This window comes from Pelobates fuscus, chromosome 5 (assembly GCF_036172605.1).
Source record: "Pelobates fuscus isolate aPelFus1 chromosome 5, aPelFus1.pri, whole genome shotgun sequence".
NCBI classification, from domain to species: domain Eukaryota; kingdom Metazoa; phylum Chordata; class Amphibia; order Anura; family Pelobatidae; genus Pelobates; species Pelobates fuscus.
The window spans coordinates 154,485,085-154,625,736 of record NC_086321.1 but is presented as its reverse complement, the minus strand read 5'-3'; the positions used below and the strand labels follow the sequence as shown (position 1 = coordinate 154,625,736).

Below are 140,652 nucleotides of genomic sequence, written 5' to 3'. Positions count from 1 at the left end.
ACTATTTCAGCTTAATGAAGTGGTCTGGGTGCCAGGTCCATCTAGGATGAACCCTTTCTGCTGTAAACATAGTTTCAGAGAAACTGCTATGTTTACCTATGGGTTAATCCAGCCTCTAGTGGCTGTCTCATTGACAGCCGCTAGAGGTGCTTCCACGCTTCTCACTGTGATTTTCACAGTGAGAAGACGCCAGCGTCCATAGGAAAGCATTGAGAATGCTTTCCTGTGGAGTGGCTGAATGCGCGTGCGGCTCTTGCCGCGCATGCAGCCGATGAAGGGAAAAGGAGGCGGAGAGTCCCCACCACCGAGGGAGCCCGGCGGTGGACAAAAGGTATGTGTTTAACCCCTTCATCACCCTAGAGCCCAGCGGGAGGGGAACCCTAAGGGTGGGGGGCCTAGAGACCATATAGTGCCAGGAAAAAAAAAGTGTTTTCCTGGTACTATAGTGGTCCTTTAAGTACCACTAAATACACATCACCAGAAAGGAGTTAAAGCGGCACTGTCATGCCGAACTTACCTTTCCCCAATCGCTTCCTCTTCTCTTCCTCTCTCAGGATCTGTTCTTCATTTCTTCCTGTGTGCTCTAATTTTCTTTAAAACATAAGACAAAGTAGGGACTACTTTGTTATGTATTTTTCCTACACTTGTCCAGCTCAAGTGGGTCAGAGAAATGTTCCCACAATTCTCACCTTTCCTCCGTGATCTCGTGATGCCTGCTTTCACTATTCCCGAATTTTCTGTCATTTAGACAGAACGCTGGCGAAACTACCGAATTTCGCCCTAACAGAATGAGAACAGTTTGTTCATTCATGTTAGGATGCAATTCGGTACGCTTATGTCCTTTCGTAATTTCATTTGAGTAAATTAAATTCCGATCCGGGCTGTGGCTGTATCTTGCACCCGCTTAGTCGATAGCTTCCTAATTCCCACAGTATCAGGGAGCTATCTACCAAAAGGCTGAAAGACCTTTCAGCTAAGTTTAAAAATCACAGTATTAGCAAATAATCTGCCCCTAAACCATGAATAGGGGTATGTCTACTAAACAGTGAGCAGCCTGTGGTGGGGCATCTGTTAACTAGCGGAGGAGCACATAATGTCCCCCCTAAACCCCCACCAATGCCCTGCAAGTGGCGGGTGGGGGTCCTAAAAGACAATAGGGGGGACCTCTTATTCCCTGTCTGCTCAGCTCCCTCGCGCACCGCCCGCAGAGTGAGGCTTCCGGCTCCCAGCCTCACTCTGTGGGCGGCGCGAGAGGGAGCTGAGCAGAGAGCTCAGGGGAAAGTGCTCCCTCGCCAGCGCTGCCCGCCGAGCAGCCGCCCATCAGCCCGCCCAGCATGTCAGTTAGCCGCAAGGCTAACAAGACATTTGCCCTGGGCATTTGGGGGGGGGGGGGGCTTTTTTTGCCGCCCCCTGGAAAATGCCGCCCAAGGCAAATGCCTTGTTTGCCTCGTGGCTAAAACGTCCCTGCCCATGGGTAGGGGCCGGGGGGGATAATAGATCCCCCCATTATCCGTTAGGGCCCCCACCCATCCTCCATGGGTGGGGGATGGAGAGATAATAGGTCGCCCGCCCACCCCCATTTTCATTTATGGGCCCCCTCATGGATTAGGGCCGAGGGGAGGACAATAGGTGTCCAACCTCATTTTCATTTAGGGCCACCACCCGCCACTGATGGGTGGGGGCCAAGGGGGACCCTATGTCCCCCGTTTAGTTGCATAGCCCCCACCCCCGCATAGCCATGGGGCCATTTGTTGGAGGGGGGCTTTTTTTTACATCAGTCTCAGGCTGCTCACTGTTTAGTCGACATGCCCCTACTCGCAGTATAGCAAGTAGGTGCATTCGGGAGATTTCAATTTCCGTTTTGCTATTATGGGGGTCAAATTGACACCCATAGAGAGAGGGCGGACAAGGGAGGCATCGTAAGTGGCGGGGATCACAGATCCCCGCCGCTTCTATTTTTACATATTACAAGGAGGGAGCTGTGAGCTGGTAGCTAACTTCTTGTAATAAACTGAACAAAAGAACGAACACCGATATTCTTTCTGACGAATGAACAGACAAAATTTCCATTTCGGAGAATAGCGAATGCCCAAGTGTTTAACTTGGCATGCTTGGGAATTTCACAGCGCTATTTAGTGTGGGCATATGGCATGTCCCACAGAGACTTCATCTGCCCACACAAAGATGGCGGTGCCCAGATTAAAAGAATAGGTAATATAGGGGGCTTTGGAGGTGACTAGGGGGAGCAATTAGAGGTAGTGGAGTTGGGGTTAAAAAAAAAAAACTGATTTGCCCCCATACTGTGCTCTGCTTCCAGCCAGGCTTGATTTCCTGGGTGGTGTGCTCGGTTTCTGCATCTCCGAAAGCCCATGCTTTAAAAGGAGCCTTATCAGCTTCTCCATGGGTCTTCCTGCTGCGTGCGGCAGGTTTGGGGGCGGGGAGAGCTTCGGGGTACAGAGAACTCGTTGTGTTCTAGTCTGCCTAGCGGCCTGGTGACCAGGGAAGGCGGCCAACCCTTCGGCACGGAGCTAGCTCCATGTGACAACCATCCTGACGCCCTGTGACACCCCCCAAATGGAACGGTGGGGGAAATACCAGTTCCACTGGAGGCACTCACCGCTTCCCTGCAACAGAATCTCCTGATTAACTGAACACCCCATCATGTGCCCAAGATAACCTCCGCAATAAAACATCTTCACCTACAGGAGGGCTCATCACTCTAGACTTGGAGAGAGTGCTTTGAACAGCATTGTCAGGAGTATTGGAGGCGAATCCAGAGCCGAAGCTCCGACTACCGTGCCTGTGGAATCTGTGACCCAAACTACCATACTGGAGCGCCCAGACCCCACTCTGGGCTGTTAACCCACATGAGGGTACTATCTGCCAATCGCCCCTGTCCTTTTTTTTTTTTTTTTTTTTTTTAATTCTTTATTTTTGTTGTGCATGTGTAACAATCGCAAGACATTGATGCCACAACAGCATTTTTAGACAACGTGAACATACAAGAGTGTATACTGTTATGCAGCATTTAGAAGGTATGCACATATTTTTTGTATAGTGATAACAAAATCAAGCTGGGTACATGCTGGTGAGCCTTAATGACTCCTTCTATCGTTTGGTAACATTAGCGTAAGGTAGACTGTGGTAGGCGTGGATAAAGCGGTAGCTATACAATCAAAAACAGTGCCCGTTAAAGTTTCGTGGCATACAGGCTATGACTTAAGCATTCACTGCGGTACACATATCACCATTTAGCAGTCGTTGTTAGGTTAACAAGTCATGGACATAGTAGATACATTCAGTAGTATGAGAGATCTCATCATATGGCAGAAGCCAGTTGTGTCAGACTAGTCAGCTATTCTGTGAATGCACTACATTAACTGTGAATGGAATCCTGTGGGATTAATTTCCACACTAAGCAATATCAATAAGGGGGATCAGATAGTGGTATTCAAATAGCATTATTCCGATTTAGTCTAGGGAAGAGGCAAGATTGTTAAACTGACCCTAGCTATCCTCATTGCTATTCTCTTACTGTGTTAATCTCAGTAGCAGGGGTTAGCAAGGTGTAGGAGAACATAATACACACGGTCATGACATTCAAGCTTCGATGTGTGACATTTAAGGGCTAAATTAGCAAACCAGGTCGTTGAGGAGAGCATCCAGACCAGTATCAGTCCCGCAAGTTAGCCTAGCCGATTCCGTCTGGTACGGTATACTGCTTGCCAGTAAAGTCACTGTGTATAGTTCTGTCCCTATGTTTGTCACAGTTCACAGAGTGCTGCAGGTTCTGCGGTTTAGTAGTGTCACAGAGTTGCATGGCGTTAGTTCGTGCCTCAGTTAGCGGTGTCTAGGTGTGTGCGGGCTTTGAGGGTAGTCGATGGGCGTTGTGGCTGTGGTGTCCGCCCGGGTCAGCAGGTTAATCGCTGGTGAGCCTCCTCGATCGGTCCTTTTCAGACCCGACCACAGGGGCACAGAGTGGGTGAGTGAGTGGAGCTTCTGAGGGCCCCTCCTGCCGGCGTTACTCTCCACCTCCAGCCCCAACCCGCCCGCCATGCAGTCGGAAGGCAGGATTGTTTGGGTAGGGGTGATGCTCGGCACAGTGGTTCCGTCTGCATACAGGCGAGGTTGCTGCGACCATTGCGGACCGCAGCGCCGCCATTTTAGTGCCCTGGCTCCTAGCGCATGGCTTTGTAGGGCGGTGTGACCCTCCGCTGGGGACCGGGATAACCCCCCCGGTCCATGGGGGGGGAGGCGAGGCCCTCGAGGCGCATCCCAAGGCCGTCACAGGGTGGCCAGGTTCGCAAGCAGGACGGCGGCCGTCCGTCCCGCTCTCCACCCCCGTAGGCCGCAGGCCCCAAAGTCCCATATCGCTCCCTGGGGGCTCCGGAACTCCCGGTCTCAGGGACTGCGGTGGCTCTGGCTTCTGCCTGGGTGCTCATGACGGCCTCCGGTCCCTCAGATTTCGGTGATGGTAGAGTTTTGTGCCATTGGGGACCAAAGTAGTCAGGAGCCTCTCCGGCCTGCGACCGGTCAGCATGGCGGTCGGGCCCCGCCCCCCACCACTGTCCTTTTAACCCTGCAATATAAAACATTGGCAAGTTAAAGTTAGATTCTATGCACCAAAACAACTTTAGCTTAAAGGGTTACTGAAATACTTTTTTGCCATTTTTTTTAATTAATAAAAATGTCCTATTGGTAAAGTAAGTAAGCTACAACTTACCTGAAATCCAGTGCTTGCTTGGAGAATATTCCGGCATGGCTTTCCCCTCCCCATCTGATGGCAGCTGCTGCAAGGTCCAATCAAAGGCTTCTAATACAGAAGCCTCAGACTGGACCATTTAAAGGAACACAAACATATATTCCTGACCCTGTATTGTTAAAACCACCATCTAACGCCCCCCCCTCGCCTAAATATAGTAAAATCTTTTTTTTTTTCCAATGTATTTTTTATGTATTTTATTTTTGTTTACACAAATGCATAAAGGCATGGGATACAGAAAAGAAAAAGGGAACAGGGAATAGGGTACAATGTTACATAGTATAACATTCATCACAAATCACATAGATCCCAGCAGTCAGTTATACAAAAATCAATCCATGGAACAATAATCAACCTGCATCGTGTACTTGTAATTACTCGTCTGTTCAGGTTCGAAACATGAGATCCCCTGGGTTGTGTACCTTATTACTAGATATTTGTGGTATCTCTGTGACAGTGAGGTGTAGTAGACTTTTGGGGGGGCGGAGAGCATGGGGAAGGGGGGCAGCAATCGGTATAACGTGGGCCACTAAGTGGAGGGCTTCTATAGTAACGTAGATAAGTTACGTTAAGGTGTCTTGTATAGGATTACCCTTTGAGTATTCTTCTCCCTTTTTTTTTTTCTTTCTAGTTGTATTGGCTTAGTCAATGTGGTGTTAATCCTTCTTTTTATAATCCACCCATCTGTGCCATCTTATCTTGTGTTTATGCTGGTTGCCGTTTAGTCGGCTTGCCATAGATTCGTAAGCGTGCGCTGAGTCTATTCTGTCTAGAATTTCAGTCATTGTAGGCGCTGATTCGGCCTTCCATTTGTGGGCTATAGCTGTTTTGGTTGCCATGAGGCAATGAATCAATAGGTAAATCTCGTCTACCGGTAGGGGGTACGGGAAGATGTGTAGTAATAGGCATTCTGGTCTCATTGGGACCGTAATCCCCAGCTTATCGTTTATGTGCTGCGCTAAGGACTGCCACATCACAACAATCTTGGGGCACGACCAAAATATATGGTAGAGGGTCCCTATCTGTTCATGACATCTCCAGCATAAGTTATCCGACCCTGGATAAATATGGGCCAACCTGGACGGGACTAGATACCATCGCATGGTTAATTTGCAAAATGCTTCCCACTGGGAAAGACTTTGGGATGCTTGTTTTTTTTTTTTTTAGCCAGATACCACGAGGTGACTGGGAATTGTTTCCCTATTTCCGTTTCCCATTTCGCCATATACGAGGATTTGGAAGCTATGTCTCGGAGAGAGAGTGTGTTATAGCACATGGACAGAGCTTTTACCTTTGGTAGATTCCCCATGCATTTGTGGAGAAATGGTGGTAGTAGATTGGGGTCTGGTAATCTGAGCTTGCGTTCCTGTACAATATTCCTAATTCTCAAGTATGGGAACAGTTCCCTTGGTGGTAGTTGGTATTCCCTAGCTAGATCCGGGAATGGTTTGATACCCGTAGTGGTCAGTAAAGAGCGCACAGTGTGAATCCCCTGACGTAGCCAGGGTTCAAGCTGCAGGTTGGTTGTTCGGGTAGTTAGTGCCCGAAGTGGTGCTGCAAGGAGCATGTCAGTGCTTTGTAAAAATAACAGGGTAGTCTGCTTCCACGTCCGGAGCAATGTCTCTGTAGTAGGCAGAACGTAACCAGGTTTATAGGGTTTCAATCCTGCCCATAGAGCTAGTGGGAGTGAACCAGTAGTTATACATGCATTTTCCAGCGCGAGCCACACCGGAGGAGACGGTCGCTCGAGGACTGTGATTCCCTGGGCCATTAGTGAGGCTTTATAATATAATTTAATATTGGGTATGCCCAGCCCGCCTCTTGTAAAAGGGCGCCAGAGCGATCTCTGCTCTATCCTTGGGGATTTCCTTTTCCAAATGTGTGCGTTAAGTATGGCCTGAAATTGCGTTAGAATAGAGTTGGGGATGGAAATGGGCAGAGTACGAAAAAGATATAATATATGTGGCAGCGTCATCATTTTGACGGTGTGGATCCGTCCCAACCAGGATATCTCCTTTCCTTCCCATTCCTTAGTTTGTTGTTCTAATTTGTGTATGAGCGGGACGTGATTTTCCCTAATTACCGCCGAGTGATTTACTGGTAATTTAATGCCCAGATATGAGAGGGAGGTTTTCCTCCAGTCGAAGGGGTATTGCAGTTTCATTTGGGCAATTGTAGAGGAGGTGAGCCCTATCGCTAGTGCTTGTGTTTTTTTGGCATTATTTTTGTAATATGATACCCTCCCGTATTCTTCCAGCAATTCTCGAAGTTTTGGGACGGTAGTTTCCGGTTGTGTTAGAAATAACAGAACATCGTCCGCAAAGAGGGCTATCTTTTGGGCCCCTATCGGGGTATTTAGGCCTGTTATCTCGGTTTCTAACTTAATGCGTCTTATTAGGGGTTCCATGCAGAGGATAAATATTAATGGAGATAACGGGCACCCCTGCCTTGTACCATTCGTTATCCGGAAGGGTCGTGACAAAAACCCAGAATTGAATATTTTGGCTGCAGGTTTGAAGTATAAGACTATAATGCTAGTTAAAAATGATGACGGGATACCCATATTTGCCAGTACAGCTTTCATGTCTAAGGCTAACAGTATTCCCTTTTGGTGAGTATCCTGGGCCCATGAAAGTAGGTTTAAAAAATGGCGGGTATTGTCCCCCGGTTGCCTGGTTGGGACGAATCCTGCCTGTTCTGGAGAGACTAGGTCTAGTAAAATAGGTTGTAATCGCATAGCTAGAAGTTTGGCATATAGTTTTGTATCCGCATTAAGTAGCGAAATGGGCCGCAGATTCGCGCATTCAGTGGGCGGTTTGCCTGGTTTAGGTAGTGTGACAATGTGGGCTAACAACATCTCCTCCGGTATGGATCCCGTTTCCGCAAAGAAGTTAAAGAGTTCTGTCAGATGCGGTGTTAAGTGTGCCTCAAATGTGGTATAAAAATAGTTGGAGAACCCATCCGGGCCCGGTGCTTTATGTTTGGGGAGTTTGCGTATTGCGTTACGCACTTCCTCCTCCGTAAACGTAGCCTTCAACATGGAGCATTGACGCTCATTCAGACGCGGCAAGTCCGCTTTCTGTAGGAAGGTTTCTACGTCCAATTCAGTTGGTTGGTGTACACTTTTGTCCTTCTGAAGGTTATATAGCCTATCATAAAAGGATGCTAATTCATTTACTATTTCCTGCGGGTTAAATAGTTTGGTCCCTGCGGCCGATGTCATGTATGGGAGCTTGGATTGTATGTATTGGGACTTTAGACGGTGCGCGAGCAGTTTGCCTGCCTTGTTCCCTTTCATGTAATGGGTGAGTTTAAGTTTACGGAGCCGTCGCTCCATAGCAACTAAAGAGACTGCCTGTAGCTCTTTCCTGATGTTCATAATTTGTCGGGATAAAAATTTTTTGGGTCTGAGTTTATTTTCGCTGTCTAATGCTTTGAGTCGTGTCGTCAGTTCTACTACTTTGGTGCACTCCTTTCGTTTGGTTATGGACCCTATTTGGATGAGGAGGCCACGCAGTACGGCCTTAAGGGCCGCCCACTTAGTACCAATCTGTGAGGGGTCATTTCGGTGGTCAACGTAAAAGGCCTCTATGGTTGCGCCCAAAATGGTGACCGTATCGTCATTGTCTAAAAGGGATTCGTTCAGTCGCCACGAGCTCCGGCCACGTGCTGGGTACATGGCTCTGAACGTGGTAATTACTGGAGCGTGATCAGACCAGGTCCTGTCACCTATTTCCACATCTATTATATTTACTGTAGAGCTTTTATCCACCAAACACATATCGATACGTGAGTAGGTGTGGTGTACCTGCGAAAAATAAGTGTAGTTTACGTCCGATGGGTAAAGGGTGCGCCATGTATCATAGAGATCGTTACTGTGGAGAATGGAGCTAAATGTGTGGCTCATTACTTTGGCTTGCTGTAGTGGGTATTTCCCTTCGATTCGCTTTATATCTAGGTCAGGATTCAGCGTGCAATTGAAGTCGCCACAAATTATGGTATGTCCCACATGCATTTTGGTTATTTTGGTCAGTGCCTTCTTAATAAAAGCGGTTTGAGAGTTATTAGGTGCGTATATGGACGCGATCGTAAGTTGCATTCCATTTAACGAGCCAACTACAATTAATAATCTGCCTAGTTCGTCTTTATATATCTGAGTAGGCTGGAAAACCCAGTCTGCATGAAACAGGATGGCTACTCCCCTCGTTTTATTAGGTGAGAGGGCATGGAAAGTTTGGGGGTATTTTGAAGAGTGTAGGTTAGGGTTTTTTTTTGTGCACATATGAGTCTCCTGTAAGCATACTATGGCTGCGTTGGATTTATGAATTTCTCTAAACGCAGAGCTACGCTTGAAAGGGCTGTTTAGGCCATTCACATTCATACTAAAGCATTTAAATTGGTACGACATTGTTTAATAGAGATATGCTTGCTATAGAGCATGTTGGGGCGGATCTTGAAATATTGCCGGGTAAGGCCCATGAGATAATGAGCGGTAATACCTTATCGTGGCTTTGGACCTTGCTAGGTTTCAGGTAAACAAAGGGGATTGCTGCCATCAGGGGATGGGGTGAAACAACAGGGATAAACCAAACTGCAAACAAATTAAGTATATACCTTTCCTCTCGAACATGAGAGTATATCATGGGGTACAATGGGGAGCCTATATGCTCCATGTCCATTGAAACTCCCTTGGGGGTGCGTGCGGAGCGGGTCCGCATCCGGGCCAGAATTTTGTAAAGAAACTCATCTCCCTTTCAGTTCCAACAATATATAGGGGTTAAAGGTGCGGATAGCAGCCTTCCTTCATCTGCAGGCTGTCAACATGTCTTTCAAGGATAATCATTCGTCACCAGCTACCTAGCTGTGTTCAGGGCGTCCCTTCCGAGATCGGGCTCTTCAGCTTTCTAACTATTAGTGTGTTCCCTGAAGTCCCGGGGAGCCCACGTCACCTTCCTGGGCAGTGTCTGTGTACCCTCCCAGGACCCAAGGGATATGCTGTCAATCGCATTCAACTAATTACAGATTGTACCATATTGCGGATACATGTATCAAACCCCCCCTCCCCCGCTATTATACAATATAGTAGTAAAAGCATAGAGAAACACCCCCTAAGGCATTTATATTGCATGTTGAGTAGAATAGAATCAGCCCATTAACATGAAACGTTATCTAGATTAACACATAAATTGAGGTCCTCAGGCTCTAAATGGAGGGTACTCCGTGGGGCGTGAGGATGCATACATATAGTAAGCATTGGTCATTATAGGCAGCCATTGCTAAATCGTTATTAAACAAATCTAAGCATAATACCATGTGATTTTTTTTTTTTTTTTATGTTTTTGTTATTTTTTTTTTTTTTTTGTGTGTATTGATTCCCTTAGTAACTATTTACAATGGGACAGACATCATACTAATACCACTCCCGGCGTCTGTCGACAGCGATCAACAGCGACTTGAGATTGGGGAGTCCACACGGAAAACAGGTGACCTGTAGGTGCTAGTCCTTGGTGCTGGTATGGTCTAAAACTGCAGCAGAGCGTTCATTTAAGTAGACATCTCGTAGCCTATATTGTAGGATAATCAGGCAAAGTTAGAAGGCTGCTGTTCTTCTCCGTTTGTTAATGAGGTGGAGGGCCTACCATCTTCCATTCCGTCCGGATATGTTTCAAGGAGGCCGCCTTCTCTGCAGGTTCAGGGGGGTTCCCCTGTGCGTTCCAGAGGCCCCAGGACTTCAGGGTAGCCAAGCCTTCGTTCGGGTCTGCCACGACGTGTAGTTTGTTGTTTCGCCAAATGAGGAGCTTCGTGGGGAAGCCCCATCTGTATGCCTGCCCGTGATTCCGCAGAGTTTTAGTCACTGAGGAAAATTCTCTTCTCCTGGCCATGGTCAGGGCTGACAGGTCGGCAAATATCGAGATCTTATCATAGGGCTCGGGAAGCTTCGGGGTGGACCTTGCTGCCTTCAGTAGCGCTTCTTTGGCCTTGAAATAGTGGAAGCGGACAACAATGTCACGCGGCACTTCTGCGGCGAGTCGGGAGGGCTTGGGCGTGCGGTGGGCCCTGTCTAGTTCCCACGTGGCAGCATTTACATCAGGTACCAGTGTGGAACACAGTTTTGTGACATAGGGGGTGATTTGGTCCGCACTCACCGTTTACACTATTCCCCGGAACCTCACATTGTTCCGGCGGGAGCGGTCCTCCATGTCCGCCATCTTGTGCCACAGTTTACTGTTTTCTTCCTCCAGATTAAGTATTTTGTCCGCCATTGTGTTATGGGCCGAGCTCAACTCCTCCGTCCTGCGTTCGATCTGGTCTGTGCGGTCTCCCAATTCCGCCAATTCTTGATGAATGCCGGAGATTATAGTCGTGAAGTCTTCTTTCAATGAGGACCTCAGGTCCATAAGCATTTCTTTTAGGTGCTCTTTGGTCACAAGTCCGCCATCCGATGGAGGTGGCCCGTGCAGCTCATTGCCGGAATCGTGCACAGGAGACTGTGTCCTGCTGTCGGCGCCATCTTGGGCTTGTTTCTGTCGGTCTTTCTTGTTCTGGCGCACTGTGTCCGTTAGTTTTAGTTGTTTCGATGGCGACATGGTCGTCCGGTAGACCTCTCAGCTTACCCCACTATTTGCGGTATTTAGAGTCAGGGATTTGCCGTTTTAATTCGGTATCTTGGCCCGGTAATTGCGGAGCTCCTACTCCATGCGTCCGTCCGTGCCGGAAGTTGGACACGCCCCCCAATATAGTAAAATCTTACTTGTATTGCTGGCTCTGCCCTGCCTGCTGTCTGCTGACATTACCAGATGTGGTGGACTGAGCCAATCACAATGCTTCCCCATACGATTGGCTAAGACTGTCAAGGAGGCAGATCAGGGGCAGAGCCAGCTCAAGTCAAACACAGCCCTGGCCAATCAGCATTTCCTCACAGAGATGTATTGAATCAATGAATCTGTATGAGGAAAGTTCAGCTTCTGCATGCAGAGGGTGGAGTAACTGAATGGCAGTACTGCACAGTGTGCAGCACTGCCACAGGAAGCACCTCTAGCAGCCATCAGAGGAGTGGCCAGTGGAGTTATCACCAGGTTGTAATATAAACACTGCATTTTCTCTGAAAAGAAAGTGTTTACTACAAAAAGCCTGAAGGTAATGATTCTACTCACCAGAACAAATGCAATACGCTGTAGTTGTTCTGGTGACTAAAGTGTCCCTTAACCCCTTAAGGACACATGACATGTGTGACATGTCATGATTCCCTTTTATTCCAGAAGTTTGGTCCTTAAGGGGTTAAACAGACTGAGTTGTCGAGAAAAGATAACTTTCAAACAAATAAAGGGTATAAGGAGGTGGGAGGGCTTAACTTTAGGAAAGAGGGATTGGGGGAAGGGAGACAAACGCTTCCCTTTGCAGAGAATTGACATTTGGCAGTCTGGAACGTGTGCAGTGTAACTAACCCCCAGCACACCATTTACATATTTCAGCTTGAGCAGTGTTCCAAGCAGAATACCTGCACATACAGACTCCCACCACCATGACCACTTCTAAAAACAGAAGTGGTCATGGTGGTTGGAGCAGCTCTTTAATTAAAAGGGTTAGTCCAACCGTTGTACAAAAATATGAGGCATTACTATTACATGCCCCCCTCCCCCTCAAAAAAAAAAAGAAAAAAAAAACCCTGTAAAAAGGTTTTCACGTAACTGGAATCCAGCACTGGATGAACTTCCTTGCACTGTCTTCAATGCCCTGTCCTGACGTCATCTTGGCACTCGCACATTCCAATCACAGGTTATTAAGCTGGCGACAGGTGGGATATTTAAAAGAAAAATCCTAATCAAGTTACAGATGGAGGAGGGACAGAGTGCACACAGGGTGGGAAGGTAGGAGGGGGAGACTATCTCCACTTGCAGGGTTGCCAGCAAGCTGATGACAGCCGTAAAATATGCACACAACTGACATTAGTAAAGTCACATGTGCTAAGGATGCAACTAGTCCCCAGAATACAATAAAAAAGAACCCTGCATGTGCAATCCAGACTCCTACCACCATTACTACTTTAAATCACTGAAGTGGTCATGGTGGTTGACGTTACCCTTTAAGCAGTTTTGGTGTATAGAACACGCCCCTGCATGTCTCAAAGCTCAATTATCTGCCATTTAGGAGTTAAAGGGACACTCCAGGCACCCAGACCACTTCTGCCCATTGAAGTGATCTGGGTGCCAACTCCCACTACCCTTGACCCTGCAACTGTAAACTGTTTTCGGCACTTCCGGGTTTATAGCACAAATTTGCTATAGCGTCACTGGACGTCCTCACGTTATGTGAGGACCTCCAGCGTCGCTGAAATCCCCATAGGAAAGCATTTTCAATGCTTTCCTATGGGGAGGTCTAATGCATGTGCGTGGCGTTGCCGCGCATGCGCATTAGGTCTCCCCCGTTGCTGGCCATGCATGCACAATAGGTCTCCCCTGCCGGATGACATTGGCGGGGGAGGAGCGTGGGCGGACCCTGAACCAATCCCGAGGGACATCGGTGCTGGATACAGGTAAGTCACTGAAGGGGTTTTAACCCCTTCAGCACCCTGGGATGGGGCTGGGAGGGAGAGGGGACCTGAAGTGCCAGGTAAACGGTTTGTTTTCCTGGCACTGGAGAGTCCCTTTAAAAACACTTTTGTTTTCGTTTATGCAGCCATAGCTACAGCTACCCTGGCTGCTACTCACACATAGCCTGCGTGTTACATTTCCAATCAGATGTGACAGCACATTGTGCATACTTTAGAAGTTTTTATCTCCTGCTCCGTTAATTGAAATTAATCATACATACAGGAGGATTAGATCTCTTTCCAGGAAATGTGTAGAGAGACTGTAGAGATGTGTGGTTAGGGCTGCATTAACAAAGTGATTTAAAACTTAAATGGCAGAGTGTTGAGCAGTGATACTGCAGGACATGACCTATACAGAAAAAAACACTCAGGTAAGCTAAAGCTATTTTGGTTCTTATAGTGTCCCTATAGTGGCTTCCTGACAGCCTTTAGAGGTACCGAGTAAAACCTGGACCCGTGACGCAGAAGCTCATAGTAAAGCACTAGATACAATGCTTTCCTATGGGTCCACTGTGTGGACCATTTTAGTTGGTTTTATTTAAAACAAAAATGTAAAGTGCAAGTTAAAATGTAGAGTTTTCCACAAATAAAAAAAAATTCCAGTTTAGTAACTAAATCCCTAAATTGTAACAGAGAACCTCAGAAAATGAAACTTGTATCCAACAATAACCATACAGCAATAATTTCAGTGACAAGGAAATAAAAGACACATGCTGATGGTAACATGCTGAAAAATATATTTTAAGAAGCTGTCACTTTCAGGGTCTTTGCATACTATGTAGTAATTTAACCCGTTTTTTGTGTCACTATACCCCACTCCCTCTAGCATGTAAGCTCATTGAGCAGGGCCCTCAACCCCCTCTGTTCCTGTACGTCCAGTGGTCTGATCTCAATTATGTGTCTGTTAGTCCACCCATTGTACAGCGCTACGGAATTTGTTGGCGCTATATAAATAATAAAATAATAATAATAATAATAAATAGGGTTTTATGTAAAAACAGTACAGGAGGAAAGACCATTCCAGTGTAACAAGTTCTACATAAAAGAATACCATAATTTTTGCTGAGACTTATTATGATTGATCAGTGGAATATTAAAGGAACACTCAACACTATAGCAAAATTGTTTTAGAAAGGTTTGACTTCTTACAAGGGGTTAATTGGGCACTGATCTCTGCCTCTACTACAGCCAACAGAGAATCTGAATCTACAGTGCACAGCTAGCTTACTGGCTGTGAGCATCATCTGGTCACTCTCAGTCAATAATCTAGGTCCTGCACAACCAGGTGCAGTTGTGAGCTGGTATAGAAAAAAGGAAAAATAGGAAGATAATATTTAATAGAAAAAAGATGTAAAAAGGAGCTTCCATGTGTGTCCATGGTCTCAACCCAGCAGAGAAACTCCAGTTCACTGTTCTCGATAGAATTAAGAGGCACATAAAAAAGGTGAAGATAATGTCCCAACATAAGGTCTACGTCTCATTGTTTGCTATAGAGAGAGAGAGAGAGAGAGAGAGAGAATGTTCAACTATTTCTTCAGAGGGGCCACCTTGAGGACACTTTCAGAACCACCACCTGGAAGTCAGGTCGTAACCACCAGGAATACAGAATAAAGTGGAACTCACTGGATTTAACCTAGTCTCATAAAAGGCTAATCCAGCAGAATAGAGAGCCTTAACAGCAATCAGGTAACCTAAACCTGCAACCCAATAGCACCCTGTCTCTCTGCCATTACACCAGAGTCACCCTGAGGGAGTCCAGTTACCTCCACAGCACCACTATCCAAGCTATCCACTCAGCTACACAATTAAAAGTCAGGAACTCTAGCCACAAAAGTCCTCAACCTTTCCCATGTCAGGACTGCTAGGATGGTAAAACATGATAAGTAGTTCAGGTTTGCCATGAAGAAAGCTGGGGAATGCATGGTGCTTGCATGACTGGTTCACCTGGCAACATATGAAATGGTAACTTCAGCTGTTTAATAAAACAAAATCCAACATAAAGCAAAGTAGGTTAAGTGCCTTTGAAAAAAATACTGTCCACAATGTAGAGAGTGACAGCTAACTTTATAAATACGAATTAAAAGGAAAACCCTGCTGGCCTCGCCAGTGAGCCTTTTCCTCCCTTAGTAGTGTCATGACAAAGCATGCAATATGTCATAAAGCCATGACAAAATTGCATCAGTAAATCTGAGATAAGTCCATCCTAGCGGATTACGCAATGAGCATGACCACCATCGTATCTGTCACAATGAAGGTTATCGATCAAATGCATGCATTTGAAATTTAAAGTGGGCCTCAGTATCCATTGGAGGTGTTCCCTGGGGATTGACAGAAAGCCTGATTGTTAATATATCAAATCAGAGACACCAATCTTGTAAATAAACCAGTGAACGAGCGAGTCTGGATCAGCAGTAATTAGAGGTGTGTAGCTGAAACACAATAAAATTTTGTTGGACCCTCTTGGTGTTCTGGCGTCGCCTCCCTTTGCACATTTTGCAAAGACTCCTAAAGGTGACATGCTCATTTTGTTTACCTGGCGGCCAGTTTTTGACCGCTAACCTCCAGCATGGTGGCCATGATGTAGCTCACTCTACGCTTTACCTGCTTGGATGGATTTCCCTCACTGTGGATCCTGACTTGGTCATAACACACAGTGGCCGGCAGGTTATCCTCACCCATCATTAGAGGTGTCCTAGGTGACACATGCTAGGTACCTGTATTTATATAGCACAAACATATTCCACAGCGCTGCACAAATGGAGGTAATACCAGAACTGTATTTCAATAAACCAAGCTAGACACTTGGGGTACCTGGTATGTACATGTTACCCTTAAAACATAATTACACTGTTTGGGCACTGGCCCAAACCCTCTGACTTTCTGAACCCAGCGTGTACCATAGAGCAGGACTAAACACATGGAAAGAAGGTCACTTCCGCTAACGAGACCTGGCCCCTGACGTCATTTCCGGTGTTTCGGTGCCCGGCTCTGCGCCTGCGCAGTGAGTTGGTGTTCCAGCTGAGCCCCGTGCCAGGTCACCGGCCGGTTTCTGGTGTTACAGGGAGTTGCGTTGCCGTCACCATGAGCGGGACTTTGGCGAAGATCGCCGAGATCGAGGCCGAGGTGAGGGATAACTTTCGGTGTTCCTGCAGATTGCACTTACTCAGTCACTTAGCTCGAACACGTGTGGGTTTCAGAGAGGGCCAGCAGCACATTGGGCATCAGGATATATGGCCCAGGGTGGCCAGGGTGAGGGATATATGGCCCAAGGTGGTGGATATATGGCCCAGGGTGGTGGATACATGGCCCAGGGTGGTGGATACATGGCCCAGGGTGGCCAGGGTGGTGGATACATGGCCCAGGGTGGTGGATACATGGCCCAGGGTGGTGGATACATGGCCCATGGTGGCCAGGGTAGTGGATACATGGCCCAGGGTGGCCAGGGTAGTGGATACATGGCCCAGGGTGGCCAGGGTGGTGGATACATGGCCCAGGGTGGCCAGGGTGGTGGATACATGGCCCAGGGTGGCCAGGGTGGTGGATACATGGGCCAGGGTGGCCAGGGTGGTGGATACATGGGCCAGGGTGGTGGATACATGGCCCAGGGTGGCCAAGGTGGTGGATACATGGCCCAGGGTGGCCAAGGTGGTGGATACATGGCCCAGGGTGGCCAAGGTGGTGGATACATGGCCCAGGGTGGCCAAGGTGGTGGATACATGGCCCAGGGTGGTGGATACATGGCCCAGGGTGGCCAGGGTGGTGGATACATGGCCCAGGGTGGCCAGGGTGGTGGATACATGGCCCAGGGTGGCCAGGGTGGTGGAAACATGGCCCAGGGTGGCCATGGTGGTGGATATATGGCCCAGGGTGGTGGACGTGTGGCTAATGTTGGCTATGGTGGTGGACAGTAGGTAACAGTCTTTAACTGTGCTTTGCAGATGGCCCGGACTCAGAAGAATAAAGCCACAGCACATCACTTGGGTCTGCTGAAAGCTCGCGTGGCCAAGCTGAGGAGGGAGCTGATCACACCGAAAGGAGGTGGAGGAGGTGGTCCAGGAGAAGGTATGTGTACCCTGGTACTTTGCTGACTGGGCCATATGGCGTGCTCTGAACATGAAAGTATTCATTCTACGTTTTTATTAGTAGTCGAATGTGCTTAAAAAAAAATTGTTTACAAGTCACACATGGTAACAGTCTGCTTTCCCGCATTTTATCAGTCTCCCTCAATGGTCCGAAACTTTAGTGCTGCTGGATGATAGACCTAATTCCTCTGAATGCAGTTTGGTGGGTCAAGAAAAATGCTGTCATGTTGTATACAGAAGATTCAGCTACCAGGAATTTTGGGTTCTGGAATCCCTTGGGTGTGAGCATTATGGTTTCATACAGTTTGTACTCTCACCAGGTTTCGATGTTGCAAAGACTGGAGATGCTCGAATTGGATTTGTGGGATTCCCTTCTGTGGGAAAATCTACACTGTTGAGTAACTTGGCTGGCGTTTACTCTGAAGTGGCAGCCTATGAATTCACAACTCTGACCACAGTGCCTGGAGTCGTACGATACAAAGGAGCCAAAATTCAGGTGCTCAGACCTTTTGTTTTTATTTAATTTTGGAAAGGGGATTAAAGTGTTAGATGATTATGTATTTGATAAGTATCCACAACACCACAGGAGTCTACTGCCACAATGTGTAGCTACAGGTCAAGAGCAAAATGTGTGTAAATGGATGCAAGAAATACAAACTGCAGCAACCTGCATTTTAATGTAATGCAAAACAAGACTCTTCTTTAAAAAAAAAAAAAAATCTTATTTTAAAAGACATTTGCAGGATCTGTCAGAACTTTATTATTATTTTTTCTATATAACACAATTACCACTGTAATTTACAGGAAAATGTTTATGATAAAATAGCCTTACACAATAAATGCGTTCTTGACCTTACCCAAATACCCTGGTTTCGGTGATGGATATTATTATAATTGTATTTATATAGCGCCAGCAACTTCCATAGCGCTGTACGATGAGTGGATTAAAGGACCACTCTAGGCACCCAGACCACTTCAGCTTAATGAGGTGGTCTGGGTGCCAGTTCGCTCTAGGATTAACCCTTTTTTTTTTTTTATAAACATAGCAGTTTCAGAGAAACTGCTATGTTTATACTGAGGGTTAATCCAGCCTCCAAATCCTCTAGCGGCTGTCTCACTGACAGCCGCTAGAGGCGCTTGCGTGATTCTCACTGTGAAAATCACAGTGAGAGCACGTAAGCGTCCATTGGAAAGCATTGTAAATGCTTTCCTATGAGACCGGCTGAAAGCGCGCGCAGCTCCTGCCGCGCATGCGCATTCAGCCGAAAGGGAGGATCGGAGGCGGAGAGGAGGAGGAGAGTTCCCCGCCCGGCGCTGGAATAAAGGTAAGTTTTAACCCTTTCCTCATCCTAGCACCCGGCGGTAGGGGGTCCCTGAGGGTGGGGGCACCCTCAGGGCACTATAGTGCCAGGAAAACGAGTATGTTTTCCTGGCACTATAGTGGTCCTTTAACAGACACGTCATTGTAACCAGACAAGTGGAAGTTTCGGTTGAGGGCCCTGCTCAGTGAGCTTACATGCTACAAATTAAATTATTGACAGATACCCGTACAAAAGAATAGTTTTATGACTAAGTGCATATTACACAAAACAACAGTTATCTAAATAATACAGCCACATAGGCCAAACCTTCTAAAGGACCAAAAAGGAATTACTGTATCAATGCTGCAAATTAGCAATTGTTTAACATTACAATATTTTTAAATGAAGGGTTACACTCAGTATAATAGTTCTAACACCAGACACCTACAGATTGATGTAAACAAAAACTTATTTTCCAATCTACAATCAAATAAAATATTTAACCATCTTGATAATTTAAAGCATAGCCATAACATAGACTAACCACTTTTTTTTTTTTTAAATTTTAAAAATGAGTGTGCCAGTTTCTAAATATGGAATCACACACGTGAAGGCTTTCTCTGGGTTATCTTAAAGTGCCAGTTGTGTATATACTGCAGTGTTTTAGAACAAGAAGGAAAGTGTTGCATATACTGAAATTTTGTTAGTTTCTCAAAGTAAATGGCTACCATATATTTTCACTATGTAAAAGAAAAGAACAAAAAACTTTTTTTTTTTAAATTTAATTTTATTATTTATACCACATATATGCAAGTAAATTAAAAATTACATTGTAAATTAGTGTCTGTATAACCCAATGGAGTCGCCTGAATATATTTCTACTTAAAATACACTTAAAGTCTCTGGCATGGTACAGGAAAATGTATCTTATTTTAGTACCATTGTAAGCTTTGAATTTATCTAAAGGTTTTATTCACTCAATTGGGTTGACATAAAACTACATAAAAAGATAAATAAAAAATTCAGCCCAACCAAGAACTAGTTGTATCAGGTCCAAAATTGTGGGGATTCTGTAACATTTAGGAAAGCTTGTTTCTTCTGCACCAATTAAAAAGAAATGTTGCATTTTGCAGCTTTTGGACTTGCCTGGAATCATTGAGGGAGCAAAGGATGGGAAGGGCAGGGGTCGACAAGTCATTGCAGGTACAGTTTCTTTTATTTTTGAATCTTTCTTTGACTGTTTTATGTGATTACTTTGAAATTGTATTGAAGGAACTTAACATACTGCTGTAGTGTTTATGGTGCAAAGAGTGTCCTGGCACTCTACCAAAGTAAAGAGTCAAACCATTTAAGAACGGTTTGACGACTTACTTGGGGTCTGCAGGGTGCCTGCCGCCACCTCCCTTGAAGATGGAAGCCTCTGCCGGGAGCTTCGGTTTGCTTCATTGAGATAAGACCTGCTGTTCAGTGCTGGCTCATTGACGAGAGCGTTGGCTGATTGCTTCAAGCCAGTGGATACTTCCCTGTGGTCAGTAGACCCTGGTTAAATTGTCATTCCATTGACTACATACTGTAAGAGGGCATCAGGACCCTGCTTGAACCATAACCACTACAGCTGGATGTAATAATTATGGTATTTGGAGTGTTCCTATAAAATGTCTCTCCTTGCGCTTTCAGTGGCTCGGACATGCAACCTGATCCTCATTGTACTTGATGTGCTGAAGCCATTAGGACACAAGAAGATCATTGAGAATGAACTGGAGGGATTTGGGATCAGGCTTAATAAGAAACCGCCAAACATAGGATTCAAGAAGAAGGACAAAGGTGGAATAAATCTTACAGCCACTGTAAGTCTTATTGGTAAAATGTGTCTGGGCTGGAATTGAAGACGAGATTAGGTGATGTACAATGGGTTGAAGGAGCTGGGTATAGTATGCATGGTAGTAGTGATTATTATTTTTTTTTATATTCAATAGAAATTGATATATAATTTCCCATAGTTGACAGATTTTTTTTAAAAAACAATCTTAAGAATATAACTTAGAACTGTCTATTGCCAAGCCTGGGGCTGAGAAAAATGTATTAGAATTAGTACGTACATACACAGGGCCGGACTGGGAGAAAAATTCGGCCTGGGCATTTTTTTGAGCACAGCGGCCCACTAAGAAGGGGGCGGGGCAGAGAGGGTGTGTTTCGTCATCACCAATGACAAACACGCCCCGTCTCAAAGTGAGCGTTGGGTCAATGCTCTTCCAGGGCAGAGCTCTAGCATGAGAAAAAATGCCCTGTATTTGTTCTGCACAGTGCAAGCAAGTTTAATAACATGCTTGCACTGTGTTTCCTTGCAACTTGTCTCTGGTGTCTCTATAAATGGATACCAGGAGACAAAAGGGCCAGGAAAGAGTATTGTGCATGTGTTTGGAGCCTGCTTGTGGTATTGTGTGTGTGTAGAGTGAGCTGATTGTGGTGTGGTATTGTGTAATAAGGTCGGATTTAGTTGTGTTGTGTTTGTGGTGTAATGTAATGCATATGTGGCTAGGGGCTGTAGAGAATGTGTGTATAGGGGATGTAGTAAGTGTGTGCATACAGGCTATAGTGTGTGTGTGTGTGTATATATATATATATATATATATATATATATATATATGTGATGTAGTGTTTGTAGGGGTTGTAGAGAGTGTGTGTGTTTAGGGGTGTAGCATGTGTTTGTTTACAATTAATCTAGTGTATGTATAAGGGATCCAGAGTATGTATGTTAGGAATGTAGTGTGTGTGTGTGTGTGTGTATATATATATATATATATACACATATATATACACACATATACACAGGAGTCTAGTGTGTGTTTGAAGGACCCAGAATGTGTAGGGGATTTCGTGAGTGTGTGTATATAATGGAATCAGAGTGTATATAGGGATCTAGTGTGTGTAAATGATCCAGAGTTGGGTAAGGGATCTAGTGTGTGTCTGGAATGTAATGTGTTTAGGGGTGCTGTGTGTGTGTGTGTGTGTGTGTGTGTTATATATATATATATATATATATATATATATATATATATAATATAAATATGTTTGGAAGTATTGTGTGTTTGGTGCAGTGTGTTGGGGTTCTGTGGGTATGTGTGAGGGGTGCAGTGGGTGTCTGTGAGGGGTGTACGGTGTATGTGAAGGGTGCAGTATGTGTGTGTGAGATGGATGCTGTGTTTGAGGGGTGATGTGTGTGAGGGTGCCGTGTGTGATGTGTGCTGTGTGTGACGGGTGTGAGAGTGGTGTGTGTGAGAATGTTAAAAGGGTTTGTGTGTTGGGGGGGTAAAAAAAAACAAAAAAACACAACTAACAGGCATTATGTCCCCCCCCTCCCTTCTTACCTTTAGCCTGGGAGGGGGGACCGGCATGGTGGTACCAAGGAGAGAGTGGGGGGGGGACCGGCACTCGCAGTCGCACACCATCCCTGGTGGCCCAGCGGTGAGTGAACTCTAGCCTGTGGGGATGGAGTTCACTCTCGTGAGATCTGGTCGTTGCCATGGCAACGCTCCGGATCTCGTGAGAGGAACCCGGCGGAGCTGCAAGATAGAGCTCCGCCGAGTCCTCTCCCTCCCTCCCCAGCCGCAGGTCTATTTAAATGGGCCGGTGAGGGAGATCTTTGATCTCCCCACCGGCCCTTCATGGCACACAGCGGGGCCGGCGCGCACATAGTGCCGGCCCTGCATAGACCGGCAGGGGAGATCCTGGGACCTCCCCTGCCGGCCTCTGCCCATGGCCACCGCTGCCCACCGGACATTTTCCCGGTGTGCCCGATGGCCAGTCCGGGCCTGTACATACATATGTACGTACATTTCTAATGCATAGCTTTCAATGGGAGGCCAGTGATAGGCTAAGAGCCTCACCTGCTATACTTGGCACCCAGAGCAAGGCTTCCTCTTTGCTTAAGCCAAGGCCTTAGTGGGAGACAGGAGGACTAACGTACAAAATACACAGTCCAGCGCACTCGCTTATTCACTAAACAATAATTTCATATCTCACAGATTGTAATAGTTTTATTTAAAACACCTCACCTAGGCAAACAATGGGGATTTAGCTACATTATATGATCAAATATAGGAGGACGAGCACTTTGGTTAAACTATTTAAGCTGTTATCCCCTTAAGGCAAGAAGGTGTCCAGAACCTCCAAGCACTATAACTGCTTAATTGAGATGAAGTGATTATGGTGCCCTACGTTTAACTTTAATTAATACACTGCTCAAAAAAATAAAGGGAACACAAAAATAACATCCTAGATCTGAATGAATTAAATATTCTTCTGAAATACTTTTGTTCTTTACATAGTTGAATGTGCTGACAAAATCACACAAAAATAAAAAAATGGAAATCAAACTTTTCAACCCATGCAGGTCTGGATTTGGAGTCACACTCAAAATTAAAGTGGAAAAACACACCACAGGCTGATCCAACTTTGATGTAATGTCCTTAAAACAAGTCAAAATGTGGCTCAGTTGTGTGTGTGGCCTCCACGTGCCTGTATGACCTCCCTACAATGCCTGTGCATGCTCCTGATGAGGTGGCGGATGGTCTCCTGAGGGATCTCCTCCTAGACCTGGACTAAAGCATCTGCCAACTCCTGGACAGTCTGTGGTGCAACGTGACGTTGGTGGATTGAGCGAGACATTATGTCCCAGATGTGCTCAATTGGATTCAGGTCTGGGGAACTGGCGGGCCAGTTCATAGCATCATAGCCTTTGTCTTGCAGGAACTGCTGACACACTACAGCCACATGAGGTCTAGCATTGTCTTGCATTAGGAGGAACCCAGGGCCAACCGCACCAGCATATGGTCTCACAAGGGGTCTGAGGATCTCATCTCGGTACCTAGTGGCAGTCAGGCTACCTCTGGCGAGCGCAGGGAGGGCTGTGCACCCCCCCAAAGAAATGCCACCCCACACCATTACTGATCCACTGCCAAACCGGTCATGCTGGAGGATGTTGCAGGCAGCAGAACGTTCTCCACGGCGTCTCCAGACTCTGTCACGTCTGTCACATGTGCTCAGTGTGAAGAGCACAGGGCGCCAGTGGCGAATTTGCCAATCTTAGTGTTCTCTGGCAAATGCCAAACGTCCTGCTCTGTGTTGAGCTGTAAGCACAACCCCCACCTGTGGACGTCGGGCCCTCATACCACCCTCATGGAGTCTGTTTATGACCGTTTGAGCAGACACATGCACGTTTGTGACCTGCTGGAGGTCATTTTGCAGGGCTCTGGCAGTGCTCCTCCTGGCACAAAGGCGGAGGTAGCGGTCCTGCTGCTGGGTTGTTGCCCTCCTATGGCCTCCTCCACGTCTCCTGATGTCCTGACCTGTCTCCTGGTAGCGCCTCCATGCTCTGGACACTACGCTGACAGACACAGCAAACCTTCTTGACACAGCTCGCATTGATGTGCCATCCTGGATGAGCTGCACTACCTGAGCCACTTGTGTGGGTTGTAGACTCCGTCTCATGCTACCACTAGAGTGAAAGCACCACCAGCATTCAGAAGTGACCAAAACATCAGCCAGGAAGCATAGGAACTGAGAAGTGGTCTGTGGTCACCACCTGCAGAACCACTCCTTTATTGGGGGTGTCTTGCTAATTGCCTATAATTTCCCCCTGTTGTCTATCCCATTTTCACAACAGCATGTGAAATTGATTATCACTCAGTGTTGCTTCCTAAGTGGACAGTGTGATTTCACAGAAGTGTGATTGACTTGGAAGTTACATTGTGTTGTTTAAGTGTTCCCTTTATTTTTTTGAGCAGTGTATATCTGTATAAAACATAAAGGGACATTTAAAACTGTGTGTGGAAGTACAGAATAATTCTCATATCAAGTGCAAGAAACGGAGAGAAAAAAACCCCAGGTTTGTCTTTGTATCAGAATTATGTTATTACAGATATTCATAGCAAGTTCTGGGGAACAGAGGGTAGAGAGTAAAAAAAATAAATGCATATATCAAATATGATTGTGACTGTGTAGTTTCACAATGTGTTCTATATAGGTTTTTCTTTTCTTAATATCACTTTGTCATTATATGGGGAGAGAATCCATGTGGAAACATAACGTTGGTTTAAATGCTCATCCCACACCAAATATAAATAGGGTTATTCACTAAAGTGTAAATTATTGGAAATTCATAGTGAATTTTAAATTGTAGACCAAAATAGCCGAACTGAAAGCATTGGTGATTAGGAGAATTTTTCAGCTATTCTGGTCCAACATTTAAAGTTTATTTTGAACTCCCAACAATTCCCACTTTAGTGAATAACTGATAGTATGTTGTAAAGATATGCTAAGGTGTGTGAGAGGGACCTGCATATCAAGAATTTTGCAGTGTATCCAGATCTACATTCCATATTGCTGAGTCTGACCACTAGATTTGTATTTTTGTTGTACTCTCCCTAAATGAACTAAAGTGTCCACCAAAGAACCAGTTTCGATACATTCTTAAACTGATCGATCAGTCTAAAAACTATTTGAATGGGGTACTATGCCAGAACAATCATTTAATCCACCCATTGTACAGCGCTACAGAATTTTGGTGGCTCTATATAAATAATTAAGGAAGAGTGCACTGTAGGCACATACCTATTGACCACAAACCAGTGAATTATTTGTTTTTGAGATGTTGCTTTAATTTCTTCTAGTGCGCTCAGTCAGAGTTGGATAATGAAACCGTGAAGAGCATTCTGGCAGAATATAAGATCCACAATGCTGATGTTACTCTGAGGAGCGATGCTACTGCTGATGACCTTATTGATGTAGTGGAAGGCAACAGGTCTGAGTGTGATTATAGCAAGACTGCTCAGTTCTTTAGATTCACAGAGCTAGAACTCTAAACATCATATCTCTTGCAGGGTTTATATTCCTTGTATCTATGTATTGAATAAGATTGATCAAATCTCTCTGGAAGAGCTGGATGTGATCTACAAAGTACCACACTGTGTTCCCATCTCTGCTCACCACCGCTGGAATTTTGATGATCTCCTAGAGAAGATGTGGGATTACTTACGGCTGGTTCGAATGTGAGTGACTGTCATAAGAATATGGAATAATCTAGAAAAATAAATGTTTTAAGAGAACCATCAACATATTTTTACACTTACTTTGCAGTTACACCAAACCCAAGGGACAGCTCCCTGATTACACGTCTCCTGTTGTACTGCCCGATTCCCACACCGCCGTAGAAGATTTCTGCACAAAGATCCACAAGAACCTTATCAAAGAATTCAAGTAGTAAGTGTTGACTTGGCTGATTAATGGGTTTTAGTGTGTTTTTTTTTTTCTTTTTCTAATCTGAGTTAACTTGAACTAGAAAGACCTAGATTTGATAATGATTGATAATTCTTCTCTCCTATCAGTGCATTGGTTTGGGGATCATCCGTAAAACACAATCCTCAAAAAGTTGGCAAAGATCATGTCATGGAAGATGAAGACGTCATACAGATTGTGAAGAAATAATTCCTTTGCGTATGCTCCAGACCTTAAATTTCTTGGATAGTCCTGTGCAAGCTCTGTAAATATTTCATTCTTTAAAGTCCGCATTTCATGCTTGCTCAATAGTTTCCTTTTGACATCTCTCACTAAGCCGTAGTACTAATTTTTGTAAATCAAATCATGGATAAAAGGGACAGTTGTTTACGATTTATCATTGATGAATACATTGCATCTGCCTAGAGAGGTGGTACAGGCAGGGCCGGACTGGGGATACAAAGCAGCCCTGGAAAAAAAAATCTATGCCAGCCCCATAAGTCATTGTGCTATGTAGTGTGTGATCTATATATATTCAAAATATTAGTCCTTTCAGGGTAATTAAATTATACAGTAAAGCATACTCACATGCAGACACAGAATTTTACTGTTGCACACAAATAGGCTCACTGACAATCTCAATGACACACACACGCTCAATACAGACAAGCTCACTGATGCATGCACACTCTCCCTACAGACAAGCCCATTGACTCACACATGCTCCCTACAGAAGAGCTCACTAACACACATGCTTACTACAGAAGAGCTCACTGCACACCCATGCTCCCTACAGACAAGCTTGCTCGCTTGCTCACTACCAGGCACACACACACTGACCTGCTTCTTACCTCCACATCCCTTGGAGCTCCTGGAGACCGGTTGTTTGGGAAGCAGGGACGCTTTCCTGCTTTCCATTCTGCATTTACCGGGACCCCCGCCGCAATATTTTTATTTTAAATCCCAGTCGGCCATGTGCGAGCTGTCTCAGCCCCCTTCTCCCATGGGTCCCTGTGCAGCCACACAGCTTGCACATTGCTGGCCGGGATTACAGGAGCCTAACCAGTGATGAATAGGGCTGTCAGCCCAGCCTCAGGTGCCGCGGCTCACCAGGAAATTTCCCGGTATCCCGGTGGGCCAGTCCGGCCCTGGGTACAGGCAAAGAACAGAATCCCTCAAATTCAAATATGCAGAACTTGGGATGCTAAACAAAAAAAAAGTGAGTTTTGAAGGCATTTGATATACATCAACATAGATGCACCAAAATTTCGGCTGAAATTTTTTTTGTAGTGCATAGTTTAACAGACATGATTGCATTAACAATTCAGATGATTTATATATCACAATGAAAGATAACATGAAAAGTCAAAAATACTGCACTTGGGGGGAGAGAGAAAACACTATGGGACAGGGAAGAGGGAGGATAGAACACTATGGGATGGGATAGGCAGGGAGGAGAACACTAGAGTGGGGAGAGAGGACCACAAAGGGAGAAGGGAAGTTTTTCATATTAGATTCAAGTCATTAAAAAGTCTAATAATTATGGGAGAGAGTCGTTTTTGCTTTTCAGTCAAGGGCATCCTGATTTTTCGGTTTTGGCCCAGCATTTTCATTTCTGTGCATCACTACAGCAGGACAATGTAAGAGAACCATCTGCCCTCTTTTTGTGTTTTTTAAGCTGCTCCATAAATGAATACACATTGCTTTATAAGAAATGCAGATTCACAACTGGATCTATCCTGCAAAATAGATAATTGGGAACAAGGCATTGCTCACCAGATCGGGAGGTAAGGCCCCTGAGCCAGGTATAGTAATAAACAATAATAGTAACAAAAAAAATATATACAACCTGACCACAGGCGAATGGCAGAGTATTATCTATAAAATAAGAATAAAAAAATAACATAGTGTATACTGTGTATTAAAATTTGGTGAATAATATGAGGATGGACTACCACTCACATTTACCAGAGCCGTACCAGGCTCTGTATAGCAGGCTCAAAGGTGCCAATACTGGCTAGTGAAGCTCCAAGGCAAAAATATGCAGGATTCCGTGGTAAAAAAGAATTTATTTTATGAATAAAAATATCAATATAAAATAACAGACTCCCGGTTATAAGGGGGTGGAACCCAAACAACAAATGTTATAAAATCAAGGTATCCACTTACCCCAAACAAAGTAAACCGTCTGAGTAAGTATAGAGAACAAATAAAATACAATCAAATGATACAAGGTTCAGCAGACGCGTTTCGGCTCGGTGGCCTTCTTCCAGTGCTGATTTTCGGGTCCTCGTGGTTTGTTTAAATGCGCCCGGCATTGTAGATCACCTGTGCGTGCTTTTCTTCCGTATACGTCATTTCCGGTAATTACGGATGATGTCATTTCCGGTATCGTCAGTTGGAACGCACGGTGGAACGCATGTAGCATTCAGTAGTTTCCGGTCTCGGAAAAATTACATTAAAAAAGAATTGATTATATGTAAGAACAGAAATATATACAAAGACCTAGAGAAGCCTTTATAAAGTGGATAAAGATCCATAAAAATGGATCTTAAACTGTCATCTTTTAAACTCTCATATTAATTAACCACTTTAGTAAGCAGAAGCTTATAATAAAGTATACACATAAGTGGAGTGTAGGAGCCGGCCAAACATAGGCAAAAAGGAATAATGTAAAAAAGGGGGTATACCAAAAAGAGGGAATGAATAATGGAAAAAATCTGAAATAAAAATATTTTACAAAAAATGAGAAAACTCAAAATCTAAATTTAAACCCATAGGGAATAAACAGTCCATATCAAAAATCCATTTGCTCTCTATCTTTGCCAGCTCCTTTACATTATTCTCACCCCTCCAATTTTTTACTTTTTTGAAAATAGCCATAAATGATAATACAGATGGATCACTTCTATGTTTTTTGGCGAAGTGTGCTGAAACACTATGTTTCATATACCCCCTCTGGATATTGCCCACGTGTTCCGCAATCCTGGTTTTTAAGGTCCTGGTGGTCATCCCTATGTACTGCAGACCACATGGGCACCAGAGGAGGTATATGACATTGGTAGAGTGACATGTCAGAACCTGGCGGATAGGAAAAGTATGATGATTAGAATGAGAAACAAAGGAGGTGATTTTTTGTTTGTTAAAGTTTTCTTACATGTAACACATGTTTTACAGGGATAGAAACCCGGCTCAATGTTGAAAAAGTTTTTTCTATTATCTTTTTTCTCCTTAATGAAGCTTGTTGTTAAATGTTGTTTTAGATTTCTTGCTCCTCTATAAACAGACTGCATTTGTTATGGAGAGTATTAAACTTATTCTCCATAATAATTATTTTTGGTTCGATGAAAATTTTTTTTTGCAGCTTAAGGGTACCGCGATGGGAACCAGATTCGCGCCCAGCTACGCCAACCTTTTTATGGCTTATTGGGAGAATTCCTTTCTCTCAGAGGCGCGCTGGGCGGAGAATCTGGTTCTCTATCGCAGGTACATCGATGACATTTTTTTTATTTGGCGAGGAAATGTGGACACACTTGGACTTTTTATTAATTTTTTGAATTGCAATCACTCAGATATACACATTACCAGTGAGCACAGCACTGTAGGCATTAGTTTTCTTGATTTATATATCTATATTGAAAATCAAACCATTCAGACCAAGACCTTCTTTAAGAAGGTCGACGTCAATGGATATATAGATACGTCTAGCTGCCATTACGGCCCATGGCTGCATAACATGCCTAACAGCCAATTCCTACGGCTATACAGAAATTGTAGTGACCCAAAGTCATTCGATGAACAGGCACAATTTTTAAAAACCAGATTGGTTGAGAAAAATTATGATGAAAAATCCTTAGACAATTTTATAAGTAAAACTAAAGAAAAAGAACGAAAGGAAATTCTAAAGAAAAAAACAGATAATGTAAAGAAGAAGGAAGGTTTTTCAAATGTTCCAATTGTCCTAAATTACAATGAAAATGCCAAACAGATTAAACACATTATTAACAAATATTGGTACATTCTCAAATCAGAACCAACTCTTGGAAAAATTATAGGAGAAAAACCAGTTATTGTTTATAGAGGAGCAAGAAATCTAAAACAACATTTAACAACAAGCTTCATTAAGGAGAAAAAAGATAATAGAAAAAACTTTTTCAACATTGAGCCGGGTTTCTATCCCTGTAAAACATGTGTTACATGTAAGAAAACTTTATTTAACAAACAAAAAATCACCTCTTTTGTTTCTCATTCTAATCATCATACTTTTCCTATCCGCCAGGTTCTGACATGTCACTCTACCAATGTCATATACCTCCTCTGGTGCCCATGTGGTCTGCAGTACATAGGGATGACCACCAGGACCTTAAAAACCAGGATTGCGGAACACGTGGGCAATATCCAGAGGGGGTATATGAAACATAGTGTTTCAGCACACTTCGCCAAAAAACATAGAAGTGATCCATCTGTATTATCATTTATGGCTATTTTCAAAAAAGTAAAAAATTGGAGGGTTGAGAATAATGTAAAGGAGCTGGCAAAGATAGAGAGCAAATGGATTTTTGATATGGACTGTTTATTCCCTATGGGTTTAAATTTAGATTTTGAGTTTTCTCATTTTTTGTAAAATATTTTTATTTCATATTTTTTCCATTATTCATTCCCTCTTTTTGGTATACCCCCTTTTTTACATTATTCCTTTTTGCCTATGTTTGGCCGGCTCCTACACTCCACTTATGTGTATACTTTATTATAAGCTTCTGCTTACTAAAGTGGTTAATTAATATGAGAGTTTAAAAGATGACAGTTTAAGATCCATTTTTATGGATCTTTATCCACTTTATAAAGGCTTCTCTAGGTCTTTGTATATATTTCTGTTCTTACATATAATCAATTCTTTTTTAATGTAATTTTTCCGAGACCGGAAACTACTGAATGCTACATGCGTTCCACCGTGCGTTCCAACTGACGATACCGGAAATGACGTATACGGAAGAAAAGCACGCACAGGTGATCTACAATGCCGGGCGCATTTAAACAAACCACGAGGACCCGAAAATCAGCACTGGAAGAAGGCCACCGAGCCGAAACGCGTCTGCTGAACCTTGTATCATTTGATTGTATTTTATTTGTTCTCTATACTTACTCCGACGGTTTACTTTGTTTGGGGTAAGTGGATACCTTGATTTTATAACATTTGTTGTTTGGGTTCCACCCCCTTATAACCGGGAGTCTGTTATTTTATATTGATATTTTTATTCATAAAATAAATTCTTTTTTACCACGGAATCCTGCATATTTTTGCCTTGGAGCTTCGCTAGCCAGTATTGGCACCTTTGAGCCTGCTATACAGAGCCTGGTACGGCTCTGGTAAATGTGAGTGGTAGTCCATCCTCATATTATTCACCAAATTTTAATACACAGTATACACTGTTATTTTTTATTCTTATTTTATAGATAATACTCTGCCATTCGCCTGTGGTCAGGTTGTATATATTTTTTTTTGTTACTATTATTGTTTATTACTATACCTGGCTCAGGGGCCTTACCTCCCTATGTGGTTTATGATACACATTCTTTACTTATTTTTCATTCTGATTTAGTGTCTGGGAAACACTGCTGTATCATACCCTGTTCTTTAACTATCTGTTAAATACTTGGAAGCGCCTACTCATTATCTTGTATTCTGTATTATTGCTCACCAGATAGTGTGTGGATTTTGTTTTCGGTTTTCTGTTTTCTGATCATTTCACACTAAATGACTGTAATGATGAAATGCAGTGGCATAGATTGACATTATTCATATTTAGAAGATAGCCACTTGTGGGTTTGTTGCAGTGACTTTGTACTCTTAAACAGTTTCACTTGCATTTTGTGTTTTCTCCTCTTCTAGTGAATTAGAAGTAGTCATACTGCACATGAGCAAACTTAACTTTTGCATATAAGCTGTAAGCAGATCAGTATTATCCATTACTTGGATGTAAAAGACAACATTGCAAGATAGTTTGGAATCCATGCACCATAAATATTACAACACATAGTTTGTGTCAGCTTGTGACCAGTCAAGCAGTTTCAAGATGCACCGGTTTTTGATGCCCTCATCTTATACTCCCTCACTATGTGCCTTTATTCTGATTCCTTCCACTCTGTTCCATAGTTAATTTTGTACATACATAAGTTTCCCCTGGAATAGGTTGGCATGGTTAGGGACATATTGTCAAGGTGCAGCATCAAAGCAGGTTTTTTTTTTTTTTTTACACACAAATAGAAGGAATAAAAAAAAAAAACCTGCATATGTAAAACGACTTAAAGTGAGGTTCCTTACCCTGATTCATCTTTCAGGGTTAAACTGTTCTCTACCCTGTCCTTCCATTTGATAGAATATATAATCTTTTTTTTTTTTTTTTTTTTAAATTGTCTGAGAGCAGTCTCTCTCAGCCAGTTGCTTCCCGTTCACAAAACCACTTGAAATAGGTGCACTTCAAGCAGTTTTGTCAGTGGGGAGCAACTGATTGGCTGAGTCAGTTGACTGCTCAACGGCAACCGTAATTTTTAGTTTTGAAACATTTCAGCAAACCGAAGGATGGGGGGGGGGGGGGCAGAGATCTGGTGCTAGATCACAGCATTTGGTGTTTAACTGTTCAACCACTAAGAACGGTGAGCCAGAAATCTGGCACCATAACTTAATTTCAATGAAGTTATGATAGTGCCCAGAGTTTAAGTTTAATGTGACATTGAAACAGTGTTTATAGTTAGAAGGGAAATCTGGGACTTGCTCGCCTTCTCATTTAGCCTGTAGCTAGACAGATTTAGAGGGACACTATATAGTCACCAGAACAACTACAGCTTATTTGTTCTGGCAAGTATAATTTCCCTCAGGCTTTTTGCAGTAAACACTCTTTTCAGAGAAAATACAATGTTTACATAACAACCTAGGGATACCTCTACTGGCCACTACAGATGGCTACTAGGTGCTTCCAAGGGCAGTGCTGCACAGTGTGCAATACAGCCAGAGTCTCAACCTTTTGCATATAGACACTGATCTTTCCTCATTGATACAATGTATGAGGAGATGCCGATTGGCATGGGCTGTGTTTGGCTTGTGCGGTCTTCTCCCTGATCTGCCTTATTGACAGTCTCCGCTAATCCTGTGGCAAAGCATTGTGGCTGGCTCAGAACACAACATCTGATCCCAGCCAAGCAGGCAGATCAGAGGCAGAGCCAGCAGCTGCAGACTAATAAAGTTACGATTTTGCTATATTTAGGTGGGCACACAATTGTGTTTAACACAACAGTCTGGATTATACGTTTATGTTCCTGACACTAGTGTTCCTTTAATGCAACATTGTTTTTCCCCCCTCTTTTTTATTTAGAGGAGCACACCACTGCCAGGCCCCCCTCACCACAAAGAAAACCAAAACCAACATTTAGTACATATGCACAGTGATAACATGCATTTAATTACGCATTCTTTCCCATTGGCGATCTACAAGCATGCAAATTTATAGTCTGAATCCTTTGCAAGCTCTCCCCCTTCTAACCCAGCGTAGACACTGGCTATCCAATCGCAGACTTCACAATGCAGCTCAATAAGAAGTCTTTGCAAGGCAGGTTCTCTGTGCAATTGCCTGCTTTGAGTTTAACTAAGCAAATCTGAAAGCAAAAAGAAACAATTGCCTGACAGATACCCAGGTTGGAGGTCTTGAAATATTCACTTTGTAAAATGAAGGGGAGAAAAAAAAAAAAAAAAAAAACACATAGCACATCACCAAACTGAAGTACTTTAGGGGTCTGCAGTATCTCTTTAGGGCACTTGCAAATGAAGTTTATGAAATCAGTAGATTGTACTTCCTTAGATGGTCTGCCAGTAAAATAAAAAACCCTAGCTGCAGATGACCCATTTATTAAAGTTTCTAGATATTTATGCAGTCCGTTAAATTCACACATTAAAGTTCCCTTACCTTTTGTCACTTTACCCTGCTCCCTCTAGCATGTGAGCTTATTGAGCAGGGCCCTCAACACCTGTTTCCCTGTGTCCAACTTGTCTGGTTACAATTACATGTTTGTAAGTCCCGCTATATAAATATAATAAAGTTCATAGGTATGAGGGAGAGTTGTTAGCCCCATATACAGTGTAGAATCAAATGCACTCAAAATGCAGCTCTATTTACAGATTTCCTGCAGACTGAGCAGCTATGGCGCACAAGTTCCAAATTTGAAAAATTTAGTCTGTCAGCTTTAGAATCAACTTTTTAGATGAGCCATATGCAGGTTTGGAGATTCGAGAGACCAGACTATGGCACATGACTTCTAGGGACTTTATTCAGTTGCTTGCTACCCTGCACCCCCTCTTCCTAGTCTACTGTAAACTACATTTTTAGTGCACTTTCTAGATGCATTAAAAATAAAGTTCCTTTAACTCCCATTCCAAGCTGAACAGTGAATTCTAGCACATAATTGGGATTAGTTTAAGGACTTGAGGCCACATTGCAAGTCAGAGTTGAAAGTTACATCACACGATTGTTTCTCTCTAGTCTATTAACTGTTAGGTGTTTAAATGATATGAATGTTTTACAAAGTCTGTGTTTGAGCTATAAATCGATCCAGCCATAATTTCCTAATAAGCGCCCATGAAAAGTTTTGGTTCTCATGTAATCCGTAATCCTGGCTATGGTGGATACTTTTAAATTCATAGGCTACACCAGTATCGTTTGTATATATTAAAATCTTCTTGTCTGAGAAGTGATAAGTTCTACATACATTAACAAAAAAACATGTGTATACAGCAGCCCAGACTCTCTCTATTGGAGTATGCATTTTAATTGAAAGTAAAGCAACATGTACAAATTAAAGGGAGAGCTCAGACTTGGTAAGTTGCACAAACAGCACAAGATTCAGCTTTCTCTTCTGTACAGCTAAACGCAAACAAAACTAAACCTAATTGTGAGTATATACACAAAAAAAAAAAAGCCGCTTTATACAAGTCTGTACACAAAAGTTCATTGGCAAGAGTTCTGTCACAATCCTAGAAAAAAAATAAAAATAAAGATTTGCCTTTTTACTCAAAAGGCTTCCAGAGTGAGACGTGGTTTCCTCCAACAGTTTGCAGTGATACTCAGATGGAGGTAAGGAGATACCAATTTCCTGCAGTTTGAGAACACCCTGCACAGTTCAGGCCAAATTCTAAAAAAAACAAAAAAAACAAAACAAAAAAAAAAACACAAGAGTTGAGCAGACGTGCATTAGGTATCGGAAAGGCCCCATCATACTCTGAAGATCACAGCCTAGTGACAGGAAGTAGGTCTGCACAGATTTGCTTCATTGTCTGTATTCCAGTTCATCCACACTGATCACTTTAGCGGGCATAGACGGAAGTGGCTGCTGCAAGACATCAGATCCAAACCACTTTGCTAATCCAACTGGTGATGTAGTTCTCTGAGGACGCTGCTCCATCATGTGTAGGCCAGGACGGCTTGACAATCCTTGTGACTGTGCGTGTATGCCTGCGAAATTTTGACTGGATCCTGCAAGAATATATGGACAAAGGTTAGTTTTGCCTTGAAGGGTGTGAACAATGTTAAAATAGACAGAAGCATTATGTTGCAAGCCTGACAATTCCTCAACCCTCTTGCTAGAAAGGAGGGGTGAGGTGCATGTAGGTGGAAAAATAAAGCATAAAACATGGGAGGTCAAGTGTATTCATGCACCTAGTGTAACTGCACAAATGAGAACAAGCTAGGAGACAGTTTCCGTAGATGACCTGGGACTGCACTTCTGTGGTAACATAGGAAGAGGTTAACATAATTCATAAGTGTTCTTACGATGAGAGGGATGGTACAGTAAAGTGTGGGTACACCTCTGTATTTGAAGACCAGTTAAAAAAGTGATCATTTTAATTACTAATTTAAGGGGAAACAAAAGTAATGGCATGCCACTGGAACTTAAAGAAATACTATAAGGTCATGAACAAAAGTATTCCTGACCCTAATGTGTTAAAAATCAGTATCTAAGCCCACCCAAATACAGTAAAATCTTAAAAGGACACTATAGTCACCCACACCACTTCAGCTTAATGAAGTGGTCTGGGTGCCAGGTCACTCAGGTTTTAACCCTTCAGATGCAAACATAACAGTTTTAGAGAAACTGCTTGGTTTACATTTGGGGTTAAGCCAGCCTCTAGTGGCTGTGTTCTGTACAGCCACAAGAGGCACATCTGCGACGTTTGAGACATATTATGCCTCCATCGCGCAGAGCATCCATAGGAAAGCATTGAGAAATGCTTTCCTATGGACACTTTTGAATGTACACGTGACACTTGCCGCACATTCGGCTCAGCTGACGTCAAACGGGGGAGGAGAGGTCACTAACAAAAAGGTGGTCATCGTGTAGTCAGAAGATATAGTTTAGACCAATTTAGTGTTTATTTTATTACAGTAGCACAGTAGAGTTTGTTAAAAAAAAACCACTATATTGCAATCTGCATGTAAAAGATATATTTGTCAACTTTGAAAGATAAGAAGTCTCCAAATATACCACATACATGACATAACCCATTAGGTCTTTCACAAATGTAATGCATTTATGGGGTAATTTTAACTGTCAAACTGCTACAATGCAGAATAGGCACACCAAATTAATTAAAACTAACTGAAGACAGAAAGTCTTATATTGCACTAACTTTGCAAGATCGTGCCAGGACATACATTGGGGTATTTTTTATTCTCAAGAGTTTACCAAGCAAAATTGGGTGTCCCTATATGCAGGGCTTTGTATATAGGTGTGGGATTACATTTTCTGTATGCACAAAATAAAACGCAAACCACCCTCGTGGGTGTGCCATACCAGAGTGCTGTAGAGGCTGCTGCATCATTTGAGGCTGGAGAGAGTTTGATGGCCGTTGGTTCAGAAGAGGGTGTCCTGCAGCTGGAAGGGGGTAGAAAGGTTGTCCAAGCACTGATGGGGGAAGAGCGTGCAAGGAAGTTAAGTCCACTCCAGGAGGAAGAAGTCCTAATAAAAAGAAAATGTATAACATTTGCCACATATAGCCCAATTTCAGCTTCATGACAAGACAAACATTTTGAATAGCTATAACTCTGAATCCACACAGTTTTGGCCTTCAATTAAGGGCCACTATTGCAGAGGCCCTAAGCTAGCAATTAGAATGGTGTCTAACCTCATGTTAAAGATCTCACATTGCAATAATCATACCTGCTTGTAAAAGAGAAAGGTGTTGCGGAGGAACACCTTGAGCTAGCATCCTCTGAACTAATCCAGGGTACAACTGGTGGGATGGCCTGACAACTGGTACAACGGGCATCTGGTGAAGGGGACGCATAAAAGATGAACCAGGCACAGGGGATGCCACAGTGGGTGTCCTCCTTCCTGTAGTTTTTGGACGGTAATCCTGGTCTTTGGTGAAACGGTTCTGCTGGGAATGAGGTGGGTTGCCTGCAGAGTGTGAAGTTGTTGGAAATTTTGCACCCACCATGGGGGAGGAGTCTTGGATAGAGTTCTCGAATATTGGACTAGTTAAAGCCCCATCTGTTAAAAGGAACAGTTTTAAATTAACAAGCGTTTTAAAGTATCTAAATTAACAGTTATACATTCAAAGATATCCAAAAGCAGGTTGTGTTAAAAAGTTAAGACATCTTTCAGTTAACTCCCTCATTAACAAACCTGTTTATACACCATTTTAAGGGTTGCTCCCATATCTCAGAATTGTATGTACATGGTTTTGGCAAGCAATTTTAGTTTGCAAATTTTAACTAGGGCAGGCAGACTATTCAGTCATCTGCAATATTAGGTCAGTACAGGTCCAGGGAAAACCATGGCTTCATCTGCACTCCACACCTTATATTTAAAGAGCAGTGAGAGCAGGTGACATGACCACATTTAAAGAACATTTCAAGTGAACACATTTCCAGAACAAAAAAAATGTACATTAAGTGTGACATCTATATAAACATTAAAATAAGAACCACTCACATATTACTTACAGAGCACAGACAAAAATAAAATGTATTGACACTAGAGATGGTTTTGTGTTCACAAGGGGGTTACATGACCTCCATGCACTATAGCTTTCCTCTTTTAGGTTACAATTTAAGTATCTCAGCCTGTCCACCCTATTCATTTAATGTCCATTAACTTGCATATATCGTTGCAATGTCCAGTCCCAGCTCTGGCATTGATCATGCATGTTGTGTGTACCACATACAAGTTTGGTTATTTCATCATGGCCCATCAGTTTCCAGAGTGAGCCTGTATAGCCTTAAGTAGCTTAATTTATGAATGAACTTACTAATCAAGTTCATAGGACAAAGTGGTAAAGGTTCCATTAATTTGCAGTTTCATGTAGCAATTATGCATAATGCTCCCATTAAACGCAATGGAAGGAGCAGGACTGAGAACATTCAGGTTTGCCTTTGTTCCAGCTTTGATACATTCTCCCCATAAATGCATTTAGAAATAAAGTTCTATTACCCTCATGGAGCCCTAGATTATCTTCCTTTCCACGGTTGCCATGCTTTCCGCTAGATGTTTCATCTTTGCTCTTCTCTTTGCTTTCATACATCTTACGGATTACTGAGGTAGGCGTGAAAGACGGAGACAGCTATATAAAAAAAAAAAAAAAAAAAAAGGACAAACCATGTAAACCGCAATTCAATAAGTTAAAGGGGATTAACACCGGGAATCTCATGACGGGAGTGAAGTTTATGTTCTTAATATACTCGCCATACAAGGAACATTGAAACCAACTTTGGATAGAGTTCAGAGAAGGGCTACTAAACTGGTTCATGGATTGCAGGATAAGACTTGCAAGGAAATGTTAAAGGATCGTAACATTTATTGCTTAGAGGAAAGACGAGACAGGTGGGGGGACCCAGGGACTAATTATAAGTATTTTGACAATTAGGCAGACTAGATGGGCCAAATGGTTCTGATCTGCCGTCTCATTAGTTTACGATTTAATTAAGTCTAAAAACAAAACCCACTATGTATCCAAGGCCTTCAGTACAGTGGCAGATGTTTACTTAGAGCCCTGTTTATCTGCTGGATGCTGCTCCCCACATGCTCCTGCTTAGGGGCTTCTATAAAGATCACCCGAGTCAAGCCCTGCGCTGCTGGGCTTCTCAGACATCACTTCTGTCTCCCTATTGACTGTAATGGAGTGACACCCAGCATGCCATAGTAGTTCTGGTGCTTTCAATGCTCCATTAAGAGATCGATCCTTTACCTGCACTGTGCATGTGCTAGCAGTTACAATCTGAAGAAAAAAAAAAAAAAATAGATTACGTACCATACTAGTGACTGGGCCACCTGGCCCTGGTGATATTTGTTTTCCTCGTAAGTTGGGCACTGGGGATTTATTCATCCTCTGTGGAGGTCTAAAAATGTAAAAACACAAGATTAACAGCACATAAACGTTAACTCACAAAACAGCACCTCTTAATGTTTTACTTACCGGCTACGGAAGCCATCTCTGCCTTTGTCCATCTGCATTTTGCCATAAACTGGCTGATAGTAGTTTGCAAGATCATGTGGTAGTAAGCCCTCCAAAGAGGGCTGCTGCAGTGCTAGTGGGTTTACCTAAAAGAGGACAAATGACAGATCAAAGAAATGCTTGAGTTCAATTAGTCTATACACTAGGACATTAACATGGAACTAAACAAACTACGTTAGATCTTATGAAAATCTGCAAGACATCAATAAAGTTAAGGCCAAACAAAAGACATCTTTGCACCATAATCAATGTATTAAGCTGTAGTTATGGTGCCTTACAGGCTGTAAACACAACATACACAAAGTCACCTTGTCTAAGCCAAGCCAAAAACACAAAGAAAGACAGAAATTGAAGAGTCCCATTAATACACACCATCCAGATAAAAAAATAAAATAAAACCCTTACCTGTGCCATCACAGGGCTGTCAGACTTGGGCACACCTGTTGGGAACTGCTCACCGAGTAGGTGCTGAGGTCCTGTGGCAAAACCTATACAGAACAGAATGAATTTAAGTATAAGCATATTAAAAATAAATACTAAACCTGCAAGCTATGCAGACACTAACCCAATGGAGAGGGTATCCTGTTTCTAAGGTAGTCTGCAGAGGAGGCACGTGGGGGAAACACTTGAGGCATTTGAGGAGACGGTGATCTGTGTCTCAGAGAGGCTGTAGCATCTAGAGAGCCCATCAGGTTGTTCATCACATTGGAGGATGGGTCAGATATGGGGGGACCAAGAAGCTCCTAAAATGAAGGATTTGAAAGTTAATAAGAAACATGAACACCAGTGATATCAGCATATTAAACCCTAAAAGCAATCTAGAGAACCGCCATCCACACATTCCAAAAAAAAATTTCAAAAAATAATAAGTTTGTACCTGCAAAATGTTACGTTGAAGAGAGTTCCCCGTAACAGATGAGGACATCAAGTGAGCATCAAGATTTCGCTAGAAGATTAGATCACTAGTTAGGTTACCAAATCAAAGACACTTTGCCAAAATGTGACACCCACATCCCAGTGCCAGCCATTTATTAGTGAATAGAGCTATAAACCAGGCATGATATGTCACAGTAGAACACAAAACTGCATGCAGGGCTGCTAGGACTACTTACTAAGCCACTAATCTTTCAGAGATGGACATAACATTCTCACCATCAAAAACACAAAAGCAGAGACCACAGCAAGCGGAAACAGACCAAGTACTAACCAAAAAGCTACAGGTCAATGCTTACAAAAGCCATACCGAATTAGCAGATCTTGCTTGAACAATAAGTGTACTGGTAAGGACTACCGGCACATCTAACAGGTACAGGAATGCACAGACAGCTGGTATCTACTTACATTGACCTTGGGTTGGGAAGGCAAAGTCCCACTTGCCTTCATGCTGCTTACAAGTTTATTGAAGGCAGACATGTCTCCATCCAATCGATGTTTCCTTGGTCCAGCCATAGCAGTCAGGGCCTCCTCTAAGTGCTCAGCCATGAATGGTGTTGCAATCTTTCCTTCTTGTTCTACTTTTAACCCCTTGAGCCCAGCTTCAACCTCTTCCACAGACAAAACCACCCCTGAATGTGCTGGAAAAGTTATATGTAACAGTTAAACCATGTTGAGCACATTTTACAGATCTATAAAAGCTTGCATCCCACCCACGACTTACTGCTCTCTCTCAGCTTTTCTTTATTTGCAGTTAGACTGGACAGTAATGGTTTTAAGTCTACTTTGGCTTTATGCAACATCTCCAAGATATCCACTTTGTCAGTATGGTCTTCAAACTGGATGGGAGCAAAATAATTCCCAGAGCTCTGTCCATGGGATGAAAGTATTGGTTCCAAGCCTGCGAAGAGAAGAATGCATGTGAATGTAGCATTTATCTCTCCAACCTCCCTTTTTAAACAATCATTCACCTGTTAGAAATTATATACGCACACACTGTAGTGGTTATGGTGTCAGGAATGCCATCTAAATTGTATGTAGTCACTCCTGTTCTTGTCAGTTACCTTTTCCTTAGTAGCCTGAAAGCTTTTGCAACGCTATATGCTGACTGCAGTCAGCCAATGAACCAAGCCGTGCCCCTCGCTAGTTCAGTGCAGTGAGCTTTGTCCTGAGGAAGCTGCCAAGAGCAGCAGGAAAACCCCAAATAAGCAGTCAGACTTAAGCGGTTAATCTAGGTCCCCCAGCACCGTTACATTGTGTTGTAGTGGTTGTGATTCTTTGAGTGTCCCCTTAATCTATTCCCAAAAGTCTCATCCTGCCTTCTAAATAAGCTACAAAATATCCCCTAGAACCTCTAGTTGAGAACTTCCCACTTCGATCAGTTCAAGATTGGATAGGACCAGTGCACAATGCCGTCGCTCTACTTGGGCCAATTTTGACAGATACAGTTACCTGCAAAGGAGAGTTTATTCCAACCCATCCCTACACACACACACTCGTAGATGTACCTGCTAGCCTCTCCAGCTCCTCGTGAGGCGTTGATCTCAGACTACTGGAACGACTCCCTGAATGACTGTGATTAGAAAACCACCTGCTGAATCTGCTGGCCGACACTGATCCTTCTCCAAGTACATCCTCAATCATCTAATGGGTCGAGACAGGAGAAATATAGAATCAAAGATGCACATTTCGAGAGAGCAGGGAAAGCTTGAGCGGGGTTTTAGAGACACTTACTTGCAAGAGATGTGGCTGCTCTGTGGGTGCGTCATATCTGGTTCCAGAGTAATAAGTCTTACTGAACATGTGTCACAACCCCAAAAACAACAACAACCAATACAAGAAACAAAAAAACAAAAAAAACAAACTGCGAAAACTGCCTACGACAACAGCAGAACCAGCAATCTGGCAGCCTCTAAAAACACACTGACCAAAATAAACAAAACCATTTCCAATAAAAATAGATGGACCTTTGAAAGAGTACATTTTTTGCAACAAGGCCTTTTTTCGGCATTTCAATATCAATAGCCAAATATTGATAACACATAAGTCTGACTACTATGAAGATTGCAAGTAGTTTGTGAAATATCAAGCCAGGTATAACACCATAAATTTCATGCATACCCGCAAGCCAGTGAAACCACCACATGTGTGCACAAAACCCAAGTGTTCAAAATCCCCAGTATTCCAAGTGATATACCATGGAAGCATCATTTGGGTCACTAATCAGGTCTGTGTAATGCCACAATTAAAGACTTGTTTCCGCACAGTTTTACAAGATAAGCAGAGTTGATGCTTCCATGGTGCACACGTTCCCAGGAGAACTCACCGAGGCCAGGCCTGGCACAGTTTTATCCAGGTTAAAGAATTCATCAAAGTCAAAATCCCTTGGGCCTGTTAGAGTTGGCTCTTGAGGCACTTCCTGGTCAGTTGTATGTTCAGGAGGTAGAGCAGTCTCTTCTTCCAGTACTGTTCCATTGCATTCCAATCCTAGAATAGAATAGAATAGAATAGAATAGAATAGGAGAGAATTATTCTGTGTATTAACATTTTGGCTTTTATGGGGAAAGAGGGGGAGGGGAATTAAAAAAAAAAAAAACCACCACCACCACAAGCAGGATCATCACAGATGATGCAGTGAGAAAAGAGTCTGTGCCTGGCGTACTGAAAACAGACAGACACATCAGGTTCCGGTTTCCGGCAGGACTGAAAGGAAGTGTGCACACTTCCTTTCAGTCCCGCCGGAAACCGGAACCTGAAATTGAAGTTCCAGTACCACGGTGCGCACTGTGAAGCCGGCCCACGCTACAGGACAAGTAAAGCTTCACATTCGCTCCATAAGACGCACAGACGTTAGCCCTCACTTTTGGAGCGACAAATACGGTAATTTAAATTAATAGATTTTACTAAAAGGCCAAATATAAAGCTGGTGATTCCAACATCAAGTCATGATTCGTTAATATATAGAATTCGTAATTCCATTCCTGCAGGTGGACCAATGAACTCTACATTACTTTTTACTTTAAAAATAGAATACCAGGCAATTATCCAGATATATTAGCTTATGTAATTTGGAAATAGTAAGTCTTAAATTAGGAAAGTTAAAATTCTGCAAACGTAAAATCTAGTTAGTTAGAATTATTCTTATTGGATGGACATAGGAATGCTAAATGATCTGGAATGAGATATTGTATTTGTAAAATTGCAATATAAAAGGATATCTTGCCTATGAGAATTGCAACCAGCAGCAAATTAGTTAATTTAGTGAGATTTGACTGTCAGACAAGCTTTTATTGCTTTAACCCCTTAAGGACACATGACGTGTGACATGTCATGATTCCCTTTTATTTCAGAAGTTTGGTCCTTAAGGGGTTAAGCTTTGCTGCGGTGTTCTTTGTTAAGTTTATTTCAAAGTAAAGTGTCCTGTTGTAAATCTTGTTGAAAACTGCATACATGTCAATATAGCAGTCTGTAATTGCGTTAAACCACTGCCATATTGTATACTTATGTTATACCTAAATATGTAACATGCGTGATAATATTCGTGAATATTATGGTCACAATAAATTATATTTTTAGAAAAACACAACAGACATTGGGCAGCCAGAGCCAAAGTATTCAGAGGGTTCATTTAACAAAGTGATTGGTTGTAAATTAATCTCAATGCTTAATTGTGCTGTGGATGAGCCATTAAGAGGAGAGTTAAAAAGTGAACTGTAACATCATGTACTGATGTAAGGTAATTAGCAAGAAGAAAGCATGCTAGAATGGAGACAGAGTGTAAGGCCGAATTCTGCAAAGCATACAAACATTAAGAATTAATGGAAGAGGGGAGGCCATGTTGGACCCTGGATTGTCCTTTTCAAGTGAAGATGTAATGATAGGTTCACATTAAGTGATTATTAAGCATTAACATGCTTGAGGTATATTATCCTTCTTGGAAACCACAATTTTATATTGGTTAGGTTTTAACATTTTCCAAAAGACTCTGCATGTTCTTGGAAAGGAAGAGTGTTCTCAACAGCCACAGTGTTAACATTTTAACCCCATAAGGACCAAACCTCTGGAATAAAAGGGAATCATGGGGTTAAACAAGGGTTAAGCTGAAAATGCAATCAAAAAATAAATAGAAAATGAGGTTGTTTTTAAGCATTCCAACCATTTTACATGCCTTCTTTGTGAAATGTGCGTCTACGAGTCCGCTTCCTTCCCTTCTGGTCTTCCTCTAGGATTTTCTCATCAAAACCAGTAAGTTCAATGGTCTCAGACTGGCTAGTGGGTCCCCCAGAGAACCATTCTGGTTCCTCCTCTGTGTAAGAATCATTTCTCCGTCGCTCACCAAATATACGTTTGCCATCACCAAATTCCCTCTGTGGTGTTTAACAGAAGAGTACAAAATATTAAAAACTAGAGACATGTAAACCAAGGAGAAAAGGTCGGCCTTTACCAGTAACTAGCTGCAAAGACACAAAGTTTATTAGCCTGCAGTTCACAAAAGCCCAGGTGACCTCACCCTGAATCTCTTTTCTTTATATTCCTTTTCTCGCTCTCGATTCTCACGAGGTTCTCTCATGTCTTTTTCTCCCCCTCGTATATCACGGTCAAAACCTCTACCAGACATTAACCTTCCACTACCAATTCTACGGCCACCCATGAGACGCAAGCTTTCATTTTCCTTGTTGTCCAGTGTACTACCAGCTTGGCGTGAGTTGACAGCAGCTGTGACATGGCATCCACCCCCAAAGCTACGCCTCTGCGGGCTAAGGACCACATCCAAGTCATCTTCCTTCACACGTTCCCTGGGATCTGTAAGGAATTAATAAGGTCTACAGATTACAATGTTATATTGGTGGTGGGAGGGGGGGGGAGAAGCAGTCCAAAGAACACTGCTAGAAATGGAAAACCAGGAAGCATGTCAAGATCTTGTATTTCTACAATCAGGCTACAAACATAATAGTCAAAAATCAAGAAGAGCACATTGGGTAAAATATGGGACAATTAAATGATGCAGAAAAGGGGATCAACTTAACCCCTTAAGGACCAAACTTCTGGAATAAAAGGGAATCATGACATGTCACACATGTCATGTGTCCTTAAGGGGTTAAACGGCCTTTTCTCAAAAGAGATTTTAAATCTATTGGCTATAAATGTGCCTACTGGTTACAAGACAATGGTACAGCATTATAGCCAATGTAATTAAATAAAGTCTACTAACCTGCAATCCTTCGTTTTAGAGAGGTCCTCTCTGAATCAGACTCCTTTTTCAAAGCCTCTATGGGAGAGCTGCGTCCAGAGGTTGGGTAAAGGGATGCATGCCACTTTTCAGGGTCCCAAACACCATCACTGTGTCAGCAACAGAAGGCAAGTCAGATGGGAATAGCAATACAAAATAAAAAGGTTTTGTACATCGCCACGGTGTAATACGAAGAGCCACTTTATGCTTTTCCAGGAATATGGCATTGAGCAGGGCTGGCCAAGTTGACCCTTGGATGTTACATGCTAGCAGATTATGGAAGTTTTAGTTCTACAACAACATCCAAGGATTAACTTTTTGGCCAGTCCTTCTCTATGATAGAACTACAAAAATGTTTTGTGATTGTTTACATTGACAGTTGCAATACAGGCCATACCTGTCATATTTATCCAGCAAACAAGATGGTCGCTGTCTTGAATGTGGGTGTTCTTTAATATCCAAGAGCTCCTCCTGAATACAAATAAAAATTAAATGACTGACATTGGATCTCTGCTTACACTACAGTGTGGTAACAGTTAAAGTCAAGATATGAGTGAAAAAAATAATGAATTATTTCAGATAGTTAGATTAGGAGAAATGACAGAAATTAACAGCTTTATTCAGCAAGGAGAGAATGATTGTCAATTCAAAGCAAGTTTCAAATTTAAAACTAAACATTTCGTGAGTGAATATTAAACAGAAGTACAAAACTCCTAGGCGAGATGGGGGAGAATGCCCAAAACCTGTGAGAGCTACTTCAGTCAGGCAATCCAAGTTTTTCAAAGCAATGCTTGGTTTACTTGCCTTAGAATAATGATGCAGAGATCTGTCTCGGGGGGCCTTTTTGGGATCACTAAAATGGTTTTTGCTGTCAGTTTCTTCCTTATTATCCATGCTGAGAGTAACCAATACGCTCCTGTAAACAAAGTAGAATAGCTGTAGCTTTAAAAAAAAAACACTGCAACACAGCTGATACCGGCCTCTCTTACATAAGTTGCAACGGTATATTGAGCAATTTCTCACCTTAATCACTATATTGCTAATCAATGTTCTTTTCCCTTTATCTTCATTAGTGCAATGCAAAAAAAATAAACAAGTAAATAAGTACATTTCAATCTTACTTTTCCATTCCTCTGACAGACTTAATGCAAGAAGACCCAATACAATCACATAAACGTGATGTACTTTTAAGTCTGCTATAAATAAATGTAAACTTATACAGTACACTCTAAACAGAGCAGAGACCTGTTTAGTTGCTGGTGGAGTTACCATGGGGTCCAAGAGCCCACGGCGCTCAGCCCTGGAGTTACCATGGGGTCCAAGAGCCCACGGCGCTCAGCCCTGGAGTTACCATGGGGTCCAAGAGCCCACGGCGCTCAGCCCTGGAGTTACCATGGGGTCCAAGAGCCCACGGCGCTCAGCCCTGGAGTTACCATGGGGTCCAAGAGCCCACGGCGCTCAGCCCTGGAGTTACCATGGGGTCCAAGAGCCCACGGCGCTCAGCCCTGGAGTTACCATGGGGTCCAAGAGCCCACGGCGCTCAGCCCTGGAGTTACCATGGGGTCCAAGAGCCCACGGCGCTCAGCCCTGGAGTTACCATGGGGTCCAAGAGCCCACGGCGCTCAGCCCTGGAGTTACCATGGGGTCCAAGAGCCCACGGCGCTCAGCCCTGGAGTTACCATGGGGTCCAAGAGCCCACGGCGCTCAGCCCTGGAGTTACCATGGGGTCCAAGAGCCCACGGCGCTCAGCCCTGGAGTTACCATGGGGTCCAAGAGCCCACGGCGCTCAGCCCTGGAGTTACCATGGGGTCCAAGAGCCCACGGCGCTCAGCCCTGGAGTTACCATGGGGTCCAAGAGCCCACGGCGCTCAGCCCTGGAGTTACCATGGGGTCCAAGAGCCCACGGCGCTCAGCCCTGGAGTTACCATGGGGTCCAAGAGCCCACGGCGCTCAGCCCTGGAGTTACCATGGGGTCCAAGAGCCCACGGCGCTCAGCCCTGGAGTTACCATGGGGTCCAAGAGCCCACGGCGCTCAGCCCTGGAGTTACCATGGGGTCCAAGAGCCCACGGCGCTCAGCCCTGGAGTTACCATGGGGTCCAAGAGCCCACGGCGCTCAGCCCTGGAGTTACCATGGGGTCCAAGAGCCCACGGAGCTCAGCCCTGGAGTTACCCAGGAACCATGGAGCTAGGCACTAGCCACACACAGAACAATACCGGTAACACACAAAGAGCCCGGCTAACCCCGGCTGGCATGACCCACTGCCTTCCCCGGACCCAGGCAGGAGCAGGGCTGCTCTATGGGGGTGAGGGGGTCCTGCTGGTTCCGGGTATTGGGTATTGAGGGCATGGCCCTGCCCGCTTACCTTACATTGGACAAACACCTGCCCACAGCACCGAGCCCCCCCACTCTCACCTGAGCACACCCCCGCGTCCTCCGGGTCTCCCCTCCCTCTAATACCCCCCGCCGCGTACACACGCCGCCTGACGCATATCACGCCGCGCACGTCCACAACGAGCAGCACGTACCGGCCGGCCCAGCGGCTACCTCTCCTCCAGCCAAGCCCCGGGCTTCCTTCGGCCCACCGGGAGCTCCGGGGCCGCCGCTTCCTCTGATTCACAGTCACTCCGAGTCAAGCCGATACCTCCAACCAGATCGCCGACCGAAACAGGCAGCGTAGGACAACTACGTCAAAAGGACCCCAGGCGTTCTACGTCACTAGGTGGCGTCGAGGAGCGGTGCAGTCTCTTATATTAACCCGCTGCTGGCCGGCGACAAGTGTCACGTGACTCCGAATGCTGTACTACAAGCGCGCTCAGTGTACAGAGACCAATTATAGCCAGCGGCAGATGGCCAGCCTTTGTTAGTGTGCAGCTGAGGATCACGGGAAATGTAGTCCAGTTCAACTACAGTGACAGTACATTACTGGAATAATGGTTATCAGTCTAAAATAAGCTGTCATTTTCTCTGTTTTTTTCATTACATTAAAAAATAATAAACGTTAATAATAATAAAAAATATATATAGTTTAATCACATCATTTACATAATGGAATCTGCTCAGTAGAGGTTGAAAATTGTCAGGAAATTAAATATGTTTTGTTTTCAATTTGGCTATTATAAAGTAAACATTTTTAATTCAAGTTGCGTTCTATTCAAACTTTAGTGAATACTCCTGTGAATTAGTTTTCCTCATTTAGTTAAAAAAAAAAAAATTATTTTGTCTACATCTGAACTTAATTTCCTTTTATTTTTGACAGACAAACTGAGAATTTTGGATTGTTGACCCTCTGAACCTCTCATCCAACTGGGCTGTAATTGAGGGGTTTATATTGAATAGCAAGGAAGCCCAAGACCCCCCAGTTACCTCTTCAATATTTATTTATAAAATATTTTACCAGGAAAGATACATTGAGATTTCTCTCGTTTTCAAGTATGGAAGATTTTAAAGTGTGCGGGAGGTTGTTCCATAATTGCAGCACACTGTAGGAAAAGGAGGATCGGGCCGCTTTCTTTTTGTATTGAGGTAGACTAAATAAAGTGCTGGTACTGGATCGGAGGTTATAGGAAGTGGGAACAGCCGAGGAGAGCATTCTGCTCAGGAAGGGTGGGAGCTTCTGCCCATTGGAGTGGTCTGGGTGCCAATTCCCACTACCCTTAACCCTGCAACTGTAACTATTGCAGCCTCTCTCAATTTAGACTTTTCTTCCGTGAGACTAAGAGTGTCTCTGAGGAGGGTAATAAGTCTATCAATAGACTTCGAGTCAAGAGACCTGGAGGTATATTCAACGTCCTCCTCACCATTATCTGAGACCTCCTGGAAGACTGAGGTTCCGCTCTGCGTCTCTTACTGGGAACCACTAGACACCGTGGTAGACTTAAAGCCCTCAGCAATAGCTTGGGAAATCCAAAGTTTAAGGTCGTCCTGCGGGGAACCCCTACTGGGGACATTAGCCACTTCCAACAAGCATTCCCTGCAAAGGTTCCTTCCATGCGGAGTTGGTGACGAACAATTAATGCATTTATTGTTTTTTTTCCCTTGATTTCCTTGCTGGAGAATCCACTTGTTTGCTGGGGCTGAAATAAAGCCATATATAACATATATTACAGGCTTAGTATGGCACTCTTTTTAACAACTCCCCTATTCTAGAGAAGGATCTAGGGGAGGCAGAGGGAGAAACTAAAGGAGAATTAAAGGAAATTCAAAACACAATTCCCAATAAGAAAGCAGAGGAAAACTGACAAGCAAAAACAAAACCCCCAACAAGAAACATAAAAGAACTGGTAATCCTACCTTAAATGACAGGAAACACTCCAGGCAGCCAAGAAACAACAGCACAGGAGGAACGTCAAGGAACTCAGGACCGAAATCCAATCGCCTGAACAGCTGACACAGCGTACAGGTAGAGTGTCAGTATCATCCAGTTTAAATCGAGCCGCGTCCGGTCTGCGCAATGCGCAGACCACTGGAACGCACGCCATGCGTTCCAAACCTCGCGGCCGATGCAAAGCACTTCCGCAAAGCGCAAAGCATACTGCGTTCCAGCCAACAACTCTGGTAGCCATATGAAGTCAGCTACGTTCTCGGCGCCAAGCTTAGGCCAAACGGCAGTCCTCGGAACTGAAAGTGTCTTCCTAATGCCCAGAATCGAAGAAACTGAGGTGTAAGGGGAGGAGGGACTCTTTATACCCATCAGTCTAATTAATTAATCTAATTAATTCCTGTCCTGTGACTGCTAAGGGAGGAGCTACCCATAAGTGATGCTGCCATGATTAGCCAAGAAAGTGTGAATTCAAAGTGAATTTCAAAGTTAAAAGGACACTCTAGTCACCAGAAGCACTACATCTTAATGTAGTTGTTATGGTGTCTATAACATGTCCCTGAAGGCTTTTCAATGTAAATGCTGCTTTTTCAGATAAAAGGCAGTGTTTACTTTGCTGCCTAGTGACACCTCTAGTGAAAGTCACTAAGATGGCCATTCGAGTTGCTTCCTAGTTCAGTGCAGCACATACGATCAGTGAACGCTCCCCATACAGATTTATTGATTTGATGCATCTCTATGAGGAGATGCTGATTGGCGCAAACACCCTTTGATATTTAGTCCTCATACACCATCTCTGTGCCCACTGGTTTTGCTGGGTTAGTCAACTAGTCGATCGCAATCTACCAGTCAGTCTCAGACAACTGACTGGTAGGACGTGAATTGGTAGCAGTGACTGAAATGTGGTGTGACTAAAATGGAAGTAACCTGCTGTGTAGTAGGTTGCTTGCCTGTGATGGTATGGAGGGCCCTCACAACATATCACACTGCAAGCTTTACCACCCTACAGGCGATGGTCCTGCTCTCCCAGTCAGGTCACCATTTTAATCCCCCTGCATGGTGCTCTGTGTGAGGATAAGAACAGGGGATGTGGCTAGTGGAGAGTTAAGGGTTGTGGTTGATAAAATACATGTATGAAAGTGCTATAAATGGTGGGTTATTGTGGAAAGACAAATGGGGTTGATGGCAAAAACCCAAAATGAAGGGGGTGGGTTGGACAATTGTATGTTATGTGGTTAAAAGACTAGACTCAAGTGGGCTGCTTTGGAAGGTATATGTGGTGTAGCTGTGGCAAATATACACATTTTGGTAGGGATGGTGTTATTTATACTAAAAGACCGCTATAAATAGCATAATTCACACAACTTCTACCCCAACATCTTGGAAAGGGGTCATTAATGCAGTGCTGATGTGGTGGTAAATCAAGTTAGTTTGGCTACCAAAATAGTACAACCCATGTCACTAAAGTTTGGCCACCCCAGGCTATGGGATAAGCTCAGCAGGGTTATGGAGAGTCAAAACACTGTCACTTTAGGGATCTTTGCATATTTTGCTTCCTCCATGTGCAGTGTTTTAGAGGACAAGATAACAGGAGATATACTTAACTGAACATTTGTCTCTTTCATATTACCATCATCTTTACAGAATCCATATTTTGTCCCTGACACTTCATCCAGCATCCTGTATCACTGTTCTACTTTCAAGCATCCGTGAGAGCACAAAACAAAGGTATATGAATGATCCCGCCTTAAGAAGATGCCTTTTCTCACAGCTATTTCTAGCTTGTGGTGTCTTTTGATTGTATAATTATTTCGATAAAGTACCACACAGTCAAAATAAGACTTTCATAATTACCCATTTCATAAATAATTGTAGCACATTTTAAAATATCCTAGGAAATCTATCTATCCATCCATTTATATCAAAGAATGCAAAATGCTTGGAGTGTCCCTTTTTATATCCAGGGTTGGCCCAAGGCTATCTGGCAACTTGAATTGAAATATAAATACGCAGATTAGGCAGATCACTTTTCTCAGTTTGAAGTTTATTAACATTTCAGACACATACAGGGAGTGCAGAATTATTAGGCAAGTTGTATTTTTGAGGATTAATTTTATTATTGAACAACAACCATGTTCTCAATGAACCCAAAAAACTCATTAATATCAAAGCTGAATATTTTTGGAAGTAGTTTTTAGTTTGTTTTTAGTTATAGCTATTTTAGGGGGATATCTGTGTGTGCAGGTGACTATTACTGTGCATAATAGGCAACTTAACAAAAAACAAATATATACCCATTTCAATTATTTATTTTTACCAGTGAAACCAATATAACATCTCAACATTCACAAATATACATTTCTGACATTCAAAAAAATAACAAAAACAAATCAGTGACCAATATAGCCACCTTTCTTTGCAAGGACACTCAAAAGCCTGCCATCCATGGATTCTGTCAGTGTTTTGATCTGTTCACCATCAACATTGCGTGCAGCAGCAACCACAGCCTCCCAGACACTGTTCAGAGAGGTGTACTGTTTTCCCTCCTTGTAAATCTCACATTTGATGATGGACCACAGGTTCTCAATGGGGTTCAGATCAGGTGAACAAGGAGGCCATGCCATTAGATTTTCTTCGTTTATACCCTTTCTTGCCAGCCACGCTGTGGAGTACTTGGACGCGTGTGATGGAGCATTGTCCTGCATGAAAATCATGTTTTACTGAAGGATGCAGACTTCTTCCTGTACCACTGCTTGAAGAAGGTGTCTTCCAGAAACTGGCAGTAGGACTGGGAGTTGAGCTTGACTCCATCCTCAACCCGAAAAGGCCCCACAAGCTCATCTTTGATGATACCAGCCCAAACCAGTACTCCACCTCCACCTTGCTGGCGTCTGAGTCGGACTGGAGCTCTCTGCCCTTTACCAATCCATCCACCTGGCCCATCAAGACTCACTCTCATTTCATCAGTCCATAAAACCTTAGAAAAATCAGTCTTGAGATATTTCTTGGCCCAGTCTTGACGTTTCAGCTTGTGTGTCTTGTTCAGTGGTGGTCGTCTTTAAGCCTTTCTTACCTTGGCCATGTCTCTGAGTATTGCACACCTTGTGCTTTTGGGCACTCCAGTGATGTTGCAGCTCTGAAATATGGCCAAACTGGTGGCAAGTGGCATCTTGGCAGCTGCACGCTTGACTTTTCTCAGTTCATGGGCAGTTATTTTGCGCCTTGGTTTCTCCACACGCTTCTTGCGACCCTGTTGACTATTTTGAATGAAACGCTTGATTGTTCGATGATCACGCTTCAGAAGCTTTGCAATTTTAAGAGTGCTGCATCCCTCTGCAAGATATCTCACTATTTTTGACTTTTCTGAGCCTGTCAAGTCCTTCTTTTGACCCATTTTGCCAAAGGAAAGGAAGTTGCCTAATAATTATGCACACCTGATATAGGGTGTTGATGTCATTAGACCACACCCCTTCTCATTACAGAGATGCACATCACCTAATATGCTTAATTGGTAGTAGGCTTTCGAGCCTATACAGCTTGGAGTAAGACAACATGCATAAAGAGGATGATGTGGTCAAAATACTCATTTGCCTAATAATTCTGCACTCCCTGTACACATGAACAACGTTCATTGCAGGCAGTGCTTAACATCAGCACATGTTTGCATAATACAGAATATACAGTGTAATATTACCATGTTAATAAGCAGATTCTAAATCCAATTTGACTTATACGCCACTTTATAAAAGTTACCAGTATATATGTCAATAAATTAAAGGCAGGTGGGGGGTGGGGTGATTGTAGCGACTAAAATATGAATTAGCACCGCAAAATAAGCCTCCACTTTTTGGGGTACCACCTGAGCAGTGGAGTGCCTACTTAACTTATCTGCCTTCTTCCAAACCTTCTGCATCTCCTGACACTCCTAAAATATATGTAATATATGCCTCGCTCTTTTCCACACCTCCAACACTCTCCTGTTGCAGAACCTCCAAAATGTTGCATTTTAGTCAGGACTAGGTACCGCCTATATAGAGTTTATTTACCTCTAGATGGGTGGCACAGGATGTCGTCACCTTCAGGGCACCGAGGTTTGACACAAGAGTGGTTCATCTATATGGTGCCCTAATTATTTTTCTAAGTGCTCACAAAAGGTAGGCCTCGAATTTCCTCCTGTCTTTTCAGTTCCTGATAAACTGATATAATATTATGTTTAGGGGCCAAACAAAAGCATATTTTCTTCAATATTATGGGGCAGATCCATCTATCTAAATATAATATTCTGGGAACGTAAGGAGGATTGCAGCTAATTGGTGCAAATGTATAAACCCATCAGACTCACAGGGTTGATAGATGGTAACTGTATAATGCAAGACTCTAATAGGGACAAAGGTTTAGATTTTTGTATTATAGAGTTCATTCCATCTCATTAGGTTATCATCAGTTTGGTAGTTGGAAGACAGTTACCCAGGAGTGTGGGTTTGATGAAAAGAATTAGCTTGGGCTGCTAGAAATAGAATTAGGGGGCAATAAAAGTACATATTGAACATTGTCAGGTGGGTTTGGTGGAAGGATGACTCTCCACTGAGCCAAACCTGGGCTACATAATGTACAGAATTCTCCTGTAAACATTCAAAGGGACACTGTAGGCATTCTCACTCATCAATTCACTACCATTTAGGAGTTAAATCACATTTGTTTCTGTTTATAAAGCCCTAGTCACACCTCCCTTAATTGTGACTCACACAACCTGCATGAAAAAAAAAAAAAGGTTTTATTTTAATTTAGATGTTAAAGAGATACTATAAAATGTTGAATGTAGATGTTAAAGGCATATTATAGTGTATCCAGTGTCCTTTGGGCGACCAAAAGTCTGTTAGCACCCATGAAGCACCTCTAATGGCTGTCTGATTGAAAAGGTATGTTTCTTTCCAAGCCAGTTTAGTGAATTAGAGTGAATGGGGAGTCGAGGCTTGGCTGAGAGCATCTTCTGACCGCGCTCAGACAATTAGTGTCACACTTGTGAAAATTCAGAAGCCAGGGGAGGAGTGGAAGCAACTTAGGCGTTAAAGCATTCAAGAACAGCTTAATTTGAGGTATGAGTGCCTCCAAGGGCCTCTTTCCCATCAACACACCCCACTATACCCTAGTACAGGGTTTATCCATTTTCTGTATATTTTCTATTTTCATGTACGAACATGTTTATACGCTATGCTTTTTGTATTCTTTGTACAGTAAATATCAAGGTGTTGTGCTATCATAAGAAATGGGGGAAGAAAGAAAACACAATATATATATTTTCTTAACTTACATGATGAGAAGCATATAGTTTTATTAAAATTAGGTGGTATTGAAACAACAAATACAAAATTGCACAAAAATCTTGAGAGCGAGGGGGTGGGCATGTGTGGAGAGAGCGCAAGTAGGGGGCATGTGCAAAAAGAGAGAGCGCAAGCATGTGCAGAGACTGTGTGAGCAGGGGGGCATGTGCTTAGACCGTGCGAGCAGGGGGTATGTGCGGGGGCATGCGCAGAGAAAGCAAGAGAGCGAGAGGGGGCATGCACAGAGAGATCAAGAGGGGGCATGTGCAGAGAGCGAGCATGCGCAGAGAGAGCGAGCATGCGCAGAGAGAGCGAGAAGGGGCATGCGCAGAGAGAGTGAGAGGGGCATGCGCAAAGAGCGAGAGGGCATGCGCAAGGAAAGCGAGGGTGCATGCACAGAGAGCAAGAGGGGGCATGCGCAGGGAAAGCGAGGTTGCATGGACAGAGAGTGAGAGGGGGCATGCGCAGAGAGAGCAATAAGGGGGCACGGCACCACATGGGGGATACAGGGAGAGAGCAAGAGGGGCGCAAATATAGTGAGAGAAAAAAAGGCAACCAAAATCGAAGGGAGCGCCAGACAAGGAGAGAGCTGCAGTGTGTATTAATGACTCAGGCAGTAATAATTTGAGCTTCCTCTTTCCATGCTCATGTACTTCCTGTGACAGCCCTGAACCTCTGGCTCTATGGGAATTGGCCGCTGCCAAAGAGAAAACCGCATATGAGCACGACACTAATATTGACTTGCAACTCATCCGCGGTTTACGACTGTCGGCAGAACGAGCTGTATAGCGTCTAGTTTCTATGATAACAAGCGGGAGGGTAGGCGCGGAGATAGCAGTGGGCGGGGCCATAGAACTCAGACTGGAGACACAGCATGGAGAGAGCAGGAAGGGGCCGGTAAGCTGTCTGTACAGGGATATTGAAAGACATATTATGCGGTCAGTATGCTTCTCTTACACTCTGTGTTAAATCAGTGATGGAGGAAATCTGGGCTAAGTATGTCCACAGCATCTGGAGGAGATACACTGTGTCAGAGCAGCTAAGGTTCAGGGGAGAGATGGTTATACAAAACATTTGTTGCAGGGCTGCATTAAAGAATCACAAAGATTTAAAATGGAATGTTGTTTATTTTATCCAAACAGAATTCTGTATTCCAGTGTAGAGTTATAATTAGTCTTCAAGGTGATAAGCAAGCAAGCATACATGCATGTGAATTTGAAATGTACATGCTATTTTATTTTTATCTGGGTTGTAATTTATTTATTTGCCACTTGGGCACCTCTTCACGTACTGTTCCCATATGCAGGGCCGGATTTAGATGAAAAGAGGCCCTAGGCTATTCCACTTATGAGGCCCTTTCACCTCCCATTTTTAAGTTTGTAAATTACACGAGAGACAGTAAAATACATCATTACTGTGATATATATCAATATGTTAAATCAAACATGTTGTGATTGGTACTAACATAGAAACATAGAATGTGACGACAGATAAGAACCATTCGGCCCATCTAGTCTGCCCAATTTTCTAAATACTTTCATTAGTCTCTGGCCTTATCTTATAGTAAAGATAGCCTTATGCCTATCCCACGCATGCTTAAACTCCTTTACTCTGTTAACCTCTACCACTTCAGCTGGAAGTCTATTCCATGCATCCACTACCCTCTCAGTAAAGTAATACTTCCTGATATTATTTTTAAACCTCTGCCCCTCTAATTTACGACTGCCCTTTTGTTGTGGTAGTTTTCTTCTTTTAAATATAGTCTTCTCCTTTACTGTGTTGATTCCCTTTATGTATTTAAATGTTTCTATCATATCCCCCCTGTCTCGTCTTTCCTCCAAGCTATACATGTTAAGATCCTTTAACCTTTCCTGGTAAGTTTTATCCTGCAATCCATGAGCCAGTTTAGTAGCCCTTCTCTGAACTCTCTCTAAGGTATCAATATCCTTCTGAAGATACGGTCTCCAGTACTGCGTACAATACTCCAAGTGAGGTCTCACCAGTGTTCTGTACAATGGCATGAACACTTCCCTCTTTCTACTGCTAATACCTCTCCCTATACAGGCAAGCATTCTGCCAGCATTTCCTGCTGCTCTATTACATTGTCTGCCTACCTTTAAGTCATCAGAAATAATCACCCCTAAATCCCTTTCCTCAGATGTTGAGGTTAGGACTGTATCAAATATTCTGTACTCTGCCCTTGGGTTTTTACGTCCAAGTTGCATTATCTTGCACTTATCCACATTAAATGTCAGTTGCCACAACTCTGACCATTTTTCTAGTTTACCTAAATCATTAGCCATTTGGCTTATCCCTCCTGGAACATCAACCCTGTTACATATCTTAGTATCATCAGCAAAAAGACATACCTTACCATCAAGACCTTCTGCAATATCACTAATAAAAATATTAAAGAAAATGGGTCCAAGTACAGATCCCTGAGGTACCCCACTGGTGACAAGCCCAAGCTTCGAATATACTCCATTGACTACAACCCTCTGTTGCCTGTCACTCAGCCACTGCCTCACCCATTCAACAATATTGGAATCCAAACTTAAAGATTGCAGTTTATTGATAAGCCTTCTATGTGCAACAGTGTAAAAAGCCTTACTGAAATCTAGGTAAGCAATGTCTACTGCACCACCCTGATCTATAATTTTAGTTATCCTTTATAAAAAATGTGGCACGGATAATAAATTAAAAAAAGTCGAGATGAGGAGAGGGGGGTGATTGTGAGAGGGGGGGGGGGTGATGAGGAGGGGGGTGATTGTGAGAGGGAGGGGTTAATGAGGAGACGGGGGGGTGATGAGGAGAGAGGGGGGTGATTGATTGTGAGGGGGGGGGGGGGTGATGAGGAGAGGTGGGGTGACTAAAAAAATTACCTTAAATCCCTGGTGGTCCAGTGGGGGCTGCCTGGTGGTCTGGTGGTCCGGTGGCCCTCATTTCCGGAGCTGCAGACCATGGATCTCGCCAGATCCAATCAGAGCGTTGCCATGGTAACCTGCGGCAACGCTCTGATCGGGCAGTGCACGAGAGATCCATGGTCTGCACATTGCGGAGCTGCAGACCGCCGGTCTCGGCGATCGCGGCAGGAGGGGCATTGCAGTCTGTCACGGGCACCCCCCTACTAAGTGTCACCCGGGGCGCACCGCCCCCCCCTTAGTACGCCACTGGACATATCATATGCGTAGAATTTCTCCTTATTTTCGGTTCAGTGTTTTAGTGTTCACTGTTTTTAGAATAGTGTAATTTTAATTTTGCTAACAATTTGAATGTAGGCCCCTCTTGATCTTGAGGCCCTAGGCTAAAGACTAGTTAGCCTATAGGAAAATCCGGCCCTGCCCATATGTCATACAAGTTTTGTTTGCAGAACATGTTGGTGCCATATCAATAATTATAGTTGTGAAACCTTGAGTCGGTTCACCCTACACCTTGCAGTAGTCCAAATCCTGTTTATTAGCCTGCGTTAATGTTACAAGCTAAATCCATAGTCTCTCTATTCTCAGTTATGATGGCTGTGTGAGTGACTTTTCACTTCCAACTGATCACCTGAGATTAGAGCAGGGGTGCCCAAAAGGTAGATCCCCAGATTTTGTACAACTACAGCTTCCATGGTGTTTATCAGCAAAAGCATCATGGGAGTTGAAGTTTTACAACATCTGGGGATCTACCTTTTGGGAACCCATGGATAAGAGAATGTAAGGATTATGAACTAAGCTTTGCGTTTTCCTGAAGTAATTCCGAATTGTTACCCATAGTCACAACTCTTTTTGCCTCATGTTTTGTCATTTGGAGTTTAGTGAATAATCCTGTGTGGGTCAAATGGGTTGCTGTGATTAGTTATATTCCTTCGTGTCTGGCACCTTTCCCATGTGGTTGGACATCTGTTTTTTAAGTAGTTCAGTTGAAGATCCAAAGACTATAAGGTCACACAGATGTTTACCTGTGGTAGATCACTTCCTTCCAACGGCAACCTGTGTGTACAGGCGGTAGTAAAACTATCTAGGTTGTGGTGTGTACCATACTGGCTTAAAGATAATTAAACCGTTGGAGAGAAAATTAGTGTTATCACTTGATGATATATTTTTGTTAATGAATATATATATATATTTTTTTTATAAGCTTACCTCATGATATTTATACATTGAAACTCCAGTAAATATTTGTTTTCTTTTTACAGAAACCCAAGGAGTAAACCCACACAAAATGTGCGTTTAATACCGTACCGTGTGGGGTATACATGGAACCGAGGTGGGAGGCTGAAGGAGTTGCGCATCAGGTTAGTTGGTGGTAATTTGTATTAATAACGAAGGCTTTTTTATTAAGGGTTAATGATGCTAGGCTTTTGCCTAACTGTAGGCTTAATCCATTTTGAGTTTCAGTTCAGCAGCAGTGCTTGTAGTGCGTATCGGAAGACTTGATATAGATGGTAAGCACTAGTTTGCGCTGCTTACATACTACACGCTGCTTTACGATGTGCTAATAGCCGTGTAGACAGAATGGCGTCTGATGTAATTTGATTGTTATCCATTGGATGAGCTCTGTGTTCGGTTTTAAAATATGTAAATTTATACACAGAATCCTTTAATAACTAATGTGCAAGTATCCATACATTTCAATCCCTTACCTTGCTAGAATATACAATGCCTGACTCTTCAGGCCAAGTATAAACCTTCATCATTCTTTAATACTTTGCCTAGATGATGTCAGAGGAAGAATTTAAATGCACATTCACCATTACTAACAATATTTGTTAGATATTTGCTATACCTTTATTTAAATCCTATGAGACTTACAGAAAAGGAAGATCTAAAGCCAGTGCATACCTCCTAGCAGGGCCGGTCTAGGGGAAAAATTTGGCACGGCCATTTTTTAATCACAGTGGCCCCCTGAGAAGGGGGCGTGGCCAGAGAGCGTGTGTTTTGTCATCACTAATGACAAGCAGCCCCCCTCTCAAAGTGAGCATGTTAGTTTAATGCGCAGAGCCCCGCTGAAGAGCTCTAGCATGAGAAAAAGGCCCTGTATTTGTTCTGCGCAGCACAAGCAATTTAATAACATGCTTGCGTTGTGTTTGCTTTTAACTTGTCTCTGGTGTCTGGTGGGATACCAGAGGACAATAGGGCCAGTAAAGCGTATCGTGCATGTATTTGGAGCCTGCTTGTGGGAGTGAGCTGATTGTGGTGTGGTATTGTGTAAATAGGTCGATTTCATTTGTATGTGTGGCTAGGGGCTGTATAGGGGGCATAGTGTGTATTGGGGATGTAGCAAGTGTGTGTAGGGGTTGTAGAGAGTGTGTGTTTGTTTTTGCTAACAAGGAATGTAGTGTGTGCATAGGGGATCCAGAGTTTGTATGTCAGGAATGTAGTGTGTGTAGATGATCTAGTGTGTAAAGGACCCAGATTGTGTGTGTGTGTGTGTATATAGGGATCTACTATGTGTATGTATGTATGTATGTGTGTGTGTGTGTGTGTGTAGATTAGATGATCCAGAGTTGGGTAAGGGATCTAGCATGTATCTTGAGCATAATGTGGTGGTCCTAGTGGTGAGTGAACTCTACCCTACAGTTCCTGGGGTAGAGTTCACTCTCGCGAGAGCGGAGCGTTGCCGTGGCATCCGCAGCGATGCTCCGACCTCCACCGGGTCCCCCTCTCCCTCCCTCCCCAGCCAGATGCCTTTTGGTCGGTGAGGGAGCTCTTTGATCTCTCCACCGACCCAAGAAGGCACACAGCAGGGCCGATGCTCTGATGGTGTCGGCCCTGCATTTGCCCGGTATGCTCGATGGCCAGTCCGGGCCTGCCTCTTAGGTTGGGGATAAACCCTGTAGTTAACAATAGATAAACAAGAAACAAAGTGGAGGATGCAACACTTGGTACTGAATTAATATACTGGGGCCAATAACCTGTTATAGTAATCAATTCTTCAAGTGACCATATAATCACCAGAACCACTACAACCTAATGTAGACGTTGTGTTGTCCATAGCCTGTCCCTGCAGGCTTTTCAATGTAAACACTGCCTAGTAACACTTCTAGTGGGAATCATACAGCCTGCCTTTAAAGTGCTTCCTAGTCCATGCTCTGCATGGAGGCGCTGAATGGTCCCTTTACAGATATATTGATTCAGTGCATTTCTATGAGGATATGCTGATTGGCACAGCATTGTGCCGTGGATGCACAATAGCCTCCCAATGCTTTTCTATGGGAAATCATTGGATTGGCTGAGATTGTCAAGCTTGATTATCTCAGCCATGGAGATATCAAGCCTTGGATTGACTGAGATCATCGGTCGAGCTGCTCGCCGGAGCCCAGCGTTGTGAGAGAGAAAAGGGAAGTGAATGCTCCTTTTTAACTCCGGGCACCAGGGGCCCAGCCAACTAAGCCAATAAGAGCTTAGTTTGCAATTATTGTATTCAGTATGGTAAGGGAACAAGGAATTGTTACAAGAGACCATTCTGCTTTAAAAGATTAACTGACCATTGTTGTGGCTAGAGTTGTGCTTTTTCCACAAGCGCATTTGATTTCATGAATGCATTTGCCATGTAACAGACACTACGGATATTTTAAACTCTTTTATTAATCTCTGCGCACAACACCCATGCCTTTTTAGTATCACTCAGGTTGTCAGCTAAGATTCTTTTCATGCAGAGACCATATGGCAAGGACTGAATGTATAGGACATCCATGTATGAATTCAATATCATGCTTGTTTTCATTGTAATGTTGTAATACTATCATTCACCTTACAGACATCTGGCCAGAAAGTTCCTACATTTATGGGTGAGGAAAACATTTGGAAGAGTTCTCCTGTCCACTGCAAGGTAATTGTGAATTGTTCTTATTCACCAATTTCTGTTTGATTACCTTAGTATAGTACATGTACATTAGCTAAGATGGAGAATTCTACATTTTCAGGTTTTGACTTCACTACAATTAACTGCTTAGTACATCATTTCCATAGTTGTAGATTTTAATGTAATTTGTATTTATTTTCTATATTCTGGTTCTAGTCTTATTGTATAGGGGTGTAAAACCTTGATTTCTCCCCTCCCCTCGTATCTCAAGACTGTATTTCCCATTATTCTCTGTCAAATGTTGGTTTCCTCCCATAAAGAGGAGCATTTCTTTATGGTGAATGTTAAAGGGGCACTATAAGCAACATGAGATGTTGGTTACAGTATACATTTAAACTGGGGTTATGTATTTGCTGCATCTGTGAACTCAGATTGCCCTTATAATGAAGATTGTGACACATATTAAACAACTTTTGCATCTATTTACCTAAATAACCAGGCCAAAAATGTTTTGGGATTTTTTTTTCATTTTTTTCAGACTCCATTATTCTCACCGATTACTGCATTCATGCTTTGTTCAATGGAAAGAGGAGTGGTGGGTGTTACGTAAGGAGTGGAGACTCAATGTGCGAGCAGAATGCCATCACAGGTTAGAAGTTAGTCTGGCCCTTTATGCCTCCGTCTTCTGTACTTAAACCAATGTGTTGTGGGTATTTATTTTATAATTGTTTGCAGATCATGATTTAAAATGTTTATTTATGAGGATGCAGGCACTATATCTTATGTTTAAAAAGAACTGCTACAGACCTGCGAAAGAGCGGAAAACTCTCAAAAGTTTGTCTTTTAAAGGACCACTATAGTGCCAGGAAAACAAACTTGTTTTCCTGGCACTATATAGTCCTTAGGTCCCCCCACCCTCAGGGCCCTCCTCCCACTGGGCTGAAGGGATTGAAACGCCTTCAGCCACTTGCCTTAATCCAGCGCCGGGCTCCCTCGGCACTGGTGACCTCTCCTCCCCCCCCCTCCAACATCAGCTCCCGAGTGGAGCCGAATGCGCATGCGCGGCCAATGCCTCATTCAAACCACCCATAGGAAAGCATTACTCAATACTTTCCTATGAACGTTCTGCGTGCTCAATGCAATTTTTGCAGGAAGACAGCCACTAGAGGCTGGATTAACCCTGCAATGTAAACATAGCAGGTTCTCTGAAACTGCTATGTTTAAAGCTGCAGGGTTAAAACCTGGCGGACCTGGCACCCAGACCACTTCATTGAGCTGAAGTGGTTTGGGTGACTATAGTGGTCCTTAACGTATTATGTTAGTCCAATAAAAAAATATATCACTGCATACTGCAATCTTTTGAGAAGTAGACCTAAATTGGTCAAAGAAGAAAGGGCGCCCCCTAGTGCATAACTATACATATATACAATGAAATATAAAACATAACCTTTAATGGTGGCTGTAATAAAAAACTCTAGTGGAGAGTTTTTGAAAGAAAAAATAATAATAAACTTAAAATAGGAGGATAAGTGTCTAGAAGGGGATAATTATCCTAAGGGAATCACCTAGAGGATATAGAGCTAGATGAAGCTAGAAATCCCCCCAACCTGTATAGTCCGTCTCACGAGCAATCCCTCATGGAATTGCCAAAATATAAATAAACCGCTTCTGCAGTCACTATGTACAATCCCTATATAGTGCTTGCTTACAGCGAAAAATATGTGCACACATAGGAGAAGACTGTAACAGAAAGTAGTGATGGAAGGGGTTTTGTCAACTACGTGATCAAAAGCTAGTCTGAGTAAAGCAAATAGATGGATACATTGTGGCAGTTTGCATAACATCTATTGCAATACTGTCACTGGGGGAAGGAAACCAAAGTGGGAGGAGAAAACCTGAGATCTTCTAGTAGATAGCTCTAACAGAGACTAACAAGCGATGTATATTGCGAGAGCTGACGAAAAGTTAAGAAAATCCCCGTCACCCACGGTTCCCCCCCCCATCCCCTTGTCTAAATCGTACGAAGGTCCAATAAAATAGAACTGACTAGCTGATCTTACAGAGAGACTATACTGGTCGGTGTCCAAACTTAAACTATCCTTCCTACTGCTACCTAACACGTGTTTCGGTGCTGCTAAACACGCCTTCGTCTGAGGCTAAACAGTGGGTCAAAGCAACGGGAGCTCCTTAAGTAGCCCATTACATTTGGTTCATACTGGGGGGGTGTGCACCGCGTTCGCGCCAGAATTGGCCGACCGCAGGTAAACCCCGCCCCTGATGACGATTCCTCCTTTGATTGGTGAATGTCTGGTGAATGAACAGTGTGTCTGTTAACCATGTATGTGCCGGTCTCACACGGCCATTGAGTTAGGTACAGCGTATCCAGACAGACACTTTCAAGGTGTGAAAAGACCCATCGACAGTTTAGAATGAGTATATAAACAGGACTCTACCTTATAAGGCTTATGGATCCATTACAGTAGAGCACAGTCACGATAGTCACTAGTTCCAATATTGGGTCCTAGTTAATAAATGGACTTAAATTGAGCCAATCTCTGAGTAGTGGAGATCCTATCCGTAATAGTACCAAGACAACTACATGTTAGAGTGTTGGGTCAATGTCTAGTTGATTATTAAACATGAATACCCAATCTCGGATTTATATTGGTTACAATGCCCAGTTATAGAATCCAAAGGGGAAAGGGGGGCATATTAAATAATATTAAACGGGGCTTGGTGGCTGCACAAAAACTGTAGTGCCCACGAACATGGCACCATGATATCAATATCGGACTAGTCCTAAGGTTAAGGGACTATTATTGTACGCCAGTAGGTGGGTATTGATCCTTAATTATAGCCCAGCATATGTGGGGTTTGGGGGTTCACCGATGCTTTGACTAAGAATAAGTGAATAAAGATATATATATATATATATATATATATATACAGTCTAAATAAATTATATGTACATATATAATACAATTACAAAAGTATGATTTCCTGGTGCTATTATTTATCAATAAAGGGGGTAAATGTGAACCCCTCATTTAGCCCATTGGGGGCCAACGTTTTGAACCTGTAGATCCAGTAGCACTCTCTTTTAAGGAGAGTGTGGTCCAAGTCACCTCCTCTGCGACCTATGGTCACTTTTTCGATTCCTGCGAACCTAACCCCACCTGGATCCCCACAGTGTTGATTTCTTATATGTCTCGCTACAGGGGTGTCCCTCTGGTTCCTTGCTGAGTGTACGTGCTCCATGATACATTTTTTTTTTTTTGCAGTGCAAATTAGAATAACATACAGGCTAGTGGTACCCCAAAGGCATTCCACTTGCGGAGGTCAAAACATAGGTTTCAATGGGGTATATAGGAACAGTGCACAATTTTTCTTTTTAAATACAAGAGAATCAAGATTGCTGTTAAGACATGAAATTACATTCAAGCTAAGGTACAAGATTAGAGAGAGCAAAATAAAATAATATACGATTACACAGAGTTAGCATTGGAGATTGAAACGTTGCTGTTGCAGAGTATGCATCAGTAAGAGGTTTAATGAGAGTAGCTTAAAGACTCCTGCACTTGTGGGCTAAACTAACTATGGTATAAAACATGCTTAACCGAATATTAGAACTTTAGAACTGACTCAGGTGCAGGCATAAATTGAATATACATATTATGTTGGACCCAGTGCGCAGCGTCCATAGTGAGGGACACGAAGTCCTAGTTGTGAGGTCTAACCGATCCCCATCATCAGTAGAGTTGGTGCCCGGGGTAGCAGACGGTGGGGGTCTCCCCAGTCGGTGCCCTTCACATTCCCAGCTGGGATGGAGTCGAGGGTTCTGTAGCATAAGTCCCCTGTCTTGTGACCAGCGTGTCGTGGGCTTGTTGTCCCTGGTGGGGACTGGAAAGGTTGTGGTCGCTGGGGTCCTCTGCCGGGGAAGATTGGTGAGTATGGGGATGTCCCTTATCGTGCCACATCACTTTTGGGTAGAGACGTGTCTGGGAGTCTGAGGGCCTTCGCCACGCTGTCCAGGAGAAGTAGAGGATACCCTGGGGGAGGGGGGTTTGTGTGGGTAGACCTGGGGTTTGTTGGGTCTTGGTTATATGACTCACCGCTGGCCTGTTGCTGCCCCGCTGAGGCTTGAGTCTTGTCTCCCGCCTCCTCCTCCCAGCCTTCCATGCTGCAACCTGGCCCCGTCCTGGAGCCACGGGTTGTGAAGTGGTGACCTGTGGCGTTGTTGCCGATGAGACCTCTGCTGGAATGCTCCTGCGGACAGAGAGCTTGGCCCAAAAGTCAGCCAGCAGGCGGTCCAGCCGTTCCGAGAGCGGTGGCAGTGGGGGTCCGCGATCTGGCTGGCACGTGGCATCCGCCATGTTTAGCAGCGCTGGACCGGTAGTACAGGTACGCCAAGAGTGTTGTTGTGCTCCTGAGTCGTGGGCTGTTTGCCGGGATATCCCTCTCCGGGGGGGGGGGGGCGAGAGAGTGTGCCAGGGAGACCTCCTTGTGAGTAGTCTGCAGAGGGATCGGCCGCTTCCCTCGTGCCGTCTGAGTAGGCCGCTTGTAGGCCTCAGATCAATCCCCGGGATGTCACCGCTGATTTCGGCCGCAGTTTTGCTTTTGCACTGCCTCTGTGGTAAGTCCTCTTCTCGGAGGTGGAAAAGCAGCTAGTTTTATCGCCTAATGTAGGTTTTTAGGCGTATTTCAGGCTTTTTGAGTGTGGAGCTCATCCGATGTGCGGCCGTTCAGCTTGGCTGCTAGGCTCCGCCCCGCATCATACGTCTTTTAAAGGGGCGAATCGTTTTGCCCACGTATCTGAGGCCACATGTACACACCAAGAGGTAGACTAGGCTCTTGGTACTGCAGTTAAAAAACTGCTTAACATTACAGACCACCTGGTTACATGAGTCTGTGAGGGTTACCCCCTGTCTTGGTCGCCCCTAGTCACACACCCAGTTGCTTCCCCTTTTGGGTACCCAACTCTTCTATATACTGCAATCTTTTTAAACAAGATTCCAAAATACCAAAGAATAACTGAGTTGCAAAAGCAAGCGCCAGTGTACTGCAATTTAACCCCTTCCCCCCAACCTATATATCTAAGGGCTTCTATATGTAGGTGATACAAAAAAAACTGAACCAAATATAATGTAATATTGTAAATGACTAAAATGTTATTAAAAATATTTCGGATACACTCGCCTAGATCAAAACCTTTTGGGGACAGGCTTAGATCTCTCAGGTAGGTGTGTACTAGGGTGACCCTGTCCCCTTTTAATCCTCCAAGGTAATTTCAAGGAAAGAACAAAGACAGAGGCTTCTAGTGCAATAAGCTTGGTGATCTAGGTATGAGTCAAACAGGCATAGAACTGCTTATCTTAAAAAGAGCCTATTTGACTTGACCTGGTAACAACACCTGTGTGCCAATAAACGGGGGGACACAAACCATTCTTTAGCACTGGAGCAGTTGATGTTTGGAAGCCACAGGACCAGTTGGTTAAAGTGCAGGCACAATTCATTTAAATATTTAAGTTAAAAACAAGCAAATAGGGAGCGGAGCCTCACTACGTGTGATGCCTGAGCTCCCAAATCCTGAGCGGATTTTAGGGCATATACCCCAGATCCAAAGCTGAAAAACCTACTAAGACACCCCTCAAGTTAAGGCGCGTGTCAGTACAGTTTGTTACCTCACTTGAGACTGTATTCTCAGGGAGACTTGAGGTGCCCTGCTGCGGCCTACCATAGGTGGGGGTAAGCAAAGGCGGCCGATCTCCCAAAGCTCCGATCCACCACTCGAGTTGTGCTGTGCTCCTACCCCACTGGCCAGCAGGGGTCATCCCGATCCCCACTGGGCTGTTGGGACTATCAGCCCTGTACTTACCTCGTGTCGCAAGCCCTCTAAACACCTCAGGGTTCCACATGCAAGATGGCGGTCTCCCTCTTACCCGATGAGCAGGGCATGTACACATCCCACAATCCACACTGTAGCTCTATGACAAGCATCCTATTTTGCCTCGATGCAATCTTGCAAAAGTTCTGGACAAGGATTCAGGAGCGCACACAAGCTGGATTGCGAGAGCAGCAGGAGGAACAACCGGGAAGTGAGATGCTTGGGAAAGAATGTCCTCCTCAAGGTGCTCCTGTATCACCAAAGCCCTCCAAGTCTGCAACTCACCTACTCGGGCCGAGAGCCACCCGAGGCTCAGCCTCACGGCATCATCCACACACACGGAGGATCCTGCGCCACCGACTGCTCGCTCCATCTGGGTCCTCTGCCTACCCTGGAATGGGAAAGGACTTGGCTCCCGAGAATACCAGAGTCTGTGGTCCCATTATGCAGGCCCTCACACAGGTCTGGTGCCTGGAGGAGCCTCAGTCTGGCAAATGTCTCACATCCTGGTCCTGAACTCTCCAACCCGTACAATTCCTTTACCTCTGAGGGGGTTCAGCTGATTTTGACACCAAGCTTTCCACATGTGACACCTGCGGCAGTACTATCTCCAGCAACACCTGTCATGTTACTACAGTATTGGATAATCATATTTCTATCAGCTTATGGCCTTGTTTATGCGTCATGTTTAGCCTTATCTATTATTTGTATAGGTGCTGCCTCTCTTGGTGAGTCTTGAGGCCTAGTGGCACTAATACCCAAGGTTTTTACCCAGTTGAAGCCCAGTTTTGATTCTTTACCTTGGCAAATATCTTGCAACCACTCTTCTACACTGCAATAATCATAATTTAAAGGACCACTATAGTCACCCAGACCACTTTAGCTCACTGAAGTGGTCTGGGTGCCAGGTCCCCCAGATTTTAACCCTGCAGATGTAAACATAGCAGTTTCAGAGAAATTGCTATGTTTACATTGCAGGGTTAATCCAGCCTCTAGTGGCTGTCTTTCTGACAGCCGCTAGAGGCGCATCCGCAATGCAAAAATTGCATTGAGCACGCAGAACGTCCCAATGGAAAGCATTGAGAAATGCTTTGCTATGGGGATTTTTAATGCACGCGCTGCTCTGGCTGCACATGCGCATTCGGCTCCACTCGGGAGCTGACGTCAGAGGGGGAGGAGAGGTCACCGGCGCTGGATTAAGGTAAGTGCCCAGCGGGAGGGGGGCCCTGAGGGTGGGGGGGACCCAAGGATTATATAGTGTTAGGAAAAAGAGTTTGTTTTCCTGACACTATAGTGATCCTTTAAGCGTGTCGTACCACAGTGTTTCTTATATATATATATATATATATATTTTTTTTTTTATAATTTCTCATGTCTAGCTACACACTTCTACCTAGCTAAATCGCCTCTGACCAATGTCTAGATATGAATGCATAGCCTGAATATGTCAGGGTTTTTTTTTTTTTTTTTTTTTTTACAAAAATGGTGCACTCAAATGTCTCACAACTGTTTTTCTCTGTAAGACATTTTGCTTGTTTATGCTGTTGGGACATTGCAAGCCCATGTAGATCTCTTTTTCTCCTCTACAAAAATAAAGGATTATAGGAAAAAAAAAACAAGCAAATAAAAATCAAATCCAATTAAGCCGCAGGCACTCCTTCTGAGATGCATTTTGCCAACTAGCAGCTTTGTTTTGTATATCCAGTACTTCTCGTTTTCTAAAGGTCTGCCATATGCATGGTTGAGAACTCACCTTAGTATTTTCTTAAACCCCAGGTACACACTATACAGGCTATATTTCCAGGCCTGGAGAAGGTATGTGCATACAGAGCACAAGAACAAGCAGAAGAAACAAGTTGCTGAGCATTATGGTAAATGTAAAAAAAAAAAAAAAAAATTAAAGAAAATAAGAAACTAAATATCCCTGAAAAAGAAAATATTACAATCTAGCAAAACAATTCAAAGTATGATATTTAATAATCACCCTTACACCAGAAGAAAAGTAGTAAGGACATTTGTGTGTAGAGCTATGGATAAATATTTACCCTCTACACACAATATTGTACATACACAAAAAGACCGTGTCGTTTTTTTTTTTTTTTAAATCAATTCTTTATTTTACTCCAAAAAAGCATGGGAGACATTACAAGGGGTATACATCTCAGCATATACAAAATGACACAAACAAGATCGCATTATAATAGAACAGAAGTGTACTACCATAGGAATCCGAGGAGGTTAAACATCGATCACTAATGATACAAGCGTGACTGCATTAAGATTGTTCTGGATGAGAGAGTAACGTAACGTCTGTGTTGTAGATGACATGAATGTAGACTGATATCTCCAAGTATAAGAGCTTGTCTTCACCAGGTATGTAGTCATGTCCGGATGCAAACTGAAAACTACAATCTGTCCTGAGATTCTGGGTTTTTTAGAACAAAGTAAAGAATCCCAATAAATTGGATATAACCACCCATTAGGTGTCCACGTATATCTGTCAGGGGTCCCAAATCTTGGTGAAGTCCCCCAGACCTGGGCCGTAAGCTTGTCCATGAGGTTTGCTGCGGTGCTTGTGTTATTTGTTTCCTTAATTTACAACTTTCACCAGACTAGATATATTTCTGTTTTTTCTTTTTCCGTGATATTTAGTTTCTTATTTTTCCTCTTTTTGATTGATAACTTTGGAGGGTCAAGCCCTGACAGTTCTGGTGCTGTCTTGCTGGCTTAGATTCATGAGATTGATAGTGTCTGTGAATGCATTTTCTATGATTGAGTCATTACGGTGAGTAATCTGAATATAAACGTATTTACGCTATTTGTAATTTCTTTTTCTAGAAATGCTATTTTTGTAGCTCAGTAGCTCAAGAATAGAAGTTTATTTTGCATATTTTCTGCTCACAGCTCAGAAACATATGTTGACTCAGACATGGCACCGCTGGGTTATATATGTGAAACTTCGGAGGACCAAACAGCAAATGCTGTCCGAGGCCTTGGAGTTCAGGGTCCATGGATACCTCAGGTTGGTGTTTGTTTTTGAATGTTTGTGTGTTGCTTTTTTGTTTAATATATATATATATATGTGTGTGTGTGTGTGTGTGTGTGTGTGTATACATAACTACCTTCTTCCTTAACCCATTTGTTTCTGATGTGTTCATTACAGGAATTCATGGTATGTCTGGATGGTTCGATTGCAGCAAAGAGAAGCAGCACGTGAGATGGAAGCATTTGCTTTGAAGCACTGGGCTTTGAATCTGCAGAGCAGGGTATGGGAAAAGACAGAAGCCAACATTTAAACACGTATAGACTGTACATATACAAACAACACGTTTTTGTTTTTTTCCCCATATAATAAAAACACATTTGGCATCATTAAGCGGAAGTGCTATATTTATTTAGAAAGAAGTGTTACAATTACGTGATTTTTTAAATTTTTTTTTTTTTAAATGTTCTGCTGTTTGTAGGCTTTGCTTCAATGGAGAGCATTATACCAGTACATGCAGGAGGAGAATGAAAAAGAACAGAAGGCAGTAATGCATTACAGGAGATGCAAACTCCAGTTGATGCTCAAAGCGTGGCTGCTTTACTTACAGTATCGAAGAGGAAAGAGGGAGCAGCACAGTGAGTACAACACTCCTAAATACAGGTTGTGAACAGCAACCGCCAAGACTTTTTTGCTTTTGTAGTCTGGCTTTTCGCTCACAATAATCTGCGTCATAGAAACCTGCTGCTTGTTTTACAGAGATTGCATTGGATCTGTATCATAAACACCTCTCTCAGGAATATTTATCTGCGTGGTGTGGTGCCTTGGAGAGACTAAGAAGCATTCGTACTGTAGAAGAACACAGTGATGCCCTGGCATTGCGCTGTGTCCTCAGAAGAGCTTTCATTCACTGGAAACATTGTATCATTTTTTGTATTATTGTGTATATGCAGCTAGCCCACTTGCATGTACTGAAAATTAAATTGGCCTATATTAAACTAGTATAATTGATCAAGTTTATATGATCACGAATGTGTTTAGAAAAAAAATTAAGTATCAGCGAGAGCCTTATTTCGGTTGCCACATTTTATCAATATGGCATTCCTTTTAAAATGCTTAGAGCATAGACCTCTGTGTGTCTGATGCTGGTTACATATAATGTATGTTTTGTATTGCCATTCTTTAACCTTGGAACAGATATACTAATGAATTCTGAGAAAGCCCAGCTGCAAAGCATTGCCCAGGAACAACGTAGACACAGTTTGCTGGTAATATATACTTTATTTTTTATTTATTTTTTATCCTCAAGTCTAGCCTGCTCATCTTTACTAGTATATTCTATGAAGGTCATAGACCTTAACATGCCTTCTCTGTTATTGCAGAATCTTGGGTTCCGTGCCCTAAAGGACAATGTCTGGCATAGTCGTATTTCAGAGCAAAGAAAGGGACAGGCTGTTCATCAATATCACGCCATGGTAAGTGAAATTATTTAAAAACCCTAGTAAGCACACATTTGTTAAACACTGTTATCTGATTCAAATTGTGTTTGCTATGCTCTTTCTCACTATTCCAATGGCTTCACAGGTTACCACCGAACACATGGTCTATACATTTTAATTACAGGGTTATTCATTTGTGTCAATTTTGAAAAATGTAGCTAAATTTTACATTTTAGAACGCAATTTAGACTTCAAAAAGCTGCCCAATCATATTTTCAGTTCATGATTCACTTTTAATTCCCGACTATTCACACTTTACACAACTTTGAATAGCCCTGTGTGTTGTGAAATATGTGTGTGTTTTTATATACCATAACTGTTTAAATATTATCTGGTAGCCAACCAAAACATGTCGTTAATTCCCTGAGATTTTGAGGAGGGAAATCCCTGAAAAATAGTTATACACAGTTATTAACTAAACTCCAACAGGAGAACTGACTTTCAGGTTTTTATTTGTTTTTTGTTTTTCTCCTTCAAATGTAATGTTTGCTTATCTCTACATTTATCTCCTTGCCAGCCATTGTTGTAAGGTCTGTCCTTTGCACATTGCAGTCAGCATAGTGTTTTTGTCCTCTTCATTTCCATTGTTTGCCTTTCTGAACTGGATAATGAAATACTTTGATAAGCTTTTTAATATAATTTTCTTTAAAGAAAATATAACCTATCATGAAAACCGGGTTAACACAAGTAGATTTTTTCTGTTTTATTCAACGATGCAGAATATATATTACTGCATTCTGTGATGATTTTTTTTTTGTCAATTCCCAATAATTCTCAGTTTAGTAAATAGGTTCTGGCATGTCTAAAGAACACTGTTGACTACTTATGTCTTTGGAAACTCTTTGTCTGCAGCTGGTTCTTAGATGCTGGACTGTCTGGAAGTCTTGTCTGGAGCAGAAAGAGGAGGAGCAGATCCTACCTTTAACTGTGGTGGCACATACTCACTACAGGTACTGTGGAATTATCTAAATAATTGAATAGAGAAGCTTAACAAATATTAGAGTCCCAATATTTATTTATTTATTTATTATTGCCATTTATATAGCGCCAATATAACTTATAATGTATTTATCTTGTTTAAACCCCTTAGGGGATTCTATTGGTTAACTTGGTTTAGCGGATATAGCGATTTGTTGTATTTGAGGTCTTATTTTATTATTTGTCTAGCACTTTCTTCATCATTATATATTTGTTTTGTTCTCTTATTTGCTGTGCAGTCTGCGTCCATTGGAAGGATACTGTGCTTGTTAGTAGTTTATTATAGTTTATGTAAAGATCTACAGTAAGATCTGCCATATTTTGCAAAGTGGGCTGTTGGTTTCCCTGGCTGATTCCTGTTATCTCATTGTTTCAGGGAGAAGCTGATGCAGAAATCCTTCAGCATGTGGTTCCAGTATAAGCAAATAAAGAAAATGAAAATGGTATGTAATCTTCCTGAAATAACCAATGGGTGTGCACTGTGCCATGGAGTCTAGCAATGTCTTTGTTTCAGGTTCTCCGTAGAGCTGCGGATGCTCACTTTGCAAAGTCTGTATTGCCTTGCACCTTTCAGTTATGGAGAGAACGCCAAGGCCGTCAGAAGCAAAACAAGGAAATGGAGGCACTGGCTGCAAACTTTCATCGGTATGTGGAGTCGTTTTTTATGATTCCTCTAGTGTTTATTAAAGCGTCTAGTACTTGGTTTTGCTGGAGTTATCCTAGTAATTGACAATGTCTTGGCCTTGCCTCAGTATTACTATGACAAAATTCATGCCGATGTGAGTAATTCTTGCCTTGAATGTAACAGGTGCTCTGTGCAGAGAACAACACTCTCCATATGGTGGACTAAACTAAACCAGCAGAGGGAGAATCGACTGTCTGAGAGAATGGTAAGTCCTGCTGTCTTTTTAAATGAACTAAGGATACTGTTAATTGCAATCATGTCTTCATTGTTACATTTAACATTGAATGCTTTCAGTGTGTGCTTCTTCTTGCCTTCATTTCTATCCCAGGCTATCATACATTGTAACCAGAGACTTGTGGAGCGATTCTGGAGCCTGTGGAAGAATCAGTTGGATTCTGTGTTGGAAGAGCATGAGGCAGTTCGTGTGTCTGCTGAGCACTGGCGGACATCCCAGCTAACGAAGGCTGTGTGTGTTTGGAAGAAATATGTGCAGGAGTTAAAATCTGAGTAAGTGCCTGAGAACATTCTGAATGTGATTGATTGTCTTTTCAGCAATTCAAAGTTGTATACCATGCATCTTTGTAGGGGAGTATTAATCTCAAAAATGTTTGTCTTATTTTTTTGTGTGTATATCTTATCCTATCCTAGTAACCTTATTAGATTAGCCCACTTACTTGGGATAGTGCCTGCCAACAATGGGGTATACTGGCGTTGTGACAGGTTTATGCAATGTATGATCATATCCTGTAACTAAACCTCTATTATTTTTGCCCTAGGTTAGATGTTTAAACATTTTTTTAAAATAAAACAAAGTCCATTCTTCAGTGATTGTGCTGAATCTTGCATGTTGTATGAATTGGCCCCAGCAGCACCCTTAAAATAGAGGGCAGTCAACTTTTTGTGTGTATGTGTGTTATATATATATATATATATATATATATACTTAATACAATGTTAAACAAAAATCTGCACACCAGTCAAGCCATAAGACTTGCTTTTCCCACAGAAATCCCAAAACTGCAGCGATGTTGCAACCGCAAAGGATTCTGGGTGGGCATATGCAAATTAGTTCAACAAAGAATCACATTTTTGCCTCATTCCATTTTAAACATGGATTCCTTTTAATCTGTGTTTGCAGTATACAACTGCTTGGAACACAATTTAGGAAAAGATGCAAAACCAGTGAACCACTCATGGACAGCTGTTTCGTTGTTAATGCAACTCATCAGCATGAGGTTGGTTACTGGTTTGCTTATTGAGGCCTCAATAAGCAAACCAGTAACCAACCTCATGCTGATGAGTTGCATTAACAACGAAACAGCTGTCCATGAGTGGTTCACTGGTTTTGCATCTTTTCCTAAATTGTGTTCCAAGCAGTTGTATACTGCAAACACAGATTAAAAGGAATCCATGTTTAAAATGGAATGAGGCAAAAATGTGATTCTTTGTTGAACTAATTTGCATATGCCCACCCAGAATCCTTTGCGGTTGCAACATCGCTGCAGTTTTGGGATTTCTGTGGGAAAAGCAAGTCTTATGACTTGACTGGTGTGCAGATTTTTGTTTAACATTGTATTAAGTATCCACAGACTTCAGGTGGAAGGGGTTTTCAATCACAATATATATATATATATATATATATATATATATATATATATATATATATATATATTTTTTTTTTTTTTTTATATATATATATATTTTTTTATATTTTGTGTTCGGGGCTACATCGATTATGATTGAAGTAAGATTGGTGTTAACAGAACATGTGATTATCAGGATACTAGTTGATCCAGCACGCAGAACTGTATCACACCTAGGACTAAAGGGAACGTCTTACCGGGCCTTAGAATGGCCGGACTTAACGTACCAGAGAATAGTCAAGATACTTGCCGGGGTCGGGGACAAAAGTCAAGGATACCAGAATACAAGGAAGGCAAAACAAAGCCAAAGTCAATAACCAGAATTAAACGCTCAGGAACACACTCTTGGACAACAACTAAGGGAAACCACGATAGAGCAATGAGGAAGGGCAAGACCCCAGAACATGCGTTCTCTGACCCCTGAACATGCGTGCGCGTCCTTTGATTGACGTTGACAATACCATGGGTGGGCGTGGGATTATAAATTGGAAATTGGTATGGGTCCGCAGCGGACGGTGTCTTTTTTTAATATGCCGCAGGAGTCAGACATACCGGCACAGGGCTGCTGACCAGCACCTCCACCAATGCCCAAAAGGTAGTTCTTCCCAGAGACACCACCAGGTTATCCAGCGATGTGGAAAAGTCGGTTGAGGTGTGTTGAAACAGACGTATGAGGTAGGCCAGTAATTAAAAGTGGGCCTACACTAGAAGAGTATGTTGAATAAAGGGAGTGGAGGGTGGGCCAGCAGATTGTTGGATTAATCACAGTAGGGTAGGGAAGGGGGGAGTCACTTTTAAAGGTCCATAAGCCCCTCCCACAACTTCAGGCCAAGCCTTTCAAATTTTTTGGGGGGCTACATTGGTTATGGTTGAAGTAAGATTGGTGTTAACAGAACATGTGATAGGGAAAAGTCGGTTGAGGTGTGCCGAAACCGGCGTATGCTGTAGGCCAGTAATTAAAAGTGAGCAAAAAGAAAAACATAACATGCTAAAAATACATTTATTGAGAAAGAACATAATACAATGTAAGAACAATAAAAAAAAACATTTTAACAAATGCCTTTCGCATTTCCTGTACCGATTGAGGTATGTATGTTGTATACGCTGATGACTTTCAGCGACCTAGCGATTTAATTATGTGGACTGGAATGTCCTCGCTCGATGCCGTAGAGGGGGCCCCTATCCTAAATGAGTGTTCTGAATAATTTCTAGGGTTCATACCGAGCCATGTTAACAATAAGCGTACGGATAACATGAATTTGGACGTAGTGAGGATAGCCCCGTGAAGTGACAAAAGTGGAAGAGAGGCAAAATTTGGTATGATGAGGAGGTAGGAATTGAAAACCTTTACCGGGCACCATCTATTGTTAGTGGAATAGTACGGTATGTGGACAGGTTGACTCCGTTGGATTGTTTTGGTCATGGGTAGAGTGAGTGTGTAGTGATCTAGATGTTTAATTAGGTAGGAGACCCGGAGGCAGATTTGTGCGTTATGTTGTCCACTGATTGTGAATTCCCGTGGCCTCAGGAAGCCGTAAAAAGCCAGGTACACGGCGGTTTTAATGACTGAGTTAGTGAGGGGTTCGAAAGGGGCTGACTCTATTAGATCAGACAAATCTTTGAACAACTGTTCGTTGATGGGTAGCCTTAGTTGTGGTGTAGGACCGTTAGCCTTGGTTATGCCATTAAGTAGAGTCCTGATATGGTGTGATGAGAGGAAACTAGAGTTGTTAGGGAAGTTGGCGTACATATGATGCTGGATGCCTGTCGGGTATAATTTTGTTGTGTTGTGGGATAAATCTTACTTGAGGTGGCAAAAAGTAGCAAACGTCACCAGGGATGTCATTTCAAACACGCTATCCAGGTGATGTTCTGCCATGTATTCCTGTATAAGGAAAACGCCCTATCATAGGCAGTACGAGTTTTAGAGGATAGGGCCAGTTCTGTTAAGGTCTAGTTATGTTGTAGTAATTCGTCTAGTCCATGATTAGTTCCTGGAACCAGGGGGCTGCTGTGGCCTGACGTGAAGCTGTGGGTAGGGATTTTTGGAAAGCCTGAAATTGAAAGTGAGACAAGCGGTCAGCTGCAGTGTTTAAAACTCCTGGGTCATGGCAGCACACCAAGTAAAACTGATTGCCGGCTGCTAGCCACGTCAGTTTCCTAATGTGTCTCATAATCTTCAATGAAGACGAGTGTCACTTGTTAAAAAATGTGGCGAATCGTCTGATTGTATGAATACCACTGAACTGTTCTGCCTAACCACAAATCGCCCCAAGCCACTGCTGCAGCTACGATAGGGTACATCTCGAAAAGAGCGGAGTTCTTTTAGAAACCCGTCCATTTCTTCTACCTCCACTGGCCAACTTCCCCAGAGCCATTCGTCACCAAATATGGCTGCGAAACCTGTGGTAGCTGCTGCATCCTTCCAAATGACAGGGGAGTGTACGGAAACCTGCGGTAGAAACCTGCTTCTCCCGTTCCAGTTTGAGAGAAACGTGTTCCACATGAGGAGGTCCACCGTGGCTTGGGTGTTAAGGGAGATACGGCTTAGGACGTCAGGGAATCTGGGGAGTAGGCTCAGGAGTCTGGAGATGAAAGCTCTACCCTGTGTGATGACTCTCATAGCGAAGTTCTAGGAGCCTAACAGCGACTGAAATTCTTTCCGGTTACAGGAGCCGGTAAGTATGTAATGGTTGATATCGTGGCTGATGAATGGGCAATAACTTGAAGGCGTTGACACTGTCGGTCTTGCTGAGCCAGGCCTCCACGCCTGCAGTCAAGATAGCGTTTACGGCATAGTCAGTTGTTGTGTACTGTAGAGAGAATTCTTCTGACGGGATCAGTGAGTTTAGACCTGGGACCCCTGAGCAGTGTGGTGCTGAGAGATCTATGATCAGTCTCTGTTTGCCCGAGTTTTTCCCGGAGGCTGACCAAGGGAATTATTTTTCCAGTTGGAAAAAGGAGGCTCCTTGAAAGACCTTAGTAAGAACCCTTGCTCAACATCTAGCTGTAATAGCACCTCTACTGTCTCTGTGTCTGCCACAGCTGAATGAAGATTTTTACACTCCGATATCCCTGTTGGCATGTGGATAAGGCCTGTGTAAAACCAGTTCTCAAGAAATCCACAAGGTATTTTGAAGGATGCGTGGACAGTAGGCTAGCTAGCATACCAACATTAACCAAGGTCAAGTAAGGTTTATAATGTATTTTAGTAAGGAACATGGCTTTCGCATGTGCCCTAAAACAGTGAGAGCAAACATGCAACAAACGACAGGCACTATAACCACAGGATCCTTCATTCAAATTATCACAAATCTTCACAAAGGTATACGATTGGGCAGCCTAGTTTCTTTGCCCTGTTTATCAACCCTCGAGGTGCTTGGGTTTGCCGTACTGAGGGTGATGTCAGGTAAAACTGGACAGAAATTTTCTGAATGTGCGGCAGAAGCGCAAATTGCACAACCTGGGGTCCTTAGCCCAGCGAAGTGTCTGCAGAAAAAGTGTCCATTTAGCTCCAATCCGTACTGACGTTGTAGTGGACCAGAGCTGCAGACACCCTTGCTGTGAATGACCAGTGGTAGTCATAAAAGGACGTACCACCGTATTTGTTGCCAAGGTCTACCAGCTTGTGCATATAGAGGTCCAGCTCTAACCTTCTATGTGGGTGTACCGAACATAAAACATCCCTATAAATGCCAAAGCGATGACAAAATCTGGGATCGACAGCTTCTTGCTAAGTCTAGGGTCTCTTGATTTAAGAACTACTGAGATATCCCCATATGCGTATGTGCAATTGTTGACGTCTTTGCCTTCCAGGATGTCCTCCTTTTTTAGATTTTCCGGTACCATGTGGGCTGGATTGATAACATGTAATCTGGAAGCCGCAGGTACACTATTACCCGGTTGTAATTGGAGCATGTTTGGAAGTTCATCTGTAAAGGGGCCCTGCTGCCGTAATGGGAAGACTACAAGCTTCCAGTCTTGAGGACCCCAGTGAGGCTATCATTGTGTGGAGGTTGGAGTCGTTAGAGCTACTTGTGCCCTCTCCTGCGTCCGTATCGTCCGTGTTGGTCCGCATGAGCCTGAATAGCTTTGCTTTCCTGGCCGTAGGTGGGTAGCTCTGGTATGATGCGGGGGATAGTCCATGACCTGATGGAGGTTGGGCTACCAGTGTCGCCCTTTCGTATAGGGGTAATGGACCTGGCTGGACGGCTGGGGACTGACATATCGTCACCTTTATCAGGAACCTGAGACATACTGCTTAGAACCTGGGACGTTACTGGCAGGCTAGCTAGTGCCAAGTGGCGAAACGATTTACTAAGTGGTGACAGGTGAGCCCTCACTAGATGCCAAATGGCTTGAGGCTCTACCCAAGTAGTGGCGCGAGGGGTATGTTTGCCATCTAACACTGGCAGGTTGTCATCCTCTCGGTGACCATTACGCATAAGATAGGAAGGGCGTGACAAGTGAGGACCTTTCTACGCAACAAGCGAGGCGGCTAGCTATGATTTGCCCATGGGGCGTATACCTCTTGCATGGAGGATGGGTGATGGCCTTGCGGGACCACTGAGTCTAAGGCGTAGAGTGCCTGAATCATGTACCTAAGTGGTCACCTAATTCCCTATCAGCCAGTAACTATGTAGTTAAAAACAGGCTAACCGAGGAGGCCCGATGAGTCTCGTACCTGCTGGTAAAGTGAGTATCCAAACGTTCCGCCGTGCAACAAACCGGGATCTCTATTAAGGAGGGAGGCCTAAATCAAATGGAAAATTGTAAACTATCGTCAAACAGAACTTATTAAGCGGATAAGACCTGTGTATGATAGCCAACCCACCTAGGAATTCGGATAGAGCGCGTCTCTAACAGGTACCATGTAATCTGCAAAACATGACAATAAAGTTGACATGACATACTACTAAAGGCCGTCTGGATAGAACGTTAAGACCATGGCAGGAATTTTGCTGATTACTTAAGGACAGGACAGATGTTCCAAAAGATGTATTGTATGCACAGAATTAACATTCGCCAGCCTGGAACATCTGCCCATGCAGACTAATACCACCATGACCACTTCAAAACAGAAGTGGTCATGGAAGTTGGAGTAACCTTTTAAGTTCAATGAAAATGTATTTACAGTCACTGTGTAGATAAAAACTAACATCAATATGACTCTCCCTTCCCAAGCCAACCGTAATGCCAGGTTTTGCCCCTAGGGGGCCGTAAGCCAAAATTGCTAATTTGGTCAATCAAGACCATGGACTTGAACAGTGAAACGTGAACGTGGGAACAAAGGTGAGCATAGCTAGGAACCTTCCGTGGGTTCCACTGGACCTTAGAGCCGGGTAACGTGTCTGAGGTCCTTGGACACGGAGACTCTACACTGCCATAGAACCTCAGTGCTTGTTAACTGCCCGACCTTGCCACCGTTTTCGTGCGACCGAAAACCCCCTCCGGTATGTGGAAGGAGCCGTACAGGTGCCGGTGCAAGCTTACTGTTTTATCAGACCACGAGACGACCTGATTGATTTCACGACGGTTACCAGGATAGCAGGATATTAGGGTTTCTTGGCAGGAATGGCGGTCTGTAATGCAGCAGTTCGTCAGACCAGTCACTGTAGGGTAGGGAAGGGGGGAGTCCCTTTCAAAGGTCCATAAGCCACTCCCACAACTTCAGGCCAAGCCTTCCAATATAAATATAAATATATATATATCTCTATTATATAATATAGTGTTTCCAATGTGCTACCAACAGTACAGAATCCGAAAAGATATGCACTCAACCAGATTTATGTAGAATGTGAATTATTTTGTTTTATTTTAAGTAGTATACATATTGATGTTTCAGTCTTGGTGAGGACTGTCCTTAGGATCCTGAAATGTTGACATGAATGCGTTTTAAAATTCTCACTAGTTGTAATGCAGCGATATCATGAAATGCTGGCTTTATCGGTGTGTTCCAAGGGCAGGTTCTGAGGACACTCTTCTGTCAAGTGTATTTACACACTTGAAAGCTTGTGTGCACTTTTAACGTGTCTATCTCTCTGCGCTACAAGCTATATCACCCTTTTTTCACAATATACATTCTTGTTTCAATATTAGGAGAGCCAAAGAGGATGAAGCCCTGCGTCATTACTGCATGTTCTGCATGGAGAAATCCTTCCACTCCTGGAGGCTGGTAAGAGATGTTCATTTGGATCAGTCTTCTCATATTTGTCCTTTTTAAAAGTGTCTTGAGGACAAAGTTTTACCTACGTAGCAGGCCTTGCTGGGAAAACTTATTGACTCGAGAATAAGCCTAGGGTGGGAAATGCAGCAGCTACTGGTAAATTTTCAAAATAAAAATAGATCTCAATAAAATTACATTAATTGAGGCATCAGTAGGTTAATGTTTTTGAATCTTTATTAACAGTGTCTGTATATAATGAATGCAGTGTGTGTGTGTGTGTGTGTGTGTGTGTGTGTGTGTGTGTGTGTGTGTGTGTGTGTGTGTGTGTGTGTGTGTATATAATGAATGCAGTGTGTGTTTTTGTGTAGTGTGTATATAATGAATGCAGTGTGTGTTTTTGTGTAGTGTGTGTAAACTGGGTGGGGGGAGGGCATTTTTATTGTTTTAATATTTTTATTTTTATTAATTGTTTAAACTTTTAGTCCCCCCTCCCTGCTTCATACTTGGCCAGGGGGTGGGGTGGGGTATGTCAATCCCTGGTGGTCCAGTGGCATGTACTGAGCAGCAAGCCGTTACCTTTCCAGCAGCTCCTTCAGCTCCCTCTTTAAATCTCGCGGTCGGCATACCGTGCAGAGCGTTGCCATGGTAACCCGTGGCAATGCTCTGACAGCCGCGGGACTCGCAAGATTTACACAGGGAGCTGCTGGAAAGGTAAGTAACAGCTTGCTGCCGGCCCCAGTCAGGAAAAGAGGGCAGGTAGAATGCTCAAGTAAAATAATGTGTTTTTTAAAGGCGGGTTGTCACTTTTATGGAGAAAGGATCAGTTTTCTTTTTAAAATTGTATTCAAGATTTAGTAAATGACATCATAATCCAGTTCAGAACAAACATTGCAAATAATGAGGATAATTTCTTCTCGTATGCTTTCTCTATACTGAGGCCAGGTGCAGTGACAACGTTTATAACAATGATACAAAGAGCTTAGAGGGAGGTGTGCAAGCATAGGATAAAGAACTCTCAAATACATATTACTTACATCCTTGGTGGTGATAGTTACCCTTTAGGTATGAATTCCAGGATTTTGTATCTAGACTCTTATATAAACACTAATATTCCTTTATAGTTTGTTACTTGGAGACATCAGAAATGGCAAAGACAGCTTAATGCAGATTTGCATTACCAGCGAGTCCTTCTCACTCGGGTTCTAGGTGCATGGAAGGTAAGCACTTGCATGGGTAAAACCCTCCTTCATTGCTGTGCAGTTTTATTGTTATTGTCTGAAATAAGATGTTTTTATATTTATTTCTGTTTTGTGTTTTTAATGTGCCTGTTGCATATTTTTTCATCCGTTGCAGCATTACCTTAGGAAGTCACAGAACATATTGCTTAAAGTGGCTGCGAAAGATAAGCAACATAAAGATTCAATACTACGGTGAGTACACGCTCCAGCAGAGAAGATCAAAGTAATTAGTGGGCAGCCTCTGGTTATTGATGGGGATAGACACATTGGCAAGTGACCTCCCTGCTATCTTGTAGAGTAGCAAATCCATGTGCATTGCAAACAATGAGCTCTTTTTGTTTATAACATTGATCCTGTTTATATTACTGGGAAGTTCATTGAAAGTGTACACATATGTGTTGTAAAACATAAAGCCAAAACATATGAATTCCTTGCCATGTAGTCGCGAAGTAATCTTTACATCGTAAAGCATCCATAATGTAAACGTTTCCTATAATTTGTGTTAATTTATTTAATTTCTTATTTTTCTGATTGAAGAACCATCTGGCAACATGTGGTGTCCCTCATTTCTAGAAGCTCAGAAAATGTGGTGTGCATGGCAGACCTTCACAACAATAAATTGCTTTATAATGTACATTTTACATTTAGGTTTTGTGTGCACGCACACTCTCTCACTTTTTAAAAGTCATTTAGAACAAGATCATTCATGTGAACAGGTATTGCGAGGTTACCTAAATGTCTCCGTAAGGCCCTGCTCCCTAGACACAGCCCCAGTTATTCCCTCTGGCCATTTGTTATGTTAGAAGTTCATATATCCTCTTTGTTTTGTAGATCTGTACTCTGCACCTGGAGGAGTAACGCGTTAGCCCAAGCCAATGAAAGAAGGCTTGAAACTGTGGCTCTGAATCACTACAGGACCATAACCCTTAAAAAGGTCAGCCCTCCAAACTTTATATTTTCTGTCTGCTACCATGTAATCCATTCATAGTGACCCATGTCCTCTTTAGGTTTTGCGTGCATGGAGGGACACTACATGTGTGCTAGCACGTTGTAGAGAGCAGAAGGCAGAAGAAGTAAGAGTGGCCGCGACATGCTTGCAGAGAGGTGAGTATCTACACAAGTAGGAATGCCTTGGTCTGAAAGATCGCTCAGATGCTCAATAGAAATGTGTGTCTTTCAGGAAGACTTTGCTACTTGTTCCTCTGCTGGAAAGAAAGAAGCTGTACAGCAAAGAAACAGAGAATCAAAATGGAAATGGCTGCAAAACATCATGACACTCAACTGCTGAAGAACTGCGTTAAGAGGTGGAAGGTTTACCGGGCTCACTGTTTGAGAAATATGGTTAGTAGTATTACATTTTAGATATCCATGTATCGGAACATCTCATTTACATTGTAAACCTATTTTGTATTTACACAATAACGTCAAACTTAATGTTTTCTATTTGTTTTGTTTCTTCAGCTGCTAAAACGTCAGGAAGCCTGGTTCGCTGGATGCAGGATCAGTAGATTCTTTCTTCGACAGTGGCATGAAAGGGTAAAAGATCTAATCCATCTAATATTAAATACTCACATCTTCTGTACTGTAAGAGTTATTATTTTGGGGGGAATTTGTATGTTGCCAACGTATTCTGTAGCACTTTACAATATTCTAAAGGGAGAAATGTAACAATAACTGAGACAATTATAAAATGTTACAGGGACAATAGGTTGATGAGGACCCTGCTCAAACGAGCTTACAATCTGGAGTTCTATCAATCTAGAAGATACTTCAAGACTTAAAGCAGACCTATTCTCTTCTTAATTACAGTCAGGTCATCCGTGCCTGATCTGCATATATTACATGTCTTCATTACATAGCACTTAGAGACAAAAAAAGCTTCATAATGTCATAGGAAGTATAATTTAGATTTCAATCAGAGGATGTACATATAGCACATGAAAGAAGGTGGTAAACATTACATTTCTGCATGGAGTCTCTTTTGAGGACACCTACAAAATATATATAAACTATATAGGCCAAAAGCCTGTATTTGTGGGAGGAGTTTGACATATAAAAACCGTATCACCCCTCTTACCTTGCCTTTCCATTTCATGTCATCCCATGGGATGAACGAGTCAATATCTAAAATGTGCACACAAAAAAAGCTATGCAGTGGAATAAATCTTTTCATTGGGAAAAATCATGATCAAGAAGTAAGGAGATTTTACAGGGAACTCCAAACCAGCAAACAAGATTAGCAAAATAATCATTGAATAATAAAATCGCACAAATGCTGGGGTTGACAAGGGCTATGCAAGTAGGGCAGATATTAATGCTATACAGCAGCCATTAAGGACTCACACCTTCTTCAAACCCTTTTTTATAATCTTCAAAAAAATAAAAGCTTCAGAAACATTTTTTGAGAAAAATCTCAAAAGGTGTCTGGTAATTTTTAATGTTGATTATTTGAAATCCTATGTCTTAATTATTTATTTAATTTTTTTCAGCTGGTAGAAAAGCAACAGCAGGATAAGCAGAGAGTGCAGGCTCTGTGGCATTGGTCCCTGAGCTTGCAGGGAAAGGTACCTTTCAGCTCATAAGTTTGAAGTACAGCTGCACCTCCAACTTGCTGTATTGGTTAATGCAAACCTCATGTGTACAGGTGTTTGATGCTTGGCTGGCCTATGTGTGGGAGCGGCAGAGAAAGAAGCATCGTATTGCTGCTGCAGTGGAAGTGTATCGTATGGATCTCTTAAGAGAAGGTGCCACTAGGATCTTGCGGTTCATGTCTGGTATGAAACAGTTCAGAGCTCAGATGACAACTCAGCATCAACTAAAGGTACAAGACATTTTAATTACAAAAAACAAAGTAGAGCCCGAGAAGGTTCTGATTTTTATATAGGTGCTCACTACAAATCTCTTACTGTCTGTGTTTTTTTCTTTTTGTATGAGTTGACAAGCAAAAAAAATAAATAACGGAATTGAAGAAATTCTCAAATTAAGTTAATTGTATTGCTTGGTAACCTGACTTTATATTTGACAAATTTATTTTCTATCTCCGTTTTTTTAAATTTATCCTTAAAATCAACATTTCACTGTGTGTTAATATTTACTATATTTTATGTTCTGTATTTTCTAGTTATTTGTAATGTGAGTTTTCAAGACCATTCTGGATGTTTTCTAATTGGATAGCTTTTTTTTTTTTTTTAAACTACAAAACCTACATGGTCTCAGATTGACATACACTTTATTTTTAATTTTTTTGTATTTTATTTTTTACAGGAAACACATTTTCCCTACATTTATTTACTGTTCGCCTTTCCTACGTTTACCAGACACCTACTGCTGGCATCTTTAAACCATTCTATGATGTTTTTTTGTTACATCATCCCTCACACTCCATATTGAAAATCTGCCACATTACACTTTTGTAATTATTTTATTGAAGTGTGTAGTGTAAAATTTGTAAATACATATATTACATTTGCATATGCATATTTATAAAATTGTGTAACTTTTTTTTCTGCTGTAGGAAGTGTACGCCCAAAACCTTGCAGTACGCAGATGTGCCGTGATTTGGAAAGCGAAAGTTTTAAAGAGGTGCACAGTACCATCTCCAACTCAGAAGAACGTAACATTTCAATTGCCTGCACACGAGGAGCATGTGAATCCCATTCTTCCAAAAGTCTCCTTTCAGTCCTCAGGGGAAATTGAGTTCCCTGCTTCTTTGCCTTGTGTGGAGCCAAGCCTGAGTACCATGTAAGCAGAATGTGTTTTTTCACAGCTATTTTCTAAAACATCTGGAGCATCGATTTTTTTTTTTTTATTTTTTTTTTTTTTTTGTAAGTAAAATATAATTTCTTCCCTGCAGAAGTACCCTGAGGTCAGAACGATTAAAACCACGTACTCCAAACTTCCTTTTGCAGTCACTCGAGAGAGAGGGCCTGCTGGGATCAGTGGTAAGGTAAGAGACCAGAGAACACGGCAGGAAAATCTGAGATCCTGATGAGATTGACTGTGTCTCACTCCCTTTCATTTTGTCAAAACAGCAGCTATAGAAAGACAGACCAAGGTGAAATGGGACACATCTCTATTATGTCATCATCATGTGACACAGTCATGGTACCCGAAACTGTAATTCCAGAACAGAAGCTTAGCTTTCTGCCTTCTCAGCCTACGCATGGCGTTACTTCATCTACTGTGCAAAATTCCTCTTTGGAGTCTCCGATGCCTGAAGTACCTCAAATGTTTAACCCACTTCCTCCTCCACCAGTCATAGGTCTAATGCCTCCTTCTTCTTTCATACCTCTTCAGAGACATACTCATGAGGTAAGTCAATAATGACAAAAGTCACAAGCAATAATACATTATATTAATGAACCAGCCCTGTTAGGAGTACATTCATAACCTGATTATCCTCTTGGTCTTTCTTCTGTCACTGTGCCATTAACATTTATCTGGATGAATGTTATCTTTACATAAATAAGAGAAGCAGCACTGTGACCATGGCCATTAGTCTGCCTGTTAAAAGCAGCCACCTTCAGTTCTTTTTAGCTAAGCAGCCCCCATCCCAAAGTTGTATTCCTAGCGCTATAGTACCCTCTGGTAGACTGCCACTAGAGGTGGTGTTAACCCTGCACTGTGATTATTGCAGTTTCTCAATAACTGCAATAATTACAATTACAGGTTTAAAGGGACTGGGGCACCCAGCCCACTTCAATGAGATGAAGTGGCCTGTAACGGATCCCCCTATACCCCGGCTGAGTATATCCGTTATAACTCTCCCGAGTCCCAAGCGCAGTTGTGATTATAGCCCAAGTTCCCCAAACATCAGCCTAGACTTGATGAAGGGTAGAAACGAATGTGTTTAATCTGGCCAACTGGCCCATTTATATACAAAATCAGGAGGCAGGAAAACACGCCCAGAACACTCCCACCAAATGGTTATAAATTACAGTGTCCGCATAACTAAGCATAAAAGACATAAAATATTAAAACACATGAAAATACATAATAAACATATAGAAACTCCCACAAATATTATATACCTGGATAGCCTGGATCTGAGTTTTTCTTTGTAGTTAATGAGCCAGGGGGTGGTTGGTGTTCGGTAGACATATACCGAAAGCAGGGAAAACATGAATAGGGTTCAGGAGCCTGTTGGTGAACTTGGAAGGGGGACATCTCCTATGCAGGCAAAATAACGGGTTTTGTCACATGGTCTAGGTGCCTATAGTGTCCCTTTACCACAGCAATCTCCAGCAAAGAGGGGTGAGAACAGGGGTCATGATGGCCACCTCCTATAAATCCTTGCAGGTAAACACTACTGCACATATTCTAAAAAAACTAAATTAGACATTATAAACACTATGTATGTCTGTGTACAACTTTTTTTTTTTTTTTTTTTTTTTAAGAAGTCCTATTTAAAAGGATACTATAGACATCAAAACAACTTTGTGAAGCGGTTTGGGTGTTTAGATCACTTTTAGTTTCTGTTTATGCAGCCCTAGTCACACCTACCCTGGCTGTGACGGACAGCCTGCAAGAAACAAAAAAAAGTTTAATTTTCAATCAGATTTTAAAGGAACATTATAGTCACAAGAACAACTACAGCTTATTGTATTTGTTTTGGTGAGTATAATCATTCCCATCAGGCATCCCTTTTTGCAGTAAACACTGGTTTGTTTGTTTTCAGAGAAAATGCATTGTTTACATTACACAGCATAGGGATACCTCCACTGGGCACTCCTCATATGGCTACTAGAGGTGCTTCCCGGGGCATATGCAGCATTTACCTTCAGTGTATCCATCCTCTGCATAGAGACACTGAACTTTTCTCATACAGATGCATTGATTCAATTCATCTCTATGAAGAGATGCTGATTGGCCAGGGCTGTGTTTGGCTTGTGCTGGCTCTGCCCTTATTCTGCCTCCTAGACAGTCTCAGTCAATCCAATGGGAAAACATTGTGATTGGCTCATTACTAACACTTCCGATGATGTCAGCCAAGCAGGAAGATCATTAGCAGAGCCAGCATCAGCAGGCTGGAATAAAGGTAATATTTTTGCTATATTGGGGGCTAATAATCTAATAATCTGATAATCTGCATAATCTAATTCAGAGTTTCTTTACTGCTGCCTGCTAAACAGTACACAAAAGAAAGTTTAAACATTAGAACTAGCTTTACAGGAAGTGTTTAGGAAGGCTGTGTAAGTCACATGCAGGGCAGGTGTGACTACAGCTGCATAAACAAAGTGATTAAATCCTAAATGACAGAGCATTGAGACAACCCTGCAAGGGCATGATCTATACACCAAAAAAGTTGTTTTAGCGCCTATGGTATCTCCTTAACCCCTTAGTGACCAGGCCGTTTTTCAATTTTCTTACCATTAAGGACCAGGGCTCTTTTTACATTTCTGAGGTGTTTGTGTTTAGCTGTAATTTTCCTCTTACTCATTTACTGTACTCACACATATTATATACCCTTTCTCTCGCCATTAAATGGTCTTTCTAAAGATACCATTATTTTCATCATATCTTGTGATTTACTAGAATAAAAAAGTAAAATCTGATGGGAAAAAAACGAAAAAAAAAAAAACAACTTTTTCAAACTTTAGGCATGGATTCTCAGCTCCTGTTAGGTGATACTGCCAAAGTACACACCAATATGTGTTCAGCAACATCTCCTGAGTACAGCAATACCCCACCCATGTATAGGTGTGTCAGGTTCTCTGGGGGCTAAAAGACCTTATTTGGAGGGTGCGCATTCCAGTTTTCCCAACTTGGAATTTTCACAGCTGGTCATCATGCACCCATTTGGGACATTTTTGAAGCCGGCCAATGTAATTAACCCCAATCAAACCATATGTTTTTGAAAAGTAGACACCATAGGGTATTTCAAATGGTGGTATTTTAACACTTACCATGCACTAATTCTACTACCAGTCTCTGTCAAAAGTTTGGGTAGTCATTTTTTGTTGCTATTTTTCACACCCATTATACTTTAGGCATGGATTCTCAGCTATTCTTAGGTGTTACTGCCAAAGAACAATATGTGTTCAGTAACATCTCCCGAGTACAGTGATACCACCTATGTATAGGTTTGTTGGGTTGTATGGGGGGTGCAAAGCCAAACGTCTGACATGTGTTTTTCAAATTTGACATATCTTCTTTGCCTATCTTCGTTTTGGGGGCCTTTTTAGATATCCCAATTTATTTTCTTGCCGTGACCTTGCATATATTTAAATAGTATTGTATATGGAGTGCCTTGATGCAATCGTTTTAGTCACAAAATTGGAGAAAGTGTGTGGTGGTTGTTCAATTTTCATTTTCACACACATTGCTTTTTGACTGTGATTTAGGAGAGCCTATTGTTGGTTATTGAAAGAAAACACTACAGGTTGTTTTTTTGCAAGGCCTCCTTAGTACACCCATGCCCCCCATGCATAGGGTACATGTAAATAAAAAAAAATGGACCAGCGTGTGGTATCGTTTGAAGCAGTCCCCAGTGCAGAGTCCAGGCTGTCAAGGGCAATCAGGACAGTGATATAAAGTATCTTTTCTCTGCCTCCTCTTAAAACAGACCCTGCATCTTTTTTGGGGATTCTGCTTTGCCGCAGTAGGGGGAATTTTAAAAATAAAATGTGTAGCCCCAACTCTGCTCTCTCCCATCACCACCCAGGGAGCAGGTGCATCACGGTACAAAATCCCCGAAATGATCTGGAGCTGAAACTGTAAGTTGCATCCTGGGGTTTGCTTTTTTTTTTTTTTTTTACAACAAAAGAGCGTTGTGTGTTGCAATCTGCATTAAGTAGATTGCAACCTTTTTGTACCAGGCCATTGTCTTGTGTATAATTAGGTAGGGCTGCAGCAGCTGATATGCCAGATCAACCCCACCCATATGCTGGTTATAGGCCTTGATGCACACTGGCTTCCGTGTGCTCTCAGCTCTGCCATAAATATAGACCTCCACAGTCCTCTCAGTCTGGATGGTGGTATGAAGGTACACATCCTTCTTGTTTCTGTACTTTACTGCCAACAGCTCCTCTTGGCGCAGAGCTGAGGTCTCCCCCTTCATAGCTGGGTGCATGCAAGTTGTCCTGGGAAACCTGTGCTTTTCTTTATGATTGTACCACAAGCTACTGTATCAAAACAGTACAGTAGCTTGAACAAAGGGACACTTGTATAAAAATTGTCAGTATACAAATGGTACCCTTTGTTCATCAGGGGGAATATCAGGTCCCAGACAATCTTGCCACTGGTTCCCATATGTTCTGGGCAACCTGATGGGTCAAGGTGGCTATCCTTTCCCTCGTACACGCGGAAGGCCTGAGTATACCCAGTCTTGCTATCACAGAGCTTATACACCTTTACACCATACCTGGAGTGCTTGGAAGGAATATACTGCTTGAATCCCAGCATTCCCTTATACTTCATCAGGGATTCATCCACGCATATATTCCTTCCAGGTGTATAAGCCTCAGCAAAAAAATGGCAGCGAAGTGGGTAATCAGGGGGCGGATTTTATACAGCCTGTCAAACTGGGGATGCTCCCTAGGGGGACACAGGTCGTTGTCGCTGAAGTGCATAAAAAGCGGAATCAGTTCATCTTTTCCTCGACATACATTGGGGGTAGAGCAGATGAGGGTACTGCTCCAGTAGGAGCGGATGGAGGGCTTCTTTATGATGCCCATCAGCATAGTCAATGCCCAGAATCTTTAAAATTTTGGCATATCGATGGGGGCCCATTGCTGCTTTGCCAAAAATAGTCAGGCTTTGCAGCACAGAACTGATCGGTATATAAATTAGTTTGGGCGACAATGTTCCCCAATACATTATCGCCCAGAAGCACCTCCATAAACTGCTGAGAACTAAATCCTGCGCCATCCAAATTGATGCCAGGAGTTGCAGTGAAGGGTGGGATATCTGGCCTCTGGCTATGAGGCACTATCCACACCTCAGCAGTACTGCCAGCTGGAGCAGCACATCTCCTTCTAGCAGGCACAGAAACAACATAACTAGATACATCACTAGCAGCAGACACTGTATCTAGTGATGATGTATCTGAGCGCCGGGTCGGAGTCTGACAAAGACGCGTTAGACTCTAGCGCAAGGATGGCATATGCCTGCTCAGCGCTATATGACCCCTGTGACTTGATCACAATCACTTTACTTAGTGATCTGTCACAAAAAAAATGAACAGACAGCAAAAAAGTGCTGCTGTGCAAGAGCCAGTGATTATAGTGATCACTGGCAAGATAGGGGTAATGGCTCTGAAAAAGAGCCTTTGGGTCTCAAAATTTTAAAAATTCCTTCCTAAATCTCTCTAGCTAAAACACAAGTGAAGAGCGGGAGAGAGATCCACACTGATCAGACAAATGGGGAACATACTTGGAATAAAATTGTTATTGTGGCAAGCTGTAATTGAATTATCCTAGCCTGGCCCCTATGATGAGACAGGCTAGGGACACCATCAGAAGCCCCATGATGCACTGCCTTTAGAAACACAGCACCATCTTGGGAGCCACATGGCTGGGGGAGGGGGATTAATATTGATTTTATTTATATCTTCGCTGAGTGCCTCGGCACATGCAGAGCAGCTGAAGCCTGCCCGATGGCTTCCGATGCGCTGCTGAACTACCAGGCACCACACGGAGCAACCAAAAGTGATCACCCGGTGCTCTTCGGGTGCCCGGTAGAAATGAACAGTAAATCAACACTGAGGCATCGCTGCAATACTATCAGAGCGGCTGGAAGCTATCACGATCACTTCCAGCGCTCAAAGTAGCCATGGACATATCAGATACGTCCGAGGTCCTTAAGGACAGTTTTTTGCCTATTTCTTCTGTGGGGAGGTGGGCTTGGACTAGCTTAAGAATTTTTCTGCCTAGAGCTGCTTGTGATCTAAATTAAGCCTAAGCTGTACAATTTTCCTATGCATTAGTCGGTTCCATATTACGCTATAATTTTGTACCCAGCGGAGTGCAAAAATGCTCTGGTCCCATGATGATCTGTTAGCGTGTGATGTCTATTTCTTGCAGAATTCTCCAATGTCAAACACTGCAGCGCAGCCACATCACCAAACTCAGCCTTGCTCACAGATCATTACACATTACTCCAAACTGCTTTTGTCACCAAGTGACTTCCTACAAGGTACAGGCAGACAACTATTTGCCCCCACCAATGTAGGTAAGTATTTACATGAAGTTTCAACGACTGCAGTACTAGGTGTACAAACTATTGTCTGATTCATTGGAGACATCAATTAGTAATATCACTGATACCATAAATTGTATGCAGGAATGTCTTCTAATAAATCAGACAGTGGTGCTTCAAACCAATCATTAGCAAGTAGTGTGATTTAATGAGCTTCTCTACTGCAGTTAATGGGGATCCAGGACCTAACCACGCAGAAGAAGAAAACCAGACTGCAGCACTGGAACAAGAACTTCTGAAGATTCACCTCTTAATGCAACAGTATCAGTCTCAAAGGCAGGAATTAAAGTATGTTTCATAATACACCTCATGTGTTTAGGCATGGCTCTGTAGATATCTTGCAATATTTCTGCAATGAATGACTTATGTGATGCCCTGTTCTTAGGGCATGGCGTAGACATGCAGAGGTGCTTCACAGTTGGTTGGTTACCAGTGATCGTTTACTGAGCTTTGATGAAGAATCTATTAAAGAAGAAGTTAAGCGTGAGCTGCAGCAGGTAAAATACCTTAATATAGGCTACAATAATTTCAAAGGTTGCCAGTGTAGTGCTTATTATATACATATCACGTTATTTTTTTTTTATCAAGACTGGGGCGGTGCGATTAACTTAAACCCTGTATTGACTATAGCAGGTAGAAAGATCGGTGGTGTTACATGACTTTTAATTACTCTTCTCTTTATTTGCCAACAGTTGAAGCTGCAGATTAAGGTGCGCATAGAGCATCTTGCAATGGAGAGAGGGAACGTTCAGGCCTATCTCAAACGAATTGAAGAAATTAGGGTGCTATGCCCTCATTTATAGCTTACTGTGGATTAGTGCACATGCTGCTAACAGACGTTGTTACAAACGATAACACTTTTTTATTATATATTTTTATTTCAAAATGTATGCTATTAAATGAGTTAATGTGTTAGCGAATTCATAACCTTCTCAGACATACAAAAGTAATGTGCTACAGCTCCCACGGGCAGAGTCACACCTCAGGGGATGCCAGGAGGAAGGATCCGGTAATATCCACAATCATTTCTTCCCAACAAGGGAATAAAACTATTCTTCAGGAAGCAACTTGCTTCATTAGCTTGAACCATCCTCCTGTGCAATTAGCCTACGCCATTGCCACCTCACCAGTGAGCTGCCGTAGGGGGTAGCACTTCCCTGAGGTTGAATGATTCTTTATCTTGCTTCCATGTACAGCTTTTCTCACCAACTGATTCTAGAAAGAAAGCAGCATACTTTCGCAGGTTATAAAAGAACCCAAATGATATTAAAATAAGTGCTTCCACCAGAAGCCTGCACGCATTGTTGCTGGCATTGATTCACCAACACCTCATGGACAAGGGAAAGTAATAGAAACCCTCAAAGTGCTTAATGTGATTAGGATGGGGTTGCTGTGTGAGGCAGTGATCATAGCTGATGACCTGGATTTGCACACCTTCCCTGCACATATAGGTGAGACATGGCTTAACCTGCACCATACTGCTGCTGGGAGTCTCACCGACTCCTGCATATATTCACATTCCCTGTAAGTATAACATATTTCACATGGAGCCCACTGCCTCTCCAAAGTGTATTTTCTGTCCAGGCTTTAGCCGAAAAGTGAAATCTTTTGGTGCTTCAAATATTAGAACAATAGTAGAACCAAGGTTGAATTCTCCCAGTTGCTCCCCTTTCCGCATAACAATCCCATCTTGGTTATGGTTTGTGACATAGCTCAGATCATTATGAGAACCTTTGCTGTAACGAGGGCAGTTAGTTTGTAAATCCTGAAACAAAAGGAGGGAGGAGACAATTAAACATGTAGGATCACATTACAAAAGCAGTTAACACTTTACAGGGGCAATTTAGGCACCACAACTCAGTAGTAGCTTTGAGGTCAGGAAATTCTTGGTACCATCCCACAGTGATTATTTTAATTATTTTCTACCAGTTTAACACTGGCCTATTTGTGTGCCTCCAGTCCAGACTCCACTTGTGATACACCTTAAAGGGACACTATAGTCACCTGAACAACTTTAGCTTAATGAAGCAGTTTTGATGTATAGAACATGCCCCTGCAGCCTCACTGCTCAATTCTCTGCCATTTAGGAGTTAAATCCCTTTGTTTATGAACCCTAGTCACACCTCCCTGCATGTGAGTTGCACAGCCTTCCATAAACACTTCCTGTAAAGAGAGCCCTATTTAGGCTTTTATTGCAAGTTCTGTTTAATTAAGATTTTCTTATCCCCTGCTATGTTAATAGCTTGCTAGACCCTGCAATGTATGCACCTCCTGTATGTGATTAAAGTTCAATTTAGAGATTGAGATACAATTATTTAAGGTAAATTACATCTGTTTGAAAGTGAAACCAGTTTTTTTTTTCATGCAGGCTCTGTCAATCATAGCCAGGGGAGGTGTGGCTAGGGCTGCATAAACAGAAAAAGTGATTTAACTCCTAAATGACAGTGAATTGAGCAGGGGAATGATCTATACACTAAAACTGCTTTATTTAGCTTAAGTAATTTAGGTGACTATAGTGTTCATTTAAGGAAAGTTCCTGATGCAATATACATATTACTTTTATCCCTATTTGTGTGAAATTCATTGGCCCAGGCACCATAAAAACTACATCTGGCTGTGGTAATTTTGGTGTCTGGCTTCAATGATTCCCAGTTGTACTGTGCATGAAGCTTATATTTAAAAAGACATGCAGATTCAAGCTTTTAGATGCATGAACTTTGTCCAAGGGACAGAATTAACATTTGACTAAAGCTGCGGGATCTTCCAAATCAATCATGGAGTTAGAATGCAAACCATAATCTGTCTAGAGTGCGCAGGGATAAATAAAAACAAATGGCCAACCTGTACCATGTTCTATTAAGCTATTCCTGGCTAACCATGGAAGCATATACCATTGGGTTGGCTAGCCCACTCAGCAAATAGGACAAAAGGAGCATGCATTAACAGCCCAAGATTTAATTTTATGGTTACGGGCTATTTTTGTAAGCCCAGCCAGTTAAGTCTTACAAATATCCAGCAAACCGCACAAAAGTGACAAATGGTTTTACCTACACGTTGTTTCTTGATAGATCACAATGGTACATTGAGTGTGTAAGGAAACCTCCAGTTTAGCAGATTACAGGGTGTCAGTTATCACATTTCCATTTGTTTGTGGAATACAGCAAGCTGCAGCAGTTGAACTGCCTCTATGCCAGCTGCCTAGGTAATTTATTACACAGTGTCATGTGTCAAGTGCACATGTAGTACGGGGGCTTTCAGTTTTTATTAGCTGCTTGTTTTTTTACTTCCTTATAACAAATGGAAAAACCAGTGCTGCTAATGGCTATACTTAATGGGTACAAGTAAGCCCTGCATTCAAACTCCCACTACTCCTGGGCAGGAGCAATCACTATAGTACTCATCAGCCCCAATACATAGAATAGAAACAAAAAAGTTATTGGAGGTTTTTCTTTGTATCACTCAAATGACCGTTGCAGTGCAAGCTCACCTGTCACATCAAGGCAAAACTTCTTAGTTGAGTCCTACACTAACAATTAACCTTGAGCTAAATGGCAAAATCACTAATGAGACAGAAATGCATGTACTTATTAAGCCTTCATAGGGTAAACATGGGGTGTGTTTCAGTATTGTAACATGGCTATGTAATACATTAACAAATACAAAACAAATCCCTCCGTTCAAACTTGCCCAGATTTAGTGGGAGATTGAGCGCAGGGCTTAATTTTGTACTAATCTTTGTATTACACAGCCATGTTACAGCTCTGCCACCCACTACATGCGTTCCCTATTAAGGGTTAAAACGTGTTCTCTGATTTTGTTTACTGTTTTTCCCTCAGTGTTTGCTGAAAAAGGGAATCCTCAGTGGTTCCTAGATTATCAAGGTTATTCACTAAAGTGAGAATTCAAAGTGAATATCAATTTTAAGGTAAAAAAAAATTATATATAACAGACCAGACTCTGGCACTCGACCCAAAAAAAAGTATATGATATATTACCAGGGTGCCTCCAGGCCAGTAGATATAAAGGTAAGAAACAGGAGCACTCGCTTGGATTTTGCAAAGGTGTATTAATAGTAAATCACAAATCAAACATCAACGTTTTGACCCTTCTTTATCAAGATAGTGATAGTGCACATGAAATACAAATATATACATAATAATGATTGATGAACGTACCCCACCTGTGTGAAGTGATTCCGAAAATCAAACCAGCCGGACGAAGTGTGTGTATAGTGATATGAACGTTTGCGTCATGACGTTCATACGTGCGTGCGTCAAAACGTGCCCCGCGTGATGACGTCATCGCGTATAGTGTACAGCGTAACCCTGGTAACCACACCACATCCCCGTGCAGCCAACCCTTCACGGAGGAACAGACTACTACAAGCATGAAATAGCCCAATGAGGGAGATAGGCATCAGCATAAGAGAGCAACATTATTGAAGTGAAGCCAGTTATAATACGAGACATACATTAATTTTTACATATACATTTTTCTATATGAGTGTATGCAATGTACAAATAAATACCAAGCTATATGTGTGAAAGATTAAATCAATAAAAAATAAACAATGAGAAGGAGTAAGAGAGTGAGACTCAGTGGAGTGTAAAGGATATTCATAGGATGTGTATGTAGATATGAGTGAATATGAAAGACAATGTATTAGAAGTGTAGAAAAAATGTACATAAATGAATGAAAAATATAAAAATAAAAATGTTACACTATACGCGATGACGTCATCACGCGGGGCACGTTTTGCCGCACGCCACTACGCACGCACGTATGTACATAATGACGCAAACGTTCATATCACTATACACACACTTCGTCCGGCTGGTTTGATTTCCGGAATCACTTCACACAGGTGGGGTAAGTTCATCAATCATTATTATGTATATATTTGTATTTCATGTGCACTATCACTATCTTGATAAAGACCCTGAAGGGTCGAAACGTTGATGTTTGATTTGTGATTTACTATTAATACACCTTTGCAAAATCCAAGCGAGTGCTCCTGTTTCTTACATATATATATATATATATATATATTTATATATTTTATAATTTTAAATGCTTACTTTAGTAAATAACACCAAGTCTTGCAAACTTAAAGAATTTCCTCCCTTGACAACCTGTTACATTGGCTTTCACCTTTTGTGCTCAATGGGTGCAGTCTATAGTAGCCTCATGTGTTTCACAGGTTGTTACTTTACAAACTGGATTTTGTTCTGTACACATTGACTTTGTTTTCCTGTTAATGGAGGTCAGTTCAGTTCTCCAACGTACCTGTCCATTGCTGTGGTGTTTATTAGTTAACCATGATGGCTTTAATTTTTGCCCAGATAACAGTATCTGCTATCAGATTATCATCTATTTTCTGTTGGATATAATAGGGTTTCCATGTTATGTTTTAGCAGTACTTCCGCACTAAGGCTCTGATCTTAGTATTTTCCGCATTATGAACATGTAAATGACTGTCTATATTTAATGACATTTCAGGTCAGCTGTCTCTTCCTTTCTGGTTTTCACTCCCTAGTCACTTGACACTTTGGTATTACCCAGTTGTATATGCTGCCATGGTAATGAATAAGGACAGGTTATTTATATTTTTAACATAATTGTCTTCCTCTGGTTATTATCCATGGCAGCATATGGTTTCCCTCCTTTGATTAGGTCTACTTACTTTTGGAGGGTCATAGATTAAATGAGGCTGTTATACTATTTTCCATGTTCTGTTGTATGTGGGCAGAGCTATCCCAGTTGTATATGCTGACACGGTTAATAGTCAGGGATAGAAAATTTGTGTAAATACGAGAAAAATAAGTATTTGTGTGGAACATCTACTGTTATAAACACTTACCCTATCGAAATATATGCGTATAGAACCAACATTGGTAGCACCCACTGCAGTTAGTGAGAAGAATCCATGCTTCCAGCCTCCTGTGAGTACCACTCGCTCATTGTAACAGAACAGTTCTTTTATCCACCGAGCAACTCCTGGATTCACAGACATGAGTGATCCTAGAAAACAGGGACGTTTATTGTAACTATTCTTAAACCGAATATTACTATTTTCAGTTTTACACGTAAAACATTAGCCTAGGTGTTCCATAATGCTGGGCGGGTATTTTGTACTAACTGCTGTGCAGTGGATATTTAGTACAAAGGCTATTTAGGTCAAAACATTGGTTGTCATGGTATCCTTGGTCCCGTCAACAACTCCTTTCAGTCAATACTGTGTACAGACTTCTTTTTATTAATTTGTGAGTGATTTTTCTGCTACTGCTTATTTACAATGTAGAATGATTAACTGATCACTTTGAACTGCTCATTGAATACTGACTTTGTGTAATATTTATGTGAATTAATTAAGAGTTATTTTATTTTTGGTATCTGGTGTGCAGTGGGTATTTTGTAAATGTTTATTTGTGAGATTACATACTTAAATAAACCCACAGGGAGGTGTGAGCTATGTGCCACATAACACTGCGATCTGCGACCCAGGAGTGTCAATATTGTAAACCAAGCATGTCAAACTCAAAAGCTAGCAAGGGCCAAATAAACAAGGTTTAATGTGAGCCGCAAAACAAAACCTTACAATTGTCATAGAAAGTTAGGTTTTATTTTGAAAAGTATATATAAAAAAAAAACAGCGACCCCCTCTACTAAACCCCTGCCCCCGTTAAAAAAAAATAAATAAAACCGCCAACTAGGAGTGTCTGGAGTTCGGCCACTGGTATACCCCATGACCCATATGCACCTTTAAAAAAGCGGATCCTCCCGTTACTCCTTGAAACCCTCACACACACTGACATTCACACAGAATCACTCCGACACACACTAAATCACACAGACATTCAGCCAGACACACACACACACACAGACAGCCATGGACACAGACAAACACATTTCACCTCCCCCCCCCCCCCCCCCCCCAACATTTTTTATTTAAATCCACCCAGGCTCCCTACCTTTGGGAGAGCTGGGTGGATTTCTTACCTGGGATCTAGTAGGGCTGCTTGGCAGATGGGCACGCAGGCTAGGGGTGGACAAGCGACGAGGGAGTGCTCAGTGTAAGCTCTCCCTGCTCAGCTTGGACACCGCAGAGTGATGTCGGGAGACGGACTGACATCATATTCCGGTTCCCGGCATCACTGTGTGGATGCGCAAACATTAGTTGTGGGCCGCGAGTTTAACATGCATGTTGTAAACCAACAAGTTGGGTGCCCTTATCGAGGGCAACAATGTATAATCTATACAAAGATACAGATTCTGGCTACGTGATAGCAAGTTAGCCATCACTGTGAACATACCATGACAGCTGGTGAAACAGCATCCTTACTCATAATGAACCTGATGCTGTCACGATGACCATTCACTTGCCCTTACCAGTAGTAGTAGTAGGTAAATGCAGCAAACTTTGCCATATGTTGACTATCACCTTTACTATTGCAAATGTCAGCAGTGCATACAGTCTGTCATATAATTAGAGGCTTTAAATGTTGAGGCAGATAAATGTATGGATGTCAAGATCCAGATAAAATGGTTGAATGTGGATCGTGTCATGAAGACAATGAGTGGGCAAAGTGCTTTAACTACCCAAACGTACATTGTTTGTAAACTGCAGTGACTCATGTCCAATACTGCTCTGAGATCTTACGCAATATAATCGGTTTTCTTTCTACTTTTTGGAGGGAGTATTATAAAATGTATTTTTATTCCACAAGTCCATCTTCTATGTTTGATTTTAAATATCTGGAAGGTGAAGGTGTTTATTTTTCTACTAAATAGAATAAGTCTATGCATGAATTAATAGGTATAATTTCATTTCCAGGAAATGTTCATAACTCATTGAAATTAAAAATTCTTTGAAATGCCCATTTAAATTAAAAAAAAAGTTGTTTTTTTTAAATGTTTAAACAACAGAAGCCATCAAGTGAAGTTGAAGGCTCTAAATAAAGTGTTGCGTTAAAACATTTAAATATCAAAAACATTGGGAAAAGGTTTCCCTAGTTCTGAAGTCATTAAAAGACAGATGATTCTACATTTAGCATTTATAGATCTTAAGGAAAGGGAAGGTATTGTAAAAAGCCTGAAGTAAAACCGTAAACTGAAATCAGGAAGAATGTGTCCGTAATAAAATTAATGTAAGCAAGAAAATTAGTGGTTTTGGCATTGGAACTGGCAGAAAGGGAGGAGTCACTGGAAAACAAAATTGATGATAAAGTCTAATATTCCTAGCACATCCAAGGGGGGCTTACCTGGAAAATGCCTGCGATGATAAACATTCCAGTCTGTGGGTGAGTGAAAGCAATGATAATCTCCAGGAGCCAGGTAAATGACACAGTGATACAGTTCATTTCCCTCCTGTGTGACCAGTTGGTCTTGGAATGAAGCTATAAAGAAACAAAAGAAGGAGATCAGGGATATGCCCCAGAGGTAAAGGTTAGCTTCCCTGCCCTATCTATGTTGCAGTAATTGAGAAATCTGACTCAGCATTGCATGAGTTTTAGATCAAAGGCAGCTACTACCCAGAACCACATTTGTACTACAAGATTAAAGGAAACTTAGAACACTGGAGATCAAATGAAAAAAAAATATTTCATATATATATATATATATATATATATATATATATATATATATATATATAAATCAGACAGCAGAATATAAAGTCTGCCTAGTACATTTTTTAAGAAGCTGTTACATGAAGCAATATCTGCATAAGGCATAGTGGTAGGTAAATCAAAGATAAAATGCTATAGATCAAAGATCCAAAAAGGGGGAAAAACATTAATTTTAAAAAAATGCTTAATGAATATATATATATTTTTTTAAAATACCGGTAGTTTATTTATTTACAGTGTGCTTAGAAGAATATAAAATGTGCGATTATATGAAATTATGTAAAACATGCTTTGTTGATTTCCTTATATCTCATTCAATCTCAAGATTTGCCAGCATTATCTCACCACCTTACGGTCACACATGGTTTAAACATATCTGCATAGATTTTATTGGAAAGATTTAGAAAAAAACGAACCGGAAAATGGAGCAGTTCTAAAAATGGAGTAATCGCCATGGAAACAAATGAAAACAGCAGGGACATTTAAATTGCTTCCACAGTCACTGCTCTTAGAATGTTTGCCCACTTTTCTATTCGCAACACTTTTACAAATCTCCCCCACTGTTTCTGAGTCAGCCATCCATCTGACTCATTAACATCTATTTATGCCATCTGCACAGTAAAAAAAACATAAAACAGGATTTAGCATTGGATTCTAACAGAAGTTTTTCTCACTGAAATCAAAAAAGATACAATTCAAGATTTTGTATTGTAACAATCCAGTGTACATAAATAGAGTAAAAAAAAAAAAAGTAACACGTTTTAACATCTTGATACTATAGTGAACATCACATTTAGGTAGCAGAAACATTATAGAAAGATGGAAATAGCTATGCCTAGAAGAACATGATCCCTATCTTATTCCTCACTGCCATGGGATGTATCCTGGGGGGGACGGGATGATGAATGATATACAATAAGCAGAGATATATCTACCCATTGAGTTAAGATAACTTGCATGCCCACAGCCACTAATGAATGGAGAAGTGCCCAGAGTGAAAAGGTTTAAATACAAGCAAACATTAAACAGAACAGTAACACAACATTTTACTTGAAAGTAATTTACAACAATGCAGGCAACTTATAAAAACCTAGCGTCCAACAGGATCATTTGCACGCTCGTAGCACCGATAAAAAGGCCTCAAAAAAGCACCCAGGCTGATGGGGAGAAAAACCAAGAAGCCACGACCGGATCGGCCACGGTTCGCGGCAGATATAGGAGACTTGCTGCAGAGACCGCATGGCGCAGCCAGTCTTAACATGGCAGCTGACTTCGACGACTTCACAGACAGCTCGGAGGACAAATTAGGCAAACTATCTCTTAAACGCCACCCACAATAGCTCCTAACATGGCTTGAACACCATAAGTTCCATAGAGTCAGTGAGTGAGTGAGTGAGTGAGTGTGTGTGTGTGATTCCACACACTGATGTTGCCATAGTAATGTTCTGGGCCCAACTCCAGCACAACAGGGTCGACCGACCAACTAATCCTAGCACCTCTGTCAGGCATACCCTGCAGTCTAAACTGGGGCAAAGGGCCAAATGTACCAAAGCCTATTTATCACAAATTTATGTTTTTACTCATTTTAAAAAAATGCGCAGCTCTCCCGAAAGAAGTGAAGAGTCTGAAGTTATGCAGTTGAATTTAAAAAGAGGCTGATTTCTCCAGGAGGCTCAGCCATTGTATACAACGACCTTGTATGTGACCTACGTATATCTGCTGAGACAATTTCTTATCGTTCTGTACGGTTTATTTTACTGCCTCAATGAAACAAAGATTGACAAAAAAAAAAAATTGATTTATGTTAAATAGAATAAACCACAGTGCCACTTTATTCACAGCAGTCTAGACCCACAGATCCCTTTCTTGGACAATAAGCAAATGACAATGAGAAGCATGCGTGCCTAGCTGCTAGCACAGAACTCAAATTCATACACAGCAGAACAGGAAGAATATCACAGTTGGGGCATACTTCACACATCCCACATTTGTGAAGAGGTTTTTAGTAAATGACTAATGTAACGAGTAGTGAATGTATAAGTAAACACAAAAATAATATTTTAAATGTAAAATTGTTATTTAAAGATAAAGCCATCAGACAGCTCTGGACAAAATCAATCACAAGTGCTTTATGGAAGTCTCCAGATTACAGGGATGAACATATTTTCCAACATTACACAATTACTTTTCTTTTTTTAGTTTACTTTAATATGTTTTAAACCTTCCTCTGCAGGTTGTTCCCTGCCATTGTAGCTGCTGTGAAATAAAACCAAGATGCACAATTATGGCTCCTTCCAGGTCGCCGCACAGTTCCTGTCCAGTCACCACCTCTTTCTTACCAATATCCCTTTCCTACTTGTGCATAGCACAGAATCATGGGAGTTGTTCTAAAACATCTGGAGATCTACCATTTGGACATTCTTGACTCGGTGTCATATGCAGTGAATATTGAAGTTGCTGTTGATATTATTATATATAGACTATGCAGTATGCTGCCAACACATTACTTACGTTACAGGTTTTTTTTTGCTGGTTCTCTTTTTTTTTTATTCTTTATTTTAAATTGTGCAGAAGGTTACAAAGCAAGCTTGCTCTGCCACGACAGCAGCGACAAGCTATAACATCAGACATAATATAGTGTCAACATGGCAGTTAGGATTAATGCACATTTTTATGATTAAGTAAAGTATTCGTTACAGGCTAAGCTTGTATCTGCTTTATGCAGGTGAAGTTCAGTAATTAGTACCATCTATGTTTAGGATTACTATCGTGCAAGTACTGTAAAAGCTTACATTGCTGTGTTTCAACGAGTAGCAGTAATAACAGGATTAAAAGCTTGTTAAGATTTATAAACATATTGCTTAAAGTTTTATACTGTACTGAGTATACAGGTTGCGCTTAAGAAACTATTGCCTAACAGTTAAGAAGCTACAGCATAAATGGGTTTTATTACAGGTACACAGTGGTAAAGTTAATTATCTACATGCTAGATCAGGGTTGTTATGGTTATGACTATGTTAGCTTTGCTATAAGTCTCTGGTACCAGATATCATAGCGTCCTTTAATGGCAGTCAACCCACGCCGCATGCAGGCTTTGGGGGTGGGTCTTAAAAAACATGCCATATTACCATGTATCTGTATATCCTAGAAATATAAAACACAAGACATAGTATAGCCTGTATAATGAATTAAAACAAGAAGGAGAAGAAATAATCTCACTCACAATTTCCTGAGCCTATAGAAGTGGCTCAGACTTATAGCGCCTTTTTAGATAATGTGTGGGACCAAAAGTGCTGGATGTAGTGTAGAAGCTTCACTGCAAATCCTCAATTTCCCTCCTGGATGGTTAACATACGCCAAAAAGAAGGTGTAGGTGCAGGAACAAAATCTTTATTTGTACAAAACAGCATAAAAATGGATCTCCAATAGATAAAGTGCACAACGCGTTTCGACCGATGGTCTTTTTCGAAGTGCTAAATTTTATGACTACTTGTCAGGTTTAAATATCGAAAAAAGGTGCGTTTTCTGTCTCCGTTACGTCACTTCCGGTTTTCAATTACGTCATTTCCTTTTAGAATGTTTCCGGGTCAGCGGTCATTCTCTCCTCTAGTGATTAACTTCCGGTATTACGGAGACTTTTCTTCACGTGGACCAGTTCAAAGTGCGCATGTGCATTGAGACAAAGTCCATGAAAACTTCTAAGTCCGAGAAAATATCGGACTTATATTACATGAAACAGCAAATGCCAATACAATATTAACTAATACATTCTGCAATAAACTATGTGATGAGTAAGACTCTAAACCATATAATTTATAAAAATACTATATATCTAATAATAATACATTTTTAAAAGTATATAAAAAACGGGAGTTTATGATAAGTAAAAAACTCCACACCATATTTGAGGGAAAACGAAGAGAGGGAGAAAAGAAGGAACAAATGGTTAGATAAAAATACATAATCAGGGGCTAAGAGTATGTAAATACTAATACAAATATCATAATACTACTAAAAATATCATATAAAAAGACAAACACATTTATAAAAAGGAGGTAATCTCGAAATCTACATTTAAACCCTCTGGTGTTGTGTTTAAATTAAACATCCACTTCATCTCTGCTCTACTTAAAATGTTATCTTTGCTTCCTCCTCTCCAGTGGACTTTAATTTGTTCTATGCCTATAAATGAAAGACCTTCAGGACTGCCTCCATGGTGTTCAGAAAAATGTTTAGACACACTGTGGTTTATAAATTTCTTTTTTATGTTATTAATGTGTTCGCCTATTCTTATCTTTAATTTTCTAGTGGTCTTTCCAACATATTGATATCCACATGGACAGGTTAGGAGGTATATAACATTGGTTGAATTACAAGTAATTAATGTGTGGATCTTATATTCTTCTTCTGGGTTTTTCCTCGATGAAAACTTTTTAATACTCCTACTCGAACTTCTTTTTACTCTACATCCTGTGCAGTCGTTACAATAATAAAAACCTTTTTGTCCGTCTAGAAAATTGGTTTCTCTTTTATTTTTATCTAAAAAAACTGGTTGTTAAAATCTGTCTAAAATTCTTTGCCCCTCTAAAAATAAATTTAGGCTGTTCATTTATAAAAGGTAAAATATCCAAATCTTCCTTTAAGACATACCAATGCTTTTTAAAAATATTACAAACTGACTTACTGTTAGTGCTAAAATTTAGAATGAGGGGGATAGATTCACTCTTTTTCTCTCTTTTTATTGTTGTTATTATATTCCAAAAGTTGATTTCTATCTATTTCTTCTATAGTCTTTTCGATAGAAATTGGATCATATCCCTTATCTATAAACTGCTGAGCTACATCTTTTGATTGGTTCTGATAATCTTTCAAATCAGTAGTTTCTTCTTAGTCTAAGGAATTGACCTTTTGGTACATTTATAAGCCACGGTTTAAAATGGCAGCTTTGCAATTCAATAAAACTATTAACATCCACTTTCTTAAAATGGGTTTTACTTTTGATTTGATTAGATTCAATAAAAATATCCAGGTCTAAAAACGTAATACTTTGATCGCTAATCTGGTAGGTAAGTTTTATGTTCCAATCATTGGAATTCAGGTTATCCAAAAAATTTGTTAGGGAGCCTGTACTACCCTTCCATATAATAAAGATATCATCTATATAGCGCTTGTAGAGGACCAGGTCTGCTCCCAGTTCTATATTAGGCTGAATAAATGATTTCTCCCAGTGTGACATAAATAAATTCGCGTAACTGGGAGCAAACCTGGTCCCCATTGCTGTTCCCTGAATCTGCAAGTATTTATTATATGGAAGGGTAGTACAGGCTCCCTAACAAATTTTTTGGATAACCTGAATTCCAATGATTGGAACATAAAACTTACCTACCAGATTAGCGATCAAAGTATTACGTTTTTAGACCTGGATATTTTTATTGAATCTAATCAAATCAAAAGTAAAACCCATTTTAAGAAAGTGGATGTTAATAGTTTTATTGAATTGCAAAGCTGCCATTTTAAACCGTGGCTTATAAATGTACCAAAAGGTCAATTCCTTAGACTAAGAAGAAACTACTGATTTGAAAGATTATCAGAACCAATCAAAAGATGTAGCTCAGCAGTTTATAGATAAGGGATATGATCCAATTTCTATCGAAAAGACTATAGAAGAAATAGGTAGAAAAGATAGAAATCAACTTTTGGAATATAATAACAACAATAAAAAGAGAGAAAAAGAGTGAATCTATCCCCCTCATTCTAAATTTTAGCACTAACAGTAAGTCAGTTTGTAATATTTTTAAAAAGCATTGGTATGTCTTAAAGGAAGATTTGGATATTTTACCTTTTATAAATGAACAGCCTAAATTTATTTTTAGAGGGGCAAAGAATTTTAGACAGATTTTAACAACCAGTTTTTTTAGATAAAAATAAAAGAGAAACCAATTTTCTAGACGGACAAAAAGGTTTTTATTATTGTAACGACTGCACAGGATGTAGAGTAAAAAGAAGTTCGAGTAGGAGTATTAAAAAGTTTTCATCGAGGAAAAACCCAGAAGAAGAATATAAGATCCACACATTAATTACTTGTAATTCAACCAATGTTATATACCTCCTAACCTGTCCATGTGGATATCAATATGTTGGAAAGACCACTAGAAAATTAAAGATAAGAATAGGCGAACACATTAATAACATAAAAAAGAAATTTATAAACCACAGTGTGTCTAAACATTTTTCTGAACACCATGGAGGCAGTCCTGAAGGTCTTTCATTTATAGGCATAGAACAAATTAAAGTCCACTGGAGAGGAGGAAGCAAAGATAACATTTTAAGTAGAGCAGAGATGAAGTGGATGTTTAAATTAAACACAACACCAGAGGGTTTAAATGTAGATTTCGAGATTACCTCCTTTTTATAAATGTGTTTGTCTTTTTATATGATATTTTTAGTAGTATTATGATATTTGTATTAGTATTTACATACTCTTAGCCCCTGATTATGTATTTTTATCTAACCATTTGTTCCTTCTTTTCTCCCTCTCTTCGTTTTCCCTCAAATATGGTGTGGAGTTTTTTACTTATCATAAACTCCCGTTTTTTATATACTTTTAAAAATGTATTATTATTAGATATATAGTATTTTTATAAATTATATGGTTTAGAGTCTTACTCATCACATAGTTTATTGCAGAATGTATTAGTTAATATTGTATTGGCATTTGCTGTTTCATGTAATATAAGTCCGATATTTTCTCGGACTTAGAAGTTTTCATGGACTTTGTCTCAATGCACATGCGCACTTTGAACTGGTCCACGTGAAGAAAAGTCTCCGTAATACCGGAAGTTAATCACTAGAGGAGAGAATGACCGCTGACCCGGAAACATTCTAAAAGGAAATGACGTAATTGAAAACCGGAAGTGACGTAACGGAGACAGAAAACGCACCTTTTTTCGATATTTAAACCTGACAAGTAGTCATAAAATTTAGCACTTCGAAAAAGACCATCGGTCGAAACGCGTTGTGCACTTTGTCTATTGGAGATCCATTTTTTTTTTTAAAATTCTTTATTTTTGTTGTGCGAAAGAGAAAATACAGGCAGGCTTGAGGTGCCCCAAAGGCAGTCCTCAGGCATTTATCTTGTTTGACATTTGAGGCATATGAGTAACGTGCACAAATTTTTAAAATATACAGGTGTATGTAGTTGTGTCTCGTACGCTTAGGTGGGAGTGAAAAGTGAACATGATATGCAGACATTCAATATTAAATGTGTTGCTAAACAGGCTTATAATGTGTTGCTTGCTAGTAGGATGGCTAGCTTAGGTGCAGGCATAAGTTGGGAGTATGTATTGAGTTGGGCTCAGTTCAAGTCCAGTTTAAGTGACGTTCCGTCCAGGCTGTGCGGTTTAACCGATCCCCATCTTCCGCAGCGCCGGTGCCTGGTTCTGTCGCTGGCAGGGATCCCCCCTCTCACAGCCCCTCCATCTTCCCTCCGGTATGCAGTCCAAGTGGGCAGCAGTACAGATCTCCTGCCTTGTAGTGGGTATGTCGTGTGTTTGTTTTCTGTGGTAGGGTCTGTGATGCTTGCGTTGGCTATAGGGAGGTTCCTCCTCATGTCCCTGCACCCGTGAGTAGAGGTATCGGGCTGGGTTGTGTCTGGAAGTCAAGGAGCCGTGTTGTTTCCTCCCAGGAAAGGTAGTTGTCTCCTTGTGGGAAGGGGGGGTTTGGGCGGGTATACCCGGGGTTTGTCGCTGTTTAGTCGATCGACTCACCGCCAGTGGTCTGTTGCTGACTCGCTTAGGCTTGTGTCGGGTCTCCCGCCTTCTCCTCCCAGCCTTCCAAGTCATAGTTTGGCTCCTTCCTGGGACCGTGTGTTGCAGCATGGTAACCTGAGGGGTTGTTGCCGCTGGTGCCTCCGCTGGAGCACTCCTGTGGGCTGAGAGCTTGGCCCAGAAGTCGGCTAGCATGCGGTCCAGCCGTTCGGAGAGTGGCAGCAGTGGGGGACCGTGTCCTGTCTGGCACGTGGCGTCCGCCATGTTGTTTAGTGCCGGACCGGCGATGCAGGTACGCCTGGATTGGTGCCCTGCACCCGAATTGTGAGCTATGTGCCGGGATATCCCTCTCCGGCGGGGGGGGGGGGGGAGAGAGTGTGTCGGGGAGACCTCCAACCAGGTTGGCTGCAGTCCGCAGAGGGATCGGCCGCCTCCCCCGTGCCGGCTGAGTAGGCCGTTTGTAGGCCTCAGGTCAATCCCCGGGTTATCGTCGCTAGATTCCGCCGCGGTCTCGGTTAAATTTTGCTTCCGTGGTGAGCCCTTGTCTCTGATGCTAAAAGGCAGGCAATTTTAGGGCTCAGTGCAGGTTTGTAGCTTATTGTGGGTATTTTCTGAGAGGAGCTCGTCTGATGTGCGACCGTTCGGCTTGGCTGCTAGGCTCCGCCCCCCGGAGATCCATTTTTATGCTGTTTTGTACAAATAAAGATTTTGTTCCTGCACCTACACCTTCTTTTTGGCGTATGTTAACCATCCAGGAGGGAAATTGAGGATTTGCAGTGAAGCTTCTACACTACATCCAGCACTTTTGGTCCCACACATTATCTAAAAAGGCTCTATAAGTCTGAGCCACTTCCATAGGCTTAGCAAATTGTGCGTGAGATTATTTCTTCTCCATTGTTGTTTTAATTCATTATACAGGCTATACTATGTCTTGTGTTTTATATTTCTAGGATATACAGATACATGGTAATGCCCTGGGAGAGCGGCCGCCTCTCCCAGCGATCAGGCTGCAGTCCGTCTTAGGCCTCAGATGCAAATCCTGGCAAACCGGCTTGGATTGCTTTGTGTGTGGTATCAAACTGCTCAGTTTAACTTCGTATACCCGTTGGTAGCTCATTTGATCGCAGTTCTGGGCTTATTTGTGTAGTTTCGTCGGGTTAAAGCTTGTGCAGAGCAGGAGCTGTGCTTGTGTGCGTCTGCCCAGCTCTGCGTTCAGGCCCCGCCCCCCTGCTGGTTTTATTTTTATTTCACATTAGTTCATATTTTATTAAGTGTTTCTAAACGGTTGACCCTTGCTGCCATCATTCTGAATGATTTCAATGATCAAGTCATTATTACCCTTTCTGAAGTGGTGATTGTACCACTGAAGTTAACACCGACTTCAGCATGTTAAGCTCAATATTTTAAATGACATGCGCAGGTGTAGGCATTTTTACCAAGGAATAAATGGGGTTTACTGAATGAACTCTGGAATTGTAATTATACTAAGTGAACTGAACACTGAACGCAAACATTGCAGAATTGGAAAAAGATTTTCCAACTATGCTAGTCACAGCTTGGCTATGTAATGGGACATTTTGATATTCGTTTTTTAATTAACTTCAGTTCAGCTATTAGTTAATAATTCTATATGTAGATTAAGAGGACATGCATTGATAGCTTTACTTAGCCATTTTCTGACATCCACGAATACAAAGATGCAAGCACAGGCAAGTGAGGCAGCGAAGACGTGCAAGGAGTCAACAGCCATGCCAGTGTCTATGACAGTCAACGTGCGGTTACTATAAACCAAGTGTATTTCTTTAAGGTTATTTTTTTCTCCAATGTCATCTTACCTAACATATTTTAAAGTATGAAGGGTCCTCTTTGAAGAACAGACTTTCACTGACACTTGATGGCGACCCCTGCACAAAAGCTCAACTTACATTTGCTGATGGACAAGTTTTCGGTCCAGGTCTGAGGGCCCAGGAAGGATTCCAGCGAATAGGTTACTCCTTTTACTTGCTCCACCTCACAGTTTTTCACTCTACCAAAGTGCAGGATCTTTCCATCAGATGGACTAATCTATGGGATAAAATGAGTTAATGTATTTCTGAAGTTCACACAGCACTGGTAACCAAGAGTTAAACCAGGACATAATCATACATTATTATAATTCTAACCATAGAATACCAAAGTATGTAACTGAAGTGATCCTGATCACTTACAACAATCACAACTAGTGCTACATATTCATTACACCATTGGGACTAGGATAGTTTGCTTTCAATTAGATAGTACCTGCATCATACCACCTCAATATATTTATATATCACCAGAATTGCTGGCAGTTGGGTGGGGGTGACCTGTTTTTTTTCCTTTTGTTAATTGTCTTTATTTTTGCACAGTTAACTGACAGTGTATAAATCACCATATATTTATCCAAAAAGAACATTATGGATTATCAGCATTATATCGTAGATATGCAGGTGTAGAGGAAAACAGTAGAGGGTTAAACAATGTGAACTGTGGGTTTTAGGACGATATAACAAATTCATGGGGCTCTAGAAAGTGCCTTAAACCACTAATGGTATGGTGTATTAGATGGACTTCTGAAGAAAATGTGAAGCTATGACTAATGCTGCAAGCCACCTAAAACTTATCAGGCTAAGAGTGATATAGATATATATATATATATATATATATATATATATATATATATATATATATATATATATATATATATATATATATATATATATATATATATATATATATATATATATATATATATATATATATATATATATAATATATATATATATTTTTTTAATCCTGCGGTGGGGAGGGGGCGTGAGCGCCGGGTAGCACTACTGAGCCGGGGGGTAAAGAGATACACGCACAAAGAAAAGAACAAAGATAAATAACATCTACGTAAATAAACAAATACACATCAGGGCCTTATGATACTAGCAATGCCAGGTGTTCATTGAAAGGACTCATCAAGCACTGATAAGCATCAGGTCATAGCAGCCACATATGGGGGGTAACACTCAGTGAAATAAATGGAGTCACAGTAGAGCGATCTCAGTGATTGGGAAAAGCCTCTGAGACACCTGGAAGAGTGACTTGGAGGGCCTATTTTATTTTATATTTACATAACAAAAGAAACATAAAAGGACACTGTAGGCACTATGTCCATTTCAACTCTTTAAATTGGTTATAATATCTGGAGTCCTTTGGCACTTTCCCTATGGCACTTTCCCTTCATTGTTGAACCATTTTCTAGAAGTTGAACACTTTCAATTCAATGCCCTGGATTAAGGCTTTAACGAGCAATACATATTAAAAAAAAATAAAAAATTTGAAACTGAATCAGTATTATTAAATTGTGCTCAAAATAAGCCAAATCCTGCAGATTACAGACTGTTCGTATACTTTGTTTAGATGAAATAAATTTCCATATCCTAAACCAGAAGGCTAATGTCGTTGAGCATGTACAGCAGTAAATTCCCCAAACATACCACGCTATGGGAGTCGCAAACAGGCCGTGCCTGAGGCTTCAGTTTCCTGCGGAAGAACTCGCTGAGATTGCGGTACTGGTGCAGATCTTCCACTGCAGCCTCCTTCATGTTCACCCCAAATGTCCAGATATACAAGCTGTACACCGGCTTCCTGAGCCATGTTGGAAGTTCCACCTGATTCAAGCGTCCCCATGCCCGTGAGAGCAGTCGTGTTGGCACAGATTTGTAAAGGGCAACCTGTACGCAAAACAAGGTTTGTGTAACGGAAATACAGCTATGCATTTTAAAAATATAACAACTTTGCAGACTTAGAGCTGTTAAACTTTCTTTTTTTTACTTTTCAGTAAACGTTTCTACTCTTGAAATTGAAAAACCTCTTGTTCAGTTGACATTATATGTATGTAATGGAAAGAGATGTCATAAAAATTGTTTGCGTTCTTGCTGTTCCTGCTGTAAAAATATCTTATTCACTTACAAAAAATAATTCAGAACTCTCCACCGTGAGCTAAGATCATTCACCAACCATCAGCTTTGTGCAACTAAGAACATTTATATCTAAATCAATAATCCAGACAGAGAACCCTTGTTCATGTACCTGGTGTCAGGAGGGACCAGCCATATGTCACTAATAAGCATGGGGTTGGTACAGAGGGGACCTGCCAGGCATATTGGTTCTAGGATGCCCATGTGGGACTTTTGTGATAAGCAAATGCCACGGATTCTAGCTGTAAGGGTTTAGGCAAGTGTCAAACTTTTTTACAATTCCTGAGCAGGAATCCATCATAATAATAATTTCAATTATTAAGTAATTTTGTATCTTTTTAATTCAAGTTTCATACAATACTTGAATTATAAAGTAGTAGTAGTAGTAGTAATAATAATAGCATTTTATAGCGCCAACATATTACACAGCACATTACTATTATAGAATGGGGATATCTGATAACATGTAATTAACATGCAAAATAGTAACAAGAGGGGAAGAAGGCCCTGCACAAACAAGCTTACAATCTGTAAAAAAAAATAAAAATTGTTTTTTATTTTAATTAATTTTTAATTCATGCAATTAGCAAGACCTAGAGAGAAAAGATCATGGACTTTAGGAAAATATACAGAATGTTTTTTTTATATATATATATAAAAATAGAAAAGAATCTTGCACTCCATACAATTAGAGATATACTTGCCCGGTGCTTGTCCAGCAAAATGTAAATAAATGTGGAAAGGATAGCACTATCAGGACTCCAATATAAAATTTAACTTTTAATTTTAATTTACTTTAACAATTAAAAGTTAAATTTTATATTGGAGTCCTGAGAGTGCTATCCTTTCCACACACATATATATATATATATATATATATATATATATATATATATATATATATATATATATATATATATATAAAATAGTAAATAAAGGCTTGCACTCACGGTCTGTAGATAGGTAAAAAATATTTCTTCTTTATTTCAATTCATTTAAAATATGGTTGCTGCCATCATCAACGTTTCAGCCACCTCTGTGGCTTTCATCAGGATCAATTCAGCATAAATAACATTCCAAATACAGATTTCTGCTTATATATAGCTAACCAGATTTAAACATAATTTTAACAATGCTTACCACCTGTGTTCTCGGACACTCGGCGTCTATCCCGATCCTGTGCGCATGTGCGAGCACGTCAAACCGGAAGTGACGTGCTCGCATGACTCAACCGTTGCCGTGGTTACCCGAAACATACACAGACACCACGGCAACGGAGTCATACTGCTTAGCGCCAGGAAATCTTTACGAAGGGGCAAATTCATCATAAAAACATACAATCAATCACTACATAGTTCATCCCTTCATGTGACAACATTAATCCACTAGCTCTTTAAACAAATGGAGTCAATATAGCGAAGGGCATATCCATCGTAATGCCCTACTCCATATAGACATCACGATAGTCTCACACTTCATATGGACTACTTCTATATGTTTATACTTTATACAATGTACATTGTTGACAAGACCGATGTTTATCACGTGACGAGATCCCCCTATAACCCAACCAAATAAGCCAATATCTATGCTCATGCAGAATAAAACAATAATAAATTCATAATACAAAACAGTGCCCCCTAAAATCAATATAGTGTTATTACATACTGAAATACCTTCCAGTGTATCATGTGGAGTGCTGATATCCAAATGCTGTCAAATCCAATAATCTTCTATATTATTTAAAGTGATATCCATTACATTTGTATACATTAAAGTGATACGAATTGCATTTATATACACTAAAGTGATACTAGTTGCATATATGTACATTAAAGTGCTCACTGTACTTCATAAAGTGAAACTGAGTGTTATCGGTAGGCAACATACTGTCTGCCATTATCCATCATTAAAGTGATACTTATTGCTTTTATATACATCAAAGTGATACACATTGCTTTTATATACACTAAAGTGCTCTCTATAACCAATAAAGTGAAACGCCGTGTTTCTATGTACAATAAAGTGCTTGCTACAAACATCTCGTAGTTAGCTCTCAACATCCATCCGCCTATATCTTTTATTAAAGTGATACTTGTTGCTTTTATATACATTAAAGTGATACTCCTTGCATTTATGTACACTAAAGTGCTTCCTATAACGAATAAAGTGAGACTACGTGTTTCTATATGTACAACTCTGAGCTTATACTGCGTTGCCATCAAGGGTGAACATTCATATTAAAACATAACTTTACTCAAGGAAATTAGAAGCATATATAGCCTCATTCAAATAAAAGGGGCATATGATAACTGCTCATTCAAGCCCCTTGGTGCAACTGTGTCCAGTTCATAAATCCAGAAGGCTTCCTTGCGTACCAGCATGTTACCCCTGTCACCGCCTCTTATTGGTAAGGGCACGTGGTCAATTGCCACGAATTTCAAGGTAGTTAAGGCATGTCCATTATCCAAAAAATGTTTGGCAACAGGTTTATCTGTGGTTCCATCTCTGAACGCCGTTCTAATGTTAGACCTGTGACCCCTGATTCGCTCACAAAGTTGGGTTTCCGTCTTGCCGATATAACACAGTCCACAAGGGCATGATAGTTTGTATATAATGAACGTAGATCTGCAGGTGATAGTATGTCTTATCTCGTATGTTTTATTACTGTGGGGATGCATGAATGTGCGTGCCGGTACCATATGGCCACATGTCACGCATCCCAAACAGCGCACACTCCCTCGTATCTGTGTCTTCTGGGACATGGTGTAACTTTGTACAGGATCCGTTCTTATCAGCATATCTTTCAGGTTTTTGTTGCTGCGAAAACAAATTCTTGGGGGCTGTCTAAATTCACTAGGTAACGATTTCTCTAGTGCCAACATATTCCAATTCCTTCTGACAATATTGGATATCTTTTGAGCTTTCCTATGGAATGTGATGGGGAAGACCATTCTTGGTTCCTCTGTAGGGTCCTGTGGCTTGGTCGCATTCTCTCGTGCTTTTTCCAATGCCCAATCTAGGACTCTCCTATCGTAACCACGTTCCAAAATTTTTTCTCTCATTTGTATCAATTGTCTTTGTCTGACTTCTTCTGTCGAGTTGTTCCTGATAACTCTAAGGAATTGTGCTTGAGGGATGGAATTCTTCAAATTTCGGGGGTGTGCGCTGGTGTAATGTAGAATAGTATTGCGATCCGTAGGTTTGGAATACATACTAAACTCAACCTTCTGATTTAGAATAGAGATTTCTACGTCCAAAAAGTGGACTTTTTCCTGGCTGATATCCGCCGTCATCCGTATAGGCGTAGGTAACATGTTGATTGATTCAACCATCTGTTGAGCTTGTTCAATGGTCCCACTCCATAGTATCAGCACATCATCGATGTAACGGAAATATTTGATGATATTGTGTCGGTATGGTCTCAGTATGTACTCTTCCTCAAATATATACATGTATGTATTCGCATACATGGGCGCCATGGGCGCACCCATCGAGGTTCCTGAGATTTGCATGAACCACTGTTGCTCAAATCTGAAGTAATTGTTCTTCAGTACCGTTTCCAATATCTCCAATGTGTACTCAACTGGCGGACCTCTGTACACTGCTGAGGAACATAGGACTTGTCTCATAGCCTCTATACCATCATCATGAGGGATGATGGTATAGAGGCTACTCACATCCATAGTTATTAAAACAGGATCCTGCACCTCGATGTGGAGGTGTCGTAGGGATTCCAAGAGAGAGGGGGTATCCTTTACACACGTATGTAGATTTACTACTGTCTCTTTGAACTGTGCATCCAGCCATTTGCCCAGAGGTTCAAGTACCCCACCGACCGCCGATACTATCGGTCTTCCTGGTGGTGCGGTTTGGTTCTTATGAATTTTGGGTATGGTGTACATGACTGGGGTTCTTGGTGATTTCTGTATGAGATATGTATACAACTTCAGATCTATATAGTTGGCTCTTAGTCCCATGTTCAGTATCTCCTCTATTCTGGCTTGTACCATAGAGGTTGGATCCCCCTTGAGTTCTTTATACGTGTTACTCTCGCTCAGTTGTCCTTTAATTTCATCAGCATACTTGTCATAGTCCATTATGACTATACCTCCGCCTTTGTCGGCGGGACGTATAACTATGGATGAATCCCGTGCCAGGTTTCTTATGAGTGAGTGCTGTTTCTTGCTGAAATTATTGTATGCCAGCTGTGGTTGTTGCAGGAGTTTCACAGATTCCGCCTGTACTGTTGATAAAAATGTTTTAATATTGGCTTGGTTACTTTGTGGATCAAAACTGGATTTTGGTCTAAATTTCATCATCGCATGTTCTGGATTGGTACGTTGTATAAATGGTTTATTAAAATGATCTTTTAAACGCATTGTTCTTCCAAACTTAAAGAGCTCCACATTCCAGGAGAACAAGTTCGGGTTCGTCCCAGGAACAAATGTTAAACCTAGTTGAAGGATTTCAATTTCTTCCTTCAGCAGTGTTCTCTGGGATAGGTTGAATACAGGTATTATCGTCTCAGTGGTGGTCTTCCACGGACACTGAATTTTCCCCTTGTTGCCTCTCCTCGTTCTGCGCCGTTTGCGCCTCTGCCCCTGCTTCTCGTTGTCGTACCTGAAGCTGTTGTTTCTAAAAAATTGTCACTTTCAGCATGTGTATCTGTGTCTGAAGCCGACTCTCCAGAAGTAACATCCATAGTGTATATTTTTGGTCGTATAATTCTCTTTCGAAATCTCCTAGGCTTCTGTTGGTGTGCCCCACTCAGCCATTTGTAGACCCGATGCTCCATATAATCTTGTTGTACATAATCAAATTTTTGTCTCTTGAATCTGATTAGATCGTTTTTGTACTTGAGCATTTCCTCCTTTAATTTATCCAACATTTTGGTGCCTTCTAAGGTGGCCAATAGAACAGCATGTTCAGTCTCAATCTCCGTTATTTTACGTGTAACCATTTCCATTTCTGCCCTCACATCCTGAATTATAATGAGCATCAAATCTAGTGATGCTTTGTTGAGCACTCCTATCCAGTCTCGACATACCTTCGCCTTTAATCTCCCTATTGTGGGTATGTTCAAAATGCGAAAGCCTCTAGGGATTCTTTTCGCTTTGTAATAGTCAGACAGAAACAGTCCATGTAAATCTAAATCAATGCGTTTACGTTGTAATCTCAACAGTTGAAAGTATACATCCTTGGTAGTTGTATTGCAAGGGAATTCATTACTGGATTGCACCCAGAGTATAGCCTCAGCTTCTTCTTGTGTAAAATGCAGGGTTTCTGCTTGCTCAGCATAACCCCCTGCCTGTAGCATAAAATCATCAGTATGATCCATGGTGAACAAAAAAAGTTCCTTCTTGGTTTAAACCAACCTGTTAGCTCTGCTCCAAAATTAGCAGTTTAGGTGATCTATCTTCTGTTGGTGCTTGGGTTAGGAATCTGGCTATCAATAGGCTTCCTTGTTATATTGTATATAGTGTTACCCAGCACACACACTCAAAATCTTGAAAAAATGCCGGGTGCTTAAAAAGCCATAGCCAAAAAACATAGAAAATAGTAAATAAAGGCTTGCACTCACGGTCTGTAGATAGGTAAAAAATATTTCTTCTTTATATGGAGCATCGGGTCTACAAATGGCTGAGTGGGGCACACCAACAGAAGCCTAGGAGATTTCGAAAGAGAATTATACGACCAAAAATATACACTATGGATGTTACTTCTGGAGAGTCGGCTTCAGACACAGATACACATGCTGAAAGTGACAATTTTTTAGAAACAACAGCTTCAGGTACGACAACGAGAAGCAGGGGCAGAGGCGCAAACGGCGCAGAACGAGGAGAGGCAACAAGGGGAAAATTCAGTGTCCGTGGAAGACCACCACTGAGACGATAATACCTGTATTCAACCTATCCCAGAGAACACTGCTGAAGGAAGAAATTGAAATCCTTCAACTAGGTTTAACATTTGTTCCTGGGACGAACCCGAACTTGTTCTCCTGGAATGTGGAGCTCTTTAAGTTTGGAAGAACAATGCGTTTAAAAGATCATTTTAATAAACCATTTATACAACGTACCAATCCAGAACATGCGATGATGAAATTTAGACCAAAATCCAGTTTTGATCCACAAAGTAACCAAGCCAATATTAAAACATTTTTATCAACAGTACAGGCGGAATCTGTGAAACTCCTGCAACAACCACAGCTGGCATACAATAATTTCAGCAAGAAACAGCACTCACTCATAAGAAACCTGGCACGGGATTCATCCATAGTTATACGTCCCGCCGACAAAGGCGGAGGTATAGTCATAATGGACTATGACAAGTATGCTGATGAAATTAAAGGACAACTGAGCGAGAGTAACACGTATAAAGAACTCAAGGGGGATCCAACCTCTATGGTACAAGCCAGAATAGAGGAGATACTGAACATGGGACTAAGAGCCAACTATATAGATCTGAAGTTGTATACATATCTCATACAGAAATCACCAAGAACCCCAGTCATGTACACCATACCCAAAATTCATAAGAACCAAACCGCACCACCAGGAAGACCGATAGTATCGGCGGTCGGTGGGGTACTTGAACCTCTGGGCAAATGGCTGGATGCACAGTTCAAAGAGACAGTAGTAAATCTACATACGTGTGTAAAGGATACCCCCTCTCTCTTGGAATCCCTACGACACCTCCACATCGAGGTGCAGGATCCTGTTTTAATAACTATGGATGTGAGTAGCCTCTATACCATCATCCCTCATGATGATGGTATAGAGGCTATGAGACAAGTCCTATGTTCCTCAGCAGTGTACAGAGGTCCGCCAGTTGAGTACACATTGGAGATATTGGAAACGGTACTGAAGAACAATTACTTCAGATTTGAGCAACAGTGGTTCATGCAAATCTCAGGAACCTCGATGGGTGCGCCCATGGCGCCCATGTATGCGAATACATACATGTATATATTTGAGGAAGAGTACATACTGAGACCATACCGACACAATATCATCAAATATTTCCGTTACATCGATGATGTGCTGATACTATGGAGTGGGACCATTGAACAAGCTCAACAGATGGTTGAATCAATCAACATGTTACCTACGCCTATACGGATGACGGCGGATATCAGCCAGGAAAAAGTCCACTTTTTGGACGTAGAAATCTCTATTCTAAATCAGAAGGTTGAGTTTAGTATGTATTCCAAACCTACGGATCGCAATACTATTCTACATTACACCAGCGCACACCCCCGAAATTTGAAGAATTCCATCCCTCAAGCACAATTCCTTAGAGTTATCAGGAACAACTCGACAGAAGAAGTCAGACAAAGACAATTGATACAAATGAGAGAAAAAATTTTGGAACGTGGTTACGATAGGAGAGTCCTAGATTGGGCATTGGAAAAAGCACGAGAGAATGCGACCAAGCCACAGGACCCTACAGAGGAACCAAGAATGGTCTTCCCCATCACATTCCATAGGAAAGCTCAAAAGATATCCAATATTGTCAGAAGGAATTGGAATATGTTGGCACTAGAGAAATCGTTACCTAGTGAATTTAGACAGCCCCCAAGAATTTGTTTTCGCAGGAACAAAAACCTGAAAGATATGCTGATAAGAACGGATCCTGTACAAAGTTACACCATGTCCCAGAAGACACAGATACGAGGGAGTGTGCGCTGTTTGGGATGCGTGACATGTGGCCATATGGTACCGGCACGCACATTCATGCATCCCCACAGTAATAAAACATACGAGATAAGACATACTATCACCTGCAGATCTACGTTCATTATATACAAACTATCATGCCCTTGTGGACTGTGTTATATCGGCAAGACGGAAACCCAACTTTGTGAGCGAATCAGGGGTCACAGGTCTAACATTAGAACGGCGTTCAGAGATGGAACCACAGATAAACCTGTTGCCAAACATTTTTTGGATAATGGACATGCCTTAACTACCTTGAAATTCGTGGCAATTGACCACGTGCCCTTACCAATAAGAGGCGGTGACAGGGGTAACATGCTGGTACGCAAGGAAGCCTTCTGGATTTATGAACTGGACACAGTTGCACCAAGGGGCTTGAATGAGCAGTTATCATATGCCCCTTTTATTTGAATGAGGCTATATATGCTTCTAATTTCCTTGAGTAAAGTTATGTTTTAATATGAATGTTCACCCTTGATGGCAACGCAGTATAAGCTCAGAGTTGTACATATAGAAACACGTAGTCTCACTTTATTCGTTATAGGAAGCACTTTAGTGTACATAAATGCAAGGAGTATCACTTTAATGTATATAAAAGCAACAAGTATCACTTTAATAAAAGATATAGGCGGATGGATGTTGAGAGCTAACTACGAGATGTTTGTAGCAAGCACTTTATTGTACATAGAAACACGGCGTTTCACTTTATTGGTTATAGAGAGCACTTTAGTGTATATAAAAGCAATGTGTATCACTTTGATGTATATAAAAGCAATAAGTATCACTTTAATGATGGATAATGGCAGACAGTATGTTGCCTACCGATAACACTCAGTTTCACTTTATGAAGTACAGTGAGCACTTTAATGTACATATATGCAACTAGTATCACTTTAGTGTATATAAATGCAATTAGTATCACTTTAATGTATACAAATGTAATGGATATCACTTTAAATAATATAGAAGATTATTGGATTTGACAGCATTTGGATATCAGCACTCCACATGATACACTGGAAGGTATTTCAGTATGTAATAACACTATATTGATTTTAGGGGGCACTGTTTTGTATTATGAATTTATTATTGTTTTATTCTGCATGAGCATAGATATTAGCTTATTTGGTTGGGTTATAGGGGGATCTCGTCACGTAAATAAACATGGGTCTTGTCAACAATGTACATTGTATAAAGTATAAACATATAGAAGTAGTCCATATGAAGTGTGAGACTATCGTGATGTCTATATGGAGTAGGGCATTACGATGGATATGCCCTTCGCTATATTGACTCCATTTGTTTAAAGAGCTAGTGGATTAATGTTGTCACATGAAGGGATGAACTATGTAGTGATTGATTGTATGTTTTTATGATGAATTTGCCCCTTCGTAAAGATTTCCTGGCGCTAAGCAGTATGACTCCGTTGCCGTGGTGTCTGTGTATGTTTCGGGTAACCACGGCAACGGTTGAGTCATGCGAGCACGTCACTTCCGGTTTGACGTGCTCGCACATGCGCACAGGATCGGGATAGACGCCGAGTGTCCGAGAACACAGGTGGTAAGCATTGTTAAAATTATGTTTAAATCTGGTTAGCTATATATAAGCAGAAATCTGTATTTGGAATGTTATTTATGCTGAATTGATCCTGATGAAAGCCACAGAGGTGGCTGAAACGTTGATGATGGCAGCAACCATATTTTAAATGAATTGAAATAAAGAAGAAATATTTTTTACCTATCTACAGACCGTGAGTGCAAGCCTTTATTTACTATTTTCTATGTTTTTTGGCTATGGCTTTTTAAGCACCCGGCATTTTTTCAAGATTTTGAGTGTGTGTGCTGGGTAACACTATATATATATATACATATATACACTATATATATATATATATATATATACACTATATATATATATATATATATATATATATATATATATATATATATAATCATATCCTACACAAAAATAAAAAACAAAAAAGTAAAAGACAAAACTCTAGATTTTCCTAGATTTAGATTCTTTGCATGTCGCAATAAAAAGGTATTATTTTTAGCATTTATATAGCACCAACATATTCCACAGAGCTAGAAAGAAACGGGATATTTAGAGACGAGGAAGGCATTGTTCAAATGAGCTTATTACAATCTAGAAGAATTTGAGGCAGGCAGATATACTACATTGTTAGGTGTCTTGCCCAGTTCTAAGGCATCGATGCTATCACTGCGCTAACCAGCGCATATATTATTAATGGGGTACTACTGTATATAAAAAAAAAAAAACCTTGGACTTTCTCAGCAAAAAACATGAAATCACTCCTAGAAACTGATAACACAAACTACTTGGTTACATGTCTATGTTTTATTCTATATCAACCTCATGTAACTTAGGGCAGGAGGTGACATTTAGGAACAAGTGGGTAACGGAACATTCCACGCACACTCAATTACTCTCAGAAAGAAAGGCAGCTTCCCCCCACCCCCTGCCAAAAGAGCTCTTGCCTTATGCCTTTTTCAATAAGCTGTACTACAAGACTTTTTTTCATATACCCAGACAGAAAACATACAGAAACTGGCACCTTCTTACATTCAGGAGGTGAGACATTTGGCTCTAGCGATTCTACCTCCCAGCTCCCTTCCGCTCTACACTGCAGAAGATATGAAAGCAGCTAGACACTCCTACCCTCATAAGAAAAACCTAAAGAACCAAGACAACTTCAACTTAATGAAGCAGTTTTGGTGTATAGATCATGCCCCATGCAGTCTCATTGCTCAATTCTCTGCCATTTAGGAGTTAAATTAGTTTATGCACCTTAGCCACACCTCCTTACATGTGCATTACACAGCCTCCATACACACCTCCTGTAATGAAAGATCCAATTTTTAAACTAACTGTATTGCACAGGGTGTTGATTGGCAGTCCCCAGTGCTCTTCTAAGAGGAGCATTGGGCTGAACTATCACCTCCAGGGTGACATCAAGTTAGGAGAAGCAGGTGGCAGCTCCAAGGGAGACTGGGCGCCGGAGTAACGGTAATTAAACACTTCCCTAAGTCAAGCTATGGGCAGGGGAAGTCTACAGCACTAGGAATCCAGGTTTGTAGTCTTATAACAATATTGTGTTCCTTTAAGCAGTGTGAAATTTATAAATAATTGGTCAGTAATCATATTGGTGCTTAAAAGTATGTAGACTATATTAAAAAAAAATACATTAAATACACTGTCAGGATCACGGAAATGATATAACAAACTATAACTAATAATTACATTAGGAAAACTCCCACTGCTAATGTAATTCCTGGAACAATAGCTCCTCCTTCCCACGCCTATAGGGTTTTGGGTGACACAGGATGTCCAGCGACTGTTAGACAGCCACTAGAGATGGAGTTAACCCTCCAAGCAAATCAATGCAGTTTCTTAAAAAGTGCAATAATTAGTTTTGCAGGGTTTAGGGTGCTGGGACAGTGCACTTCAATGAGCTAAAGTGGTCTAGGTGCCTATAGTGTCCCTTTAAAAAGCATTATAAATTTCATTTTGAGAAACAATAAAAATTATATTCCAAACAAACAAAAAACTAAAAATGCATTGTAATTTCATCTGAAGAACAGGATTGTAAAATATATCCAGATTATAGTAAAAAATAAAAAGGAAATGTATTTTGGTAACCACAAGCCACCAAAATACATTCCAATTACATCTTAGGGAACATGGACTAAAAAAATAAATAAATGATAAAAAGTGACAATGTCTTAGATAGAGTGCACTATACAAGACTAGACCAACAAAAACTATAAACATGATTATTACACACTATTTAACATTAAATGCCACATCTTGCACATCTTTTAAAACCATGTCATTCATTAATCAAATACCTTCACATCTTGAAGAACCAGTGTGGTTTTATTAAAGGAACAACTTGAGTTTAATGAAGCGGTTTTTGTGTATAGATCATGTCACTGCAGTCTCACTGCTAAATTATCTGCCATTGAGGAGTTATAATCACTTTGTTTATGCAGCCCTAGCCACACCTCATTGCATGTGACTTGCACAGCCTTCCTAAACACTTCCTGTAAAGAGTCATCTAATTTTTTTAAATTTCCCTTATTGCAAATTCTGTTTAATTTAGAATTTCCTATCTCCTGCTCTGTCAATAGCTTGCTAGATCCTGTATGAGCCTCCTGTGTGTGATTAAAGTTCAATTTAAAGAACAGGAGCCAAGCATTTTTAAAATAAGTTACACCTGATTAAAAATTAAACCATTACAGCCAGAGGAGGTGTGGCTAGGGCTGCACAAATAGAAACAAATGTGATTGACCTGCTAAATAGCAGTGAATTGAGCAGTGAGACTGCAAGGGCATGATCAATACACTAAAACTGCTTGATTAAGCCAAGTTGTTTTGGTGACAAAAGAGCCCCTTTATCCCTAAGTTATAAATGTTTTACTTCTACACAGTTTTCCTACCTTGAGAAAGACTGAAATGCGTTTATGTACCCTATTAAGTGTGAACAGGACAAGAGGACTCGTATAAGCGAACATACCAGCGTCTCAAGGTAATGGAATTTATCCAGATGTGGCAATCTCTGCCCAGTTCCCTGAAGGGAATGCAGTAACCTGCTAAGGGCTAGCAACAACTCGGTATGCCTATTTGTCATATTTGTGTGATTGTCTTATCACTTGTGTTTCTATTCTGAGTGTTTGCTATATAATAAATTTGTCAGGGTCACACAATGCATGATATTGCTTTAGGGCACAACGCTACACAATACTGTAGGTGGACAGAAGACTGATTATTGTACCATTGGCTGTTGTGCTTTGACTTTGCAATATGGTGCTAGAGGACACACACAGATAAGAATATTGACTCAATGCTGCTTTGCAAGTGACTCTGTTAAGCCATATATTATAAACACTTAGACATGCTAAAACTGCATGGATAGGATCATGTAAGCGGTGCTTTACACATTTTTTTGCTTTGTTTTATGCTACACTGAGAATTTATATTGTCAACTCTAGATCACATTGGTCAGTAATGATCTAGGGTAAACTATTTAATGTTAGCATCCTTAATATATGATTTTAGCATTTAATTGCATATGAGGATTGCTGCACGTTTCAGTGGCTAAATATTGATATGTGTAAAATTCTTATTTCATTATCTGTTGTACATATCTGTCACTTATACAAGGTGAAACCACTGAACAGAAATTCTAGAAGCTATGTTTATAATGCCAGCAGATGATACTAGGAAAAGAAGGTGCAGATATCAAGACAGGAGAGCCATTTGCACACAAAAAAAAAAAAAAACTAGGCTAAGATAAATGCAAGCTCATATGGAGTTCAGAGGATTCCTCATTATAGTAACATGGCTATTTAATTGTTGTGTGCCTAAAATACTACACAAATACTAGCCCTCGATGTGCATTATATTTGGCAGACTAGATTCAGAAACCGATGTAAGCAGCCTGATTAAATGCATTGACTGCCGCGGTATAAGCATGTGCGTATGAGGAGTACTGCTAGTATCTGTGACAAAAGCTTAAAGGGACACTATAGTCACCCAGACCACTTCAGCTCAATGAAGTGGTCTGGGTGCCAGGTCCCTCAGGTTTTAACCCTTCAGAAGGAAACATAGCAGTTTCAGAGAAACTACTATGTTTACATTTGGGGTTAATCCAGCCTCTAGTGGCTGTCTTCTGGACAGCCACTAGAGGAGCATCTGCGACGCTGGAGTCATATTATGCCTCCATCGCGCAGAGCATCCACAGGAAAGCATTGAGAAATGCTTTCCTATGGACACTTTGCACTTGCCGCGGACTTGGCTCCACTGACGTCGGACGGGGGAGGAGAGGTCACCAGCACCGAGGGAGCCCGGCGCTGGATTAAGGTAAGCTGCTGAAGGGGTTTTAACTCCTTCAGCGCCACGGGAGGGGGACTATAGTGTCAGGAAAACCACTTTGTTTTCCTGACATTATAGTGATCCTTTAAATATATATAGAACAGGCCAACTAATCATGTACAAAAGTGTTCAACAAAAAGAATGCTAGCTTGAAGTGAATCAAACTTAATTATGTGGTGTAAAAATTTGCATTTATGTTTGTTGGACATAAACATGGTCTGAACTGGGAGTAGATCAGCTATTAATATCACTCACTGCTTCTGTACATAGAAAAATCTCCAGTATGTTATAATACCCATAATGACAGGGACAGTGTGCATGCTTCACAGTGAAGCATTGAGACACACAGTATAGGATAAAAGAACATGTAGTAGCAAGTAAGTACATGCCACAATACCTAAAGATCGGGTGTTTCATTTTGAATAATACAATTGTTTTGACCTTTATTACCTCGATGATGAAAAACATACATAAATACAGTTATACCTAGTGACATGATGGATTCTTACAAAATTCCCATAGAGTTGTGTTTTAGTCTGCATGGGATTCTTCTCTGGTTTGATATACTACAAAACCATAACAGGAACATTATGTCTCTGGGTACATCCATTTAGACTGGTATCAGCCCACAAAGCAGTCTCTAATCACGATTTAGCTTGGCCACCGTGTTTAGAATATCAGCTTCTTGAGTCAGACAATGTTTCCACGGTTTTGTATCTTATGCCAGCTAGACATTGCCAGCACAGAGTCAGCATTCTATACAACCCACACAATAAAAAGGCATGGGGTAAGCTCTGAGAGGAAAAAAATAAATACAAGAAATTGCAATCCTGTTCCAGCATCTCTCCCACACAATGTACAGTTTTCTGATTTGAACATCCATACAGTGACGTGAACAATAACTTTCACCAACTGAATGAAGGGTCCAAAATAAAGCTATGACAAACCAAACCATTACCCAGAGTTCCTGTTTCCACGCAGTACCCAATAAATCATATGTTCTACCTTGAAACAAGATGGATGCCTTGCAGGAAACTTACCCTGCTGGTTGGGCGCCATCCCACTCTGGCCAAGGGCTTAAGTGCAGCGAAAGGTAGAAGGTAATAAAGAACTGTCAGAGGCCAGGACCGCAGTTTCAGGGCGGACCTAGACATGCAGGTCAGCTGCCCCAACCTCCTTCTGAGTGCCAGCTGGGGGAACTGCAACCTGTGGGATCAGACACAAGTGTCAAAAGATCCTGCAAGGGCAAAGTACATATGACGACAGCAGGACAGTAGATTGGCAAAGTATAAATTACGACACAAGGACAGTAGTCCAGGCATCAAATCGACGAGACAGAACCAGAGGTAATATGCAGAATATTAAGTAAGAGATTTAAAATTGAGACAGTAGCTAGCACATCAGGCCTCTGTCGCTGAGAGCATACACTGCACAAGATACAGGACAATGTGTCAAGCTTTGGACATATAGAGCGATTATTAAATAAGAAACATACATTGGAGCTAAATGAGAAAATACTAAACCTTGCTTTCAGTGTTCTGGCAACTGTAATTAGCATAAGAAACCCCCTCTACGGCTTCTTCCCAGCCATAAAAAGAACAAGGGGCATCGTTTCCAAGGATACATGTCTCTTGTAGAGAGTCACACATTCCTTTGTGTCTCAAGACTAGCTACAGTACAATGACCTTCTGTGAGAAATGCATAGATTCGTGCAAACTAGGACATACAAGATGATTAAAGAGACACCTTAGAAAGTAAAATGTTACTCTCACATCTTTATATCATTACCCAGGATTAAGTGAGGCCTATATCCCTGTGCTTAAGAACTGCTGAATTAAGACTATCCACATGTAAACACACAGAGTGCTGTCTCTGTGGACTGCATGTATCAATTGTATGCCAAAATGAAGATGGACAGCAGCAAGAATAACTAAATCAATATACCACCAAGTCTCTGACCACCACTGCCATGGACTGGAAGTAATCATATAAATGGAGGACTGAAACACAATATTTACTTGTGCAATTATAAAAACAGAAAAATATTCATAGCACTGACACATAAAATAGAATAAACTGCCTCCACAAAAATTACTCACCAAGTGCAGTTATCCTCAGCCTGAGCTCCTAACCATTACCGGGAAACCCAGAAGAAGATGAGGTACCTAGTAGCCAGGGCCGCCTCTTTCTCCCCCCCTTCACTGCAGACAGCTGACGACCAATCCCTGCCTAGCTCCCTCTTTTCCCATCCATTGCTTCCAGAGACACATTCCTCTTAGTCCCGGTATCTCATTCATACAGCACATGCTGAGCCAGCTGCTTTTCTGCCCGACTGCCCGCACAGTAACATCATTCTCCCCCCTCTCTTGCTCACACCACTGAATACATAAGGAGCTTTCACTTAATTAGGCCAAACAAAAGCTTAGCCATTGCGCTCTCTGTCCTTCCCCTGGCTCAGCTGACCTGATGTCTGAAGGTACCTGAAGCGCGACCGTCTGTTGGAAGTGCTACTGTCGGATTTTGCTGGTTCTGATGGATCGGTGTGTTCCTCCCTGCCCCAGCTGCTGGTGCTGGCTGTTCGTGTTCTGCGAACATGAAGTTTCACTTTGTGCAGGTTACACCGGGAGGGAGGAGGGTTGGTTACAGGTTTCCGGCATCTCACCATCTCCTCAGGTGTAGGTCCAGAGCGAGCTGGCCTCTCTGTGAATGACACATCATCAGGTCTAAGGCCGCCAGTTTCTGCTGCCTTCTACACTGATGGAGGATGTGACGACAGACTAATTCTCTGCTGTGTGATAAGAAGGTTGCTCAGTCTTGCTCCTCCCTCTACACAGCAGCTGGGACATACATCTCTTACCTATGCCGACTGTAACAGCATCGAAGCATACTGCCACATATTGTTAAATCCACACACCAATACACTCATATATATATATATATATCACACAAAAATCTGGCATCGTGCCTCAAAATAGATAAGTATAATATCAGTATTCATATAAGTATATGTACAGACACACATTGTTCACGTTAAAGTTTTCATAAAGTTACAATCTTTAGCTCCTGACTTGGAATTTCTTTGAATCAACAAAAATACATACAGAAGACAAAGAGGGACTACAATGCCTGATGTCACAGCCAAACTTTGGCAATAGGCAGAGTTTCTGCCGCTATTTCTCATCAGCTGTTGGTCATGACAGCTGATTGAAACAAGCATCAATTCACGTGGTACACAAAAGGTGCCTATGGCACCTCATTGCTTGAAAATATTTAGGAAACATCTTGCAGTCTTAATGGATCTTCCATAGACTGTTTTACTCTTTGCACTTGCAAGACAAATCTGGGGGTTAAGTCACCGGTAGAATAGTGCTGAAAAGATGGCAGCGCTGTTGAGGTAGAACATAATATTCATAGACTGTAAGCTCATTTCTTTACCTCTTATCTCTGTTAATATTTAGTATGTTAACTACTTGTCAGTTATCTCCATTCTATGATTGTATGGCACTGCAAAATATATTGGCGCTATAAAAATAATAATAATTAATATAAGTCTCAAACTACTCCATTCCCATTTCCCACTAAAATGGACATGCAAAGACTCAACAAGAACGCAAACTACAAAGACTTCACGTACATTTTTAATGCATCACCAATAATACAAAATGAAAAAAAATGTTTCAACTCCACCACTCACTGTCCCTTTAAAATTGATCGTCAAACTAATTCCATGTACATAACTTGGGTTCCCAAGAAAAAGGTTAAAGGAACACTATAGTCACCAGAACACCTACAGCTTATTGAATTTGTTCTGGTGAGTAGAATCATTAACTTCAGACTTTTTGCAGTAAACACAGAGAAAATGCAGTGTTTACATTACAGTCTAGTGATAACTTCACTGGCCACTCCTCAGATGGCTGCTAGAGGTGCTTCCTCAGGCAGTGCTGCACCACCTTCTGCATGGAGACACTGAAAATTCCTCATAGAGATGCATTGATTCAATTCATCTCTATGAGAAGATGCTGATTGGCCAGGGCTGGTTGGCTTTTGCTGGCTCTGCCCCTGATCTGCCTCCTTGACAGTCTCAGCCAATCCTGTGTGGAAGCATTGTGATTGGCTCAGACCACTACTTCTGCTTATGTCACCCAAGCAGGCAGATCAGGGGCAGAGGCAGCAGCTGCAGACTGGAATACAAGATTTTACTATAGGGGGGTGGATGGTGGTTTTAACACTATAGGGTCAGGAATACATGCTTGAGTTCCTAACCCGATGCGGTTTCTTTAAGAATCTCTGCACTAGAAAAATAGCCAGACAAGGCCCACATTTCTCTGTATAGCCAAGAATCATTAAAGGACCTCTATAGGCACCCAGACCACTTCAGCTTAATGAAGTGGTCTGGGTGCCAGGTCCAGCTAGGATTAACCCTTTTTTCTATAAACATAGCAGTATCAGAGAAACTGCTATGTTTATAATAGGGTTAATCCAGCCTCTAGTGGCTGTCTCATCGACAGCCGCTAGAGGGCTTCCGCGCTTCTCACTGTGATTTTCACAGTGAGAAGACGCCAGCGTCCATAGGAAAACATTGTGAATGCTTTCCTATGGACTGGCTGAATGCGCGCGCGGTTCCTTCCGCGCATGCGCATTCAGCTAAGGAGGAGGAGAGTCCCCGCCCGGCGTTGGAGAAAGAGGTAAGTTTAACCCCTTCCACCTCCTAGAGCCCGGCGGGAGGGGGACCCTGAGGGTGGGGGCACCCTCAGGGCACTATAGTGGTCCTTTACGTGAAATCATCATTAGCTTGTCACACCAACATCCAATCACTGAAATAATAAAACACACACGGTAGACACAAGGCACAGCTTGTCTTATTAAATAGGAACAACTTCAACCACAAATGTTCGTAGCAGTTCTGATTTATTCTTAGAATGTTATTTTATGTTCATAAGCCATTTCTGATATGCAATGTTTGATACAATACTCTATACATGTTTACTTTCAGGGGTGTTGTAGAGGTTATGGTGCTAGGAGTGCCCTGCTGCCTTCCCAGAGGACATCAACTAATTGTTAATAACGGTTTCAAGACTAACCAGGGTTTAACCACTCTGGGAAGGCACCAGGGCTTTCTTTGTACCATAACCACTACAAATGGCTGTACTGATTATTGTACTTGGAGTGTTCTTTCAAAATACAAGAAGGTTGCTACGTGGCAAGGAGGGCGAGTTTCACATTAAGATAGGAATCTTTACCACCTCCTGAGAAATCACATAAAACTATATTGGCACTGAATCATGATGGCCATGTTTTCAAAGACATTTCGAGCAATACTAGGTAAAACAATCTAATGTGGAACAATTAGCAGCTACATTTGTTTTATTATTTTTAAGGACTGCTCCACAGTTAGCATTTTCCTGAAATTGTATAATATTGACTTGATAAATAATGCCCTTAATGTATTGCTTAAATACTTTGCTCAAGTTCTAGAACAGCTTTAATGAGACAAAGTCATTTAAAGTCCTTCAATATATCAGAATTATCTTAACAAAATACCACGATTGGTGTTCACTAATGTAAGACTGACTGAGCTCACAAAACACTGTGCAAATAGAATTTCAGAGAACAGATCATTTGTTGGATATACAGAAAATAGAACATGCTTTGCCTACCTCCCAGGTATAAGCCACTTTCCGTTGCACTTCTAAGCCCAATTTCTCCTGGTGATGGTCTTTATAGTTCTCATACTGTCTGAAAGCTGCATATCCCCCACCTGTTCCCAGTAGGACATAGAGCGGTCGAATTTTGGCAACCATGCTAGTAGAGGCGGCATGTAATTTCCTCCTTCCATCTGTATAAAATAATTGAAAATACATCATACCGCTGCTGGGTAGCAAATAATTAAAGCTAACAGCATCAATAGATAGATTTGTTACAAAAATGTGTCAATATTTTGAATAGAAAAAAACAAAAAACATTAAATTGCAATTATTACACAAGCATCCAACTATCTATTGGAATGGCAACGCATAACTACACTCACTTTGTATTTTTACGTACATGGGTACAGGGGAAATCGCATAATTTATTCCCTGGCTACAACTAAATAACCGCCCTTAAGATTGTTAAAGGTACACTCTAAGTATAAAACAAATGACATACGGTAAGTTGGTAAGAGCTCTTTAGATAATGGTCCTTAGATATCTGGTCAGGCCGAAAGCTGAGCCAAGTGTCAAAATGTTCATTTAGGATTTGACAGTTTATCATGAGACTGCGCCAGGGGACTTCTAACACCATAACCACTAGAGCGAGTTAATACTTAAAGTATTCTTTTAACTTTAATGATACATAACTCACACACAGCTAATCACTAAAGTGTGACTTGTCAGAAATTTTAGGGGAGAAAAAGGCAGTGTTTACATTGCTGTCTAGTAACACCTCTAGTAGCTGCAATTAAGATGGCCACTAGAGGTGCTTCCTAGTACTCTCAGTTCCCAGCACTGGCGTTTAGCACCTCCACGTTTTCCATTGAGACGCTGAACGCTCTCCATAAAGATGCAATGATTAATTGAAGCTCTATGAGGAGATGTTGATTGGCGCAGAGTGAAGTTTTGCTGTGCATGCACAATAGCCTCCCAATGCTTTCCAATCGTAAAGCATTGGATTGGCTGAGATCATCAAGCATGATGATCTCAGCCATGGAGGCAGGGCCAGCCATGGTCAGGGAGAAAAGGTAGATTTAAATACCTTTTCACTCCACAGAGAAGGGGGCTAGTCTAAACATTTATTCCATAACTATAGTGTTAGGAATACAAGTTTGTATTCCTAACACTATAGTGTTCCTTTAAAATTCACTTTGAATTCCCATCAGTTTATAGTGAATAATCCTGTATATTATATACATTGTTATGTATTAAAAAAAAATATAAAACACAAAATAAAAGTCTCATATTAAGAAGTCAGAAATAAAGTTTCAACATACAGATAAATTAAAATCCAAATCTCTGTATTTGGATTCAAAAATTAACACAGCAGACAAACAACACTAAAAAAAGACAAACTACAGCTTTAGAGAGCTTAACTCAGGAGAGCGAACAGATGCTACTAGCTTACATTTCAGAGCCAGAGGTCCAGGGCACTCTTGGTACCAAAACCACTGTATTGGCTATGGTGCTTTGAGTGTTCCTTTAACATGAATACCTTATGCTGTTCAAGGAAATGATCATATTCTTCTTTATAACAAGATTTACAGCAACCAATGCAATTGTTCTAACAATTACCCAACTATTTTTGTTCAATGCCCAGCTCACACGTCCACTATTTCACACACATGGTTATTCAAGAAAGTGAGAATTCAAAATCTATTTCACATTAAAGTTCAGAAGAGCAGAACTAGAAACATTATAGAGCTATGTTTCTAGTTCAGGGCCATTCCTTGTCAAATCAACTAGGTCAGCCAGCTCACATTCTTTGAATATTTTTTTTTTTAATTTGGCATAATGAAAGGGTCACCTCAAGTATGAGGCTATGCAAAATTGCAGGTCTGTGTCTTCAGTACTTACAAAGTTCCAAATTTGCACTTCTGGTGTATTTGGAAAAGTATTGAAGAGCTCTTTCAGATAATTATTAGATTATGTATTATTTCTGTTTTAAAGGACCACTATAGTGCCAGGAAAACAAACACTCGTTTTCCTGGCACTATAGTGCCCTGAGGTTGCCCCCACCCTCAGGGTCCCCCTCCCGCCGGGCTCTGGGGAGAGTAAAGGGTTAAAACTTACCTTTATTCCAGCGCCGGGCAGGGAGCTCTCCTCCTCCTCTCCGCCTCCAATCCTCCCTTTCGGCTGTGCGCGGCAAGAGCTGCGCGCGCATTCAGCCGGTCTCATAGGAAAGCATTTACAATGCTTTCTTATGGACGCTTGGGTGTTCTCACTGTGATTTTCACAGTGAGAATCACGCAAGCGCCTCTAGCGGCTGTCAGTGAGACAGCCACTAGAGAATTTGGAGGCTGGATTAACCCCATTATAAACATAGCAGTTTCTCTATGTTTATAATAAAAAAAAAAGGGTTAATCCTAGAGGGACCTGGCACCCAGACCACTTCATTAAGCTGAAGTGGTCTGGGTGCCTAGAGTGGTCCTTTAAACTGTTAGATTTCGTGAGCTAAACCCCACAGTGCAAGGCTAGCTCATTTGCTAAAAGCATCAACTGACCACTCATAGCTAATGAACCAAGTCCTCCACCACCGTGCTGAGCTCAGAGAAGAGAGTTTCTGGCCGGGTGTAACTGACCAGAAGTGGAGACGGCAAGTGGTGCACTGTAGTAGTTCTGGTGCTAGGAGAGATCCTTTAACAGCTTTTGATATATATTTATTTTTACCATTCCAACTCTTAAATACACACACTTCTTTTTTTAGTGATATTCCAGGCTCATGCACAAGAAACATTTGATCAGACGATCTATCAAATGCCTGTATTAGATTGAGTGCATCTGTCCAGCTCTTATGCTAAATGGACATGTCCTACAATAGTGATGGCCAATAGTTAGAACTACAACTCACACAATGCTTAGCCATTCTAAAGGCAAATGTACAACATCTGGATTTACCTTTTAGCCATCAATGACCTGAAAATAAAAAGAAAATCTATCAGGTGTAACCAGCCTTGTGTAAATACTCACTTGTATGCAGAACTCTCACGGGAACACTACTCAAGGGGAAATTTCCACACCCAAAGAGCCTAAAAGTAAAACCGAAAATAATATTACTAATTACTTCTTCAAATGTAGGCCGTGTTAGAGAAAGACATCAAAAGCAACCATCCGTGGAGGTACAGAGCGCTAATATACAACATGCAATGGAGGACTAGCTACTCAGCCAGGGGAAAAAAAAATTTCCTGACTCTTTTTTCCCCTGACAACTAGCTACTCAGCCATCCTGCAGATCGTAGGAAAGTCCATATTAGCTTCAGCTACACGATAGGATTGCCTGTAATCAGGGCTGTCATCAGAGATTTTTGGGCCCCTTACGCAGCTCAAGGCCTAGGTCCCTCTGGACCGCCCTGAGTCTGCCCACATGGTTGACCCCCCCCCGACTCTGCCTACAGGGCTGGTCCTCATTCCACCACAAGTTTACAGGCACTTAGAGCTGTGATCAGGGTTGTAGTTTATAAAGGATGTAATGTGTGTGTTTAAGGAATGTAGTGTATAGGGAATTTATTGCATGTAGGAGATGTAATGTTTGTGTATATGTGATGCAGTCTGTGTGTGTAAGGAATGCAGTTTGTATAGTGGATGCAGTATGTAGATTGCATGCTAGTTTGGACAGGGCCCTCTTCAACTACTGCTCCTGTGTGTTACACACATTTCTTTAGAATTTAATGTGTTTCCTATTGTACAGCACTGTGGAATATATTGGTGTTATATAATTGTAATAGTGTGTGTAAGGGATGAAGTGCGTGTATGAAAGGGATATAGAGTGTGTACAGCACTGCAGAATTTGTTGGCGCTATATAAATAATAATAATAATAAAGGATGCCGTGTGTGAGTGTCTAGTGGATAGTCTTATTTTAGGATTTCCCCCTCTCCCGGTCTCTTACCTGTGCCAGGACAGGGGACACACTTTAGCTGGTGGTCCAGTAAGTCCTGCTTGCACTCTGCTGGCTGTCAGAGTGGAGTGTTGGAGCGTTGCCATGCCGGCCCGGGAGGATACAGACAGCCTCCAGGGCAGTAAACAATGCAATGGCGGAGGAGGGAGATCTCTCTTCCTCACAACTGTATAGATGTTTATAATATTGGGGCCAGGCCCCTCGAATTGCCCTGGCCTCTTACAGGTTTATTGCCTCTACACCCCTGATGGCGGCCCTGAATACATGCATAATTTCAGGTGTTATTACATTCTATATTACCGACCCTTAGGGCTGCCATTAGAAATTTTGAGTCCCCCTTACACAACTCAAAGAACAGTGCCATTGGGGCCTGCCCCCCATCTTACAGGTACTTAGGGCTGTGGTAGGGCTTATAGTTTGTGTTTATATGAAATGTAATGTGTGTGTGTTTAGGGAATGTAGTGCATATTGTAAAGCGCTATGGAATATGCTGGTGCTATATAAATACCAGTAATAATAATAATAATAATAAGTGTACAGGTAATGCAGTGCATGCTGGAATTTGTGAGGGCATTCCCTTGAGGCAAATGACCAGTTGCGTGTACTGTAGGCGGATGGCGAGGGAGCTGACCCCACTAAACGGCACATGAGGGAACAGAGCAGGAAGCTCCCTCACTGCCTGTCTATAATATGAGCAGCTGGCGACACCCCTCCACTCTTCTCTAACTGATCGCCCATTGCTCCCCAGCCAAAGTTAGAGAGGCTGGGTGGACTTAAATTGAATTAAAGGAAAACTATAGTTCCAGGAAAACAAACTCGTTTTCCTGGCACTATAGCTTCTCTCTCAGTCAAGTCCCCTTCCTACGGCACTGAAGGGGTTAATAAGCCCTTCAGTCACTTACCTGGGTCCAGCGCCGATGTCCCTAAGCGCTGGCTCAGCTCTGCCCACACAGACGTCCGCAAGCTGAGGAGACCTAATGGGCATGCGTGCCAATGACTGCGTTCGCATTAGGATATACCCATAGGAAAGCATTATTTAATGCTCTCCTATGGGGGAAAATCTGATGCTGGAAGTCTTCATGCAGAGCGTGAGGACGTTCAGCATCAGATAACGGACCTAAGGTCCCTTTCAATTCCGGAAGTTCCTCCAGTGGCTGTCTGGTAAAAACTGCAATAATTACATGCTCAGGGTCAAGAGTGATGGGAGTTTGCACCCAGACCACTTCAATGAGCTGAAGTGGTCTGGGTGCCTATAGTGTCCCTTTAAAACATATAATTTGTGAGTGAGTATGTCTGCCTTTGTGGTGTGTGATAGAGGCTGTAACATGTGGGCAGTGAGAGGAGCAAGTTTTATTTATTTACGTGCTATTTTATGTTTTTATTTTTTCCCGACTCTTTTTTCTTCCAGGGAGATGCATTCCTTGGTGGTGCAGTGAGTCCTGGCTGCCCAGACTCTTTTCCGCTCTGACAGCCTCCCGGGCAGACACAGAGGATACAGACAGCCTCCCGGGCAGACACAGAGGATACAGACAGCCTCCCGGGCAGACACAGAGGATACAGACAGCCTCCCGGGCAGACACAGAGGATACAGACAGCCTCCCGGGCAGACACAGAGGATACAGACAGCCTCCCGGGCAGACACAGAGGATACAGACAGCCTCCCGGGCAGACACAGAGGATACAGACAGCCTCCCGGGCAGACACAGAGGATACAGACAGCCTCCCGGGCAGACACAGAGGATACAGACAGCCTCTTGGGCAGACACAGAGGATACAGACAGCCTCCCGGGCTCCCACTCTCTGGGCATCCTAGAATGGCATGGCGCGGGGAGGGAGCGAGCTGTGATCTGAGACCTCACATCCCCGCAGCTGTATAGCAATATGTATAGACATTTATAATATGGGGACCGGGCCCCTTACAGGTGTAATGCCCGTACCCCCCGCCCGCAATCCTATGTATTAACGCTCGCTTACCGGCTTATTTGACGCTGAGCACAGCCTGTCCTCCACATGAGCGCCGCCATCTTACTTCCTGTTTCCTCCCAGTCTGCACGTGTGACGCAGAGGACGTGTTCTGACCGTCCAGGCTGGCAGACCCAGACCTGTCTTGAAGGGTGGATGTGCAGCCACCTAGTTACACATTATGTGGGTTTATTTTACAATAATTGTTCCAAAGTGAATTTCAAATTTGAAGCCAAAAAAGTTGGTAATAGCACACTTTACAAGATAATTCACCAGTTTATAAGTTTAAATTGACTCCTAGATATCCATTTTATGGATTATTCATGGCAGGGGGACCTGCCAAGACTGCCCACAATCTTGAGTGCTGTGGGTAAAGGAAAACTCCAAGCACCATCACCACTAAATATCACTGTAATGTTTATTGTGCCCCTATTTGTAAACCTGCAGTGCACAGCGTTGCTCAATTCATCTATGCTTCCAAACCTTGCTATTTTGGCCTTAAAAGGGACGGTCATCCACACAAATACAAAAAAAAAACTATTTAGTAAGTTTTCCCCCAATGAAAACATGCACACATTTAATTATAATTTTATGTTGGGGATATACCTAAAACAGCTTACAAATGCTACAGATATTGTGCCTGCAGCCTTTGCAAACCATTCCTTCTTCTCAGGCTAGACTTTCTGTGGTTGTTCAATACCAAGGCCAATGCTCTGTTATGCACACCAGACACACCAACAATATGGAGCTCTTAGTAAAGAGGGATATTTGGAAAGGAAAGAGGAACCTAGAGATTTGGGCCCCAAATAGGACTGTTCTTCCTAAATAGGGACACTTGGGATGTATGCTAGTGTTGTACACTGCCCTAGCACCACAGAAACATCTGAGTCTTGGGACAGTGCAACATGTAGACAGCCTAATGAAAACGGTGTCAGGTGGTAATCCTGTGACCAGCAGTATCTAGAATTTATAAGCCAGAAAAAATAAATGAATCACATGAAAAAACTCACCTTGATTAAATTATATTATCCGGTTGCTGGGTAATGCTTTATATTTACCACAACATATGGAAATAATAACTGTCTGGGAAAAATATGATCAAGGAAACAACTCTTTTCGCTCTATACATACACTCTACACATACATTATTATTATTTTATTATTTATATAGCGCCAACAAATTCTGTAGCGCTGTACAATGGGTGGACTAACAGACACATAATTGAGATCAGACCACTGGACGTACAGGAACAGAGGGGGTTGAGGGCCCTGCTCAATGAGCTTACATGCTAGAGGGAGTGGGGTATAGTGACACAAAGGGTTAAAGTAGGGGAATTAAATAGTTTGTTAGAGAAGGGTTTATTGAGTGCTTGGTAGGTCATTTTTGACAGTTGCAGGAAAGGAGTCATGGGGTGGGGGATGAGAAACCTGCATACATGCCTGTGCTTATATGCTCTTTCAGTTTCAGGATATATCAGAGGGGGAACAAATAATTCACATTAACATAAGTACATTTGTTTCATATCTTTATCATCTGTGTAAACGTTAAATACTGGCTAGGCATACTACAACAGTTTCAGCTAATTCTTTATTAAAAACTAACACAACAGAAGGGAGTGTTGGAGCTTAGAAGAGCTTTATTTTTGTGCTCAGGCCCAATCGATGTAATACAAAATAAGTTCAAGCTAGCTGTACACTTTGTTATAAATGAATATTCATCTATCAGTGGAC

General features: G+C 41.8%; 4 protein-coding genes across 10 annotated transcripts; 2 read left to right on the top strand and 2 right to left on the bottom strand.

Annotated features, from left to right (window-relative positions):
* The first annotated feature begins 16,303 nt into the window (after positions 1 to 16,303).
* Positions 16,304 to 26,319, top strand: DRG1 (developmentally regulated GTP binding protein 1). Its single transcript, XM_063454560.1, has 9 exons — positions 16,304 to 16,475; positions 17,291 to 17,414; positions 17,755 to 17,930; positions 19,869 to 19,938; positions 20,413 to 20,582; positions 25,407 to 25,537; positions 25,617 to 25,784; positions 25,873 to 25,995; positions 26,121 to 26,319. Exons 1-9 carry the CDS (start codon positions 16,434 to 16,436, stop codon positions 26,218 to 26,220), a joined length of 1,104 nt encoding a protein of 367 aa, XP_063310630.1. The 5' UTR covers positions 16,304 to 16,433; the 3' UTR covers positions 26,221 to 26,319.
* Positions 26,320 to 34,806: 8,487 nt separating this feature from the next.
* Positions 34,807 to 48,390, bottom strand: EIF4ENIF1 (eukaryotic translation initiation factor 4E nuclear import factor 1). 3 transcript variants are annotated; one of them, XM_063454546.1, is made up of 20 exons: positions 48,198 to 48,390; positions 46,698 to 46,738; positions 46,479 to 46,590; positions 46,072 to 46,145; positions 45,657 to 45,784; positions 44,955 to 45,247; positions 44,613 to 44,811; positions 42,771 to 42,931; positions 41,953 to 42,088; positions 41,169 to 41,345; positions 40,853 to 41,085; positions 40,389 to 40,457; positions 40,077 to 40,254; positions 39,917 to 39,999; positions 39,473 to 39,597; positions 39,308 to 39,395; positions 38,491 to 38,620; positions 37,216 to 37,548; positions 36,850 to 37,014; positions 34,807 to 35,531 (listed from the first exon to the last, which is right to left on the bottom strand). In XM_063454546.1, the coding sequence occupies exons 3-20, from the start codon at positions 46,566 to 46,568 to the stop codon at positions 35,326 to 35,328; spliced, it is 2,868 nt and encodes a 955-aa protein (XP_063310616.1). In that variant the 5' UTR covers positions 46,569 to 46,590; positions 46,698 to 46,738; positions 48,198 to 48,390; the 3' UTR covers positions 34,807 to 35,325. The 3 variants fall into 3 exon arrangements, with proteins under 3 accessions (XP_063310616.1, XP_063310617.1, XP_063310618.1); XM_063454547.1 differs by lacking the exon at positions 48,198 to 48,390 and adding an exon at positions 48,089 to 48,111; XM_063454548.1 differs by lacking the exon at positions 46,698 to 46,738 and having other exon boundaries at positions 48,202 to 48,390.
* Positions 48,391 to 55,802: 7,412 nt separating this feature from the next.
* Positions 55,803 to 94,275, top strand: SFI1 (SFI1 centrin binding protein). Its single transcript, XM_063454549.1, has 32 exons — positions 55,803 to 56,212; positions 59,496 to 59,594; positions 62,060 to 62,131; positions 62,643 to 62,753; positions 69,765 to 69,859; positions 70,893 to 71,010; positions 71,152 to 71,254; positions 71,453 to 71,609; positions 71,731 to 71,892; positions 72,169 to 72,239; positions 72,354 to 72,446; positions 73,323 to 73,420; positions 73,825 to 73,891; positions 73,963 to 74,093; positions 74,257 to 74,338; positions 74,462 to 74,640; positions 81,876 to 81,951; positions 83,064 to 83,159; positions 83,296 to 83,372; positions 84,012 to 84,114; positions 84,188 to 84,284; positions 84,361 to 84,521; positions 84,642 to 84,716; positions 85,670 to 85,744; positions 85,825 to 86,001; positions 86,695 to 86,921; positions 87,034 to 87,126; positions 87,212 to 87,491; positions 93,203 to 93,350; positions 93,545 to 93,665; positions 93,763 to 93,874; positions 94,070 to 94,275. Exons 1-32 carry the CDS (start codon positions 56,190 to 56,192, stop codon positions 94,178 to 94,180), a joined length of 3,690 nt encoding a protein of 1,229 aa, XP_063310619.1. The 5' UTR covers positions 55,803 to 56,189; the 3' UTR covers positions 94,181 to 94,275.
* On the bottom strand, positions 94,271 to 138,999 carry PISD (phosphatidylserine decarboxylase). 5 transcript variants are annotated; one of them, XM_063454556.1, is made up of 8 exons: positions 138,934 to 138,999; positions 136,033 to 136,091; positions 133,030 to 133,208; positions 113,275 to 113,511; positions 111,697 to 111,835; positions 101,640 to 101,774; positions 99,239 to 99,399; positions 94,271 to 95,142 (listed from the first exon to the last, which is right to left on the bottom strand). In XM_063454556.1, exons 1-8 carry the CDS (start codon positions 138,981 to 138,983, stop codon positions 94,918 to 94,920), a joined length of 1,185 nt encoding a protein of 394 aa, XP_063310626.1. In that variant the 5' UTR covers positions 138,984 to 138,999; the 3' UTR covers positions 94,271 to 94,917. The 5 variants fall into 5 exon arrangements, with proteins under 5 accessions (XP_063310626.1, XP_063310625.1, XP_063310627.1 ...); XM_063454555.1 differs by lacking the exons at positions 133,030 to 133,208; positions 136,033 to 136,091; positions 138,934 to 138,999 and adding exons at positions 128,413 to 128,578; positions 129,853 to 130,135; XM_063454557.1 differs by lacking the exons at positions 136,033 to 136,091; positions 138,934 to 138,999 and adding an exon at positions 128,413 to 128,578 and having other exon boundaries at positions 94,277 to 95,142; positions 133,030 to 133,115.
* Between the last annotated feature and the right edge of the window lie 1,653 nt (positions 139,000 to 140,652).

What these genes read in the sequence shown, in the direction of transcription:
- EIF4ENIF1 (XM_063454546.1), bottom strand. Translation starts at nt 46,568, where the DNA reads ATGGATAATAAGGAAGAAACTGACAGCAAAAACCATTTTAGTGATCCC. An exon ending in AGAGATGGCTTCCGTAGCCG is followed by an intron (nt 39,396 to 39,472) that starts GTAAGTAAAACA and finishes TTACATTTTTAG; the next exon opens with ACCTCCACAGAGGATGAATA. An exon ending in CCTTTCTCTTTTACAAGCAG is followed by an intron (nt 37,015 to 37,215) that starts GTATGATTATTG and finishes TCTTTTTATTAG; the next exon opens with GACTTCTTCCTCCTGGAGTG.
- PISD (XM_063454555.1), bottom strand. Translation starts at nt 130,037, where the DNA reads ATGGTGAGATGCCGGAAACCTGTAACCAACCCTCCTCCCTCCCGGTGT. An exon ending in TTTGCGACTCCCATAGCGTG is followed by an intron (nt 111,836 to 113,274) that starts GTATGTTTGGGG and finishes TTTATCCCATAG; the next exon opens with ATTAGTCCATCTGATGGAAA. An exon ending in TACGCATATATTTCGATAGG is followed by an intron (nt 95,143 to 99,238) that starts GTAAGTGTTTAT and finishes CTTTTGTTTCAG; the next exon opens with GATTTACAAACTAACTGCCC.
- DRG1 (XM_063454560.1), top strand. Translation starts at nt 16,434, where the DNA reads ATGAGCGGGACTTTGGCGAAGATCGCCGAGATCGAGGCCGAG. An exon ending in AGGAGGTGGTCCAGGAGAAG is followed by an intron (nt 17,415 to 17,754) that starts GTATGTGTACCC and finishes TACTCTCACCAG; the next exon opens with GTTTCGATGTTGCAAAGACT. An exon ending in TACTTACGGCTGGTTCGAAT is followed by an intron (nt 25,785 to 25,872) that starts GTGAGTGACTGT and finishes CTTACTTTGCAG; the next exon opens with TTACACCAAACCCAAGGGAC.
- SFI1 (XM_063454549.1), top strand. Translation starts at nt 56,190, where the DNA reads ATGGAGAGAGCAGGAAGGGGCCG. An exon ending in CATAAAGATTCAATACTACG is followed by an intron (nt 83,373 to 84,011) that starts GTGAGTACACGC and finishes TTTGTTTTGTAG; the next exon opens with ATCTGTACTCTGCACCTGGA. An exon ending in ATTTGCCCCCACCAATGTAG is followed by an intron (nt 93,351 to 93,544) that starts GTAAGTATTTAC and finishes TCTCTACTGCAG; the next exon opens with TTAATGGGGATCCAGGACCT.